Source organism: Triturus cristatus, chromosome 8, assembly GCF_964204655.1.
Source record: "Triturus cristatus chromosome 8, aTriCri1.1, whole genome shotgun sequence".
Classification (NCBI taxonomy): Eukaryota; Metazoa; Chordata; class Amphibia; order Caudata; family Salamandridae; genus Triturus; species Triturus cristatus.
The window spans coordinates 1,561,286,461-1,561,430,639 of NC_140591.1; the positions used below are offsets into that span (position 1 = coordinate 1,561,286,461).

The 144,179-nt window shown below is 47.9% G+C and overlaps 1 protein-coding gene across 1 annotated transcript; it reads left to right on the plus strand.

Moving 5' to 3' along the window:
* The first annotated feature begins 9,841 nt into the window (after positions 1-9,841).
* Positions 9,842-113,618, plus strand: LOC146806141 (ubiquitin-like). The gene is made up of 3 exons (XM_085620587.1): positions 9,842-9,937; positions 22,272-22,294; positions 113,309-113,618. Exons 1-3 carry the CDS (start codon positions 9,889-9,891, stop codon positions 113,558-113,560), a joined length of 324 nt encoding a protein of 107 aa, XP_085476713.1. The 5' UTR covers positions 9,842-9,888; the 3' UTR covers positions 113,561-113,618.
* The last annotated feature ends 30,561 nt before the right edge of the window (positions 113,619-144,179 follow it).

The window sequence follows — 144,179 nt, forward strand, 5'->3', positions numbered from 1 at the left end:
TCGGCACGCATTGGAAGGTGGTCCAGCATGGTGGTTAACGCTGTTTCGGTTCCGTGGCCAGGACGGAAACTGAACTGATCCCTATCTAGCAGAAAGTTCTCCTCCAGAAACTGAGACAGAGTCTTACTTACAGACTTTTCCAGTATTTTCACCGGGTAAGGCAAAAGAGAGATGGGCCTGAAGTTAGCTGGCACCAGAGGGTCCAGGTTCGGCTTTTTTATCAGTGGGGTTACCACTGCTAATTTCCAACAGCCTGGAACAGATCCAGCCATCAGGGATTGATTACAGATCATCCTTAACCAGGGGAAAGTGTTACGTCCGTAAAGCTTCCATATCTTATGAGGAAGAGGATCTAGGGGAGAACCAGACGACACACTTTCAGTCAGGTTATCAAAAACTTCATGAGAGAGAGGTTGAAAGCTGTCCAGAACAGCAGTCAGTTTTAGATCTCCATCAGCCGGGCTAATTGTTTCCTCAGGACTATCCTGGATGTTGTCCTGTAAATTGTTCACAATGTTAGAGATCTTCTCCTGAAAAAAGGAGGCGATTTCGCTACACAAAGTTTGCGAAGGGGCGACTCTGTTATTCATGCAGTCTGGGTTGGAAAGGTCTCGGACGATCTTGAAGAGAGCTTTGGATCCATTGGAAGCCTGTGTAATGGAGTTAGCATAAAAATCTGCCTTAGATCTTAGAATGAGGGTTTTATATTGCAGTTGTACTTGTCTTAGATCTTTTTTATCTTCTTCAGAGTAGTGTTGGAATGCAGAGAGCACATCCTTCATGTTGAAATGCTTCTAGAGTCTGTTCATGTCCAGTGTGCATGCTTTACTATACCGTCTATTTCACCTAGTCAATGGGCAATAGGCATGGCTCAGGTTATTTTTGAATGCTTAACCCCAAAGATCACAATCCAATGCTGTAACACAAGGTAGAATTCTGCAGTTCTCCCAAATGCAGATGTTATAATCAAGTTCAAATGGTGATTCAGCAGCATGCATGAAGATGATGTGATTCATAACGATCAGCATGAGACTTGCAGGGAAACAACTGACTGAATCCAGTTTTGTACCTCCTTATGACATCAGTCCTCTGTACGAAACTGGGAAATGCATGTAAGCCTCACAAACTGAATCGCTAACACTCTAACTAATCTTACTTGTATCTTAAAATTCCAAGAAGTACTGAAGAGAGAACTGAAAAGCAGTTGCCAGAACTGGAATGGTGGAGCTGAAGATTCCTAATGCCTTGACATGGGAGAGCTTGATGATGCACTGCAGGGCCACAGGTGAAGTAGTAAGATTGACTGATCTGGAGCTGGAGTCTGAAGAAATGCTGCTTTACTCTATATATAAGTCCAAGAGACAAGCTGAAGCCGCAGTCAGTATCTGGAGCCAGAGGAAGTCTCAGAGGAAACCAAATGTTATGTTATGTGATTGGCTCTTGTATAGTGGGGCATGTCACTCCTGAAGGAGTATCTTGGCCCTTGCTATTACTCAACTATACAGTGGAATTAAAACAGCTGGGTTTACTAGAAGTTTTTCAAACTTGGGGAGGTTGAACAGGATCGAATTTTCAGAGGGAGTTTGTTCAAGTGGAGTGGAGCAAGATAAGTAAAGGAATGACCCAGATTCTGGCAGTGCGAATGTAAGGGATCCTTAGGAATGCTTTGTTTATGGACCTGAGCAACCTTGAGGGTTTGTAGTAGAGGAATCCGGAATAGAGATAAGTGGGTCATGAATACCTTAGTGCTTTGAGGGTCAAGCAGCAAAGTTTGAAGATGAAACATTTTCTGATGGGAAACCAGTGTAAGTTGTGGAGAAAGACTGTGAAGGGGGGTTGCAAATTAGATGAGCTGCTGTATTTTGCACTACCTGTAGTTTAGACAGCAGGGTGTCATTCACTGCGACTAATAGTGCATTTCAATAGTTGAGGAGACTAACAATAAGCGCCTGGACCAGGTTCTTTCTAGAAGTTGGGGGAAGCCAGGATATTGTTTTTATAGTAGACACAAAATGGCAAAGCAAATGCCACAGGTAGTGCTAACTTGGTCCTTCATGGAGAGAGTTTGGCTAAGCTTGATAAGCATGTACTTTACAACCTGTTTTGGATTTGAGTCAGGGCCACATTTTGTGGGCCTCTAGTTCTCTGACCAGAGCTTCTGTGATTTGCTAAATAGTACTATTTTGGTTTCTTGCTATTCAAATGGAGGCAGTTTTTGGTCATCTAGTCAGTGTCTTCTCTCATACAGCTAGCAAACCGAGATTAAAACTATTTCTAGATCTTTCCCAAATCTTGCCAATAGGAGATGAGAAGTTGGGTGTCGTCAGTGTATGATATGGTTTCAAAACCACATGCTCTGATGATTTGCGCTAGGGTGCTAGGTATACATTAAATAATATTGGGTTCGGGATGTAACGCTGTATAACTCGGATGGTTTAGGTTTGATTATTAAGAATGTCCCAGAGCTAGTGTAGTACTCTGCCATATAATCCTATGTCATACAGTCTGCAGACTAAGATCAAGTGAGAGACCATATTGAAGGCCGCAGATAAATTTAGTAATACCAGCATGACTAGAGTACCCTCATCTAGTGAAAGTCTGATGGTATCAGTGACTTCCACTAGTGAGGTCTCCGTGCTGTGCATCACTCTGAAACCCTCTTTTCAGGTGTCCAAGATCTTTAAGAAAGCAGCCAGTTGTTATTTTTTATAGCTTTAAAGTGATTTTCCTAAGAGAGGAAGCATGGAAATTGTACCGCAGTACGGGAGAATTTCTCGGTTAGGGCAATTTTTATTTAAAATAGGAGAGACTTGGGCTGACTTCCATTCTGCCCGGAGTTTGGTGGAGGCTATAGAGTGCCATTACTGATGACACAATGGACTGAGCTATGTAGGATGTAATCCTGTGGGGCCATAGGTCTGCCAGTGAGCCCGATTTCACATAAACTAGTATCTTCTTATCCTGCTTCAGAGAGCATGGCTCAAATTTTTCCAGGGCATTAGCAACATTCAGGGGAGGATGACTATAATCAACGATGTCCTACTGCTGATCTTAATCAACTGTAAAGTTGTGATAGATGGTGGATATCTTTTCTTCATAACAGTTAGCCGAAGAGTTGCATAGTGTTTCTGAGGTAGAGACAGTACAATTGCAAGCTCAAGACTTTACAAAATCATTCAGGGCTTTGAAGCATTATTTTTGAGAGTTTCCTTCATGGTTGCTTTTTGTGTTAAATATAGCTTAAATGCAACTATGAGCTTTTTGTGATAGCTGCTAAGCATTGTCCTGTAAGCCTCTCTCTCCAGAGGAGATTTGGTTGTCCAGCGCCTACATTCTATATATTTACATTTGGATTTCTCCAGGTCTAAATAATCACAGTACCAGGGGACTTGGCCTTTGCAGAAGGAGGATGGTATCTTTTCAAATGGTGCAATATCATTGAAGCCCCGCAAGAGGGCATCATGGTATGCTGCTAGAGATATAGTTCTGTCAGTTAGTGGAGTGGTTGTAGTAGGTGTAAAGATCTTGGAGACAGTTAGGTGAGAGTTCCTTTCATTTATGTCTAATCTACTAGCCCCTGAACTGGGCTTAATTGGTACTTTGTTGAAACAAATGAGGAATGTAATCATATAGTGATCTGACCACATGATGAGTACTGGGGAATCACTTCTTACATCTGTAAAATGTAAGAAAATTAGGTCCATGGTGTGACCTTCTTTGTGCATTGGTCCTGTTACAATTTCGTACATCAGTGTCCTCTAGATTTGGGCCGTGAAAATTAAAGTTGCCCAGGAGCCAAAAGTCATCGGGGAGCAATATAGTCCATTGGTGCATGGCTAAAGTCTTTTTTCACACCAGGTGGGTTATAAACCAGTTTCCCCTTCCAGACGTCCTTGATGGATAATTTATTTTGAAGGCAACCACTTCTACCCAGTCTGTAGTGTGTTGACCATCTCTGCATTCAGAGAATCATGAAAGAAAATGGCCACTCTACCTCCGGGCCTTGCCTCTCTATCAAGGTTGACCGAAAATAAGTTATCTGGACGGGTCAGTGGAATGCAGCAGAGCTCTGAGGTGTTAAGCCAGGTCTCAGTAAAAAAACATCTTAGAGGAATTAGTAATGAAGAGGTCCCACATTTTGACAGAGCTCTGATTCCTCCCTAACCTCAGATACTGGAAGAATAATGGAGCTGTTAAACCTGAACTCTTTACATGATGCCAGGTCCTATGAGGTAGGGAAGTGCTAGAGTCAGCAGCGAGGAGAGCTGCAAGAAGTGTTAAAGTTGGTGCATAAGAAATATAGTTCTGCTGATGAGTATCGTCATAGTGTGGAGCTGTGCATGATGATGAATGGCATGTCAGAGTTGGGGGGTGATTTTTGGGTGATGTTGCACCACCTTAATTTGAGCAGGGGTGCAATCTAAAAGAAGGAAACACACTTGTGAGATGCAGGAACTGAATCAGGAGTGGCACCATTTATTTCAAGAGACAAGATTAAACGATAAATGTCAAGAAACACATCATTATCATTCAATAATAAAGCTATGCAGTTTAAGCAAAGAACAAATGTCAGGGACATATTTGAGACGAAGAGAAAAACCATGCAATCTAGTAAGTTTTAGAATCACGGTAGAGCAGGGAAGAGAGGATTACAAAACACAATAATAACAATGCACTACATCCTTAACCTCTTCAGTGCCCATGACGAGCTGGACTCGTCATGGGCCGCGGTTGCGCTGTGCCCATGACGAGTCCAGCTCGTCATGAACCCCGCCCGCCAATGCAACGGCCGGCACAGGGCGGGGAAAGGGCGTGGCACTGAAGGGGTTAATCGATAATACTAAATAAAAACAAACAGTTAACAAGTGAGCACACAAGCACTTCTTGACCCTAGAGTTTCACGGTGCGAGGTGGTCAACAATTGGACTGGAAGCAGCTTTTTATACTCTTTTAATGGGAAACTATTGACCGCAGAATTAAACATTGACGCACTTTGGTCACTTATTGGAAAATTTAAGAAGGCAGAAGTTACAGTAAGGTACAAAAGTTTATCAAAACATTTATCGAAAATGATTTGCATCACTTCTTGGAAACTTTTAAGAAAGCAGAAGATTACAAAGAGTTAGAGGTTGTTTCTCACACCATGTTGTTTGTCTTAGTTTCTTTAAGCTAGCAGAAAAACAGAAAATATGAAGAAATTGAAATATCACAGTTGGCCCCCACCCGAATGTTACCCCATCGTGTTCCTCTTAACTAATGATGTTCCCTGTTCTTTGGTATTGCTATATCATCATGAGAAGTGCACATTGAGGTCAGCAGTGGGGAGTGGGGGCTCTGTGACTTGTTTACGAGAAACACAGTGAGCTTAGGCTTGTGGCTTTCGCAGGGGAGATGCCTTGTGATTTTATCAGGGACGCATGGGGCCTACCGTCTTCAGTAAATGCTTAATACAGCACGCATGGTCAATTGAATCAATGGGGGTTTTATATTATCTGATAGACTGTTGTGCATCAGATAAGGGGCAGGAATGGCCTAAGGCATTATATGGTAAATCTGGGCCCTGCTTCAAGAGGGGCAGGGGTTTTAGTGACTGCAACTTCCAGGGGCAGACAGGCTTGCCTTTGATATGCTGGTGGTTATGACTCTGATATTGCACTGGAGCCTGCTGACCAGGCCCAAGTACCTGTGCTCTCTCCCTAAAACTTCAGTGCGTAATTTGGCAATCCAAACGCCAAGGACTTTACCCCCTTATATGTCCCTAGTATATGGTACCAGTGTTACTCAGGGCATGGGTCGTAAAGGAATACCCAGGGCTTGCAGCACTGATTGTGCCACCCTGAGTGACCCAAATAAACTTCTGGGGGCAGACCTGCCATTGCAGAGTGTAGGAGCAGTGCCAACTGCTCACACTGGACATTGCCCTTACCATATATGTGAAAAGTCAATGCACCATCTTTGATATATGCCAGTCACCTCTAACGTAGAACTACTAAAGCCCAGGAGGCAGGGTGCATTATATTAATGGTGTGGACATGTAAGTGCAAGCTTATATGATTCTATAGTGACCTTTAGGGTAACATGGACTGGGACCCAGGAAAAACCGAGGTTGGCAGTTCCATTATGATGCCACCTAAATATGTTGTGTATGACACAATGTTCCTTTTTACCCCTGCCTTGAATGTCAGGCAATTAGAAATGTGGCATGCACTTATGTGGATACCTTGGGGTTCCCCTTCTGGTTGCCCCTGTTTTTATTAGCTCTGACTGACAGCCCTCATTTGCTGCCAGCAAGACAGGATTCTGACCTCCTGCCAGCAAGAGTGAACACTCCCAAGAGTCTGGAACAAAGGCCTGGGCAGGTCTGGCTGGCTAGTGAAGGGGTATATCAAGGCAGTAAGCTTCAAAGGCTACGCTGCCTCTGATGGGCATCTAAACTGCCTTCCACATTTGTACCTGGTCAGGCGGGAAAATTAAATAATGAAGAGGCGTTAACACCCAGAAGCCTACAGGGTGGGCTACCTGGTCTGTCCAGCCAAGGAAGAATACTGCACTTTTTATAAGTGATAGAAATAGTGGGTTCTGGGTAGAACAGTTGACCAACACCTCCAGATTGGGTCACTTCAGGGGTGCATTAGTGGCTAGGGCTAGTACCTCATTGGTCACTTGCACCTACACCTCCGATGTCCCTACATATGGGATTTAAGGTCTACCCATAACACGAGAACCTCGGTTCAGAAAATCTTACATCTAAGAAGACAAAAGAAAAGACCCGTGTCTGCAACAAAAGGACTTCCTCCAAGGCAAAAGAGGGATACTCTGTCCCTGTGGTAACACTCTTGGAACTGGCTGATTGAGACACAATTCCTAGGCCATCTCGCTGTTCCCACAAACAGAGGGACTCCTGTGGAAGCCCGAAGCACCCTCAGGCTCCCCTGGACTAGTGCCACTATTCCCCTGCAAACTGCAGGTAGAACATATCTTCAGATCCAAAGAATCGCTAGTGTTCAGCCTGTCTGAGGGATATCCCAAATCCAGATGGTCTAGTGAATTGTGGGAACTTTAGTCCTGCCTACTACAAAGTTACAGGCAGCTAGGGTGTTCTCAGGGACCACCGGACAGTGAAGTAACTATCTGCTCCAGTTACCGTGCCAGGCCTGTTATTTGCCAGCCCTGCAACTGGCTTCTTCATTCAACACTGCAGCTGGAGTGAACTCCATCTGTCATTCATCCAACATTAGCAGCAGTCCCATTGTTGTGTTTTTGCATGTTTTACCCCTGCAGCACCATTTCAGCGGTAAAAGCAGGGCTCCCATGGCTTCCGTTCAACTCCAGGGACAGCCAGGACAACTCTGTACTCGGGCTCCACAGGACAGGTAAAATGTAACTGACTGTTGTGCCTTGGTACTGGGACCTGCATCACCTTTAACTTGCAAGAGACACATGCAACTCGACCTGTAAGTGACCGATTGTAATTAGTGTTTCTTCCCGCTGACGGCAATTATAAAGTTTCACTGCATTATTTTAATATGATTTCATATTACCTTGAAAATGATAACTTCACTCATATGTGTGCTATTTTGTTCACTTTGGTATCTAAATTAGGATACAAATCTGCTTTGTTTTTATAAATTGGTGTAATATTTCCTTTGAGTCATATCATTTACTTATCATCCATGATATAACTCTGAAATGCTTAACATATTTCTCTGGTAAAGCCTGATTGCTCATTGCCATACTACCAGGACAGAGCTAAGGATTTATTACTGTAAATCCAAGGACCAAATGGTGGGGTTTGTGTTAGTTTACATGGTGAAACCTAACCTGCATTATAACATAACACTCCACCTTCCTACACATATCATAAAATATTACACAACTGGTGCAATAGAGAACACAAACGAGTCACAGTTTCACCACAATTCTATAGCCACAAAAAAGAGCACATTAAACAAGGGCACACACAGTTTACTAAACTTACCAGTTACATTTTTGAACAACTTCACACCTCATAGTCCCAGCTTTCAGCATTGTATAAAATTTCACTAGGATGGGGCACACTTCAAGATTCATTCAGATTCAGTCACCATATTTCTCAGCTATTTATGGTCAGGTCGTCTCAAGATAAAAACAACTGAATACCAATCTCTGCCCACATGGTCAGTCTGTATGAAAGGAGACCTGGTCACTCAAGTCTTCTTGTATCTGTATATCCAGCTGTTGCAGTCGATTATATTGATTTTAGTCAAATGCAAGCAAAGTCAGGGAATGGAGCAAATAGGATGCCAAGTCATAGTCAATCAATGCTCAGAGCATTGACGTGTGATCAATAACGAAAGCCAGGGCAAGTTGCACACAGTAAAAGTCAGAACCATGACTAAATCCTCAAGGTTATGGTTTAAGAAACCTTCTTCAAAACTTCTTATACTATGGCATGTGGCCATTCAGATTTTATATCACCTCTTTATAGGATGCCATATTGTCTGTCCTCCATTTTTCATTGGCAGGCTGCTGCACAACTTGAGTGCAATGAAAATAAATTGGAGATTCTCCTATATAGAAAGTTTCCCTTGAATTTTAAAGAAACTCTCTGGCCCTGAGTTCCCTACCCCCACCTCTATAGGGAAGCCTGCCAATAATCTGGGGGTGTGGTTGAGGAGAACCTCTCCTTCTCTACACAGATTAAGAAACTTGCTGGGACCTGTTTTGGCCTCCTTAAATCTTTGAGGAAGTTTCTCCCTCTTCTGCCTAAGGCGGCAAAAGAGACTGTCATTTGCACTCTTATTTTGTGTCAGCTGGACTACACCAATGCCCTTTATGTGGGCATACAAGGCTATCTGTTAAAAAAAACTCCAGGTGTTCCAAAATGCAGCAGCCAGGCTCCTTCTCGAAATGCCGTCCAGGACTAGCATGAGACCTCATCTGCGCTCTCTGCACTGGCTTCCTGTAGACGACCGGGTCAAATTTAAATCTTTGGTCATGGCCGATTGCGCTCTTCATGGACTTGGCCCCATCTACCTGCAAAAGCGCTTTGACTTTTATACTCGGGCGTGTTGTTTGCGTTTCATGTCCCAGCGCCTTGCACAGGTTCCCTGCTTTAAATTTCAAAAGCTTGGAGGCAGCTCTCTAGCTCGGAAAGCTGCTGTTGCCTGGAACGTTCGCCCTTTCACCCTCCGGAACATTCAGGATCGGTTGTTTTTCAAGAAGAATCTGAAAACATATTTCTTTGCATACATTTCTGATGGTTGCCCTCTATGTTCCGCGTCGGGACACTTTTGAGTATCTGTGCGTGATATAAATTAAATTAACATATTGCTAAGTCTCCTAGAAAAGTCTGATAACTCGACAATGTTGATGTTATCCAGTAATATAGGATGTCTATGTATTTTAACTACAGGAAATTATGTGGAGGAGGCCTATTAAGATGGGATGAAAGGGTCAGGAAATCAGAGGTATAATGCAGGCACACCGTTTTTACACATTAACTTCAACCTTGGTTTTAGTCTGTGAAGTTGTCTCTCAATTCTTCACTGGAAAAAAGTAAACAGCACATAAGTGGTTCACATTAAACCCAATGCTGTACTGCGAAGTGAAGGTTATGAATTTAGAAATATGACCATTGGTTTAATTCCAAAAGAAAATGTGGAATTTTTTTAATCAGTCATTAGTTTGAATCTTGTGTGGTACAGTCATTTATTTTTTTCAATTCCTGGTATGATTCTGAGCAGGTAATTTAGTAAGCTTAGTTGAATTAGCACACAGAGCTGTCATGTGACTGTGGGAGGAAACTAAGCAGCCAATGTCTATATAATTAGAGGAGGTCTGTATGTACACATTCACCTTCAGATTGAGCTGAGTATTGCAGCAACAGTATCAACCATATCTCTCATCATGAAGCTATTTCTTGTCCTTGTTCTTCTGGTGCTTAGCTGCAGGCTTGGTGAGTTGCATTTTGTTACCTTCTATAGATAAGTTTCATTAAAGGGCATCGTTGTCATAGGCTGGTAAAGGAAGTTTCCATTAGTTTGTAGGTCTTGAAGATACAAGAGTGATGCACATACAAAAAACAGTAAGTGGAGTTCTGAGTGTGTTTATTTATCTTCTCACTTAATTGTCACTTACAACAAACATTGTAGTGAAACTAAGCCATAACATTAACTTGAAAAACAATAGCCAACTTTCCACAGTAAAGCACAGTCTTAGGACACTAAGGCAATCCACTAACATAAATCCTAAGCATATTACCCCAAGATGTGGTCTGTCTGATAGTGCAATAATTCTCCACATAGCTCTAATGTGGGGGAGACTAACCCACACGCAATAAACTGAAAGGTAAGGAAACCAACCTGCCATGTTAGACTGCATTCTATAAACACTAATCTAAATGTTGTGTATGTGACAAAAATTCACCACACTTCAGAGTATACCAGGCAACTAACTCACAGAAAAGGACTGCATTCTAACTACACTTACCAGCATAATGCACAGGGACACTGAACACCACTGTTATAGTCTATTGGGGATTTTAATACACTGACCTGTGTTAAAGGGGTTCTAAGTAGCCACACCACAAGCTTGGATCAATAATGCTTAACATTGTACTTTTCAATGATGACACTAAATACTATGCACTAACCTACAATATAGCCCCCCATGGATGCTAACTCATCTCTTTTGACTTTAACCTAGGGCTATCAGTGAACTGTAGAGCACTCTATGTACGCTACAATGTAGCATGCTGGGAACACGGATGCTTTCTGATGCAGAACACCGGTGGGAGAGCAAGCCATCACACTGTGTGATATGTTGTGGACACTAACTAATTGGAACACTCTTTAGGGAAGCTAGTACATAACAAAGCACAGCTATTTTTGGAATCTCACACACCATGTTATGCATTAAAGGGGCATCAACATGCCAAAGTGGGATTCATCCTTGAGAGGTCAACAGACCACAATGAACTTCACCCACAGCGCACAAACTGATCCTATTATAATCCATTTCAGTAATACCAATCACCCATGCTATGCTTTCAGTTTAACAATTTGACAACAGCTCAGAATACTATTATGTAACCTACACAATTATAGCTAAGCACTGCACTGTATCTTATAAACAGTAACCTAGCACGCAATATTGCAGCCTATGTACATCAACCCAAACACTCCAGTGCACAATAGTGACAAACATCTTCATACTCATACTCTATTCCTGTATATGCCGTTTATACTTGAAATCAAATATGAGATACAGAGATGTTAAGAAAATGTTAACTGAAGGGGTTCAATAGACAGGTTTTAGAGGATGGGTGACATGATGCCCCCTTTCGGAATTCCACTGGGTACAGTGATTTTGTCAGAGAAGGATCTGCGAATTTCAACACAGTGGTTTTGGGATAGGTTTAGTAGGCATCATTTAAATGATGTGATACCAAAATGGATTTAGATGGTGTCCAGAGTAACTTTTTTAGTCCACAATAAAAAAAAGCTGTTATATCTTATAAAATAATGAGGTATGTCCGACCCATTTGAACAATTTTATATATATATATATATATATATATATATATATATATATATATATATCACACACCAAATACTCCTTCCGAACTTCAAAGGACCCGTGGAGAGCGGCGCGCACGCCGGAGGTGTAGTCCGGCAATTTTGGCTCCTTTCGTCAATTCCAAAGTTGCACGCGCTCTCAGTAAAGAAGGACCCAGCGTCAGTCAGGATTATTGTTGTTTATTCACAATGCGTTTCAACGATCACAGGCTTGATCATGTGAAAAGAACAAATATTACCGGCAAACATAAGTAGTGTGAGAGGCAATGAGCAGCAAAAACTGACTCACGTAAATCATATTGGCAGACATGTTGGATGAGCAAGCAGCAGGGGGCTTTACGGTGTGATGTGCACTTGCACTTGATACTTAGCAGGCTATTTGGATACACGCAGATAAAGTCACGCGCGTAGACACATTTTGCATTCTATCAACACTTAGGTTAAGATAATATTTTGGAATATATTAAATATACTGAGTCATGACTCAGCATACAGAGTGACTGATTTGTAATGCAGTTATGCTTTTGTATTTTACACATGCATTGTTTCAAGCATTCCCTGTTCCAACATGTCTGCAAATAAGATTTACGTGAGTCCGTATTTTGCTGCTCATTGCCTCTCACACTACTTATGTTTGCCGGTAATGGTTGTTCTTTTCACGTGATCAAGCCTGTGATCGGTGAAACGCGTTGTGAATAAACAACAGTAATCCTGACTGATGCTGGGTGCTTTACTAAGAGCGCGCAAAACTTTGGAATTGACAAAAGGAAAATATATCTATCTATATATATATATATATATATATATATATATATTCACTGAAAAAACCATAGGTTTCACACACGTTATAGTTAGGAATTAGCATTTAAAAAACCTTGCAAATTCACTGAAAAAACCATAGGTTTCACACAAGTTATAGTTAGCTGTACATTTCACTCGTAAAAAACCAATGAAATTCCTCCGTTATAGTTAGTGCAGGCAACTATAACTCACGCGTGCCCACGTTACGTGGGATGGGCCATGTACGCACGATGCGCTTCGCGCACCGTGCGCACATGGGGGACATATTATGCGCATCGTTGTGAAAGGTATTCATTTGTACTTTTCATTTGGTTTTTTAAATGCTAAGTTACTTTATGCCATTCGTGGCGTGTGCACCCAGTTAACGCAGTTCGTTCCGTGCGCGAACGGTGCGCTTCGCGCACCGTGCGCACACAGTGAGCACGCGGTGCACCATTTGCACACGGGGTGGGGATAGTGTGGATAATTTTTTATTTTTTAATAATTTTAACCGTACGCGTACGGTAAGCGTAATCGGCGATTTTTCGAAAAAAAAAAATTTGTTTTTTTGGCCTTGGGGGTTGTTTGGGGACACCTATAGCAATGCTGGGTGGTTAAGAACTGAATATACTGCCCCTTTAGATGGTTTTTTTCTTTGTTTTTGCTGCCCCCCTCAGAGTGCGAGAGAGAAAATGGCGGCCGCCGCTTCCTGGTTTCGACCGATTCGAATGTTTACTTAGATCGAACAGCCAATCAGAATCGCGCTCGCGCACGTCACCGTACGCGTACGGTAAGCGCACCGTAAGTTGGCTCAGATATATATATTGATTTAAAGGCTATTTTCTCAGAATCTACTGAACAGATTTACACCAAACCTACAAAAGGCACTTCCTTGACCTGTAGACTACCTCTCTGCCAAATTTCAAGGAACTCTGTTCAGCCGTTCGGGCTGTAGCTGTGTCTAAAGGTCCTATGGAAAAATGCATGGGAAAAACGCATTTTGGGACCCCCCTTTTATCTCAGCCCCCGCTTGACGAATCCCCTCGAGACTTTTAGGGTAGGAGCGGAGCGTAGCGCCCCACCTATTTTGAAATTTTCGCGAGGATTCGTTGACCGGCGCCAAAGTTATTCAAAATAGAATGTTGCGGTTTTCCTATGGAAACAGGGTCCTAACTATAACTACCTACTGGTGACCGCCAGTAGGTAATATATATATATATATATATATATTTATATCATTCAACAAAGTTGCCTGCTAAGAGAAGTTTCCACACGGGTAAGTGAAGTTCAGCCTCAATTTTATTGAAGAAACAGCGGTGTCATCACAGCGGACTGTCTCGCCATAGTTCCATGTCCTGCCCAACGCGTTTCGTGCACTGGAGCACTTTGTCAAGGGCTGCGGGCATCTCCCAAGCGAACAACAGCATGGCGGTTTCTTGGAGCACTTTTAATTCTATTAACTCCGCCCAGGTGGGCGTGGCCGTCAACGCGGCCCGCTGGTTCTTGTAGTGCCTCTCTCTTACTGCTGTGAGTCTCCAGCCATTGTGCTCAAATAAATGTCTTTAAACACCCAAGTGGGTTGCGGTGAACACTCACGATGTGAGTCCTGCACATTACTTCCTCCAAAGGGCTTTACTTGTCCTTTCAGCTGCGCTGCCGTCAGGCGTCACAAAAGGCCTGCATCGCTGCAACGGGAAACTTCTCTCGCGGCTCAGGCTGGGCCGCTAAATACCATTAACAAAGTTGCCTGCTAAGAGAAGTTTCCACACGGGTAAGTGAAGTTCAGCCTCAATTTTATTGAAGAAACAGCGGTGTCATCACAGCCGACTGTCTCGCCATAGTTCCATGTCCTGCCCAACGCGTTTCGTGCACTGGAGCACTTTGTCAAGGGCTGCGGGCATCTCCCAAGCGAACAACAGCATGGCGGTTTCTTGGAGCACTTTTAATTCTATTAACTCCGCCCAGGTAGGCGTGGCCTTCAACGCGGCCCGCTGGTTCTTGTAGTGCCTCTCTCTTACTGCTGTGAGTCGCCAGCCATTGTGCTCAAATAAATGTCTTTAAACACCCAAGTGGGTTGCGGTGAACACTCACGATGTGAGTCCTGCACATTACTTCCTCCAAAGGGCTTTACTCGTCCTTTCAGCTGCGCTGCCGTCAGGCGTCACAAAAGGGCTGCATCGATATTCTTCGTGTTTGGGCTCTCTCATTCCAGGCAAACTCGTGTGATGGATGTTAGCGGCGCTGCCTGAGCCGCGAGAGAAGCCCAGCTGCAGTCTGCAGACTTTGCTGAAACGCCAATCGATGTGACAGTTTAGAGTGCGAAGAGCCAGTGGATATATGAACGGAGGTGTCCAAGCAGCAAAATTGGCTTTGCTACCCACTGAGGATTTTATTTATTATTGAGAAATGCACGAACAGCGACTCACATGAGGAGAAATAAGGACACTACAAATACCATCAGGCCACAAGGGTGGCCACGCCCACTGGGGCGGGTTCAAGAGAAGTTTAAGTGCCCGATTGAACTGCTGCTCTGAACATTTGCTGAAAAGCCCTGAGCCCATGAGGAAGTGCATCTGCACGAAACGCGTCGGGCTGGTCTGAATTTTGCAATGCGGTTTGCTCTTTGGTCACTGCAATTTCCACCAATAAAGCGGAAAATGATATTCTTCGTGTTTGGGCTCTCTCATTCCAGGCAAACTCGTGTGATGGATGTTAGCGGCGCTGCCTGAGCCGCGAGAGAAGCCCAGCTGCAGTCTGCAGTCTTTGCTGAAACGCCAATCGACGTGACAGTTTAGAGCGCGAAGAGCCAGTGGATATATGAACGGAGGTGTCCAAACAGCAAACTTGGCTTTGCTACCCACTGAGGATTTTATTTATTATTGAGAAATGCACGAACAGCGACTCACATGAGGAGAAATAAGGACACTACAAATACCATCAGGCCACAAGGGTGGCCACGCCCACTGGGGCGGGTTCAAGAGAAGTTTAAGTGCCCGATTGAACTGCTGCTCTGAACATTTGCTGAAAAGCCCTGAGCCCATGAGGAAGTGCATCTGCACGAAACGCGTCGGGCTGGTCTGAATTTTGCAATGCGGTTTGCTCTTTGGTCACTGCAATTTCCACCAATAAAGCGGCAAATGATATTCTTCGTGTTTGGGCTCTCTCATTCCAGGCAAACTCGTGTGATGGATGTTAGCGGCACTGCCTGAGCCGTGAGAGAAGCCCATCTGCAGTCTGCAGTCTTTGCTGAAACGCCAATCGACGTGACAGTTTAGAGTGCGAAGAGCCAGTGGATATATGAACGGAGGTGTCCAAGCAGCAAAATTGGCTTTGCTACCCACTGAGGATTTTATTTATTATTGAGAAATGCACGAACAGCGACTCACATGAGGAGAAATAAGGACACTACAAATACCATCAGGCCACAAGGGTGGCCACGCCCACTGGGGCGGGTTCAAGAGAAGTTTAAGTGCCCGATTGAACTGCTGCTCTGAACATTTGCTGAAAAGCCCTGAGCCCATGAGGAAGTGCATCTGCACGTAACGCGTCGGGCTGGTCTGAATTTTGCAATGCGGTTTGCTCTTTGGTCACTGCAATTTCCACCAATAAAGCGGCAAATGATATTCTTCGTGTTTGGGCTCTCTCATTCCAGGCAAACTCGTGTGATGGATGTTAGCGGCGCTGCCTGAGCCGCGAGAGAAGCCCAGCTGCAGTCTGCAGTCTTTGCTGAAACGCCAATCGACGTGACAGTTTAGAGTGCGAAGAGCCAGTGGATATATGAACGGAGGTGTCCACGCAGCAAAATTGGCTTTGCTACCCACTGAGCATTTTATTTATTATTGAGAAATGCACGAACAGCGACTCACATGAGGAGAAATAAGGACACTACAAATACCATCAGGCCACAAGGGTGGCCACGCCCACTGGGGCGGGTTCAAGAGAAGTTTAAGTGCCCGATTGAACTGCTGCTCTGAACATTTGCTGAAAAGCCCTGAGCCCATGAGGAAGTGCATCTGCACGAAACGGGTCGGGCTGGTCTGAATTTTGCAATGCGGTTTGCTCTTTGGTCACTGCAATTTCCACCAATAAAGCGGCAAATGATATTCTTCGTGTTTGGGCTCTCTCATTCCAGGCAAACTCGTGTGATGGATGTTAGCGGCGCTGCCTGAGCCGCGAGAGAAGCCCAGCTGCAGTCTGCAGTCTTTGCTGAAACGCCAATCGACGTGACAGTTTAGAGCGCGAAGAGCCAGTGGATATGTGAACGGAGGTGTCCAAGCAGCAAAATTGGCTTTGCTACCCACTGAGCATTTTATTTATTATTGAGAAATGCACGAACAGCGACTCACATGAGGAGAAATAAGGACACTACAAATACCATCAGGCCACAAGGGTGGCCACGCCCACTGGGGCGGGTTCAAGAGAAGTTTAAGTGCCCGATTAAACTGCTGCTCTGAACATTTGCTGAAAAGCCCTGAGCCCATGAGGAAGTGCATCTGCACGAAACGCGTCGGGCTGGTCTGAATTTTGCAATGCGGTTTGCTCTTTGGTCACTGCAATTTCCACCAATAAAGCGGCAAATGATATTCTTCGTGTTTGGGCTCTCTCATTCCAGGCAAACTCGTGTGATGGATGTTAGCGGCGCTGCCTGAGCCGCGAGAGAAGCCCAGCTGCAGTCTGCAGTCTTTGCTGAAACGCCAATCGACGTGACAGTTTAGAGCGCGAAGAGCCAGTGGATATATGAACGGAGGTGTCCAAGCAGCAAAATTGGCTTTGCTACCCACTGAGGATTTTATTTATTATTGAGAAATGCACGAGCAGTGACTCACATGAGGAGAAATAAGGACACTACAAATACCATCAGGCCACAAGGGTGGCCACGCCCACTGGGGCGGGTTCAAGAGAAGTTTAAGTGCCCGATTGAACTGCTGCTCTGAACATTTGCTGAAAAGCCCTGAGCCCAAGAGGAAGTGCATCTGCATGAAACGCGTCGGGCTGGTCTGAATTTTGCAATGCGGTTTGCTCTTTGGTCACTACAATTTCCACCAATAAAGCGGCAAATGATATTCTTCGTGTTTGGGCTCTCTCATTCCAGGCAAACTCGTGTGATGGATGTTAGCGGCGCTGCCTGAGCCGCGAGAGAAGCCCAGCTGCAGTCTGCAGTCTTTGCTGAAACGCCAATCGACGTGACAGTTTAGAGCGCAAAGAGCCAGTGGATATATGAACGGAGGTGTCCAAGCAGCAAAATTGGCTTTGCTACCCACTGAGGATTTTATTTATTATTGAGAAATGCATGAACAGCGACTCACATGAGGAGAAATAAGGACACTACAAATACCATCAGGCCACAAGGGTGGCCACGCCCACTGGGGCGGGTTTAAGAGAAGTTTAAGTGCCCGATTGAACTGCTGCTCTGAACATTTGCTGAAAAGCCCTGAGCCCATGAGGAAGTGCATCTGCACGAAACGCGTCGGGCTGGTCTGAATTTTGCAATGCGGTTTGCTCTTTGGTCACTGCAATTTCCACCAATAAAGCGGCAAATGATATTCTTCGTGTTTGGGCTCTCTCATTCCAGGCAAACTCGTGTGATGGATATATATTTATATATATATATATATCTCCACATATATTTGGAAAAAGGCATAATGCCGAAACATGTCACTTGCAAAAAAATGATGAGGATTGCCTGTGAGTGCCTCATGTTGCAGTTTGGAAATTGTTTTTGACTATCTATCTATCTATCTATCTATCTATCTATCTATCTATCTATCTATCTATCTATCTATCTATCTATCTATCTATCTATCTATCTATCTATCTATCTATCTATCGGTACCAAAGGTTACAGGGACGTTATAGTTAGGATGATATTTCACTCATACAAAATCAGAGAAGTTTAGCAGATATAGCAAGCTAAGCTAACTATATCTCACGCCCTGCAATGCACTGCTTATGACCTCATATATTGCATCACTCATGTCATGGTCAAACTAAGGTGTATTGGTGAATCAGTGGGTGTATGAGTGTCTGTATGGATGACTCTGTGGGTGCACGACTGACTGTATAAATGAGTGATTAGATGTCTCATTCAATATATAGGTGAGTGTCTGGTTGTTTAAAATAGTGGATCTGTGCGTCAGTTGATGTCTAATTGGGTGTATAATTGTGTTAGTGGGTACATGAAGGCCTATATAGGTGAGTGATTGGTTGTCTGACTACCTATATGGCTGTCTGGGTGTATGTCTGTGTGGGTGAGGATGTGTATGATTGCCTGGATGGATGAGTGAGTTGGTGAGTCAATGGCTGTATGTGTTACTGTGTGTGTGTCTGAGAAGCTGTATGGGTAAGTGAGTATCTGTATGGCTGTGTTGGTGATTGAGTGCCTGTGTCAGTATGGGTAAGTAACTGGTTATGTGAAAGACAGAATAGGTATATGAGTGTGTGTATATGAGAGAGTGCCTCATCCGTTTTTATTTTTTTCCCCTGGCACCAAGCCATCATTATTTTATTAAAACATGGGGAGGAGTACTGCACGATACCCATTTTTGTAAGGGTGACCAATGGCCCCCTCCCCAGGCCTATTCCGGCCCTGAGAACCAAATCTCTTGTAAGAAATGCGCATGTTCGGGTGCGCGCGCATGCACAGTTTTCTCAAAGAATTTCCCAGACGGCGAGGAAGAGAAGGAGTGCAGCCCATGGATGCGGCATGCCAGGTAAATGGTTTTAATTTAATTTTAAGTTGTGTAATATTAATTGTTAATATAGGGGGGTGGCGGCGGGGGCTGGCCAACTCCACTCCGCTGCGGAGTGTGCAGAGAAATGCCTTGTCCCCATTCTCCGTGAAATTCAGAGGAGGCAAATCTCCGCACAGTCTGCAGGCGGAGCAGCAGTCTCTACCTCAGGCCTAATAGTGTGGCTACCAATTTCACTACACTGTGTATGGAGGTGTACAAGTTATAATAATTTGATGCTTCCAGCCAGAAAACATAATTTCCCAAACCTACTGCCATTATCAAAATGTTGAATAGCATCTGAAAATTATTATTCAAGTTTATGATCTGCTAGAAAAAAACTTCCTCACTGGTGAACACAAGGTGCATTGCTGATGTAGGGCCTTACTCTATTTATTTAACATATCTCTGCAATTAAATCGGTGGTTAGTGACCAGAGATTATAGTGCAGAAGGGAGGACATGCCCTTCTGTTTCTAACCCTAACCACCAACAGTGCAGTAGGCATGCCATTCCACTCTACTACACTCCAGTTTACAGCACTCCACTAAACACCACCCTACTCCTCATGAGGCACCAGGGGTAGGTTTAGTGCTAAAGAAAATAATTTACATCAGATTTAACAACAAATGACAAGAGATCAGAAGTTACAGTGATGAATGTAGTGCTTGACTCCTGCCGTTATGCCACTTATCAGGATCAACATTTGAAGTATCTGTCAGGTAGCAGACCTCTCACATTTGGAAACTGCTTTGTAATGAGTACTAAAGGCTGTGTTAGTCACTGGTAAACAATTACTTGTCATTAATCTTAGCCTTGTCATTCTGATCTAAGTTATACCAACTTCAGTTGGCCTCACTGACTATACAGGATAATTCAATGGCAGGGAAGAAAGGCCCTTCATCATTAATCTGCTGATGCCTAACAGGTGACCACCAACACAATGAACTCAAAAGTGTTCTGCTTCTGCCATCCAGGTAATGGAAATTTAGAGCATGTAAACACTGTGAAGTACTTGCAGCAAAGGTTGTGGAACCAAGAGCTGATGAGAATTAAGTTAATGCTTTGAGGATTCAGGGGCACAAAGGTGAAGCTGCTGAGCCTTGGGCAAAAGGCATTGTTAGCAGTCTTGGCAAACTTTGCACAAACTAGACCCACAAGAACTGAAAAGAGAGAGAAAACCTGTGAGTGAAGTTCAGTTGTCATCATCTGCAATCGTGAATTTGAAGGTCTACACCTTAAATGAATGCTAATTTTCTACCGAACCCTCTAATCTAAGTCAGTGACAAACTAATTCAGTGAAAAATTCAAGTTACAACATCAGTTAACGTTTATTGGGCTGCCTTACACTCAAAATGTTTGAGAAGAGTGTCATTCTTCATGGCCGATTGGATGTGGTGTCTCCCTCCCCTTAGCTGAAATTGGCACCATATCATGCATGACTTGTTCAGCCAGTCCTGCACGTTTTCTCAACAGCATTTTGCATTCTGTAACTTGTAGGGTTACACTGATCATTATAGGTGAGTATTCACATTTCACAGCATGCAGAGTACTGCAAATTTAAAAGCTCAAACAGGGTGAGAGGGTTCCCCGAGCAGCTATATTTGTAGTCAGGCACTACGAAGTGGTATCCATAACTTAAAAGTGACCCTCAATTGGAGGCTGCCATGTACTTTTTACTCTGATTCGTTTAGAAAACGATCATTTCTTTACTGCACTACTGTGGATTTGTAAAATGCTCATCAGATTTTAATGCATTTTTGAGGCACCAGCAGAGGAGATACACTTGTGGTCTGTCTGCCTCAGTCTTCAAATAGTTCTGAATCCACATACAGCATCAATTCCTAAAAGTCTAATGTTGAATGTTTTTATCATCCTTGCTTCCTTTAAATAATTTCCCCCTACGAATCCCTGTGCTCTTTGCCAAAGAAATTCTGGTTCTTGCCTTTGCTGCTCATTCCTGGATGAATGTGAACTAAATATTTGTTATATTTCTGAACTGTGTCGTCATTTACAAATTGTTTCCTCAAAGTGAACTTTCTCCACATTTTTAGTTCTATACCTACATACCGCTTTAGCTGGCCAAGACCTACAATACAATATATATAGAGTGGGCTTTGGTCAGCCCCTTGCTCCTCATTGGATGACGTTCTTGTCTGAGGAGTTCACCCCTCCTTTTTTAATGGCATTCCTTCCTTTTCTTGTGCTTGTCCTGCTCTGGGAGCTGATCTTTCTACCATGTGATTGGTTGTGTTTTTATCCTTTCACTGCTTTCATTTTTATTATCCTTGAAGCACTTCCAATGATTTTATTGTCTTACTAAATATTTTTCAACTTCGCCCAGTTTCGCTTGATTTTTCTTTTTTATTATTTTCCTTTTTATTTTAGTGAGGGACCATCTGCTGCACACTGCTGCTGTGCTGCTTGTGTTAGGACCACCTCTCTGTGAGTCATTATAAATTCCACAAATACCCCTATCAAGATGGCCATCTTGAATGTGTATGCATAAACGGTAGCTAACTCAGCGGAAGACTAGGTAAAGAACAAAAGAATAACAGTGTTTTTCTGTGAGATCTTCCCTTTCTGTGTTTGCTAGAGTATGCTAGAGCATTGGACCAAAATCTCTCTTCCACCATTATAATTTCCTACCATAACCTTGCCCCATGCAATCCTGAGTGAATAACATGCATTAATAGCTTTGTGGTTTAACAGTGAGTTCAATGGTTGCTCTTCTGTTACTCCCCGGTTCCTCCCAGTCAGACTCTATAAAATAATACTTCTAGGTTTAAGTATGCCCTCATTGTGTTGGTCTTCTACTCCTTCACTGGCCTTTGTAGATGTCCACATATGTTATTACAAAAGGATTTAGTATTAGTGGCTTTAAATATACTACTCCTCTATTGCACCTACAATATTTTCTTGGTCCTCTCTGGTAGCTTGGTAGACATTTACATTAATATACTCCTTGTCAGTTTAAAAGAAGCCCCAATGGTGCTAATGAGAACTCCATTTACCATGATTGGCCCCACTAACTCACATTAATGGTGCTTGTAACTTGTAATACTGCCCTCTCAAACAATGAATCAATCTGGATTTATAAAGCACAGCAAATCGGATTGTTCTCAATATTGAAAAAAATCATATTCTTACTACAATATGCAATAACCTTGCCTAAGTCTGTTTCCTTTTTTTTCTTTGTTTGATAGAATCTGTTGACATCCATCCACAGGTAAACATGATTTGACAAATAAACTACTGCTATATACTGTTTGCTTTCTGAAGTGTTCTCTGAATTTACATTAAAAATGTGATTTCCAAAAGAGCTGCATTGGATGATCTATCTGCAATTTTCTAAGACACAGAACTAGATATGGCTACATCAAGGCACCAATCTCTGCCTTTAGAAATGGTTGTTTTTTACTGTTTGTTAGAAATGGCGATTTCTGGTTGGCTAGGGCTTGCGCCAAAGCCAGGCAGAAACCACCACTCTAGTCAGGGCTGGGGAGTTACACGCCAAAGATAACCCCTGCTCACCCCCTTGGTAGCTTGGCACGAGCAGTCAGGCTTATCCCGGAGGCAATGTGTAAAGCGTTTGCGCGCGCACCCAGCAACAACACCCAAGGCCCACCACAAAAGAAACTCCACACAAGGTATTATATAAAAATAGCCTTTGTATTACCAAAACACATTAGATAAAAACACACACTTTACAATGTGCAGAATTTACAAGGGATTATATGTACAGGGGACAGGGCCACATGGACCACTGTCAGGAATTAGCACTTTGTAGAAATAGCACCTAGGATATAAAATGACTGTAGCACAAAATAACACATATAGCACACAACCAGTAGCTACTGGTAACAGGTAAGTACCACCTACGCAACCCTAACCACCTTAGGAGAATATTGCGCAGGGAACCAGGACCTCACTAGCACCACCTGTACTAGGAGAAAACAACCACCTAAGTACCACAATACCTGTAGGGGGTCTAAGCACATTACACATGATGCATCGCAACACATTCAGAGGTGTTGGGAAGGAAAACACATGATGCATAACATACATTCAGCGGTGTAAGGACAAGGCACATGACGCATAAAAACACATTCAGAGGTGCAGGAAAGGAAAACACATGATGCATAAAAACACATTCAGCGGTGTAAGAATAAGGCACATGACGCATAAAAACACATTCAGAGGTGCAGGAAAGGAAAAACACATGATGCATAAAAACACATTCAGCGGTGTAAGAACAAGGCACATGACGCATAAAAATACATTCAGGGGTGCAGGAAAGGAACAATATCGCAAAACTTACATTAGCCACCACCTGTGGCAGTCCCTAGGCCAACTGGCCTTGTCGGGGCTAGGACGCCCTATGTCCCAATGTCAGGGCAGGATTGCGCAAGCTGCGCAAGCCAATGCGCACAGGGGCACAACCTAAACGTGGCATCTGCCCACTAAGTGCTGGGCAGCTGTAGGGACTGAGGCCTGGGCACCTCTGGGCCCTTAGAACAATTATGGCCTACGTTGGAGCCTTGCTGGGCTCTGAAACTAATCTGCCCCCGTGGAGCCTCGTGGGCTCGAGAACAAGGAGGTCGCCCAAAACGTTGGAGTCCTGCTCAGGGACTCAGCCAGATCACAATGCCCCCGTATGTTGGAGCCTCCCTCTGGGCTCTAAACTAAGAATGCCCCCTTCGTTGGAGCCTTTACGGCTCTTCACCAAAAGTGGGGCCAACGTTGGAGCCTCACGGGGCTCGGGAAACGAACTATGCAGGCCTCGTCGTTGCAGCGCACTTGCGCTCGGCCAGCACGTACACGGAGTCCCCCCCAGCCCTTCCGCACTCACCGGGCTGTTGCTCTGGAGACTCCTGTGTCGCCTCCATTCTCTCTTCTCCGGGGCCAGCAGCACTCGTCGGCACTTCTCTCGCGGCGGGGCTGGGGCAGTCACGGCGCTGCTTCTCTTCCAGGCAGAGTGCCCCGGGGCGCAGGGTAGGCTCCTGCCTGCTCTTGGGCTCAGAGCAGCCGCGATGCTTCGGTGGGAGGCGGGGTAGGCTCCCGCCCTCCTATTTCAAGTTCCGGTTGTCCCAGAGGCCCGTTCTCGGCCTGCCTGACTTCGGGTAAGCCCGGCCATGGCGGTGATTCCTGATTTTGGCAATAAGAGGGGTAGGCTCCCTCGTAGCAAGGAATATACGGCGGGGTGGGCACCCGCCGATGACCACGGCAATGTCCCTGGCAGGGTGGGCACCTGCCAGGGGGCTTCAGGACCAGTCTTCGAACGGGGCAAATGCCGGGTGGGCACCGGCTTCCGGAAATAAAGCGCTCCTAGCGCTAGGGATAAAAAGTGAAAGCGCTCTCAGCACTAAAGGCCAATAAAAGCTCCCAGGCGCTTTATGGATCCAAATACAGCGCTCCCAGTGCTTAGAGGAGAATAAGCCCAAAGTCCAGCAAAGTCTTCAGAAGCAGGGGGGCAAAGACTGGGCCCAGGGGCCAGCTCACAGGGCCCTCCAGCAGGGAGGCAGTCCCCAGTGGCGGTCTCTCCTGGCGCCCAGCAGCCGCAGGCCCCCCTCAAGTTGGATCAGCAAGAGAACAAATTGTAAGGGGACACAGCCCCTTTTTATACAGTGAAACCCTTTGTCTCAAGGTGCAGGGAAGGGGCGAACCAGTTACAACTGGTTCCTGAGCACTTTGTTTTGCTCAGCCCCTCTCCCTAAACAGAGAACAGGCCAGGGTCATCAGTCGCACCACAGGGGGTGGAGCCAGCATTGTGTGGGGAAAACCCAGCCCTATTCAGGACCCAGGTGTACTCCTCCCACCCATCTAGCTGCTGATCTCCCCATTTACCACTGGGTGACTCATCCTGACTCTGGGGATTCCCTAGCCCATCACATGACCTCAACCAGCCAATCGCTAGACAAGGCACACATTTCACACTGCACACAGAAGTGCCCACTTCTAGAATTGGCACTTCCACACTAGGTACATGCACGCCGCACACATCATCGCGCAGCATTCAATCATACGAGTCCGCACATACCAAACTCGAGCCTGCACACCCCACGCATCAGGAACTACCAGGGACACATACATTCCCCATGCATTCCTATGGGAGGGCAGGCCTATCTCACCACATGCACTCAGAGTGCGCACGCACTTTACTCTGGGACACAGGGAAAGTGCGCAGAAACCAAAAATCACTACCACCAGGTCACCAATAAAAGCAAAAAGTTCAGGGGTGAACCTGCCAGAAGGGCCAAGTCCAACACTGTTTAACACATTTTTATTGCGATTTCGGGGAATAGAATGGAAGACACATAATGAAGAGCAAGTAGACAAGGAGGGAAGTGAAATGACAAAAATCAGCAAATCATTTGCATAATGAAACCGAGTATTAGGAGTGTGTGATATTTGTGTAATTGCCACTAGCACAATTATGTGAAATTTCCAAAACAATTATGCTAAATTTTGCTCCTTGTGCTTCACACCCAAAAATGAAATACACATTTCACATTTAATAAATTACTTTAAAAAGCATGACTTGTAACATAACACAACATGTATTTGTAAGGTGCACGGTGACGGGTTTCTTGACACTGATTAACAGATGTTTTCTTTTATCCAACTCAACGGTACTCATGTTATCAACCTCAGAAGAATGAAAGGCTGAGTGGACACACTGGTATTTGAACCTGTGACCATGAGGTTGAGGTTGAATACACACCCTTACAGTAGATGCATTAGTCCACTACGTCACCAGACGTGTGGTTCCACTTTGAACAAGAAACTGCACTCTAAATCTAGGCCGCTCCTTCCATATTTATCCAACTTGATCAATCCCATTCCTGTTCATCTCTCACATTTTACATCATTATTTTTACTTTTTTGTTTCCCTTTTACACCAATTTGCTATTAATTTTCATATCTTTCTCCCTGTTTTGCTTGTTTTTTTAAATAACTACTATGCCCACAGTTATGGCAGAGGCTGGAAGTTTTTTGGTGCATGTGAGGAGTCTTGTGCCAAGACCTGAACAAACTGTGATGGGGTTATCTTGTACAATATTATTGTGGCAGTACTTGTGTTTTTTTTTATGCAGCACCCACCTTCCGCACATATTGGCAGCATGATGCAGGGCTGGAGAGGGCTACACTAGCAAACACGGAGCGACTGGTAATGCATCCCTGGACAATGTTATGAGTAGGAACTTCTCCTCCTGCTGGATGTCCTCAGAATTAAGGTGGCGGAGCCAACAAATAAGTGATGCTTCAGTATTTTGTTGCAGGAAGCATTACATAGTGGTAAATTTGCTGCAGAAAGCTTTATATACTGGCAAATCTAATATGGCACAAAATATATATATATATATTTATTTCACCTCTCTCCTACAACAAAGAAACAAAGAATATTAATATATATATGTATATGTATATATATATATACATTACCTACTGGCGGTTGCCAGTAGGTAGTTATAGTTAGGACCTATTATCCATAGGAAATTCGCAACATTCTATTTAGAATAGCGTTGGCGCCGGTTGACGAATCAGCGCGAAATTTTCAAAACTCGTAACCTGCTCCAGTCCGCTTCTAACCTTAAAGTCTTGGGGTGATTCGTCTAGCGGGGGCCGAGAAAAAAGGGGGGTCCCAAAACGCTTTTTCCCCATGCAATTTTCCATAGGGACCGTTAGTCGCAGCTACAGCCAGAACTGCTGAATAGAATTACACCAAATTTGGCAAAGCGGTAGACCTTGGCTCACACTCACGCCTTTTGGTTAAATGATTTAAATCTGTTCAGTAGGTCCTGAGATATTCAAAAGTAAAAAGATAGATATATCTAGGGCCGCGGATCCTCCCCAGCATGAGCTTTATGCTAATTGGCTGTCAACACTTCAAACCAGGAAGTGTTGGCAGCCATCTTGTGCCTCGGTAACAAGAAAGCAGTGAAAAAAAACACAAAAAATGCTAAAAGGGGCAGGGTAGAAACACCTTGACCCCCTAGGCCTGCTCCAGGGGTCCCACAAGGACCCCCAAGGCCCAACAATGTATATATATATATATATTTTTTTTAAAGTGCAGGCTTCTGCGCTTCGTTTTTAATTAGCCCCCGGGGGGGCCAAGTCCTGGGGGCAACATGCATATTTGAATCGGGGGCCCAGAGGGGACCCCCAGCCCCGGGGACCGCCACCCCTGGGGCTTTACTGAATTATGGGGGGGCTCTCAGCTCCCCCCCAGGCCCGGTACTGACACCCCCGGGGCTTTAATATATATAGGTGGGAGGCTCAAAGGCCCGCTCAAGCCCCGGGGACCGCCACCCCCTGGGGCTTTGTGATAATATATGCGGGGGGCTCAGTGCCCACCGCAGCCCCGGTGACAGCCACCTCCGGGATTTAAAAAAAAATAAACCTGTGTGGGGGGCTTCAGCCGTCCCCTCCCCGGTGCACTAAATATTTAACATAGAGGGTCCGTTACAGACCCCCAAGCCCTGGGGACCACCACCCCCAGGGCTTTAAATTAAGTGGGAGCGGGGCCGCACGGCCCCCCTCCTAGAGCCTTGTCATGGCCCTGGGGACCGCCACCCCCCCAGGGCCAGCTCCTGCAGTGTCCCGGGGTGCCCACCCCCGGGACACTGTAGTTTGCAATGACAGGGCGGAAGCCTCACGCCTCCCACCCTGTCATTGTAAACTGCTTTGCTTCATTGAAGCGAGAGCAGAGAAACCTGCTCTCGCTTCAATGAAGCAAAGCAGATTGCTTTTCCACATGGAGAGCAGCATGTTAGCTGCTCCCCTTGTGGAAAAGCAATGCCGGCTCCTGCAGGGGGCGGGGAGGCGGCTGGGACCGTGGGTGGATTGGGGGCCCCCCACGGTCCCTAATGGAGGTGGACAGGCCCCAGGGGATGGGGTCACCGGGGCCAGAAGTGGCCCGGGAGGGGGCCATGCGGCTCCCCTCCCCCATTAAAACAGTCAACAAAAAAAAAAGAGGCAGACCGGCCTTGGGGAATGGGGTCCCCGGGGTCATAAATGGCCTGAGGAGGGGGGCTATGCAGCTCCCCTCCATAAAAATATTTTTAAAAATTGGCCATGTCCCAGGGGATGGGGTCTCCGGGGCCCGGAATTGGCCACGGGAGAGGGGCCACGCGGCTCCCTTCCTGTAAATAAATTATTTTTAATTTAAATAGGGGGTCAGTCCCTGGGAGATGGGGTCCCCAGGGCCCCAAAAAAGTAAAAGGAAGGGGGGCCACACAGCCCCCCATTCAAAAAAATTCCAAAAACAAAAAGACACGCAATCGACCCTAGGCCCCGCCACCTCACAAAAACACTCTGCAAACGTGCCCTGTGGCGCGTTTAAAATTGGGGAATTCATTACCCTTGAATACTGGGGGTCCCTGGGGGCCAACTAGCCCACCAGGAACCTCCAGTATGCGCCAGGGGGCTGCGTTACAGAGAGGTGTTCTGAGGCCACGCCCCTTTTTACAGCTCTCTGCAACGCAGCTTTGTGGCGCTTAATGGAGGTAGCTGGTGGGTTAGTTGCACCCCCAGGGACCCTCAGGATTCAAGGGGAGTCAATCCCCAACTTAAAACGCACCACGGGGGTAGGGGAATACACCTTTTCTACATACTTAATGAGTATTCCTCTCTGTAATCCATCGTGTACTGTCTCATCAGTACATGGATGTCAATAAATATCTATAAATATCCATATAAAAAACATAAATATGAATAAATAAATTATTTTTCATTAATATCTAAGACATCATTGATATCAATAATCTCAATAATATCATCAAAATTGGGCCCTGAATGGGCAATGCCTTATAATGGTCTGTAATTCAGTTCATGGATCTCAACAATTGTTGGCAAGCGGACAAAATGACCAATGATCTAGCCCTAAATGGGCCCAATTTTTGTCAACATAAACCACCTAATGATCAACTATGTGATTATGTTACCATTTATCACATAGTTCATGTAAATCGATAATGACGTGAATAATAAAAACATATAATCAAAAAGTACTTCAATTTATAAGAAAAAAAAAATGAAGACAAATATATAAAAAATTCATATAGATAAGTGAGAACAAATGGGGGAAGAGAGAAAATTATAGAACAGAGAGGAGTAGAACAAGGAGAGGAAAAGGAGGAAAGACTTAACAGAGTAAGGGGAACTCATATGGTAAAATCATAGGCAGACCCTCCAGGATTTCGCGATTTCGCGATTTGCAATAAAATCGCGAAATCGGCAGTTTTGTAAAAATGCCGCGATTTTTACAAAACTGCCCGCAAAATTTTGGAAGATGCCATCCCTCCATATTCATCCAATAGATTTTTTGCATCCAACAAACTGGAGACAAGAATCTCTGGGCCTCTCGCATCCTAATATCCCCTTATATGCTGTGTTGGACTTTGTTTTAAGAACACCGACTGACTATACTGAAACCATGAAATACGGATTTTAACAACTTTACTGATTTGCAAGAGTGTTTTCCAGGCGCATTATTTGTCTCACCCGGTCCGTCACATCCCGTTTTTCTTTGTAAAATTCCTGGTAGTGTTGTTCACAACCCCTCCCCCTCCCCCCCCCACACCTATTTTTGAATATGCTAAACTGTCAAATTTGATGGAAGTGTTGAACAGTCTTCTGGTGAATATCACGGCGAGGATATAAATACCTCTCCCGGGTTCTACGACTATGCAAGCATCAGCCTGATTTCTCTTCAGCTGAGTGGAAGCCCGGCAGAATGTGTCCGATCTAGCGCCAAGCCGGAGATTACAGCTTTTGGAAGCTGATGTTTGTAGTGCTTCACACTGACAGGTTGCCAGTTTCAAAGCATTGCAGATTTTTGCCCGATGAATAGAGGTGCATGGGCCTAGTAATTTGAACAGCCTTTAGTGCCCGGGATTGCAGTTGGGCCAGCTGGTTCCACAGTGAGACCCTAAACCACGATGGGTTGTGCCCTTTGCAGTCTGCCTGTGGTGATTGGACACGGACCTCAGACAGCACAGCTACCCCTCGTTTTACCCATATTCCCGTCTGGGGTGTCTTGGCTCTGCATCAACAAGTTCAAGTGTATGCTGCGCAATTGCTAAGGTGAAGGGGTCTAGCCTTTGCCTTCGTCTACAGGGGCAGAGAGAGAGCTTGCTTTCCTTACTTCCAGAGAAGCACTTTAAGTACACACCTTCATCCACATTTTGCTCTTAGTTTCCTCCTTCCCACCCGGTCTACTTGGACCATTGTTCCTTCGTATGGGGGGGGTCCGCCCCTCCATTTCCATGGTATTTAAGATATCCGGAAAAGGGGTTATGCTAGTTTAATCCACGTATGAGTGCAAAAATCCACAGAGGTCTTATTACTTGCGTTCCCCCTCCTGTACCCGAAGGCTCCAATTCACCTTTTTAATTTGCCAGAGGATGGAAATGTGTGTGCAAGTTGGGACCAGACCCACTCAGCAGCCACTGCCTGCATCCTGTGCTTTACCAAGGCTGGCTCTGGCCAAGCATGTTCGATTTTACTGCAAGTGACTCGAGTATACCTATGTTTGTGTGCGAGTCTTCTCCTAAAACAGAAGGAGCTAATCAGTTGGCAGGAGACTGAATATACATACATGTCGTGCCATTTACATTTAGTCTTGATTAGTTTCTAGCAACCATCGACTAAAAGGATGCCGTTGGCTGTAGACTTGAACACGATGATGAGGCCTTTCGCCAGACACCTGCTCAGTGTGTGAAGTTCTCATCTCTTCAGTCTGCGTTGGTAGTTCATTTCTCACACATCTACTTTATTGCCGTGTGATATTTCTGGACAGAAGCCATTCAGAGAGGTTTACACTCTGCCATTAAAACTGCTTAAAGGATCATTGGGTGTGGCCTGTGACATGAGGACCTTTGCAGTCAAGTATTTTTCCTGTTGCTAGATTCAAAACCTCCACGGTCCTGTGCAGATATGATCTGGGAGTCGTCCATCACCATGGTTCTTGGTTTTGAGATTATTTAACAGCATGGTTAAAGGAGCTTGAGACTCGACCTCCCAGACCTGCAGGGCAATTCGAAATGACTGGTGGCTCTCACACTGGCATCGACCAGGTCTGGGTTAAATTTTAATTATTCCAGTGTAATTGCACAATTTTGGCAATTTCACATAACAAAACCTAATTATCGGATTAATAAATTTGAATATATATAAATATATAATGTAGGTTCTAGATTTGAATAAAGCTCTAGATTATTCTTTCAGCAAGACTGAGTAGACTGTTTTTAACCAGCTCCTCTTCCAGACAAACCCCAGAAGCAGCAGCTTTAATTTGGGTCGACATAAAATGTATTAAACAACAAGGCAATTTCAGTCCATCCTTCCAGAAGTGGACAAGATTATACTCTTGTTTTTGGTTTAGAAGGTATCGGGGGAATACAAACCGATTTTGGACTTACTAGAGGTGAAATGTTGAACCCCCAACGTGGCATACAAAATTATGACCCTGCAGGTAATTCTTCAGTTCATAAGGACCGGACATTTTCTTGCATCTGTGGCCCTCCTCAAATCGCATCTGCAATGTCAATTCACAGATTCTCGAGTAAGAACCTTATTTTTTGTGGGGAAGTCAAATCTTTGAGCTAGCAACATTTCCAAGGTTCTGCTCTTCACAAAAAAGTTTTAGTGCCTTTGGTAAGTGTAAGCAAAAGAAATTCAGGTTTTTCCATATTTCAACAACTGGTTCATTTATTCTTCTTCTGTCTTAAAGGTGCTGTGCTGAAACCTAAAGCGTGGCGCCCGGAGGGTGTCGGGAGAGGGCCGTATGGCGCACTGAATGTAGGCCAGGCATGCGGTGCATGCAGCAAGAGAAACTCAATAAAGAAAATGGTGCTAACAACACTAAATAACATGTACCCTGTAACAACCGAAGTAAAGGGCCAGCCGCCATGGGAGGTCCATTTGATTTCAGGCTGAAAATGAATGATTATCAGTAAAATAAAGTGCCGCAAAAATGCCGCTAAATTTCCACATTCGTGCCGCTACATTTCCATATTTGTGCCGCTAAATTTGCTAATCCATGCCGCAATATCCTGGGGGGTCTGCATAGGGCTATCTAATATGCATCTGATTGTCTCCTATTGTATCATATTTTTGGTCATACTACTTTATGCTCTTACAGTATTGATAATACGTTCGTAGTACATTCATAGTATATTCATAATGTATACAGCTTGGCTTAACCTACATGAACCCATAATTCTTCTTCACAGTTCAGGCCATTAGGTTTAAGAGTTCGCACATCCACTATATATTTTGACTCCAACTGTCTCAATATTCTTATTCTATCACCTCTTCTCTTCAGGGGGGAACACCTGATCTAGGGGTGGGTGGAATTTGCATAGTAGCGCTACGCAAAGCTCGTCGAAACGGTAAAAAAGCTCAGCGAGCACGCAGAGTTCTGCGAACACGCGGAATTGCTCCTTCCGTCCGTTCGCAATGCTTTTTTCCTGTTCGCGAATGCTGTTTGCATGCTCGGGGGGAAATATCTTGCGAACAAGCATTTTGAAAGCGCAAACAAGCAAAAAATTCAGCAAAGCCGCAGATTGCTGAATTTTTGGCTATTCCGCGTTCTCCGCGGAATGCGAAATTATCCAAATTCAGCAAATTCCGCAAGCAGAACGGAATTCACCGCCCAGGCCTAAACTGATCTATACAGAAAAATGTCAACTGTTGGCTGTCACTTTTGTGGTGTTCTGCAAAATGTTTTGCAACAAGGTAGCTGTTGTCTTTTTTAGTAATAGCACTCATGTGCTCCAAAATTCTGTTTTTTGTCTGGTGTATCGTGCTTCCCACGTAACGTAGGTTGCACGGGCACACCAGACAATATACAGTAAAATCTGAGTTGCAATTCAACAATTTAGCTATATATCTGATCTGTTCCTTGCCTGGAGCCTGAAATTCTTTCACTACTTTACTGCTTTTACATGCCTTGCATTTGAGGAAGGGTTAAAAATCTTTCACACTACAGTGACTGCCCTCTGTCTGGTTAAAGTGACTATGTACCAACATATCTTTTAAAGAGATGTTCTTCCTATTTGTAATGCTCGTATGGTGTGTGATAGTTTTACTAATCACCCCATCTGACTGAAGAATGTTCCAATGCTTTCCTGGAATCTGGCGGATTTCTCCAGAGTGTGTGGAATATGTCAGTATCATTCTAGTGGCATCCTCATTGCTGGCTTGTGGTATTTCATTTAAGAGTTCTTTCCTCTTTTGTTGGTTGACCCTTTCTACTGCTGGCTGTAGAACATTCTGGGGATAGCCTCTTTGTGCAAAGCGACTAACTGCTTGCTTAGCAGCTGTGTTGTAGTCTTCTTTAGTCGTACTATTCCTTTTTAGACGCAGTAACTCCCTGTGATATGGACTGTGGCGTGGCAGGGACAGCTGAGAAGTGCAAGATGGCGCCTGGATGGATGCACCTCAACGGGGAGGTTAGCCGTGCAGCAACGACTTGCGCAGGAGGGATGACATCACTGGGAGAGGACGAGGATGCAAAGAGACGGAAGGAGAGGGATGCGGTAGATGGCAGAACACGAGGAGCAGGAGGAGAAAGTCTGGAGGAGGGAATGGCAGCGGGAGCTGGAGGACTCGAGGAAACAGACCGGAGGACAGAAGGAACTGGCAGGAGACCCGAGGAAGATGGACCAGCGTCGAACAGGGAGGATTTCCCAACAAACACTGCGCACGTATCCAGCCATCCCCAGAGGAGATAGGACGGCGTGATACCAGACCCTACGGTCCTGGAAGACCTTAGCCCCGGGCAAGTTCACTTCTGGAAAATTGGAGGCAGTTTGCGGGAAAGGGTTTAAAGGGTCTCTGACATAAGTGAAGAAAGGTCACCCATACGTCCTTAGTTACAACCCTCTCACGGGATACCCCTTTTCTTATCCCTTATCTCCCCCCCCTTTGCACTGCCTCTCGGTAACAGAAGAATACTGGTGATGGGAGAGCACCTTAGTTAAGTAGTGAAGTACAGTGCGAATAGTGATGGTGTTGCTGTTTTCTGTTTGCCTTTTGGGGACGCGGTCCTGTTTGGGAAACTGGAGGGCTACTGGCCCGAGGAAAAAGGCCATCCACGTGAAGATTGAGTTTCAGGACATCGTTTCCCCTCGCTTTGTTGACCTTGGTTGCTCCGAGTAGAGACTGTCGGACTGTTTACTTGTAATAAAGTCATGAACTATAACACCACAGGACTAGGTGAAGTCTAGTCTCTCTCTCCATAAAGGCCTTATGCTCTGGGATCCCTAGTAGCTAGGAGGGGAAACCATTACACTCCCCATAGAGGATGTTATTGACGAGAGAACATGGGTGCTGACTAGTGTAGTGTAGTGTGGCATTACCCGCTGTGGGTTTGCAGAATAATTGGTCTTCAGTTGATTATTGTCAACAAATACCAACAGATCAAGATGTGCTACCTCATGTGTGCTAATGGTTCTGGTGAAGTGTAGGTTAACTTCATCTATATATTCATCTAGCTCATTTCCTGAACCCGTTCAGACGAAAAATATGTCATCGATATAACTTGTCCAAATAGCTATTTTCTGTGACAAGACCTCATTGGTACCTGCCCAGGCCACGTGCTTTTCCCACCAGCCAATGAGCAAGCTTGCATAGCTGGGGGCGAAGCACGTGTCCATCGCATTACCCTGCTTCTGGATGTACAATTGATCTCCAAAGCCAAAAATATTGTTAAGTAAGCAGAATGACATGTATTCAATTATCATCTGACTATGCTCTGCATATTTTAACGGTCTGGTTTTCAGAAACGTTTTCACAGCTTCTTCTCCCTGTCTGTGATTAATACAGGTATATAGGCTGGAAATGTCTAGAGTCACAAGAAAAAAGAAATCCTCCCTGATAATGTTAGCAATCATCCTAATAAAATCAGTACTGTCCTTAACAAAAGAAACCAAATCATAGACAAAAGGACAAAGGATCATATTCACTAAAATAGAAGTGTTCTTCAGAAGACTCCCTTTTGAAGACACTATGGGTCTACCTGGTGGCCTTTTGTTGTCTTTATGTATCTTAGGAATATGATAAAATGTTGGGGTAACCAGATGATCAGCTTTTATATACTAATGTTCATCCTGACTTAAAATACCCTTGTCCTTCCAATAATCAATCATAGAATAGAACTCTAATATACTTTGGTTATATTGTTTTTTTGAGATCTTGCTATAACAATTATGATTACTTAATTGTCTCAAGGCTTCTTCTTCGTAAGCTGTTATATCTTGCAAGACGATATTTCCGCCTTCGTCCGACTGTTTTATCACTATCGTATGATCTCCTTGCAGGTTTTTTATTGCTTGTCGTTCCGCTAAGGTAATGTTGTATCATTGTTTCTTCTCTTCTTTCGGTAGGATTCGTAGTTTGTCCAAATCTTTTGAAACAACCTCGTGGAAACTATCGATCATATTGAAGGCTGTCCTCCAGGGTGAATCTTTATTTTTGTTTGAGATTGCTGGTCATCCCTGCTTGAGCTAGATCGATTTGCTCCAAAAACTCCCTATCATCCACTGCTGGATATTCACTTGCATCCATGGATTCACCCCCTAAATCATGGAGCGCTCTCAAGGCTGGGAGGTCACTTCCAAGAAATATGTCTGTCAGGTCTGGTATTCATTCTATGTTGGATGTAGGTCCAATTGCTTGCCCTTGAAATAGTTTTTTTAATTTCACCTATCAAATAACAAGGTGAAGGTCAATCCGTGTTTGCACATAGTCCCATCTGTTAGTTGGACGAAACAACAGACCTTTGCGTAACACTTGTATCTCTATATTTGTCAGTTGCATTTTTGATAAATTCACTATTGTTAGATCTGTTTGGTTTACTTCTTGTTGGTTCCTCTCTTGCTCCTGGTTACCCTAGGTGTATACTGTTGCGTTTCTTTTTTTGCTCCTTCTGGTTTTCCTTTTTCTTGTTCCGGTGGTCTTGTTCTTTGTGGCAGTTGTCGCCATGATTGCTGTATTATTTGATATTCCTGAGGAAAATGTATTTCTTCCTCCTATATTCTCGATTGAGCTGGTGCTTCCTCCTTCTGTTTCCGACTGTTCTTTTTCCAGGTCTGGTTCAGATGTGTCTCTTGCTGATGCTGTATTTGTTTTTTCCGCTTCTTGGACTGATTTTCTTGGCAGGTCAAATTTCTTGGCAAACGTTAGACCCCTGCCTGATTTATAATCGTTCTGATCTCTTATGAATTTCTCATGCTTTCGTTTTCTGATTGCTTCCTCATATTTAACCAGTCCCTGTTTCATTTGTTGTCTAAGATTCTCCACTGTCTCTTTTGCGGAATCTTCTTCAATTAAATCTTCCAATCTTTTAATTTCTTCCAACAGCTTCTCTCTATCGCTTATTGCATATTTTATCAAGATCTCCACCATCCCTTTGGCCAAATTAGTTGTGTGCTCTGACCATTCTAATAGCATTTTCGGGTCAGGGTTGTCGTATGATGGTACCGTATATATGCGGAGACCTCTGGGAATGCGATCGACTTCAAGACACCTGCATAATGCTGTAGATTCCCACCATTTACGCACTTTTCTAATAGTTGGAACAGACCTTTCAGTGAATTTGGAGCCACACTCCCTCCTTGTCTGTTTCTCGCCCCTTTGGTCTCTTGGGGTCCCACTGTAAATATCGAGGCAGCCGCTTCCATCTTCTCTTCCTCACTAAACATTGGTGTGAAATACCTTGGGATGCTATTTAATTTATTGTCAAAATTCCGCTTCGCCGTCGTCTGGCGCTGCGTTGAGTTTTTTCTTTTAGTGTCACTCGTAGCCCACAACCAAAGCAGATTGGGATTACTGTGTAATGGCGATAGCGACTTACCGGAATGGATTCCGATAGGCTTACGTGTCCTCTGACTCGGCCGCCTCCGATTCCATTCTGGTTCTGTCTGTTGTTGCCCAGTACAATCGCTCTCGCAGTTCCAGTACGTCGCGTTGGGTGCTTTGGTGGAGCTGGCGGATTTTTCACTGAAGCTCCAAGGTCGTCACCTAAACCGCCGCTCACTTCTGGGTGGGTGCTGCCACAAGCAGTGGTGCACTGCTGAAAGTTTCTCCAAACACTCTGTAACAATAAAGTGTGGTGCACACTCAAGTCTTTTAATATCTTATTACTTTATTATTGTCCCATAGCTTGACAAATGTGTCTCGGCCTGACGGCCTTCGTCAATGTCAACACGACAATTAATTTATAAAGTTTAAATACACGTCATTCATATACAGATATATATATATACATGGTGAATCTCTAAGGGCAATCCCAAAAGAAAACAGCTGCACACCAGAGGACTCTGGTGTGCAACTGTTTTCTTTTGGGATTGCCCGGAGAGATTCACCACGCATACACATAGCAGCTGCTACCGCCACTGCTGGCACCGGTACCGAAAGGAAGTGGATTGGCTAAGTGTTGCAGTTTTCCGGAAATATATATATATATATATATATATATATATTATCTACTGGCGGTCGCCAGTAGATAGTTATAGTTAGGACCGAGTTCCCATAGGAAATCTGAAAATTCTATTTTGAATCACTTTGGCGCCGGTTGACTTATCTTTGTGAAATTTTAAAAATAATGGGGCGCTTCGCTCAGCTCCTACCCTGAAAGTCTCGGGGTGATCCGTCAAGTGGGGGCTGAGAAAAAAGGGGGGTCCCAAAACGCGTTTTCCCCATGCATTTTCCCATAGGACATTTAGTCGAAGGTACAGCCCGAACGGCTGAACAGAATTACTTGAAATTTGGCAAAGAGGTAGTCCTCAGGTCAGGCATGTGCCTTTTGCATATATGGTGTAAATCCGTTCAGTAGTTCCTGAGAAAATCAAAAGTAAAATCACATATATATCTGGGCGGAGCCTAACCACACATCTCATCGTGAGATCTGATTGTCTGTCAGCACTTCATCCAAGAAGTGTTGGCAGCCATCTTGGGACCAATATACATGATAGCACTTCATTAAAAAGCCTTGCGGTTAATAGAAGGTTTTAAGAATTTAGTTACATTATAAATCATTTGTTGATGGTACCATACTCATTTTAGGAATTGTGGTGTGTTCTAAGGTGATTTTACCTTGTGAAAAAGCCTTCTGCTGTGATATCATGAATCATGTTTGAGAGAGAACTATTTTCTCACTGAGGTTTGGAAGGTGAACTATAAGCTAAACTGAGAGCATATTTTCTGTAAATTCACATTATCTTTCTCAGTCATGGGAGAATGAAGTCTGACATTCTCAGTAAAACATGTACATCCAACAAGGGCAGAGACTGTCAGTTGATTCCTTTGTGTTCTACTGCAGCTTCCTAGAGTGTTCTAAAGAACAACTAGAGCGCTAACAGTCCTACTCATGACAAAAGTATGGCACACCTGAAGCCATCTTGGTTGGAATAAAGTGGTAACTCTTAAAACATTTAATTTAAAAAGGAACAACATGAGGGGGTTCATTTTGCCATAGAAAGTATGATTAGTGCTGCAGAAAGAAAAATTAGGGCACATTTTGAGTGACTTCTCAAATCCTCTTCTACTTCATTAAAACATTCTGACATGCAGACTGAAACATGCACTTTCAATACCAGCAGCAGACTTCCCTGGTGAGCAGTAGCTTTACTACAGTGATCTAATAAGCAACTAGAGTGCTAACATTCTGAATTTATGGCAAATGTGTGACACATCTGAATGCCTTCTTGATGGAATCAAAGTAAAATCTGAAAGTTTTTCCTACTGAGGAGACTATAGTAAATGAGGAAATTAGGAAACATCATAACAAATAAGTCTCCCAAAATGGCCACCAGAGACAAAAGAGCCCAAATGTAGCCCAAATATCACCCAGATGTAGCCCAAGTATAGCCCAATGACAGAATGTCCCAGAGGGTTCTAACAAACAACTAGAGCGCTAACAGTCTTACTTATGACAAAAGTATGCCACACCTGAAGCCATCCTGATTGGAATAAAGTGGTAACACTTAAAACATTTAATTTACAAAGGAACAAACTGAGGGGGTTCATTTTGCCATAGCAATTATGATTAGTGCTGCAGAAAGAAAAACTAGGGCACATTTTGACTTCTCAAATCCTCTTCCATTTCATAAAACAATTCTGACATGCAGACTGAAACATGCACTTTGAATACCAACAGCAGACTTCCTTGGTGAGCAGTAGCTTTACTACAGTGATCTAATGAGCAACTAGAGTGCTAACATTCAGAATTTATGGCAAATATGCGACACATCTGAATGCCTTATTGATGGAACCAAACTAAAAAACTGAAAGTATTTCCTACTGAGGAGCCTGCAGTAAATGAGGAAATTAGTAAACTTCATAACAAATAAGTCTCCCAAGATGGCCACCAGAGACAAAAGAGCCCAAATGCAGCACAAATATCACCCAGATGTAGCCCACGTGTAGCCCAATGGCAGAAGTGTGCAAAACACTTATTTTGTGTGTATTTGCAGTTTTATATAGTGCAGACTTGTCAGGTATTGGAGTGCTTTACATGAGCATTGGTTACATCACACAAGATCAAATTCATTTTGGTTGTAGACATGGGGAGATTAAGTGATTTGACCAGAATCACAGAATGTTGAGCTGAAGCAGAAACTCCAACCTGGTTCCCCAGTTGCAAAGTCTGCAGCTCTGGAAGTAACACCACATCCTCTCCCCTAGGTGCAACATTTAATCAAGTGGTCAACTGGATAAAAAACATAAAGATTACAAATAATTTAAAAGTGCTTTGTCGCTATTTGAAAACTCAGAAAATATGTCCTCATTTTTAGTTTTTTAGAGCACTAACCATAATTGTGATGCAAATAAGACTCTCTCATATATGTAATTTCTAAAGGAAATACTCTAGGTATTACAGTTTTGATTACATCAAGATGACGTCAGGCGTTCCACACTTTTGTAATAAATATAGAATGTTAGCAATCTAGTTGTTCATTGGGATACTGTTGAGAGGCAGAGGCCAGGGGCACGGACTCTGAAAATTGAAGGCAGGTAGGAGAGTGCAGACGCAACAATTTGACCACACTGGGCAGGCAGGAAGGGCAGTGGCATCACAACAGACTATGGAGGGCAGTGGAAAGGGGGCAGGGGCAACAAACCAACAATACAGGACTGGCAAGAGAGGCTGTGGCAATATAAAAGACCATTGTGGGCAGAAGGAAGAGGCAGTGGTAGTACAACCATACATGCCAACAGACCCGTTTCAGCCAGGAAACGTCCAATGTTTTTAAGCTCAAATGGGCTTTACTTGATCTGTCTCCTGTCTACAATCTCGTCTTTTTTAATGTAACTCAAAGGGGAAAGTCAATACCTAAGTTTTTTTTCAAAATCTCCCTATTACCAAGTTCAAAATGTTTGCAAGTATGGTACATTGGATCATGGTAGGCAGTAGGAATTGGGGTAGGGACATGGACTCCGATAACAGAGGACAGGAGGGACATGGAGAGGTGCACCAAACTGACCCTACAGCGCAGGCATCAGGGAGTGCAGCACAACAATCCATGGAAAGCAATAGGGAGGGGACAGGACCATGCACATGGACAACAGAGAACAGAGGGGAAAGAGGCAATGGTAGCTAGCTGACCATAATGGACAGACAGGAGAGAAAGCTGCAGCATAACAGACCATAAAGGGCAGGAGGGACGGATCAGTGGCATTACAATGGAACAGGCAAGCCAGGAGGGAGGGAATAGGGGTCTGCACATGGAAACAGAGGGGTGGGGGCAAAGGGGCAGGGCACTAGCAGCAAGATGACCATGGAGGTCAGGCAGGATGGGCACTAGAAACAAGACACACCATGGAGAGCAACAATTAGACTATGATGTCATACACACAGACCATGGAGGGAAGGTGGGAGGGGGTCAGGGGAAGCTAGCTGACCAGACAGGGAAGGTGAGAGGGGCCATGGCAGCACAGAAGACCATGCATGGCAAGCTGGATGGTTAGTGGCAGCACAATGGCTATGATGGGCAAGAAGGAGGGTGCAGGGGCATGCACAAAGGACCATGGAGGATAGAAGCGAGGGTCAGGACCTGGGCACAGACAAGAGAGTTCAGGGGAAGGGGCCTCACAACAGACCGCACGGGGCAGGCAGGAGGAGCAGTTGCAGCACAACAGACCAGGGAGGGCAGAAGGGTGTGGCAGTACAATGGACTATGTGGACAGGAGGAAGAGGATAGGGGCAAGGCATGTGGACAGGCAGGGTGGAGGTGGCAGGGACAGGTTACAGTCATCTGACAATGCTAGGCAGGTGGGAGGGGAGTGGCAGCTCAACAGAACACTCAGAGTAGATAGGAGTGGCAGGTCCATGGAACATGGTGGGCAAAAAGGATGGAGCAGGGGCATGCACAAAGACATCGGAGGGCAGGGGGAAGGAGAATAGGGGCAGCAAGCTAAGCACAGAGGCTAAGCAGGAGGTCAATGATAGGCCATAGAATTGGGCAATGGAGGGCAGGAGGAGTGGACTGGTACATCATGCTAAATGGAGGGCAGTGGCAGCACATCAGACCATGCATGGCAGGAGGGAGGAGGCTAGTCCATGGATTCAGACAACAGCGGATAGGGAGGAGGTGGATGGGGCAGCAAGCTAACTGTTCAGAGAAGGTGGGTATTAGGAACTTTATTGTTTTTAAAATGTGTGTCTGTGCGAACTACTTAAAATATGAAAAAGTATGCAGCATAATCTCACTTTTATTCAGGAAGAAGAGGACGTTTGTGACTGTGACTCTGGGATCACTTGGCAGAAACACCCCCTGACCCTCCACCCCCATCGCAAAATGTAATGTCCGTGAAAAGGGTAGGTGGAGGCAGTGTTATATAGAACATAGTCCTGAGAGCACGATTGAAAATAAAAACTAGATATAGTATATGGTATAAACTATGCACCAAAAAGTGTGATATAAGATGAACCGGGCGTGAAATATAATATGCAATACATTGTGCGCAATGACAGATTCATTGGAGAGCGCGAGATAGCACAGGCACTAGCTCGTGCTATGCGATATGCGCCTTGGAGTTTAATATGCACAGGGCAGTGTTGTGTAACCTAACTAGTCTCTAAAGTTGTAATATAAAATATGTGCTGGGGAGTGTAACGTTGCATATGCACTGTGACAAAGATATGGATCCCAGATTGTAATATGTATGGCATAGCACTGTGCGTTATAACATAGGCATCGAGGAAGGCACATTAGATGGGGCAATATAACCCGTGCGAAGGCAAGTGTGGCACGACATATTCACGGGGAGGTGTTACACTGCACATGGGCTAGAGAGTGTCATAGCATACGCACTAGCTGGTGGAATACAACACAGAGGTGTGAGTCACTCGGCAGGCCCTGGTGGGTGTAACACAGCATTGGGCTCAGCCAGGAGCACGCTGTGACTCTCAAGTGAGGTTCGTCTCCTTTCCAGAGAGTAAAATAAAAAGTATTATACATTCGGCGGTGGATGTGTGTTTTATTAAGGGGGGTTTCTTGCATAGTTTGGTAGAATGTTTGTTGAATCCCCTTTGAATGGCTTGGTGTGCGTGTATTTTAAATGTGCCCCACAATAGCTACCCATGTTTGTATAAATAAACGACAAGGGTGTCTACTTGGAGAGTACCCACCGGCGGGGGCGCCGGGATTAGGCACGGTAGGGCGTCAGACACGTCAGAGCTTCACTAGCAGTGTAAATACATTCCATGTGGATTCATTCTAAGCATAGTTGCTTTTTAATGATTATCACACAAATCGTCATGGTGATAGGTACATAATGTTTGTCCAGCATGTCCTAAGTGTTTCTATAAATATATATTTTTTTAAAATATTAAAAAACAAAGGCCGGCCCCGGGGGATGGGGTCCCTGGGGCCATAAGTGGCCTGAGAAGGGGGGCAACGCAGCCCCCTCCTAAAGATTTTTTTTTTTTTTAAAAGGCCAAGACCCGGGGGTTGGGGTCCCCGGGGCAGATTAAGGCCTTGAAAGGGCCAATTTTTTTTTTTTAAACAAAAAAATTAGGGTGCAGGCCCTGGGGGATGGGGTCCCCAGGGCCAGTAAATTAGAAAGAGAAGGGGGGCCACACAGCCCTCCTTCTTAAAAAAATAAAATGATTAAAAGACCGGCATCACGCCGGAGGCCACGCCCCCTCCTAGCAGCACTCTGCAAACGCATCCCCTGGCCAGTTGCAAGATGGGTAATTAATTCCCCTTGAATACCGAGGGTCCCTGAGGGCCAACTAGCCCAACAGGTATCTCCAGTATGCGCCAGGGAGCTGCGTTGCAGACAGGTGTTCTGAGGCCACGCCCCTTTTTACTCCTTTATGCAACGCAGCTCTGTGGCGCTTACTGGAGGTACCTAGTGGGCTAGTTTGACCCTAGGGACCCTTAGGATTCAAGGGAACTTAATCTCTCAACTTAGAACGGCCACAGGGCGCGTTTACACAGTGGTGAAGGGAGGGGACAGGGCCTGAGGTGACATGTGCAAACACGCCCTGTGGCACGTTTTAAGTTAGGGAAATAATTCCCTTTCAATCCTGAGGGACCCTGGGGGCCAACTAGCCCACCAGGGGCTTCCAGTAAGCGCCACTGCTCTGCGTTGCAGAGAGGTGGTGCAGGCCGTGCCCCTTTTTACACCTTTCTGCAATGGCGCTTACTGGACGTACCTAGTGGGCTATTTTGCCCCTAGGGATCCTCAGGATTCAAGGGGACTTAATCTCCCAACTTAAAAAACGGCCACAGGGCGTGTTTACACAGTGGGGAAGGGAGGGGACGGGGCCTGAGGTGACGTGTGCAAACACGCCCTATGGCGCGTTTTAAGTTGGGGAAATAATTCCCCTTCAATCCTGAGGGCCCCTGGGGGCTAACTAGCCCACCAGGTGCTTCCAGTAAGCGCCACTGAGCTACGTTGCAGAGAGGTTTTCCAGGCCGTGCCTCTTTTTACACCTCTCTGCAATGCAGCTCTGTGGCGCTTACTGGAGGTACCTAGTGGGCTAGTTGGACCCTAGGGACACTCAGGATTCAAATGGACTTACTCTCCCAACTAAAAACGGCCACAGGGCGTGTTTACACAGTAGTGAAGGGACGGGACGGGGCCTGAGTTAACGTGTGCAAACAAGCCCTGTGGCGCATTTTAAGTTGGGGAAATAATTCCCCTTCAATCCTGAGGGACCCTGGGGGCCAACTAGCCCACCAGGTGCTTCCAGTAAGCGCCACTGCGCTGCGTTACAGAGAGGTGGTCTAGGCCGTGCCCCTTTTTACATCTCTCTGCAACGCAGCTCTGTGGCGCTTACTGGAGATACCTAGTGGTCTAGTTGGACCCTAGGGACCATCAGGATTCAAGGGGACTTAATCTCCCAACTTAAAACGGCCACAGGGCGTGTTTACACAGTGGGGAAGTGAGGGTACGGGGCCTGAGGTGACGTGTGCAAACACGCCCTGTGGCACGTTTTAAGAAATAGTTTTAATCACCTGCCCTATTATATACTAGGGGCTTACAGAGGAGGTCATGCTGATCACAGGGGGACCCCAACGCATAGTGTTCCCTAGTGTATGTAGGTGTTTTCACTGTATTCTGAGTGTCTTTTAACATAGCACTGGCTCTAGGACTGGTTAGTCAGACTCAGTTAACACCAGTATCCGTCTGAAAAAGTTGAGGGTACAGGATGATTTTGCAACAAGGCTTCTTTCTGTTCTTTTGTTTGTTCTTTCTGCACGTTATCCTTCTTCCTGCACTTTTCTTCGTCTTTGAGGACTTCTGTTGCTTCTTTCTGCATTTCTTTTTCTTCTTTCTGTGCGTTTTTTCTTCTTTCTTCACATGTCCTATCTCTGTAGCCATAGTTAGAAATTAGCATTCAAAAAACCTTTGAAATTCACTGAAAAAACCATAGGTTTCAGGAACGTTATAGTTAGGAATTAGCATTTAAAAAACCTTAGAAATTCACAGAAAAACCATAGGTTTCAGGGTCGTTATAGTTAGCTGGACTTTTCACTCGTACAAAACCATTGAAATTCCCCTGTTATAGTTAGTTCAGCTAACTATAACTCGCGCGCCCGCAATGCACTGCTTATGACGTTTTTTAAATGCTAATTTCTAACTATGCCTACAGAGATAGGACATTTGAAGAAAGAAGAAAAGATGCACAGAAAGAAAAAAAAGAAGTGCAGAAAGAAGCAACAGAAGTCCTCAAAGACAAAGAAAAGTGCAGGAAGAAGGATAACATGCAGAAAGAACAAAAAGAAGAGCAGAAAGAAGCCTAGTTGCAAAATCATCCTGTACCCTCAACTTTTTCAGACGGATACTGGTGGTAACTGAGTCTGACCAACCAGTCCTAGAGCCAGTGCTATGTTAAAAGACACTTAGAATACAGTGAAAACACCTACATACACTAGGGAACATTATGCGTTGGGTTCCCCTGTGATTAGCATGACCTCCTCTGTAAGCCCCTAGTATATAATAGGGCAGGGGGATTAAAACTACCTCTTAAAACAGGCCACAGGGCGTTTTTGCACACGTTAACTCAGGCCCCATCCCCTCCCTTCACCACTGTGTAAACACGCCCTGTGTCCGTTTTTAGTTGGGAGATTAAGCTAATTTGAATCCTGAGGGTCCCTAGGGTCCAACTAGCCCACTAGGTACCTCCAGTAAGTGCCACAGAGCTGCGTTGCAGAGAGGTGTAAAAAGTGGCACGGCCTGGACCACCTCTCCGCAATGCAGCTCAGTGTCGCTTACTGGAAGCACTTGGTGGGTTAGTTAGCCCCCAGGGGCCCTCAGTATTGAAGGGATATTATATCCCCAATTTAAAACGTGCCATAGTGCGTGTTTGCACACGTCACCTCAGGCCCCGTCCCCTCCCTTCACCACTGTGTAAACGCACCCTGTGGCTGTTCTAAGTTGAGAGATTAAGTCCCCTTGAATCCTAAGGGTCCCTAGGGTCACTAGACCACTAGGTACCTCCAGTAAGCGCCACAGAGCTGCGTTGCAGAGAGGTGTAAAAAGGGGCTTGGCCTCAGACCACCTGTCTGAATCGCAGCTCCCAGGCGCATACTGGAGATGCCTGTTTGGCTAGTTGGCCCTCAGGGACCCTCAGTATTGAAGAGGAATTAATTCCTCAACTTACAACTCGCCAGGGGGCGCGTTTGCAGAGTGCTGCAAGGAGGGGGCGTCGCCTCCGGCACAATGCCAGTCTTTTATTTATTTTAATTTTTTAACAAGGGGGGCTGTGTGGTTCCCCTTCTTATTCTAATTTATTGGCCCTGATGACCCCATCCCCCAGGGCCGGCTACTGTTTTTTATTATTTTTAAAAAATATATATTTATAGACACACCTAGGACATGCTGGACAAACCGTACGTACCTATCACCATGACGATTTGCGTGATATTCATTAAAAGGCGACTATGCATACAATGAATCCACGTTGAATGTATTTACACCACTAGTGAAGCTCTGACATGTCTGATGCCCTACCGTGCCTAATCCCGGTAGACACCCTTGTCATTTATTTATACAAACATGGGTAGCTATTGACGGGCACATTTAATACACATGCACACCAAGCCATTCAAAGGGGATTCGACAAAAATTCGACCAAAACTATGCAAGAAACCACCCTCACGATTAATAAAACACACATCCACTGCGGATGTGTAATACTTTTTATTTTACTCTCTGGAAAGGGGACGAACATCACTTGAGAGTCACAGCGCGCTCCTGGCAGAGCCCAATGCTGTGTTACACCCACCATTGCCTGCTGAGTGCCACACACCTCTGTGTTGTATTCCACTAGCTAGTGCATGTGCTATGACAATCTCTAGCCCATGTGCACTGTAACACCACCCCGTGAATATGTCATGCCACACTTGTCTTCGCACGGGTTATATTGCCCCATCTAACGTGCCTTCCTCGATGCCTATGTTATAACGCACAGTGCTATGCCATACATATTACAATCTGGGATCCATATCTTTGTCACAGTGCATATGCAACGTTACACTCCCCAGCACATATTTTATATTACAACTTTAGAGACTAGTTAGGTTACACAACACTGCCCTGTGCATATTACACTCCAAGGCGCATATCGCATAGCACGCGCTAGTGCCTGTGCTATCTTGCGCTCTCCAATGAATCTGTCATTGCGCACAATGTATTGCATATTATATTTCACGCCCGGTTCATCTAATATCACACTTTTTGGTGCATAGTTTATACCATACACTATATCTAGTTTTCATTTTCAATCGTGCTCTCAGGACTATGTTCTATATAACACTGCGTCCACCTACCCTTTTCACGGGCATTACATTTTGCGATAGGGGGTGGAGGGTCAGGGGGTGTTTCTGCCAAGTGAGCCCGGAGTCACAGTCACAAACGTCCTCTTCTTCCTGAACAAAAGTGATATTATGCTGCATACTTGTTCATATTTTAAGTAGTTCGCACAGACACACGTTTTAAAAACAATAAAGTTCCTAATACCCGCCTTCTCTGAACAGTTAGCTTGCTGCCCCTTCCCCCTCCTCCCTATCCTCTGTTGTGTGAATCCACAGACTAGCCTCCTCCCTCCTGCCATGCATGGTCTGATGTGCTGCCACTGCCCTCAATTTAGTATGATGTACCAGTCCACTCCTCCTGCCCTCCATGGCCCAATTCTATGTCCCATCTTTGACCTCCTGCTTAAACTCTGTGCTTAGCTTGCTGCCCCTATTCTCCTTCCCCCTGCCCTCCGATGTCTTTGTGCATGCCCCTGCTCCATCCTTTTTGCCCACCATGTTCCATGGACCTGCCACTCCTATCTACTCTGAGTGTTCTGTTGAGCTGCCACTCCCCTCCCACCTGCCTAGCATTGTCAGATGACTGTAACCTGTCCCTGCCACCTCCACCCTGCCTGTCCACATGCCTTGCCCCTATCCTCTTCCTCCTGTCCACATGGTCCATTGTACTGCCACACCCTTCTGCCCTCCCTGGTCTGTTGTGCTGCAACTGCTCCTCCTGCCTGCCCCGTGCAGTCTGTTGTGAGGCCCCTTCCCCTGAACTTTCTTGTCTGTGCACAGGTCCTGACCCTCCCTTCTATCCTCCATCGTCCTTTGTGCATGCCCCTGCACCCTCCTTCTTGCCCATCATAGTCATTGTGCTGCCACTAACCCTCCCACTTGCCATGCACGGTCTTCTGTGCTGCCATGGCCCCTCTCACCTTCCCTGTGTGGTCAGTTAGCTGCCCCTGACCCCCTCCCACCTTCCCTCCATGGTCTGTGTGCATGCCATCACAGTCTCACTGTTGCTCTTCATGGTGTGTCTTGCTTCTAGTGCCCATCCTGCCTGACCTCCATGGCTATCTTGCTGCTCCTGCCCTGCCCCCTTGCCCCCAGCCCTCTGTTTACATGTGCAGACCCCTGCTGGCTTGTCTGTTCCATTGTAATGCCCCTGATCTGTCCCTCCTGCCCTTTATGGTCTGTTATGCTGCAGCTTTCCCTCCTGTCTGTCCATTATGGTCAGCTAGCTACCATTGCCTCTTGCCTCTCTGTTCTCTGTTGTCCATGTGCATGGTCCTGTCCCCTCCCTCTTGCTTTCTATGGATTGTTGTGCTGCACTCCCGTCCCACATGCCCTGTATGGTGTATTGTGCTGCTGCAAACCCTGATGCCTGCCCTGCAGGGTCAGTTTGGTGCACCTCTCCATGTCCCTCCTGTCCTCTGTTATCCAAGTCCATGTCCCTACCCCATTTCCTTCCATGATCGAATGTACCATACTTGCGAACATTTTGAACTTGGTAAGAGGGAGATTTTGAAAAAAAACTGGGGTATTGATTTTCCCCTTTGAGTTACATTGAAAAAGAGGAGATTGTAGACAGGAGACAGATCAAATAAAGCCCATTTGAGCTTAAAAACATTGGACGTTTCCTGGCTGAATCGGGTCTGTTGGCATGTATGGTTCTACTACCATTGCCACTTCCTTCTGCCCACAATGGTCTATTACATTGCCACAGCCTCTCTTGCAAGTCCTGTATTGTTGGTTTGTTGCCCCTGCCCCCCTTTCCACTGCCCTCCATAGTCTGTTGTGCTGCCACAGCCCTTCCTGCCTGCTCAGTGTGGTTAAATTATTGCCTTTGCACCGTCCTACCTGCCTTCAATTTTCAGAGTCCGTGCCCCTGGCCTCTGCCTCTCAACAGTATCCTAATGAACAGCTAGATTGCTAACATTCTATATTTATTACAAAAGTGTGGAACGCCTGACGTCATCTTGATGTAATCAAAACTGTAATACCTAGAGCATTTCTTTTAGAAATTACATATATGAGAGGGTCTTATTGGCATCAAAATTATGGTTAGTGCTCTAAAAGACTAAAATAAGGACATATTTTCTGAGTTTTTAAATAGCGACAAAGCACTTTTAAATTATTTGTTATCTTTATGTTTTTTTATCCAGTTGACCACTTGATTCAATGTTGCACTTTGAGGAGAGGATGTGGTGTTACTTCCAGAACTGCAGACTTTGCAACTGGGGACCAGGTTGGAGTTTCTGCTTCAGCTCGACATTCTGTGATTCTGGTCAAATCACTTAGTCTCCCCATGTCTACAACCAAAATGAATTTGTTCTTGTGTGATGTAACCAATGCTCATGTAAAGCACTCCAATACCTGACAAGTCTGCACTATATAACACTGCAAAAACACAAAATAATAAGTGTTTTGCACACTTCTGTCATTGGGCTATATTTGGGCTACATCTGGGTGATTTTGGGCTACATTTGGGCTCTTTTGTCTCCGGTGGCCATTTTGGGAGATTTATTTGTTATGAAGTTTCCTAATTTCCTCATGTACTGCAGTCTCCTCAGTAGGAAATGCTTTCAGTTTTTTACTTTGATTCCATCATGAAGGTATTCAGATATGTCACTCATTTGCCATAAATTCTGAATGTTAGCACTCTAGTTGCTCATTAGATCACTGTAGTAAAACTGCTGTTCACCATGGAAGTCTGTTCCTGGGATTAAAAGTGCATGTTTCAGTCTGCATGTCAGAATTTTTTAATGAAATAGAAGAGGATTTGAGAAGTCACTCAAAATGTGCCCTCATTTTCTTTCTTCAGCATTAATCATAATTTCTATGGCAAAATGAAACCCCTCATTGTGTTCCTTTTTAAATTAAATGTTTTAAGTGTTACCAGTTTATTCCAATCAAGATGGCTTCAGGTGTGCCATACTTTTGTCATAATGAAGACAGTAAGCGCTCTAGTTGTTTTTAAGAACACTCTGGGACATTCTGTCATTGGGCTATACCTGGGATACATCTGGGTGATTTTTGGGCTACATTTGGGCTCTTTTGTCTCTGGTGGCCATCTTGGGAGACTTTAGGAAATACTTTCAGTTTTTTACTTTGATTCCATCAAGAAGGGATTCAGATGTGTCACACATTTGCCATAAATTCAGAATGTTAGCACACTTTTTGCTCATTAGATCACTCTAGTAAAGCTACTGCTCACCAGGGAAAACTGCTGCTGGTATTGAAAGTGCATGTTTCAGTCTGCATGTCAGAATTTTTTAATGAAATAGAAGAGGATTTGAGAAGTCACTCAAAATGTGCCCTAATTTTTCTTTCTGCAGCACTAATCATAATATTTATGGAAAAATGAACCCCCTCATTTTGTTCCTTTTTAAATTAAATGTTTTGAGAGTTACCACTTTAATCCAAGCAAGATGGCTTCAGGTGTGCCATACGTTTATCATAAGTAGGACTGTTAGCGCTCTAGTTGTTCTTTGGAACACTCTGGGAAGCTGCAGTAGAACACAAAGGAATCAACTGACAGACTTCATTCTCACATCACTGAGAAAGATAATGTGAATTTACAGAAAATATGCTCTCAGTTTAGCTTATAGATCACCTTCCAAACCTCTGTGGGAAAAGCATGAGAAAATATTTTTCTCTCAATCATGATATCCCAGCAGAAGGCTTTTTCACATGGTGAAATCACCTTAGAACATACCACAATTCCTAAAATGAGTATGGTACCATCAACAAATGATTTATAATGTAACTAAAGTCTTAAAACCTTCTATTAACTGCAATGCTTTTGAATGAGGTGCTATCATGTATATTGGTCCCAAGATGGCTGCCAACACTTTTTGGATGAAGTGCTGACGGCCAATCAGATCTCAGGATGAGATGTGTGGTTAGGCTCCGCCCACATATAGATATGATTTTACTTTTGATGTTCTCAGGAACTACTCAACAGATTGACACCCGACCTGCAAAAGGCACTTCCCTGACCTGAGGACTACATCTCTGCCAAATTTCAAGTAATTCTGTTCAGCCGTTCGGGCTGTACCTTGGACTAAAGGTCCCTATGGAAAAATGCATGGGGAAAACGTGTTTTGGGACCCCCGTTTTTTCTCGGCCCCCGCTTGACGAATCACCCCAAGACTTTCAGGGTAGGAGCGGAGCCGAGCGCCCCACCTATTTTGAAAATTTTGCGAGGATTCGTCAACCGGCGCCAAAGTTATTCCAAAAAGAATGTTGCGGATTTCCTATGGAAACACGGTCCTAACTATAACTATCTACTGGCGACCGCCAGTAGATTATATATATATATATATATATATATATATATATATATATATATATATATATATATATATATATATATATATATATATATATAAGACATATTTAAACTTTACAGAAACATACAGTCACTGGATGATGTCAACAGTGATTTCATTTGAGCTCTCATGAGTAATGTAATCAGTGATGTCACTGACCATGTCATAGGTGATGTAATATGTGATGCTATCAGCAGTGCATTGTGGGGGCGCAAGTTATATTTAGCTCAACTAATTATAATGGCCATATTTCTCTGGTTTTGTATGAGTGAAATATCCAACTAACTATAACGCTCCTGAAACCTGTGTTTTTTTCAGTGAATTTCTAAGGTTTTTTAAATGCTAATTTCTAACTATAGCATCCCTGAAACCATTGTTTTTTTCACTGAATTTCAAGGTTTTTTTTTAAATGCTAATTTTGAACTATAACGTACCTGAAACCTGTGTGTTTTTCAGTGAATATATATAAACCTGCAACGTTTGGGAAGTGTGGAGAGGGAGATCCAGTATTAGGACACAAAAGAATTGTATTTGCCTTTATTCAGCTTTGCCGTACTGGAAAATTGTTTGCAGGGGAAGCTGGGATAAGAAACAGTACTTGGGACATGGTTCAGCAAATAAAACATGAACATGGAAACGAAGTAAAGCCAGTATGCGTAGAGATGTGCTCATCAATTAAAAGGAGGAAAAAAGGAGGACTGTGAAGCCCACCAATAGTAACTAAAGGGGTGCTAAAAGGCACTTTATATGTGACTCTTAGTAGCCACTTTCTAAGAGTTTAGCAGTGCCTGAAGCTAAGTTAGATTGAACGACGTGTCCCAGATCAAACTATGTTGAATGGAGGTAGAGATGGAGGGGGTGCCAGAATTAGAATAAAACACTGGCTGTAGTGAAGACCATGACTTTTCCTTTCATTAAACACAGCATTATTCAGACATAAACAGCAACAAGAAACTCTCAGAAGTATTCAAGGGAAACAACTTCCATTGTCTTGGAAGTGAGCAAGTGATCAATTCCTAGATAACACCCTAATCTACCTTATCATGTCTTCAGTACTGGACATGCTTGTTCTGTACCTGTACATATTTACAACATTTAAAGATATTCTTTATTCTAAATCCACCAAAAATAGTTCATCCTGTTCTTTTCCAAGGATAAACATTTTTTCAACCCTGATCTGCTGAAGCATTTACATATTATTAAAATTAGTATTTACGTTTAAGAAGCACAACAGCTACTCAATAAAGTGCCCTGGCACTAACTAACAGAGGTACTAAAAGGCAGAACCAAAGAGCCAGGTCTTAAGAAGTTTTTAAAGGTCAGAATGTCCCTTGAAGCAGGGATCTGAACTGAGAGGGTATTTCACTTCCTGGCAGCCAGATAAGAGAAGGAGCTACCGCTCTACTTTTTTCATCTGAAACGAGGAGTTGGATGACCGAAGAGACTGAGCTGGTTGGTAAGGAGTGAATCTGTTGACAAATACTGAGGGCCTTTGTGGTAAAAAGCTATGTGTGCCAGAACCTAACCTTGGAACCTCACACATTCTGTCTGAATGTGGACTCTCTTGGGAACGCGCAGAGGAGCCTGGCAGCAGCATTCTGTACCAGCTGTAATCTCTCCAGGAGATAAGCAGGTAGGCCCCAGTACAGAGAGATAGCATATCAAGCCTTGAGGTGATCAAGGCCTGGATTAGTGTTTTCTGCTGTGAGAGGGGAGTAGTTAGAGCAAATTTATCATTTTAGCAGGTCAAAGCAGGTGCCTACTAACCCCCTACCTGGGGGGCAAAAGAAGCAGCAGTATTGAATTTTACCCCAAGATTGGGTGCTATCATGTTTGGGGGAGGTGGCGGGGGCATCCATCGGCCAATGAGGGAGTCTACATGGCTGAGACTGCAGTGACCCTCCCCAGGTAGTCCAGATGGCTGAGTCTGCAATGACCCTACCCAGGCAGTGAACATGGCTGATGCTGCAGTGACATTCTCCAGGGAGTCCACACAGCTGAAGCTGCACTGACCCTCCCCAGGGAGTCCACGCAGCTGAGACTGCAGTGACTCTCCCCAGGAAGTGCACACGGCTGATGCTGCAATAACCCATCAAGGAAGTCCACACGGCTGAGACTGCAGTAACCCTCCCCAGGCAGTACACACTGCTGAGGCTGCAGTGACCCTCCCCAGGGAGTGCACATGGCTAAGGCTTCACTGACCCTCCCCAGAGAGTCCACACGGATGAGGCTGGGCTGACCCTTCCCAGAGAGTCCACACAGATGAGGCTGCACTGACCCTCCCCAGGGAGTCCAAATGGATGAGGCTGCAGTAAAACCACTGAGGGTGTTCACACGGCTGAGAGTGCACTGACCCTCCCCAGGCAGTACACACAGCTGAGGCTGCACTGACCCACTCCAGTGAGTCCATACGGCTGAGGCTGTGCAGACTCAAACCGAGGGTGTCCACATGGCTGAGACTGCAGTAACCCCATCGAGGAAGTTCACAGGGCTGACACAGCAGTGACCCTCCTTTGGGAGTGCACACGGAGGAGGCTGCACCGACCCTCTCTAGAGAGTTCACACGACTGAGTCTGCGCTGACACTCGATAGTGAGTCCACATGGCCGGTGCTACAGTGACCCCACTGAGGGTGTTCACATGGTTCAGAATGTATTGACCCTACCCAGCCAGCCCACACGGCTGAGGCTGCAATGACCCTTCCCAGGCAGTGCACACGGCTGACGCTACAGTGACGTTCCCCAGGAAGTCCACAAAGCTGGGGCTGCATTGACCCTTCCCAGGGAGTCCACACGGATGAGGCTGACATGACCCTCCCCAGGAAGTCCACACAGACAAGGCTGTGCTGACTCTCCCCAGGGAGTCCACACAGCTGATACTGCAGTGACTCTCCACAGGGAGTCCACATGGCTGAGGCTGCAGTAACCCCACCGAGGGAGTCCACAAGGTTGAGACTGCAGTGACCCTCCCCAAGCAGTGCACACTGCTGAGGTTGCACTGACCCTCTCCTTTTAGTGCAAATGGCTGAGGCTGCAGTAACCCCACCGAGGGAGTCCACATGGCTGAGGCTGCAGTGACCCTCCCCAGGGAGTGCCCCCGGCAGAGGCTGCAATAACCGTCCCCAGGGAGTCCACACAGATGAGGCTGCAGTAACCCCACTGAGGGTGTTCACATGGCTGAGACTGTACTGACCCTCCCCAGGCAGGTCACACAGCTGGGGCTACACTGACCCTCTCCAGTGAGTCCACATGGCTGAGGCAGCAGTGACCAAACCAAGGGAGTCCACGTAGCTGAGACTTCACTGACCCTCCCCAGGGAGTGCACACTGATGAGGCTGCACTAACCCTCTCCAGGGAAGCCACACAGATGAGGCTGCGCAGACTCTACCCAGGGAGTCCACATGGATAAAGCTGCAGTAACCCCACCGAGGGATACCACAGGGCTAAGACAGCAGTGACCCTCCCCAGGGAGTGCACATGGAGGGGGCTGCACTGACCCTCTCTAGGGAGTCTACATGGCTGAGGCTGAACTGACACACCCCAGGGAGTCCACACAGCTGAGGCTGAAGCAACCCCACTGAGGGAGTCTACGCAGCAGAGACTGCAGTGACCCTCTCCAGACAGTGCACATAGCTGAGGCTGCACTGACCCTCCCCAGGGAGTCTACACGGTTAAGGCTGCAGTGACCCTCCCCAGGAAGTGTACACAACTGAGGGTGCAGTAACCCCACCGAGGGAGTCTACATGGCTGAGACTGCAATAACCCTCCCCAGGGAGTCCACACGGCTGAGGGTGTACTGAACCTCCCCATGGAGTTCATATGGCTGAGCGTGCACTGACCCTCCACAGGGAGTCCACACATGCTGAGGCTGCAGTGACCCTCCCCGGATAGTGCACACAGCTGAGGCTGCACTGACCCTCCCCAGGGTTCCACACGGCTGAGGCTGCACTGACCTTCCCCAGGAAGTCCACATGGATGAAAATACAGTGACCTTCCCCAGGGAGTCCATATGGATGAGGCTGCACTGACTCTCCCCACGGAGTACACACAGAGGAGGCTGCACTGATCCTCCACAGGCAGTGTACACAGCTGAGGCTGAACTGACCCTCCCCAGTGATGCACACAGATGAGGCTGCACTGATCCTCTCCAGAGGGGCTGCACGACTGCCTCTCTTCTGAGGGACTGTCTGTGCTCTGTCACATGCAGGGATGCCTTATGCAGATGCGTGCGGTGCCTCACTCTAAGAGCGCACATGCACACCGCGCGTAATTGCCGGCATTGACTGAAGGTTACTAGTTCACATCTATTGAGCTGTTTGTAGTTTTAATGAGTGAATCCCCCTCTGTCGCCTTCAGATAAACTGTAAGCCCACCGTTGCGTTTCTCGGGCACACTGCCCATCTGCAAGGTGAAGTTTACTCTGGATTGCTGGGTTTTTGGCCCATGAAGTAGTCTGCGGAGGTATCCGGAGAGGTGCCCTACGTGGATGGATCCCACGCCTGTGACGACGATCCAGCGTTTTGTTCCCGTGGCGCAGTTTTATTAGCAGCAGCGGGAGTGGCGGCTGAGAGGAGAGTGGAGCCAGCCTTGACCTGTGGAGAGAGGCCTAGCCCGCACCCCGTCGCAGCGAGCAGTGCCCCATCTCAGAGAGCAGCACCCCTGTCTCAGCCGGGCCCTGAGAGAACAAGAACAGTTATGCCCGGTACGTGTGGGGGCGACGGGCAGCCGGTCTGGTAGGAGGACACCTGAGGGAAGAGGACTACCGCACGGGATGGCCGGCTGATCCGGAGGTGCGAGAGTTTGTTGGGGTCTTCACCAGCTAGTGTAAGGGGGGATTTTCTGCCGCAGACTGGGATCAGTGCCAGGTGGCGGGGGTGGTATTCTCTTCTCCATACAGTTCAGTGTCAGCGGGGTTGGTACTGAGTGCAAGCGGGGATCAGTACCCTGGGGGATTAACCATAGTGAAGATGGGGATCAGTGCCCTGGGGGGTTTGGGGGTTAACCATAGTGAAGGCGAGGATCAGTGCTTGGAAGGGATTAACCATAGTGAAGGTGGGGATAAGTGCACTGGGGGAGTTAACCATAGTGCAGGCGGGGATCAGTGCCCTGGAGAGGGGGGTTAACCATACTGCAGGCAGGGATCAGGGCCCTAGGCGGTGGGGTTGACCATAGTGCAAGTGGGGATCAGTGATCAGGGTTGACCATAGTGAAGGCGGGGATCAGTGCCCTTGGGGGGTTAACCATAGTGAAGGTGCGGATCAGTGCCCAGGGGGTTAACCACAGTGAAGGCGGGGATCAGTACCCAGGCAGGATAACCATAGTGAAGGTGGGGATCAGTGCTCGGGCGGATGGTTAACCATAGTAAAAAAAAGGGATCAGTGCCCGGGGGGTTTATCATAGTGCAGGCAGGGGTTTAACTGTAGTGCAGGTGGGGATCAGTGCCAGGGGGTTAACCATAATGAAGGTGGGGATCAGTGCCAGGTGGGGTTCATTAACCATAGTGAAAGCGGGGATCAGTGCCGGGGGGTTATCTATAGTAAAGGCAGGGATCAGTGCCCCAGGAGGGTTTAACCATAGTAAAGGTGGGGATCTGTGCCCGGGGAGGTTAACCTTCGTGAAGGCGAGGATCAGTGCCCAGGGGTGTTAACAATAGTGCAGGCGGGGATCAGTTCCCGGTGAGTTTTAACTGTAGTGCAGGAGGGGATCAGTGCGGGGGTTAACTATTATGCAGGTGGAGATCAGTACCAGGGGGTTGGTTATCCTTAGTGAAGGCGGGGATCAGTGCCCGCCGGGTTAACTTTAGTGAAGGCAGGTATCAGTGCCCTGGGGGGGGTTAACCATGGTGCAGGTGGAGATCATTGCCTGGGGGTTAACCATGGTGCAGCTGGGGATCAGGGTGCAGGGGGTTAACCATAGTGCAGGTGGGGATCAGTCCCACGGGGGGAACCATAGTGCAAACGGAGATCAGTGCCAAGGGGTTTAACCATAGTGAAGGCGGGGATCACTGCCCTGGGGTGGTGGTGGGGTTAACCATAGTGTGGTGGGGATCAGTGCCTGGGAGTGGGGAGGGGTTAACCATAGAGAAGGTGGGGATCAGTGCTGCGGCGTTAACCAGAGTGAAGGCGAGGATCAGTGCCCTGGGGGATTAACCATAGTGAAGGCAGGGATCAGTGCCTGGGGGTTAACCATAGTGAAGGCGGGGATCATTGCAGAGGTGGGGGGTTTAACCATAGTGCAGGTGGAGATCAGTGCCCGGGGGGGTTAACAACAGTGCAGGTGGGGATCAGTGCCCAGGGGGTTAACCATAGTGAAGGCAGGGATCAGTGTAGGGAGGAGTTACCCATAGTAAAGGAAGGGATCAGTGCCCCGGTATAACCATAGTGAAGGCAGGGATCAGTACCTGGGGGTTTTAACTAGTGCAGACTGGGATCAGTGCAGGTTGAGGTGGTATTCTCTGTTGTATATGGTTAATTGTAAGGGGGTTGGTACTGAGTGCAGGTGGGGATCAGTGCCCTGTGGGGGTTAACCATGATGAATGCGGGGATCAGTGCACTGGGGGGTGGGGGAGGTTAAACATAGTGAAGGTGGGGATCAGTGCCCTCGGGGGTTGGGTGAGTTTACCATAGTGAAGGCAGGGATGAGTGCCCTGGGGTGGGTTAACCATAGTGCAGGTGGAGATCAATGCCCTGGGGCAGGAGGGTTTACCATAGTACAGGCAGAGATCAGTGCCCTGGGGCGAGGGGTTAACCACAGTACAGGTGGGGATTAGTGCCCGGGGTTAACCATGTTGCAGGTGGGGATCAGTGCCTGGGGTTAACCATAGTGAAGGTTGGGATCAGTGCCCTAGGGGGGTTAACCATAGTGAAGGTAGGGATCAGTGCCTGGGGTTAGCCATTGTGAAGGCAGGGATCAGTGCCCTGGGGGGTTAACCGCAGTAATGGTAGGGATCAGTGCACAGGGAGTTAACCATAGTGAAGGAGGGAATCAGTGCCAAGGTGAGTTAACCATAGTGAATGAAGGGTTCATTGCTTGGTGGGGTGGTTAACCACAGTGAAGGTGGTGATCAGTGCCCGGGTGGGTTTAACTGTATTGCAGGCAGGGATCAGTGCCTGGGGGTGTTGGTTAACCATTGTGAAGGCAGGGATCAGTGCCAGGTAGGGGGGTAAACCTTAGTGAAGGCGGGAATCAGTGCCCAGGGGGTTAACCATAGGGCAGGTGGGGATCAGTGCCAGGGGGGTTGACCATAGTGCAGGCAGGGATCAGTGCCGGATGGGTTTAAACTGTAGTGCAGATGGGGATCAGTGCCCTGGGGGGTTGGTTAACCATAGTGAAGTTGAAGATCAGTGCCCGGTAGGGTGGGTTCTCGTTAGTGAAGGCAGGGATCAGCTCCTGGGGTAAGGTTACCATTATTGAAGGTGGGATCAGTGCCCAGGGTGGTTAAACTTAGTGAAGGTGGGAATCAGTGCCCATGGGGGGGTTTAACCATAGTGAAGGTGGGGATCAGTGGCCGGGGGATTACCTTAGTGAAGCTGGGGATCAATGTACCAGGGGCTAAACCATAGTTCAGGTGAGGATCAGTGCCGGGGGGGGGGTAACCATAGTGAAGGCAGGGATCAGTGTCCGGGAGGTTTCGCCATGGTGCACGTGTGGATCATTGCCTGGGAGGGTTAACCATAGTGCAGGTGGGGATCAGTGCCAGGGGGTAATAATAGTGCAGGTGCAGATCAGTGCCCTGGGGGGTAACCATAGTGAAGGTGGGGATCAGTGCTCAGGGGGGAAAAGCATAGTGAAAGTGGGGATCAGTGCCCAGGCGGGAGGGGTTAACCATAGTGAAGGCAGGGATCAGTGACCATGGGGGTTTAACCATAGTGCTGATGGGGATCATTTCCCTGAAGAGGTAACCATAGGACAGGTGGGGATTAGGGGTGGGCGGAATTTGCGTAATCGCGTTACGCAAATCTCCGCGAAACGGTAAAAAATCTCCGCGAACATGCAGAAATTCCGCGAACACGCGGAAATGCTTGTTCGCGATGCTTTTTTCCTGTTCACAGTTGCTGTTTGCATGCTCGGGGAGAAATATCTCGCGAACACGCATTTTGAGAACGCGAACAAGAAAAAATTTCGCGAAGTCGCGGAAAGTAGAATTTTGGGCAATTTCGCGTTCTCCGCGGAACGCGAAATTACCGAAATTCCGCAATTTCCGCGAGCGGAACGGAATTTGCCACCCAGGCCTAGTGGGGATCAGTGCCTGGGGGTTAACCATAGTGCACTCATGGATCAGTGCCCGGGGTGGGTAACTATAGTGAAGGTGGGGATCAGTGCCCTGGGGCTGTTTAACCATAGTGCAGGCGGGGATCAGTGCCTGCGGCGATAACCATTGTGCAGGTGGGGATAGGTGCCATGTGGGGTTAACCATAGTGCAGGAGGGAATCAGTGCCTGGGGGGTTAACCATGGTGCAGGTGGGGATCATTGCCTGGGGGGGGTTAACCATGGTGCAGGTGGGGATCATTGCCTGGGGGTGGTTAACCATGGTGCAGGTGGAGACCAGTGCCCAGGGGGGGTTAACCATAGTGCAGGTGGGGATCAGTGTCCGGGGGGATAACCATAGTGAAGGCAGGGATCACTGCCCTGGGGGGTGGGGGGTTAACCATAGTGAAGGCGGGGATCAGTGCTGCGTGGGTGTTAACCATAGTGAAGGTGGAAATCAGTGCCCTGCGGAAATCAGTGCCCTGGGGATTAACCATAGTGAAGGTGGGGATCATTGCCCTAGGGCTGGGGGGTTAACCACAGTGCAGGTGGGGATCAGTGCCTGGGGGTTAAACATAGTGCAGGCAGGGATCAGTGCCTGGGGGTTAATCACAGTGAAGGTGGGGATCAGTGCCTGGGGGTTAACCATAGTGAATGCGGGGATCAGTGCCAGGGGGAGTTAACCATAGTTAAGGCAGGGATCAGTGCCTGGGGGTAACCAAAGAGCAGGCGGGGATCAGTGCTCTGGGGGGGGTTAACCATAGTAAAGGTAGGGATCAGTGCCCTGGGGGATAACCATTGTGAAGGCAGGATCATTGCCTGGTAGGGTGTTAACCATAGTGAAGACGGGGATCAGTGCCTGGGGGGGTTAACCTCAGTGAAGGCGGGGATCATTGCCCTAGTTTGGGGGGTTTACCATAGTGAAGGTGGGGATCAGTGCCCTGGGGGGTAACCAGCCTGCAGGCAGGGATCATTGCCCGGGGGGGTTAACCATAGTGCAGACTGGGATCGGTGCCGGTGGGTGTGGTATTCTCTGTTGTATATGGTTCATTGTAAGTGGGTTGGTACTGAGTGCAGGCGGGGATCTGTTCCCTTGGGGGGATTAATCATAGTGAAGTTGGGGGACAGTGCGCTGGGGGTGGGGGAGGTTAAACATAGTGAAGGCGGGGATCAGTGCCCGGAGGGTTGGGTGGGTATACCATTGTGAAGGCAGGGATCAGTGGGGTGGGTTAACCATATTGTACGTGGAGATCAGTGCCCTGGGACAGGGGGTTAACCTTAGTGCAGACTGGGATCAGTGCTGTGGGGGTGGTGTTCTCTGTTGTATATGGTTCAGTGTAAGGGGGGTTGGTACTTAGTGCAGGCCAGGATCAGTGCCCTGGGGGGTTTAACGATGGTGAAGGTGGGGATCAGTGCCCTGGGGTGTAAGGGGACAAACATAGTGAGGGCAGGGATAGGTGCCCTGGTGGGTTGAGGTATTAACCATACTGAAGGCGCGGATCAGTGCCTGGGAGGTTAACCATAGTGCAGGTGGGGATCAGTGCCCTGGGGAAGGGGGTTAACCATAGTGCAGGTAGGGATCAGTGCCCTGGGGGGTTAACCATAGTGAAGGCAGGGATCAGTGCCCTGGGGGGTTAACCATTGTGAAGGCAGGGATTAGTGCCTGTGGGGGAGTTTACCATAGTGAAGGTGGGGATCAGTGCCTGGGGGAGTTAACCATTGTGCAGGCAGGTATCATTGCCCGTGGGGGTTAACCATAGTGCAGTCTGGGATCAGTGCCAGTGGGGTGGTATTCTCTGTTGTATATGGTTCAGTGTAAGGGGGTTGGTACTGACTGCAGGCGGGGATCAGTTCCCTGGGGGGATTAATAATAGAGAAGGCGGGGATCAGTGCTTTGGGGGGTGGGGGAGGTTAAACATATTGAAGGCGGGGATCAGTGCCCTGGGGGGTTGGGTGGATTTGCCATAGTGAAAGCAGGGATCAGTGCCCTGGGGTGGGTTAACCATAGTGCATGTAATATCAGTGTCCTGGGGCAGGGGGGTTAACCATAGTGCGGACTGGGATCAGTGCCATGGGGTGGTATTCTCTGTTGCATATGGTTCTGTGTAAGGGGGGTTGGTAATGAGTGCAGGTCGGGATCAGTGCCCTGGGGGTTTAATCATAGTGAAGGTGGGGATCAGTACCCTGGGGGTTGGGGGGTTAAACATAGTGACGGCAGGGATCAGTGCCCTGGGGGTTGGGGTGTTAACCATAGAGAAGGCGGGGATCAGTGCCTGGGGGGGTAACCATCCTGCAGGCTGGGGTCATTGCCCGGGGGGGTGTTAACCATAGTGCAGACTGAGATCAGTGCCGGTGGGTGTGGTATTCTCTGTTGTATATGGTTCAGTGTAAGTGGGTTGGTACTGAGTGCAGGCGGGGATCTGTTCCCTTGGGGGGATTAATCATAGTGAAGGCGGGGATCAGTGCGCTGGGGGGTGGGGGAGGTTAAACATAGTGAAGGCAGGGATCAGTGCCCAGGGGGTTGGGTGGGTATACCATTGGGAAGGCAGGGATCAGTGCCTTGGGGTGGGTTAACCATATTGTACGTGGAGATCAGTGCCCTGGGGCAGGGGGGTTAACCTTAGTGCAGACTGGGATCAGTGCCCTGGGGGGTTTAACGATGGTGAAGGTGGGGATCAGTGCCCTGGGGGGTAAGGAGATAAACATAGTGATGGCTGGGATCAGTGCCCTGGGGGGTTGAGGTATTAACCATACTGAAGGTGCAGATCAGTGCCTGGGGGGTTAACCATAGTGCAGGTGGGGATCAGTGCCCTGGGGCAGGGGGTTAACCATAGGGCAGGTAGGGATCAGTGCCATGGGGGTTAACCATAGTGAAGGCAGGGATCAGTGCCCTGGGGGGTTAACCATTGTGAAGGCGGGGATTAGTGCCTGTGGTGGTGTTAACCATAGTGAAGGTGGGGATCAGTGCCTGGGGGAGTTAACCATTGTGAAGGTGGGGATCATTGACCTAGGGTGGTGAGGTTTACCATAGTGAAGGTGGGGATCAGTGCCCTGGGGGGTAACCATAGTGCAGGCAGGTATCATTGACCGGGGGGGTTAACCATAGTGCAGTTTGGAATCAGTGCCGGTGGGGGTGGTATTCTCTGTTGTATATGGTTCAGTGTAAGGGGGTTGGTACTGACTGCAGGCGGGGATCAGTTCCCTGGGGGATTAATAATAGAGAAGGCAGGGATCAGTACTCTGGGGGGGTGGGGGACGTTAAACATATTGAAGGCGGGGATCAGTGACCTGGGGGGTTGTGTGGATTTGCCATAGTGAAAGCAGGGATCAGTGCCCTGGGGTGGGTTAACCATAGTGCACGTAAGATCAGTGTCCTGGGGCAGGGGGGTTAACCATAGTGCGGACTGGGATCAGTGCCCTGGGGTGGGTTAACCATAGTGCATGTAAGATCAGTGTCCTGGGGCAGGGAGGTTAACCATAGTGCGGACTGGGATCAGTGCCATGGGGTGGTATTCTCTTTTGCATATGGTTCTGTGTGAGGGGGGTTGGTACTGAGTGCAGGTCGGGATCAGTGCCCTGGGGGTTTAACCATAGTGAAGGTATGGATCAGTACCCTGGGGGGTTGGGGGGTTAAACATAGTGACGGTGGGGATCAATGCCCTGGGGGTTGGGGTGTTAACCATGGAGAAGGCGGGGATCAGTGCCTGGGGGGTTAACCATTGTGAAGGTGGAGATCAGTGCCTGGGGGGGTTACCCATAGTGCAGGTGGGGATCAGTGCCCTGGGGCAGGGGGTTAACCATAGTGCAGGTAGGGATCAGTGCCTGGGGTTAACCATAGTGCAGGAGGGCATCAGTGCCTTCGGGTTATCCATAGTGAAGGTTGAGATCAGCTCACTGGGGGGGTTAAACATAGTGAAGGTGGGGATCAGCGCCAGGGGGATAACCACAGTGAAGGCAGGGAATATTTCACTGGGGGTTATCCATAGTGAAGGAGGGGATCAGTGCTGGGGGGGTTAACCATAGTGAAGGTGGGGATTAGTGCCCGGGGGTTAACCACAGTGAAGGCGAGGATCAGTGCACGGGGGTTATCCATAGTGATGGTGGAGGTCAGTGCTCGGTGGGGTGGTTAACCATAGTAAAGGTGGGGATCAGTGGCCAGGGGATTTAACTGTAGAGCAGGCAGTGATCAGTGCCTGGCGGGGGTAACCACAGTGCAGACAGGGATCAGTGCCCAGGGGGTTAACCATATTGAAGGCGGGGATCACTGACTTGGGGTGGTTAACCATAGTGAAGTTGGAGATCAGTGCTGGGGGTGTTAACCATGGTGAAGGCGAAGATCAGTGCCCTAGGGTGTGGGGGAGGTTAAACATAGTGAAAGCGGGGATCAGTGCCCTTGGGGGTTGGGTGGGTTTACCATAGTGAAGGCAGGGATCAGTGCCCTGGAGTGGGTTAACCATATTGCAGGTGGAGATCAGTACCCTGGGGCAGGGGGGTTAAACATAGTACAGGCAGGGATCAGTACCCTGGGGCAAGGGGTTAACCATAATACAGGTGAAGATCAGTGCCAGGGGTTAACCATAGTGCAGGTGGGGATCAGAGTCTTGGGTTAACCATAGTGAAGGTGTTGATCAGTGCCCTAGGAGGGTTAACCAAAGTGAATGTAGGGATCAGTGTCCAGGGTTAGCCATAGTGAAGGCAGGGATCAGTGCCCTGGGGGGTTTAACCATAGTGAAGGTGGGGATCAGTGCCCGGCGTGTTAACCACAGTGAAGGCAGGGATCAGTGCCCGGTAGGGGGAGTTATTCTTAGTGAAGGTGGGAATCAGTGTCCAGGTGGTTAACCATAGTGCAGATGGGGATCAGTGCCCAGGCAGGTTAATCATAGTGCAGGCAGGGATCAGTACCTGGGGGGTTTAAACTGTAGTGCAGGCGGAGATCAGTGCCTGGGGGGATTGCTATCAATAGTGAAGGCAGAGATCAGTGTCCGGTGGGGGGTTAACGTGAGTGAAGGTGGGGACAGCTCCCTGGGTGAGGTTAACCTTAGTGAAGGTGGTGATCAGTGCCCGGGGGGTTAACCTTAGTGAAGGCGGGAATCAATGCCCATGAGGGGGTTTAACCATAGTGAAGGCGGAGATCAGTGCCCGGGGGGGGTTGACCGTAGTGAAGCTATCAGTGCCCCAGGGGGAATTAACCATAGTGCAGGTGGGGATCAGTGCCCAGGGGATAGCCATAGTTCAGGTGGGGATCAGTGCCCAGGGGGTTAACCATAGTGAAGGCCGGGATCAGTACCCTGGGGGATTAACCATAGTGAAGGCGGGGATCAGTGACCTGGGGGTTGGGGGATTAACCATACTGAATGTGGGGTTCAGTGCCTGGGGCGTGTTAACCATAGTGAAGGCATTGATCAGTGCCTGGGGGGTTAACCATTGTGAAGGTGGGGATCAGTGCCCTTGGGTTAACCATAGTGCAGGTAGGGATCAGTGCCCAGGGTTACCCATTGTGAAGGTGGGGATCAGTGCCTTGGGGGGGTTAACCATAGTGAAGGTGGGGATAAGTACCCAGGGGTTAACCACAGAGAAGGTGGGAATTAGGGCAAGGGGGTTTATCTATAGTGAAGGAGGGGACCAGTGCCGGGGGGTTAACCATAGTGAAGGTGGGGATCAGTGCCCAGGGGTTAACCCCAGTGAAAGCGGGGATCAGTTGCATGGGGGGTTATCCATAGTGAAGGTGGGGATCAGTGCTCGGTGGGGTGGTTAACCATAGTGAAGATGGGGATCAGTGGCCAGGGATTTAACTGCAGTGAAGTCAGTGATCAGTGCCCAGGGGGTTAATAATAGTTCAGGTCGGGATCAGTGCCGTGGGAGGTAACCATAGTGCAGACAGGGATCAGTGCCCAGGGGGTTAACCATAGTAAAGTTGAGGATCACTGCCTGGGGGGTTATCCATAGAGAAGGCGGGGATCAGTGCCTGGGGGTTACCCAGAGTGAAGGCGGGGATCATTGCCCTAGGTAGGGAGGTTAACCATAGTGCAGGTGGGGATCAGTGCCCGGGGGGGTTAACTATAGTGGAGTCATGGATAAGTGCCCTGGGGGAGGTAACTATATTGCAGGTATGGATCAGTGCCTGGGGTGTTTAACCATAGTGCAGTCAGGGATCAGTTCCCTGGGGGGTTAACCATAGTGCAGGCGGGAGTCAGTGACTGGGGGTTAACCATGGTGCAGGTGGGGATCAGTGCCTGGGGGGTTTAACCGTAGTGCAGGTGGGCATCAGTGCCCGGGGGTAACCATAGTGCAGACGGTGATCAGTGTCTAGGGGGTAACCATAGTGAAGGCAGGGATCAGGGCCAGGGGGTTAGCCATAATGAAGGTGGGGATCAGTGCCCGGGGGGGGTTAACCATAGTGCAGGTGGGGATCAGTGCCCTGGGGCAGGAGGGTTAATCATAGTGCAGGCATGAATCAGTGCCCTGGGGTGAGGGGTTGACCATAGTACAGGTGGCGATCAGTGCCTGGGGTTAACCCTAGTGCAGGTGGGGATCAGTGCCAGGGGTTAACCATAATGAGGCAGGGATCAGTGCCCTGGTGGGTTAACCATAGTGAAGGTGGAGATCAGTGCCCGGGGTTTAACCTTAGTGAAGGCGGGGATCAGTGCCCAGGGGGTTAACCTTAGTGAAGGCGGGGATCAGTGCCTGCAGGGGTTTTAATCATAGTGAAGGCTGGGATCAGTGCCCGGGGGTTAACCTTAGTGAAGGCGGGGATCAGTGCCCTGGGGAATTTAACCATAGTACAGGTGGGGATATGTGCCTGATGTTATCCAAAGTGCAGGCGGAGATCAGTGCCTGGTGGGGTTATCCATAGTTCAGATGGGGATCATTGCCCGGGAGGGTTAACCATAGTGCAGGCAGGGATCAGTGCTCGGGAGGGTTTGCCATGGTGCACGTGGGGATCATTGCCCGGGAGGGATAGTGCAGGTGCAAATCATTGCCCTGGGGGATAATCATATTGAAGGTGGGGATCAGTCACTGGGGGATTAAACATAGTGAAGGTGGGGATCATTGCCCTTGGGGAATAATCGTAATGCAGGTGGGGATAAGTGCCCTGGGGATTAACCATAGTGCAGGCGGGGATAAGTTCCCAGGAGGGTAACCAATAGTGCAGACTGGGATCAGTGCCAGGGGGCTGTATTCTCTGTTGCATATGGTTCAATGTAAAGGGCGGTTGGTACTGAGTGCAGGTGGGGATCAGTCCCTGGGGGATTAACCATAGTGAAGGCGAGGATCAGTGCCCTGGGGGTTGGTGATTAATCATAGTGAAGGCGGGATCAGTGTCTGGGGGCTGTTGACCATAGTGAAGGTGGGTATCAGTGCCTGGGGGGTTAACCATAATGAACGCGGGGATCAGTCCTGAGCGGGGGTTAACCATAGTGAAGGTGGGGATTAGTGCCGAGGGGAGTTAACCACAGTGAAGGTGGGGATCAGAGCACGGGGAGTTAACCATAGTAAAGGAGGGGATCAGTGCCAGGGGGTTAACCATATTGAAGGCGGAGATCAGTGCCCTGCATTGTTAACCATAGTGCAGGCGTGGATCAGTGCCCTGGGGCTTAACCATAGTGCAGGCATGAATCAGTGACCTGTGGCAAAGGGAACCATAGTAAAGGTGGGGATCAGTGCATGAGGTTAACCATAGTGCAGGTGGGGATCAGTGCCTGGGGTTAACCATAGTGAAGGCAGGGATCAGTGCCCTGGGAGTTAACCATAGTAAAGGTGGTGATCATTGCCTGGTGGGGTTTAACCATAGTGCAGGTAGTGATCAGTGCCCGGGGTGTTAACCATACTGAAGGTGGGGATCAGTACCTGGGGGGTTAACTATAGTGAAGGCGGGGATCAGTACCAGGGGGGGTTAACCACAGTGAAGGCAGGGATCAGTGCCCGGGGGGTTAACCATAGTGAATGCGGGGATCAGTGCCCTGGGCAGGAGGTTAACCATAATGCAGGTGGGGATCAGTGCCCTGGGGCTTAACCATAGTGCAGGCATGAATCAGTGACCTGTGGCAAAGGGAACCATAGTACAGGTGGAGATCAGTGCCCGGGGTTAACCATAGTGAAGGCAGGGATCAGTGCCCTGGGAGGTTAACCATAGTGAAGGTGGTGATCAGTGCCTGTTGGGGGTTTAACCATAGTGCAGGTAGTGATCAGTGCCGGGGCAGTTAACCACAGTGAAGGCGTGGATCAGTACCTGGGGGGTTACCTACAGTGAATGCGGGGATCAGTGCCAGGGGGGTTAACCACAGTGAAGGCAGATATCAGTGCCCTCGGGGTTAACACAAGTGAAGGCGGGGAACAGTGCTGTGGGGGGTTAGCCATAGTGAAGGTAAGGATCAGTGCCTGGGGAGTTAACCACAGTGAAGGCGTGGATCAGTACCTGGAGGGTTAACCATAGTGCAGGTGGGGATTAGTGCCCCAGGGGTTAACCACAGGGAGGTAGGGATCATTGCCCTGGTGGGGTAACCATAGTGAAGGAAGGGATCAGTGCCCTGGGGCAGGAGGTTAACCATAGTGCAAGTGGGGATCAGTGCCCAGGGGGCGTTAACCATAGTGCAGGAAGGGATCAGTGCCTGGTGGGGGTTTAAGTGCCCGGGGTGTTAACCATAGTGAAGGTGGGGTTCAATGCCTGGGGGTTAACTATAGGGAAGGCGGGGATCAGTGTCAGGGGGTTTACACAGTGAAGGCAGGGATCAGTTCCCGGGGGTTAAACATAGTGAAGGCGGGGATCAGTGCCGGGGGGGAGTTAACCACAGTGAAGGAAGGGATCAGTGTCCTGCGAGGCTTAACCATAGCTCAGGTGGGGATCAGTGCCCAGGGGGTTAATAATAGTTCAGATGGGGATCAGTGCCCGGAGCGGATAGCCATGGTGCATGTGGAAATCATTGCAGGAGGGTGGTTAAACATACTGCATGTGGGGATCAGTGAAAATGAGGGTCGATAACAGTGCATGTGGGGATCAGTGACATAATGTGGTAACCATACTGCAGGCGGGGATCATTGCCCGGGAGGTTAACCATAGTGAATGCATGGATCAGTGCCCTGGGGGAGTTAGCCATAGGGAAGGCTGGGATCAGTGCCCAGGGGGTTAACCATATTGAAGGTGGGGATCACTGACTTGGGGTGGTTAACCATAGTGAAGTTGGAGATCAGTGCTGGGGGTGTTAACCATGGTGAAGGCGAAGATCAGTGCCCTGTGGTGTGGGGGAGGTTAAACATAGTGAAAGCGGGGATCAGTGCCCTTGGGGGTTGGGTGGGTTTACCATAGTGAAGGCAGGGATCAGTGCCCTGGAGTGGGTTAACCATATTGCAGGTGGAGATCAGCACCCTGGGGCAGGGGGGGTTAAACATAGTACAGGCAGGGATCAGTACCCTGGGGCAAGGGGTTAACCATAATACAGGTGAAGATCAGTGCCCGGGGTTAACCATAGTGCAGGTGGGGATCAGAGTCTTGGGTTAACCATAGTGAAGGTGTTGATCAGTGCCCTAGGAGGGTTAACCATAGTGAAGGTAGGGATCAGTGCCCAGGGTTAGCCATAGTGAAGGCAGGGACCAGTGCCCTGGGGGGTTTAACCATAGTGAAGGTGGGGATCAGTGCCCGGTGTGTTAACCACAGTGAAGGCAGGGATCAGTGCCCGGTAGGGGGAGTTATTCTTAGTGAAGGTGGGAATCAGTGTCCAGGGGGTTAACCATAGTGCAGATGGGGATCAGTGCCCAGGCAGGTTAATCATAGTGCAGGCACGGATCAGTACCTGGGGGGTTTAAACTGTAGTGCAGGCGGAGATCAGTGCCTGGGGGGATTGCTATCAATAGTGAAGGCAGAGATCAGTGTCCGGTGGGGGGTTAACGTGAGTGAAGGTGGGGACAGCTCCCTGGGTGAGGTTAACCTTAGTGAAGGTGGTGATCAGTGCCCGGGGGGTTAACCTTAGTGAAGGCGGGAATCAATGCCCATGAGGGGGTTTAACCATAGTGAAGGCGGAGATCAGTGCCCGGGGGGGGTTGACCGTAGTGAAGCTATCAGTGCCCCAGGGGGAATTAACCATAGTGCAGGTGGGGATCAGTGCCCAGGGGATAGCCATAGTTCAGGTGGGGATCAGTGCCCAGGGGGTTAACCATAGTGAAGGCCGGGATCAGTACCATGGGGGATTAACCATAGTGAAGGCGGGGATCAGTGACCTGGGGGTTGGGGGATTAACCATACTGAATGTGGGGTTCAGTGCCTGGGGCGTGTTAACCATAGTGAAGGCATTGATCAGTGCCTGGGGGGTTAACCATTGTGAAGGTGGGGATCAGTGCCCTTGGGTTTACCATAGTGCAGGTAGGGATCAGTGCCCAGGGTTACCCATTGTGAAGGTGGGGATCAGTGCCTTGGGGGGGTTAACCATAGTGAAGGTGGGGATAAGTACCCAGGGGTTAACCACAGAGAAGGTGGGAATTAGGGCAAGGGGGTTTATCTATAGTGAAGGAGGGGACCAGTGCCGGGGGGTTAACCATAGTGAAGGTGGGGATCAGTGCCCAGGGGTTAACCCCAGTGAAAGCGGGGATCAGTTGCATGGGGGGTTATCCATAGTGAAGGTGGGGATCAGTGCTCGGTGGGGTGGTTAACCATAGTGAAGATGGGGATCAGTGGCCAGGGATTTAACTGCAGTGAAGTCAGTGATCAGTGCCCAGGGGGTTAATAATAGTTCAGGTCGGGATCAGTGCCGTGGGAGGTAACCATAGTGCAGACAGGGATCAGTGCCCAGGGGGTTAACCATAGTAAAGTTGAGGATCACTGCCTGGGGGGTTATCCATAGAGAAGGCGGGGATCAGTGCCTGGGGGTTACCCAGAGTGAAGGCGGGGATCATTGCCCTAGGTAGGGAGGTTAACCATAGTGCAGGTGGGGATCAGTGCCCGGGGGGGTTAACTATAGTGGAGTCATGGATAAGTGCCCTGGGGGAGGTAACTATATTGCAGGCATGGATCAGTGCCTGGGGTGTTTAACCATAGTGCAGTCAGGGATCAGTTCCCTGGGGGGTTAACCATAGTGCAGGCGGGAGTCAGTGACTGGGGGTTAACCATGGTGCAGGTGGGGATCAGTGCCTGGGGGGTTTAACCGTAGTGCAGGTGGGCATCAGTGCCCGGGGGTAACCATAGTGCAGACGGTGATCAGTGTCTAGGGGGTAACCATAGTGAAGGCAGGGATCAGGGCCAGGGGGTTAGCCATAATGAAGGTGGGGATCAGTGCCCGGGGGGGGTTAACCATAGTGCAGGTGGGGATCAGTGCCCTGGGGCAGGAGGGTTAATCATAGTGCAGGCATGAATCAGTGCCCTGGGGTGAGGGGTTGACCATAGTACAGGTGGCGATCAGTGCCTGGGGTTAACCATAGTGCAGGTGGGGATCAGTGCCAGGGGTTAACCATAATGAGGCAGGGATCAGTGCCCTGGTGGGTTAACCATAGTGAAGGTGGAGATCAGTGCCCGGGGTTTAACCTTAGTGAAGGCGGGGATCAGTGCCCAGGGGGTTAACCTTAGTGAAGGCGGGGATCAGTGCCTGCAGGGGTTTTAATCATAGTGAAGGCTGGGATCAGTGCCCGGGGGTTAACCTTAGTGAAGGCGGGGATCAGTGCCCTGGGGAATTTAACCATAGTACAGGTGGGGATATGTGCCTGATGTTATCCAAAGTGCAGGCGGAGATCAGTGCCTGGTGGGGTTATCCATAGTTCAGATGGGGATCATTGCCCGGGAGGGTTAACCATAGTGCAGGCAGGGATCAGTGCTCGGGAGGGTTTGCCATGGTGCACGTGGGGATCATTGCCCGGGAGGGATAGTGCAGGTGCAAATCATTGCCCTGGGGGATAACCATATTGAAGGTGGGGATCAGTCACTGGGGGATTAAACATAGTGAAGGTGGGGATCATTGCCCTTGGGGAATAATCGTAATGCAGGTGGGGATAAGTGCCCTGGGGATTAACCATAGTGCAGGCGGGGATAAGTGCCCAGGAGGGTAACCAATAGTGCAGACTGGGATCAGTGCCAGGGGGCTGTATTCTCTGTTGCATATGGTTCAATGTAAAGGGCGGTTGGTAGTGAGTGCAGGTGGGGATCAGTCCCTGGGGGATTAACCATAGTGAAGGCGAGGATCAGTGCCCTGGGGGTTGGTGATTAATCATAGTGAAGGCCGGATCAGTGTCTGGGGGCTGTTGACCATAGTGAAGGTGGGTATCAGTGCCTGGGGGGTTAACCATAATGAACGCGGGGATCAGTCCTGAGCGGGGGTTAACCATAGTGAAGGTGGGGATTAGTGCCGAGGGGAGTTAACCACAGTGAAGGTGGGGATCAGAGCACGGGGAGTTAACCATATTGAAGGCGGAGATCAGTGCCCTGCGTTGTTAACCATAGTGCAGGCGTGGATCAGTGCCCTGGGGCTTAACCATAGTGCAGGCATGAATCAGTGACCTGTGGCAAAGGGAACCATAGTAAAGGTGGGGATCAGTGCATGAGGTTAACCATAGTGCAGGTGGGGATCAGTGCCTGGGGTTAACCATAGTGAAGGCAGGGATCAGTGCCCTGGGAGTTAACCATAGTAAAGGTGGTGATCATTGCCTGGTGGGGTTTAACCATAGTGCAGGTAGTGATCAGTGCCCAGGGTGTTAACCATACTGAAGGTGGGGATCAGTACCTGGGGGGTTAACTATAGTGAAGGCGGGGATCAGTACCAGGGGGGGTTAACCACAGTGAAGGCAGGGATCAGTGCCCGGGGGGTTAACCATAGTGAATGCGGGGATCAGTGCCCTGGGCAGGAGGTTAACCATAATGCAGGTGGGGATCAGTGCCCTGGGGCTTAACCATAGTGCAGGCATGAATCAGTGACCTGTGGCAAAGGGAACCATAGTACAGGTGGAGATCAGTGCCCGGGGTTAACCATAGTGAAGGCAGGGATCAGTGCCCTGGGAGGTTAACCATAGTGAAGGTGGTGATCAGTGCCTGGTGGGGGTTTAACCATAGTGCAGGTAGTGATCAGTGCCGGGGCAGTTAACCACAGTGAAGGCGTGGATCAGTACCTGGGGGGTTACCTACAGTGAAGGCGAGGATCAGTGCCAGGGGGGTTAACCACAGTGAAGGCAGATATCAGTGCCCTCGGGGTTAACACAAGTGAAGGCGGGGAACAGTGCTGTGGGGGGTTAGCCATAGTGAAGGTAAGGATCAGTGCCTGGGGAGTTAACCACAGTGAAGGCGTGGATCAGTACCTGGAGGGTTAACCATAGTGCAGGTGGGGATTAGTGCCCCAGGGGTTAACCACAGGGAGGTAGGGATCATTGCCCTGGTGGGGTAACCATAGTGAAGGAAGGGATCAGTGCCCTGGGGCAGGAGGTTAACCATAGTGCAAGTGGGGATCAGTGCCCAGGGGGCGTTAACCATAGTGCAGGAAGGGATCAGTGCCTGGTGGGGGTTTAAGTGCCCGGGGTGTTAACCATAGTGAAGGTGGGGTTCAATGCCTGGGGGTTAACTATAGGGAAGGCGGGGATCAGTGTCAGGGGGTTTACACAGTGAAGGCAGGGATCAGTTCCCGGGGGTTAAACATAGTGAAGGCGGGGATCAGTGCCGGGGGGGAGTTAACCACAGTGAAGGAAGGGATCAGTGTCCTGCGAGGCTTAACGATAGCTCAGGTGGGGATCAGTGCCCAGGGGGTTAATAATAGTTCAGATGGGGATCAGTGCCCGGAGCGGATAGCCATGGTGCATGTGGAAATCATTGCAGGAGGGTGGTTAAACATACTGCATGTGGGGATCAGTGAAAATGAGGGTCGATAACAGTGCATGTGGGGATCAGTGACATAATGTGGTAACCATACTGCAGGCGGGGATCATTGCCCGGGAGGTTAACCATAGTGAATGCATGGATCAGTGCCCTGGGGGAGTTAACCATAGGGAAGGCTGGGATCAGTGCCCAGGGGGTTAACCATATTAAAGGCGGGGATCACTGACTTGGGGTGGTTAACCATAGTGAAGTTGGAGATCAGTGCTGGGGGTGTTAACCATGGTGAAGGCGAAGATCAGTGCCCTGTGGTGTGGGGGAGGTTAAACATAGTGAAAGCGGGGATCAGTGCCCTTGGGGGTTGGGTGGGTTTACCATAGTGAAGGCAGGGATCAGTGCCCTGGAGTGGGTTAACCATATTGCAGGTGGAGATCAGTACCCTGGGGCAGGGGGGGTTAAACATAGTACAGGCAGGGATCAGTACCCTGGGGCAAGGGGTTAACCATAATACAGGTGAAGATCAGTGCCCGGGGTTAACCATAGTGCAGGTGGGGATCAGAGTCTTGGGTTAACCATAGTGAAGGTGTTGATCAGTGCCCTAGGAGGGTTAACCATAGTGAAGGTAGGGATCAGTGCCCAGGGTTAGCCATAGTGAAGGCAGGGACCAGTGCCCTGGGGGGTTTAACCATAGTGAAGGTGGGGATCAGTGCCCGGCGTGTTAACCACAGTGAAGGCAGGGATCAGTGCCCGGTAGGGGGAGTTATTCTTAGTGAAGGTGGGAATCAGTGTCCAGGGGGTTAACCATAGTGCAGATGGGGATCAGTGCCCAGGCAGGTTAATCATAGTGCAGGCACGGATCAGTACCTGGGGGGTTTAAACTGTAGTGCAGGCGGAGATCAGTGCCTGGGGGGATTGCTATCAATAGTGAAGGCGGAGATCAGTGCCCGGTGGGGGGTTAACGTGAGTGAAGGTGGGGACAGCTCCCTGGGTGAGGTTAACCTTAGTGAAGGTGGTGATCAGTGCCCGGGGGGTTAACCTTAGTGAAGGCGGGAATCAATGCCCATGGGGGGGTTTAACCATAGTGAAGGCGGACATCAGTGCCCGGGGGGGTTGACCTTAGTGAAGCTATCAGTGCCCCAGGGGGAATTAACCATAGTGCAGGTGGGGATCAGTGCCCGGTGGGATAGCCATAGTTCAGGTGGGGATCAGTGCCCGGGGGGTTAACCATAGTGAAGGCCGGGATCAGTGCCCTGGGGGGGTTAACCATAGTGAAGGTAGGGATCAGTGCCCAGGGTTAGCCATAGTGAAGGCAGGGACCAGTGCCCTGGGGGGTTTAACCATAGTGAAGGTGGGGATCAGTGCCCGGCGTGTTAACCACAGTGAAGGCAGGGATCAGTGCCCGGTAGGGGGAGTTATTCTTAGTGAAGGTGGGAATCAGTGTCCAGGGGGTTAACCATAGTGCAGATGGGGATCAGTGCCCAGGCAGGTTAATCATAGTGCAGGCACGGATCAGTACCTGGGGGGTTTAAACTGTAGTGCAGGCGGAGATCAGTGCCTGGGGGGATTGCTATCAATAGTGAAGGCAGAGATCAGTGTCCGGTGGGGGGTTAACGTGAGTGAAGGTGGGGACAGCTCCCTGGGTGAGGTTAACCTTAGTGAAGGTGGTGATCAGTGCCCGGGGGGTTAACCTTAGTGAAGGCGGGAATCAATGCCCATGGGGGGGTTTAACCATAGTGAAGGCGGACATCAGTGCCCGGGGGGGTTGACCTTAGTGAAGCTATCAGTGCCCCAGGGGGAATTAACCATAGTGCAGGTGGGGATCAGTGCCCGGGGGATAGCCATAGTTCAGGTGGGGATCAGTGCCCGGGGGGTTAACCATAGTGAAGGCCGGGATCAGTGCCCTGGGGGGGTTAACCATAGTGAAGGCAGGGATCAGTGACCTGGGGGTTGGGGGATTAACCATACTGAAGGTGGGGTTCAGTGCCTGGGGCGTGTTAACCATAGTGAAGGTATTGATCAGTGCCCGGGGGTTAACCATAGTGCATGTGGGGATCAGTGCCCAGGGTTACCCATTGTGAAGGTGGGGATCAGTGCCTTGGGGGGGTTAACCATAGTGAAGGTGGGGATAAGTACCCAGGGGTTAACCACAGAGAAGGTGGGAATCAGGGCAAGGGGGTTTATCCATAGTGAAGGAGGGGACCAGTGCCGGGGGGTTAACCATAGTGAAGGTGGGGATCAGTGCCCAGGGGTTAACCCCAGTGAAAGCGGGGATCAGTTGCATGGGGGGTTATCCATAGTGAAGGTGGGGATCAGTGCTCGGTGGGGTGGTTAACCATAGTGAAGATGGGGATCAGTGGCCAGGGATTTACCTGCAGTGAAGGCAGTGATCAGTGCCCAGGGGGTTAATAATAGTTCAGGTCGGGATCAGTGCCCTGCGAGGTAACCATAGTGCAGACAGGGATCAGTGCCCAGGGGGTTAACCATAGTAAAGTCGAGGATCACTGCTTGGGGGGTTAACCATAGAGAAGGTGGGGATCAGTGCCTGGGGGGTTACCCAGAGTGAAGGTGGGGATCATTGCCCTAGGTAGGGAGGTTAACCATAGTGCAGGTGGGGATCAGTGCCCGGGGGGTTAACTATAGTGGAGTCATGGATAAGTGCCCTGGGGGAGGTAACCATATTGCAGGCATGGATCAGTGCCTGGGGTGTTTAACCATAGTGCAGTCAGGGATCAGTTCCCTGGGGGGTTAACCATAGTGCAGGCGGGAGTCAGTGACTGGGGGTTAACCATGGTGCAGGTGGGGATCAGTGCCTGGGGGGTTTAACCGTAGTGCAGGCGGGCATCAGTGCCCGGGGGTAACCATAGTGCAGACGGTGATCAGTGTCTAGGGGGTAACCATAGTGCAGGCATGAATCAGTGCCCTGGGGTGAGGGGTTGACCATAGTACAGGTGGCGATCAATGCCTGGGGTTAACCATAGTGCAGGTGGGGATCAGTGTCAGGGGTTAACCATAGTGAGGCGGGGATCAGTGCCCTGGTGGGTTAACCATAGTGAAGGTGGGGATCAGTGCCCGGGGTTTAACCTTAGTGAAGGCGGGGATCAGTGCCCAGGGGGTTAACCTTAGTGAAGGCGGGGATCAGTGCCTGCAGGGGTTTTAATCATAGTGAAGGCTGGGATCAGTGCCCGGGGGTTAACCTTAGTGAAGGCGGGGATCAGTGCCCTGGGGAATTTAACCATAGTACAGGTGGGGATCTGTGCCTGATGTTATCCAAAGTGCAGGCGGAGATCAGTGCCTGGGGGGGTTATCCATAGTTCAGATGGGGATCATTGCCCAGGAGGTTTAACCATAGTGCAGGCAGGGATCAGTGCTCGGGAGGGTTTGCCATGGTGCACGTGGGGATCATTGCCCGGGAGGGATAGTGCAGGTGCAAATCATTGCCCTGGGGGATAACCATATTTAAGGTGGGGATCAGTCACTGGGGGATTAAACATAGTGAAGGTGGGGATCATTGCCCTGGGGGAATAATCGTAATGCAGGTGGGGATAAGTGCCCTGGGGATTAACCATAGTGCAGGCGGGGATAAGTGCCCAGGAGGGTAACCAATAGTGCATACTGGGATCAGTGCCAGGGGGCTGTATTCTCTGTTGCATATGGTTCAATGTAAAGGGCGATTGGTACTGAGGGCAGGTGGGGATCAGTCCCTGGGGGATTAACCATAGTGAAGGCGGGATCAGTGTCTGGGGGCTGTTGACCATAGTGAAGGTGGGTATCAGTGCCTGGGGGGTTAACCATAATGAACGCGGGGATCAGTCCTGAGCGGGGTTTAACCATAGTGAAGATGGGGATTAGTGCCGAGGGGAGTTAACCACAGTGAAGGTGGGGATCAGAGCACGGGGAGTTAACCATAGTAAAGGAGGGGATCAGTGCCAGGGGGTTAACCATATTGAAGGCGGAGATCAGTGCCCTGCATTGTTAACCATAGTGCAGGCCCGGATCAGTGCCCTGGGGCTTAACCATAGTGCAGGCATGAATCAGTGACCTGTGGTAAAGGGAACCATAGTACAGGTGGGGATCAGTGCCTGAGGTTAACCATAGTGCAGGTGGGGATCAGTGCCTGGGGTTAACCATAGTGAAGGCAGGGATCAGTGCCCTGGGAGTTAACCATAGTAAAGGGGGTGATCAGTGCCTGGTGGGGTTTAACCATAGTGCAGGTAGTGATCAGTGCCCGGGGTGTTAACCATAGTGAAGGTGGGGATCAGTACCTGGGGGTTAACTATAGTGAAGGCGGGGATCAGTACCGGGGGGGTTAACCACAGTGAAGGCAGGGATCAGTGCCCGGGGGGTTAACCATAGTGAATGCGGGGATCAGTGCCCTGGGCAGGAGGTTAACCATAATGCAGGTGGGGATCAGTGCCCTGGGGCTTAACCATAGTGCAGGCATGAATCAGTGACCTGTGGCAAAGGGAACCATAGTACAGGTGGAGATCAGTGCCCGGGGTTAACCATAGTGAAGGCAGGGATCAGTGCCCTGGGAGGTTAACCATAGTGAAGGTGGTGATCAGTGCCTGGTGGGGGTTTAACCATAGTGCAGGTAGTGATCAGTGCCGGGGGAGTTAACCACAGTGAAGGCGTGGATCAGTACCTGGGGGGTTACCTACAGTGAAGGCGGGAATCAGTGCCAGGGGGGTTAACCACAGTGAAGGCAGATATCAGTGCCCTCGGGGTTAACACAAGTGAAGGCGGGGAACAGTGCTGTGGGGGGTTAGCCATAGTGAAGGTAAGGATCAGTGCTGGGGGAGTTAACCAGAGTGAAGGCGTGGATCAGTACCTGGAGGGTTAACCATAGTGCAGGTGGGGATTAGTGACCCAGGGGTTAACCACAGGGAGGTAGGGATCATTGCCCTGGTGGGGTAACCATAGTGAAGGAAGGGATCAGTGCCCTGGGGCAGGAGGTTAACCATAGTGCAAGTGGGGATCAGTGCCCAGGGGGCGTTAACCATAGTGCAGGAAGGGATCAGTGCCTGGTGGGGGTTTAACCATATTGCAGGCAGTGATCAGTGCCCGGGGTGTTAACCATAGTGAAGGTGGGGATCAGTGCCTGGGGGTTAACTATAGGGAAGGCGGGGATCAGTGTCAGGGGGTTTACACAGTGAAGGCAGGAATCAGTTCCCGGGGGTTAAACATAGTGAAGGCAGGGATCAGTGCCGGGGGGAGTTAACCACAGTGAAGGAAGGGATCAGTGTCCTGCGAGGCTTAACCATAGCTCAGGTGGGGATCAGTGCCCAGGGGGTTAATAATAGTTCAGATGGGGATCAGTGCCCGGGGCGGATAGCCATGGTGCATGTGGAAATCATTGCAGGAGGGTGGTTAAACATACTGCATGTGGGGATCAGTGAACATGAGGGTTGATAACAGTGCATGTGGGGATCAGTGACATAATGTGGTAACCATACTGCAGGCGGGGATCATTGCCCGGGAGGTTAACCATAGTGAATGCATGGATCAGTGCCCTGGGGGAGTTAACCATAGGGAAGGCTGGGATCAGTGCCCAGGGGGTTAACCATATTGAAGGCGGGGATCACTGACTTGGGGTGGTTAACCATAGTGAAGTTGGAGATCAGTGCTGGGGGTGTTAACCATGGTGAAGGCGAAGATCAGTGCCCTGGGGTGTGGGGGAGGTTAAACATAGTGAAAGCGGGGATCAGTGCCCTTGGGGGTTGGATGGGTTTACCATAGTGAAGGCAGGGATCAGTGCCCTGGAGTGGGTTAACCATATTGCAGGTGGAGATCAGTACCCTGGGGCAGGGGGGTTAAACATAGTACAGGCAGGGATCAGTACCCTGGGGAAAGGGGTTAACCATAATACAGGTGAAGATCAGTGCCCGGGGTTAACCATAGTGCAGGTGAGGATCAGAGTCTTGGGTTAACTATAGTGAAGGTGTTGATCAGTTCCCTAGGAGGGTTAACCATAGTGAAGGTAGGGATCAGTGCCCAGGGTTAGCCATAGTGAAGGCAGGGATCAGTGCCCTGGGGGGTTTAACCATAGTGAAGGTGGGGATCAGTGCCCGGCGTGTTAACCACAATGAAGGCAGGGATCAGTGCCCGGTAGGGGGAGTTATTCTTAGTGAAGGTGGGAATCAGTGTCCAGGTGGTTAACCATAGTGCAGATGGGGATCAGTGCCCAGGCAGGTTAATCATAGTGCAGGCAGGGATCAGTACCTTGGGGGTTTAAACTGTAGTGCAGGCGGAGATCAGTGCCTGGGGGGATTGCTATCAATAGTGAAGGCGGAGATCAGTGCCCGGTGGGGGGTTAACGTGAGTGAAGGTGGGGACAGCTCCCCGGGTGAGGTTAACCTTAGTGAAGGTGGTGATCAGTGCCCGGGGGGTTAACCTTAGTGAAGGCGGGAATCAATGCCCATGGGGGGGTTTAACCATATTGCAGTTCGGGATCAGTGCCCGGGGGATAGCCATAGTTCAGGTGGGGATCAGTGCCCGGGGGGTTAACCATAGTGAAGGCCGGGATCAGTGCCCTGGGGGGGTTAACCATAGTGAAGGCAGGGATCAGTGACCTGGGGGTTGGGGGATTAACCATACTGAAGGTGGGGTTCAGTGCCTTGGGCGTGTTAACCATAGTGAAGGTATTGATCAGTGCCTGGGGGGTTAACCATTGTGAAGGTGGGGATCAGTGCATGGCATTGATCAGTGCCATGCGGGGATCAGTTGCATGGGGGTCATCCATAGTGAAGGTGGGGATCAGTGCTCGGTGGGGTGGTTAACCATAGTGAAGATGGGGATCAGTGGCCAGGGATTTAACTGCAGTGAAGGCAGTGATCAGTGCCCAGGGGGTTAATAATAGTTCAGGTTGGGATCAGTGCCCTGCGAGGTAACCATAGTGCAGACAGGGATCAGTGCCCAGGGGGTTAACCATAGTAAAGTCGAGGATCACTGCTTGGGGGGTTAACCATAGAGAAGGCGGGGATCAGTGCCTGGGGGGTTACCCAGAGTGAAGGTGGGGATCATTGCCCTAGGTAGGGAGGTTAACCATAGTGCAGGTGGGGATCAGTGCCCGGGGTTTAACTATAGTGGAGTCATGGATAAGTGCCCTGGGGGAGGTAACCATATTGCAGGCATGGATCAGTGCCTGGGGTGTTTAACCATAGTGCAGTCAGGGATCAGTTCCATGGGGGGTTAACCATAGTGCAGGTGGGAGTCAGTGACTGGGGGTTAACCATGGTGCAGGTGGGGATCAGTGCCTGGGGGGTTTAACCGTAGTGCAGGTGGGCATCAGTGCCCTGGGGTAACCATAGTGCAGACGGTGATCAGTGTCTAGGGGGTAACCATAGTGAAGGCAAGGATCAGTGCCTGGGGGTTAGCCATAATGAAGGTGGGGATCAGTGCCGGGGGGGGGTTAACCATAGTGCAGGTGTGGATCAGTGCCCTGGGGCAGGAGGGTTAATCATAGTGCAGGCATGAATCAGTGCCCTGGGGTGAGGGGTTGACCATAGTACAGGTGGCGATCAGTGCCTGGGGTTAACCATAGTGCAGGTGGGGATCAGTGCCAGGGGTTAACCATAGTGAGGCGGGGATCAGTGCCCTGGTGGGTTAACCATAGTGAAGGTGGGGATCAGTGCCCGGGGTTTAACCTTAGTGAAGGTGGGGATCAGTGCCCAGGGGGTTAACCTTAGTGAAGGCGGGGATCAGTGCCTGCAGGGGTTTTAATCATAGTGAAGGCTGGGATCAGTGCCCGGGGGTTAACCTTAGTGAAGGCGGGGATCAGTGCTCTGGGGAATTTAACCATAGTACAGGTGGGGGATCTGTGCCGGATGTTATCCAAAGTGCAGGCGGGGATCAGTGCCTGGGGGGGTTATCCATAGTTCAGATGGGGATCATTGCCCGGGAGGGTTAACCATAGTGCAGGCAGGGATCAGTGCTCGGGAGGGTTTGCCATGGTGCACGTGGGGATCATTGCCCGGGAGGGATAGTGCAGGTGCAAATCATTGCCCTGGGGGATAACCATATTGAAGGTGGGGATCAGTCACTGGGGGATTAAACATAGTGAAGGTGGGGATCATTGCCCTGGGGGAATAATCGTAATGCAGGTGGGGATAAGTGCCCTGGGGATTAACCATAGTGCAGGCGGGGATAAGTGCCCAGGAGGGTAACCAATAGTGCAGACTGGGATCAGTGCCAGGGGGCTGTATTCTCTGTTGCATATGGTTCAATGTAAAGGGCGGTTGGTACTGAGTGCAGGTGGGGATCAGTCCCTGGGGGATTAACCATAGTGAAGGCGAGCATCAGTGCCCTGGGGGTTGGTGATTAATCATAGTGAAGGCGGGATCAGTGTCTGGGGGCTGTTGACCATAGTGAAGGTGGGTATCAGTGCCTGGGGGGTTAACCATAATGAACGCGGGGATCAGTCCTGAGCGGGGGTTAACCATAGTGAAGGTGGGGATTAGTGCCGAGGGGAGTTAACCACAGTGAAGGTGGGGATCAGAGCACGGGGAGTTAACCATAGTAAAGGAGGGGATCAGTGCCAGGGGGTTAACCATATTGAAGGCAGAGATCAGTGCCCTGCATTGTTAACCATAGTGCAGGCGTGGATCAGTGCCCTGGGGCTTAACCATAGTGCAGGCATGAATCAGTGACCTGTGGCAAAGGGAACCATAGTACAGGTGGGGATCAGTGCCTGAGGTTAACCATAGTGCAGGTGGGGATCAATGCCTGGGGTTAACCATAGTGAAGGCAAGGATCAGTGCCCTGGGAGTTAACCATAGTAAAGGGGGTGATCAGTGCCTGGTGGGGTTTAACCATAGTGCAGGTAGTGATCAGTGCCCGGGGTGTTAACCATAGTGAAGGTGGGGATCAGTACCTGGGGGTTAACTATAGTGAAGGCGGGGATCAGTACCAGGGGGGGTTAACCACAGTGAAGGCAGGGATCAGTGCCCGGGGGGTTAACCATAGTGAATGCGGGGATCAGTGCCCTGGGCAGGAGGTTAACCATAGTGCAGGTGGGGATCAGTGCCCTGGGGCTTAACCATAGTGCAGGCATGAATCAGTGACCTGTGGTAAAGGGAACCATAGTACAGGTGGAGATCAGTGCCCGGGGTTAACCATAGTGAAGGCAGGGATCAGTGCCCTGGGAGGTTACCCATAGTGAAGGTGGTGATCAGTGCCTGGGGGGGGGTTTAACCATAGTGCAGGTAGTGATCAGTGCCGGGGGAGTTAACCACAGTGAAGGCGTGGATCAGTACCTGGGGGGTTAACTATAGTGAAGGCGGGGATCAGTGCCAGGGGGGTTAACCACAGTGAAGGCAGATATCGGTGCCCTCGGGGTTAACACAAGTGAAGGCGGGGAACAGTGCTGTGGGGGGTTAGCCATAGTGAAGGTAAGGATCAGTGCTGGGGGAGTTAACCAGAGTGAAGGCGTGGATCAGTACCTGGAGGGTTAACCATAGTGCAGGTGGGGATTAGTGACCCAGGGGTTAACCACAGGGAGGTAGGGATCATTGCCCTGGTGGGGTAACCATAGTGAAGGAAGGGATCAGTGCCCTGGGGCAGGAGGTTAACCATAGTGCAAGTGGGGATCAGTGCCCAGGGGGCGTTAACCATAGTGCAGGAAGGGATCAGTGCCTGGTGGGGGTTTAACCATAGTGCAGGCAGTGATCAGTGCCCGGGGTGTTAACCATAGTGAAGGTGGGGATCAGTGCCTGGGGGTTAACTATAGGGAAGGCGGGGATCAGTGTCAGGGGGTTTACACAGTGAAGGCAGGAATCAGTTCCCGGGGGTTAAACATAGGGAAGGCAGGGATCAGTGCCGGGGGGGGAGTTAACCACAGTGAAGGAAGGGATCAGTGTCCTGTGAGGCTTAACCATAGCTCAGGTGGGGATCAGTGCCCAGGGGGTTAATAATAGTTCAGATGGGGATCAGTGCCCGGGGCGGATAGCCATGGTGCATGTGGAAATCATTGCAGGAGGGTGGTTAAACTTACTGCATGTGGGGATCAGTGACCATGAGGGTTGATAACAGTGCATGTGGGGATCAGTGACATAATGTGGTAACCATACTGCAGGCGGGGATCATTGCCCGGGAGGTTAACCAGAGTGAATGCATGGATCAGTGCCCTGGGGGAGTTAACCATAGGGAAGACTGAGATCAGTGCCCAGGGGGGTTAACCACAGTGAAGGTGGGGATCAGTGCCCAAGGGGATAACCAGAGTGAAGGCAGGGATCAGTTTCCTGGGGGGGTTAACCATAGTGCAGGTGGGGATCAATGCCCTGGGGAGGTAACCATTGCACCAGTGGGGATATGTGCCCGGGGGGGTTAACCATAGTGCAAGAGGGGATCAGTGCATGAGATGGTTAACCATAGTGCAGCTGCAGATTAGTGCCGGGTGGGTTTAATCATAGTGAAGGTGGGGATCATTGCCCAGGTGGGATAACCATAGTGCAGGCATTGATCAGTGCCATGGGGGGAGTTAACAATAGTGCAGGTGAGGTTCAGTGCCCTTGAGGTTAACCATAGTGAAGGTGGGGATCAATGCCGGGGGTTAACCTTAGTGCAGGTGGGGATTAGTGCCCAGGGGGTTAACCACAGGGAAGGTAGGGATCAGTGCCCTGGTGGGGTAACCATAGTGAAGGAGGGGACTAGTGCCCTGGGGCAGGAGGTTAACCATAGTGCAGGTGGGGATCAGTGCCTGGTGGTTGTTTAACCATAGTACAGGTAGTGATCAGTGCCCGGTGTGTTAACCATAGTGAAGGTTGGGATCAGTGCCTGGGGGGGTTAACCACACTGAAGGCAGGGATCAGTGCCCAGGGGCTTAGCCATAGTGAAGGCGGGGATCAGTGCTGTGGGGGGTTAACCATAGTGAAGGTGAGGATCAGTGCCGGGGGGAGTTAACCACTGTGAAGGCATGGATCAGTGCCAGGGGGGTTAACCATAGTGCTGGCAGGGTTCAGTGCACGGGAGGGTTAACCATAGTGAAGGTGGGGATCAGTGCTGGGGAGGGAGTTAACCACAGTGAAGGCATAGATCAGTGCCCAGGAGGTTAACCATAGTGAAGGCAGGGATCAGTGCCTGGAGGCGTTAACCATAGTCAAGGCAGGGATCAGTGCCCGGGAGGGTTAACCTTAGTGAAGGCAGGGATCAGTGTCCTGGGAGGGTTTAACCAAAGTGCAGGTGGGGATCAGTGCCGGGGGGGGGTTAACTGTGGTGCATGTGGGGATCTGTGCAGTGGGTTAACCATAACTAAAGTGGGAATCAGTGCCCTGTAAGGTTGGTTAACCATATTGAAGGGGGTGATCAGTGCACGGGGAGGTTTAACATAGTGAATTTGGAGATCAGTGCCTGGGGGTAACCTTAGTGAAGGTGGGGATCAGTGCCCCTGGGGGTTAAACCATAGTGCAAGTAGGGATCCGTGCATGGGGGGTTAAGCATGGTGCAGGTGGAAATCATTGCAGGAGGGTGGTTAAACATATTGCATGTGGGGATCAGAGACCATGAGGGTTGATAACAGTGCATGTGGGGTTCAGTGACATAATGGGGTAACCATACTGCAGGCGGGGATCAGTGCGTGGGAGGTTAACTATAGTGAATGCATGGATCAGTGCCCTGGGGGAGGTAACCATAGGGAAGGCTGGGATCAGTGCTCAGGGGGGTTAACCACAGTGAAGGTGGGGATCAGTGCCCAAGGGGATAACCAGAGTGAAGGCAGGGATCAGTTTCCTGGGGGGGTTAACCATAGTGCAGTTGGGGATCAATGCCCTGGGGAGGTAACCATTGCACAAGTGGGGATAAGTGCCCGGGGGGTTAACCATAGTGCAAGCGGGGATCAGTGCATGGGATGGTTAAACATAGTGCAGCTTCAGATTAGTGCCGGGTGGGTTTAATCATAGTGAAGATGGGGATTAGTGCCGAGGGGAGTTAACCACAGTGAAGGTGGGGATCAGAGCACGGGGAGTTAACCATAGTAAAGGAGGGGATCAGTGCCAGGGGGTTAACCATATTTAAGGCGGAGATCAGTGCCCTGCATTGTTAACCATAGTGCAGGCGTGGATCAGTGCCCTGGGGCTTAACCATAGTGCAGGCATGAATCAGTGACCTGTGGCAAAGGGAACCATAGTACAGGTGGGGATCAGTGCCTGAGGTTAACCATAGTGCAGGTGGGGATCAGTGCCTGGGGTTAACCATAGTGAAGGCAGGGATCAGTGCCCTGGGAGTTAACCATAGTAAAGGGGGTGATCAGTGCCTGGTGGGGTTTAACCATAGTGCAGGTAGTGATCAGTGCCCGGGGTGTTAACCATAGTGAAGGTGGGGATCAGTACCTGGGGGTTAACTATAGTGAAGGCGGGGATCAGTACCAGGGGGGGTTAACCACAGTGAAGGCAGGGATCAGTGCCCGGGGGGTTAACCATAGTGAATGCGGGGATCAGTGCCCTGGGCAGGAGGTTAACCATAATGCAGGTGGGTATCAGTGCCCTGGGGCTTAACCATAGTGCAGGCATGAATCAGTGACCTGTGGCAAAGGGAACCATAGTACAGGTGGAGATCAGTGCCCGGGGTTAACCATAGTGAAGGCAGGGATCAGTGCCCTGGGAGGTTAACCATAGTGAAGGTGGTGATCAGTGCCTGGTGGGGGTTTAACCATAGTGCAGGTAGTGATCAGTGCCGGGGGAGTTAACCACAGTGAAGGCGTGGATCAGTACCTGGGGGGTTACCTACAGTGAAGGCGGGAATCAGTGCCAGGGGGGTTAACCACAGTGAAGGCAGATATCAGTGCCCTCGGGGTTAACACAAGTGAAGGCGGGGAACAGTGCTGTGGGGGGTTAGCCATAGTGAAGGTAAGGATCAGTGTTGGGTGAGTTAACCAGAGTGAAGGTGTGGATCAGTACCTGGAGGGTTAACCATAGTGCAGGTGGGGATTTGTGACCCAGGGGTTAAACACAGGGAGGTAGGGATCATTGCCCTGGTGGGGTAACCATAGTGAAGGAAGGGATCAGTGCCCTGGGGCAGGAGGTTAACCATAGTGCAAGTGGGGATCAGTGCCCAAGGGGCGTTAACCATAGTGCAGGAAGGGATCAGTGCCTGGTGGGGGTTTAACCATAGTGCAGGCAGTGATCAGTGCCTGGGGTGTTAACCATAGTGAAGGTGGGGATCAGTGCCTGGGGGTTAACTATAGGGAAGGCGGGGATCAGTGTCAGGGGGTTTACACAGTGAAGGCAGGAATCAGTTCCCGGGGGTTAAACATAGTGAAGGCAGGGATCAGTGCCGGGGGGAGTTAACCACAGTGAAGGAAGGGATCAGTGTCCTGCGAGGCTTAACCATAGCTCAGGTGGGGATCAGTGCCCAGGGAGTTAATAATAGTTCAGATGGGGATCAGTGCCCGGGGAAGATAGCCATGGTGCATGTGGAAATCATTGCAGGAGGGTGGTTAAACATACTGCATGTGGGGATCAGTGAACATGAGGGTTGATAACAGTGCATGTGGGGATCAGTGACATAATGTGGTAACCATACTGCAGGCGGGGATCATTGCCCGGGAGGTTAACCATAGTGAATGCATGGATCAGTGCCCTGGGGGAGTTAACCATAGGGAAGGCTGGGATCAGTGCCCAAGGGGTTAACCATATTGAAGGCGGGGATCACTGACTTGGGGTGGTTAACCATAGTGAAGTTGGAGATCAGTGCTGGGGGTGTTAGCCATGGTGAAGGCGAAGATCAGTGCCCTGGGGTGTGGGGGAGGTTAAACATAGTGAAAGCGGGGATCAGTGCCCTTGGGGGTTGGATGGGTTTACCATAGTGAAGGCAGGGATCAGTGCCCTGGAGTGGGTTAACCATATTGCAGGTGGAGATCAGTACCCTGGGGCAGGGGGGGTTAAACATAGTACAGGCAGGGATCAGTACCCTGGGGAAAGGGGTTAACCATAATACAGGTGAAGATCAGTGCCCGGGGTTAACCATAGTGCAGGTGGGGATCAGAGTCTTGGGTTAACTATAGTGAAGGTGTTGATCAGTTCCCTAGGAGGGTTAACCATAGTGAAGGTAGGGATCAGTGCCCAGGGTTAGCCATAGTGAACGCAGGGATCAGTGCCCTGGGGGGTTTAACCATAGTGAAGGTGGGGATCAGTGCCCGGCGTGTTAACCACAGTGAAGGCAGGGATCAGTGCCCGGTAGGGGGAGTTATTCTTAGTGAAGGTGGGAATCAGTGTCCAGGTGGTTAACCATAGTGCAGATGGGGATCAGTGCCCAGGCAGGTTAATCATAGTGCAGGCAGGGATCAGTACCTTGGGGGTTTAAACTGTAGTGCAGGCGGAGATCAGTGCCTGGGGGGATTGCTATCAATAGTGAAGGCGGAGATCAGTGCCCGGTGGGGGTTAACGTGAGTGAAGGTGGGGACAGATCCCTGGGTGAGGTTAACCTTAGTGAAGGTGGTTATCAGTGCCCGGGGGGTTAACCTTAGTGAAGGCGGGAATCAATGCCCATGGGGGGGTTTAACCATAGTGAAGGTGGAGATCAGTGCCCGGGGGGGTTGAGCTTAGTGAAGCTATCAGTGCCCCAGGGGGAATTAACCATATTGCAGTTGGGGATCAGTGCCCGGGGGATAGCCATAGTTCAGGTGGGGATCAGTGCCCGGGGGGTTAACCATAGTGAAGGCCGGGATCAGTGCCCTGGGGGGGTTAACCATAGTGAAGGCAGGGATCAGTGACCTGGGGGTTGGGGGATTAACCATACTGAAGGTGGGATTCAGTGCCTGGGGCGTGTTAACCATAGTGAAGGTATTGATCAGTGCCTGGGGGGTTAACCATTGAGAAGGTGGGGATCAGTGCATGGCATTGATCAGTGCCATGCGGGGATCAGTTGCATGGGGGTCATCCATAGTGAAGGTGGGGATCAGTGCTCGGTGGGGTGGTTAACCATAGTGAAGATGGGGATCAGTGGCCAGGGATTTAACTGCAGTGAAGGCAGTGATCAGTGCCCAGGGGGTTAATAATAGTTCAGGTTGGGATCAGTGCCCTGCGAGGTAACCATAGTGCAGACAGGGATCAGTGCCCAGGGGGTTAACCATAGTAAAGTCGAGGATCACTGCTTGGGGGGTTAACCATAGAGAAGGCGGGGATCGGTGCCTGGGGGGTTACCCAGAGTGAAGGCGGGGATCATTGCCCTAGGTAGGGAGGTTAACCATAGTGCAGGTGGGGATCAGTGCCCGGGGTTTAACTATAGTGGAGTCATGGATAAGTGCCCTGGGGGAGGTAACCATATTGCAGGCATGGATCAGTGCCTGGGGTGTTTAACCATAGTGCAGTCAGGGATCAGTTCCATGGGGGGTTAACCATAGTGCAGGTGGGAGTCAGTGACTGGGGGTTAACCATGGTGCAGGTGGGGATCAGTGCCTGGGGGGTTTAACCGTAGTGCAGCTGGCATCAGTGCCCTGGGGTAACCATAGTGCAGACGGTGATCAGTGTCTAGGGGGTAACCATAGTGAAGGCAAGGATCAGTGCCTGGGGGTTAGCCATAATGAAGGTGGGGATCAGTGCCGGGGGGGGTTAACCATAGTGCAGGTGTGGATCAGTGCCCTGGGGCAGGAGGGTTAATCATAGTGCAGGCATGAATCAGTGCCCTGGGGTGAGGGGTTGACCATAGTACAGGTGGCGATCAGTGCCTGGGGTTAACCATAGTGCAGGTGGGGATCAGTGCCAGGGGTTAACCATAGTGAGGCGCGGATCAGTGCCCTGGTGGGTTAACCATAGTGAAGGTGGGGATCAGTGCCCGGGGTTTAACCTTAGTGAAGGTGGGGATCAGTGCCCAGGGGGTTAACCTTAGTGAAGGCGGGGATCAGTGCCTGCAGGGGTTTTAATCATAGTGAAGGCTGGGATCAGTGCCCGGGGGTTAACCTTAGTGAAGGCGGGGATCAGTGCCCTGGGGAATTTAACCATAGTACAGGTGGGGATCCGTGCCTGATGTTATCCAAAGTGCAGGCGGAGATCAGTGCCTGGGGGGGTTATCCATAGTTCAGATGGGGATCATTGCCCGGGAGGGTTAACCATAGTGCAGGCAGGGATCAGTGCTCGGGAGGGTTTGCCATGGTGCACGTGGGGATCATTGCCTGGGAGGGATAGTGCAGGTGCAAATCATTGCCCTGGGGGATAACCATATTGAAGGTGGGGATCAGTCACTGGGGGATTAAACATAGTGAAGGTTGGGATCATTGCCCTGGGGGAATAATCGTAATGCAGGTGGAGATAAGTGCCCTGGGGATTAACCATAGTGCAGGCGGGGATAAGTGCCCAGGAGGGTAACCAATAGTGCAGACTGGGATCAGTGCCAGGGGGCTGTATTCTCTGTTGCATATGGTTCAATGTAAAGGGCGGTTGGTACTGAGTGCAGGTGGGGATCAGTCCCTGGGGGATTAACCATAGTGAAGGCGAGGATCAGTGCCCTGGGGGTGGGTGATTAATCATAGTGAAGGCGGGATCAGTGTCTGGGGGCTGTTGACCATAGTGAAGGTGGGTATCAGTGCCTGGGGGGTTAACCATAATGAACGCGGGGATCAGTCCTGAGCGGGGGTTAACCATAGTGAAGGTGGGGATTAGTGCCGAGGGGAGTTAACCACAGTGAAGGTGGGGATCAGAGCACGGGGAGTTAACCAAAGTAAAGGAGGGGATCAGTGCCAGGGGGTTAACCATATTGAAGGCGGAGATCAGTGCCCTGCATTGTTAACCATAGTGCAGGCGTGGATCAGTGCCCTGGGGCTTAACCATAGTGCAGGCATGAATCAGTGACCTGTGGCAAAGGGAACCATAGTACAGGTGGGGATCAGTGCCTGAGGTTAACCATAGTGCAGGTGGGGATCAGTGCCTGGGGTTAACCATAGTGAAGGCAAGGATCAGTGCCCTGGGAGTTAACCATAGTAAAGGGGGTGATCAGTGCCTGGTGGGGTTTAACCATAGTGCTGGTAGTGATCAGTGCCCGGGGTGTTAACCATAGTGAAGGTGGGGATCAGTACCTGGGGGTTAACTATAGTGAAGGCGGGGATCAGTACCAGGGGGGGTTAACCACAGTGAAGGCAGGGATCAGTGCCCGGGGGGTTAACCATAGTGAATGCGGGGATCAGTGCCCTGGGCAGGAGGTTAACCATAGTGCAGGTGGGGATCAGTGCCCTGGGGCTTAACCATAGTGCAGGCATGAATCAGTGACCTGTGGTAAGGGGAACCATAGTACAGGTGGAGATCAGTGCCCGGGGTTAACCATAGTGAAGGCAGGGATCAGTGCCCTGGGAGGTTAATCATAGTGAAGGTGGTGATCAGTGCCTGGGGGGGTTTAACCATAGTGCAGGTAGTGATCAGTGCCGGGGGAGTTAACCACAGTGAAGGCGTGGATCAGTACCTGGGGGGTTAACTATAGTGAAGGCGGGGATCAGTGCCAGGGGGGTTAACCACAGTGAAGGCAGATATCGGTGCCCTCGGGGTTAACACAAGTGAAGGCGGGGAACAGTGCTGTGGGGGGTTAGCCATAGTGAAGGTAAGGATCAGTGCTGGGGGAGTTAACCAGAGTGAAGGCGTGGATCAGTACCTGGAGGGTTAACCATAGTGCAGGTGGGGATTAGTGACCCAGGGGTTAACCACAGGGAGGTAGGGATCATTGCCCTGGTGGGGTAACCATAGTGAAGGAAGGGATCAGTGCCCTGGGGCAGGAGGTTAACCATAGTGCAAGTGGGGATCAGTGCCCAGGGGGCGTTAACCATAGTGCAGGAAGGGATCAGTGCCTGGTGGGGGTTTAACCATAGTGCAGGCAGTGATCAGTGCCCGGGGTGTTAACCATAGTGAAGGTGGGGATCAGTGCCTGGGGGTTAACTATAGGGAAGGCGGGGATCAGTGTCAGTGGGTTTACACAGTGAAGGCAGGAATCAATTCCCGGGGGTTAAACATAGGGAAGGCAGGGATCAGTGCCGGGGGGGAGTTAACCACAGTGAAGGAAGGGATCAGTGTCCTGTGAGGCTTAACCATAGCTCAGGTGGGGATCAGTGCCCAGGGGGTTAATAATAGTTCAGATGGGGATCAGTGCCCGGGGCGTATAGCCATGGTGCATGTGGAAATCATTGCAGGAGGGTGGTTAAACTTACTGCATGTGGGGATCAGTGAACATGAGGGTTGAGAACAGTGCATGTGGGGATCAGTGACATAATGTGGTAACCATACTGCAGGCGGGGATCATTGCCCGGGAGGTTAACCAGAGTGAATGCATGGATCAGTGCCCTGGGGGAGTTAACCATAGGGAAGGCTGAGTTCAGTGCCCAGGGGGGTTAACCACAGTGAAGGTGGGGATCAGTGCCCAAGGGGATAACCAGAGTGAAGGCAGGGATCAGTTTCCTGGGGGGGGTTAACCATAGTGCAGGTGGGGATCAATGCCCTGGGGAGGTAACCATTGCACCAGTGGGGATATGTGCCCGGGGGGGTTAACCATAGTGCAAGAGGGGATCAGTGCATGAGATGGTTAACCATAGTGCAGCTGCAGATTAGTGCCGGGTGGGTTTAATCATAGTGAAGGTGGGGATCATTGCCCAGGTGGGATAACCATAGTGCAGGCATTGATCAGTGCCATGGGGGGAGTTAACAATAGTGCAGGTGAGGTTCAGTGCCCTTGAGGTTAACCATAGTGAAGGTGGGGATCAATGCCGGGGGTTAACCTTAGTGCAGGTGGGGATTAGTGCCCAGGGGGTTAACCACAGGGAAGGTAGGGATCAGTGCCCTGGTGGGGTAACCATAGTGAAGGAGGGGACCAGTGCCCTGGGGCAGGAGGTTAACCATAGTGCAGGTGGGGATCAGTGCCTGGTGGTTGTTTAACCATTGTACAGGTAGTGATCAGTGCCCGGTGTGTTAACCATAGTGAAGGTTGGGATCAGTGCCTGGGGGGGTTAACCACACTGAAGGCAGGGATCAGTGCCCGGGGGCTTAGCCACAGTGAAGGCGGGGATCAGTGCTGTGGGGGGTTAACCATAGTGAAGGTGAGGATCAGTGCCGGGGGGAGTTAACCACTGTGAAGGCATGGATCAGTGCCAGGGGGGTTAACCATACTGCAGGCGGGGATCATTGCCCGGGAGGTTAACCAGAGTGAATGCATGGATCAGTGCCCTGGGGGAGTTAACCATAGGGAAGGCTGAGTTCAGTGCCCAGGGGGGTTAACCACAGTGAAGGTGGGGATCAGTGCCCAAGGGGATAACCAGAGTGAAGGCAGGGATCAGTTTCCTGGGGGGGGTTAACCATAGTGCAGGTGGGGATCAATGCCCTGGGGAGGTAACCATTGCACCAGTGGGGATATGTGCCCGGGGGGGTTAACCATAGTGCAAGAGGGGATCAGTGCATGAGATGGTTAACCATAGTGCAGCTGCAGATTAGTGCCGGGTGGGTTTAATCATAGTGAAGGTGGGGATCATTGCCCAGGTGGGATAACCATAGTGCAGGCATTGATCAGTGCCATGGGGGGAGTTAACAATAGTGCAGGTGAGGTTCAGTGCCCTTGAGGTTAACCATAGTGAAGGTGGGGATCAATGCCAGGGGTTAACCTTAGTGCAGGTGGGGATTAGTGCCCAGGGGGTTAACCACAGGGAAGGTAGGGATCAGTGCCCTGGTGGGGTAACCATAGTGAAGGAGGGGACCAGTGCCCTGGGGCAGGAGGTTAACCATAGTGCAGGTGGGGATCAGTGCCTGGTGGTTGTTTAACCATAGTACAGGTAGTGATCAGTGCCCGGTGTGTTAACCATAGTGAAGGTTGGGATCAGTGCCTGGGGGGGTTAACCACACTGAAGGCAGGGATCAGTGCCCGGGGGCTTAGCCACAGTGAAGGCGGGGATCAGTGCTGTGGGGGGTTAACCATAGTGAAGGTGAGGATCAGTGCCGGGGGGAGTTAACCACTGTGAAGGCATGGATCAGTGCCAGGGGGGTTAACCATAGTGCTGGCAGGGTTCAGTGCACGGGAGGGTTAACCATAGTGAAGGTGGGGATCAGTGCTGGGGAGGGAGTTAACCACAGTGAAGGCATAGATCAGTGCCCAGGAGGTTAACCATAGTGAAGGCAGGGATCAGTGCCTGGAGGCGTTAACCATAGTCAAGGCAGGGATCAGTGCCCGGGAGGGTTAACCTTAGTGAAGGCAGGGATCAGTGTCCTGGGAGGGTTTAACCAAAGTGCAGGTGGGGATCAGTGCCGGGGGGGGGGGTTAACTGTGGTGCATGTGGGGATCTGTGCAGTGGGTTAACCATAATTAAAGTGGGAATCAGTGCCCTGTAAGGTTGGTTAACCATATTGAAGGGGGTGATCAGTGCACGGGGAGGTTTAACATAGTGAATTTGGAGATCAGTGCCTGGGGGTAACCTTAGTGAAGGTGGGGATCAGTGCCCCTGGGGGTTAAACCATAGTGCAAGTAGGGATCAGTGCATGGGGGGTTAAGCATGGTGCAGGTGGAAATCATTGCAGGAGGGTGGTTAAACATATTGCATGTGGGGATCAGTGACCATGAGGGTTGATAACAGTGCATGTGGGGTTCAGTGACATAATGGGGTAACCATACTGCAGGCGGGGATCAGTGCGTGGGAGGTTAACTATAGTGAATGCATGGATCAGTGCCCTGGGGGAGGTAACCATAGGGAAGGCTGGGATCAGTGCTCAGGGGGGTTAACCACAGTGAAGGTGGGGATCAGTGCCCAAGGGGATAACCAGAGTGAAGGCAGGGATCAGTTTCCTGGGGGGTGTTAACCATAGTGCAGGTGGGGATCAATGCCCTGGGGAGGTAACCATTGCGGGGAACAACCTTTACAACGCAACTTTTACAACGCACTACCTTTACAACGCATTTTTTACAACGCATAATCCATTACAACGCATGACATTACAACGCATGACACTACAACGCATTTTTAAAAACTACCTTTACAATGCATTCCATTACAACGCATACTACCATTACAACGCATACCATTACAACGCATAATATTACACTACACTATCCAACACTTACCCTACTGTTGCACCCCCTGGAGTTAGAATAGTAATTTTTACCCCTATACCATCCAACACTTACCCTACTGATGCACCCCCTGGAGTTAGAATAGTAATTTTTACCCCTATACTATCCAACACTTACCCTACTGTTGCACCCCCTGGAGTTAGAACAGTAATTTTTACCCCTATACTATCCAACACTTACCCTACTGTTGCACCCCCTGGAGTTAGAATAGTAATTTTTACCCCTATACTATCCAACACTTACCCTACTGTTGCACCCCCTGGAGTTAGAATAGTAATTTTTACCCCTATACTATCCAACACTTACCCTACTGTTGCACCCCCTGGAGTTAGAATAGTAATTTTTACCCCTATACTATCCAACACTTACCCTACTGTTGCACCCCCTGGAGTTAGAATAGTAATTTTTACCCCTATACTATCCAACACTTACCCTACTGTTGCACCCCCTGGAGTTAGAATAGTAATTTTTACCCCTATACTATCCAACACTTACTCTACTGTTGCACCCCCTGGAGTTAGAATAGTAATTTTTACCCCTATACTATCCAACACTTACCCTACTGTTGCACCCCCTGGAGTTAGAATAGTAATTTTTACCCCTATACTATCCAACACTTACCCTATTGTTGCACCCCCTGGAGTTAGAATAGTAATTTTTACCCCTATACTATCCAACACTTACCCCACTGTTGCACCCCCTGGAGTTAGAATAGTAATTTTTACACCTATACTATCCAACACTTACCCTACTGTTGCACCCCCTGGAGTTAGAAAAGTAACTTTTACCCCTATACTATCTAATACTTACCTTAAATGTAATTTAATATTATGCGTTGTAATGGTATGCGTTGTAAAGGTAGTATGCGTTGTAATGGAAATGCGTTGTAATGGTATTTTTTAAAAATGCGTTGTAGTGTCATGCGTTGTAATGTCATGCGTTGTAATGGATTATGCGTTGTAAAAAATGCGTTGTAAGTGCATGTGTTGTAAAAGTGTGCGTTGTAACGTCATACATCCAACCATTGCACAAGTGGGGATAAATGCCCGGGGGAGGTTAACCATAGCGCAAGCGGGGATCAGTGCATGGGATGGTTAACCATAGTGCAGCTGCAGATTAGTGCCGGGTGGGTTTAATCATAGGGAAGGTGGGGATCATTGCCCAGGTGGGATAACCATAGTGCAGGCATTGATCAGTGCCATGGGGGGAGTTAACAATAGTGCAGGTGAGGTTCAGTGTCCTTGAGGTTCACCATAGTGAAGGTGGGGATCAATGCCGGGGGTTAACCTTAGTGCAGGTGGGGATTAGTGCCCAGGTGGTTAACCACAGGGAAGGTAGGGACCAGTGCCCTGGTGGGGTAACCATAGTGAAGGAGGGGACCAGTGCCCTGGGGCAGGAGGTTAACCATAGTGCAGGTGGGGATCAGTGCCTGGTGGTTGTTTAACCATAGTACAGGTAGTTATCAGTGCCCGGTGTGTTAACCATAGTGAAGGTGGGGATCAGTGCCTGGGGGGGTTAACCACACTGAAGGCAGGGATCAGTGCCCGGGGGCTTAGCCATAGTGAAGGCGGGGATCAGTGCTGTGGGGGGTTAACCATAGTGAAGGTGAGGATCAGTGCCGGGGGGGAGTTAACCACTGTGAAGGCATGGATCAGTGCCAGGGGGGTTAACCATAGTGCTGGCAGGGTTCAGTGCACGGGAGGGTTAACCATAGTGAAGGTGGGGATCAGTGCTGGGGAGGGAGTTAACCACAGTGAAGGCATAGATCAGTGCCCGGGAGGTTAACCATAGTGAAGGCAGGGATCAGTGCCTGGGGGCGTTAACCATAGTCAAGGCAGGGATCAGTGCCTGGGAGGGTTAACCTTAGTGAAGGCAGGGATCAGTGTCCTGGGAGGGTTTAACCAAGGTGCAGGTGGGGATCAGTGCCGGGGGGTTTAACTGTAGTGCATGCGGGGATCTGTGTAGTGGGTTAACCATAATTAAAGTGGGAATCAGTTCCCTGTAGGGTTGGTTAACCATATTGAAGGGGGTGATCAGTACATGGGGAGGTTTACCATAGTGAAGGTGGAGATCAGTGCCTGGGGGTAACCTTAGTGAAGGTGGAGATCAATGCCCCTGGGGGTTAAACCATAGTGCATTTAGGGATCAGTGCATGGGGGTTAAGCATGGTGCAGGTGGAAATCATTGCAGGAGGGTGGTTAAACATATTGCATGTGGGGATCAGTGACCATGAGGGTTGATAACAGTGCATGTGGGGTTCAGTGACATAATGGGGTAACCATACTGCAGGCGGGGATCAGTGCCTGAGAGGTTAACCATAGTGAATGCATCGATCAGTGCCCTGGGGGAGTTAACCATAGGGAAGGCTGGGATCAGTGCCCAGGGGGGTTAACCACAGTGAAGGTGGGGATCAGTGCCCAAGGGGATAACCAGAGTGAAGGCAGGGATCAGTTTCCTGGGGGGGTTAACCATAGTGCAGTTGGGGATCAATGCCCTGGGGAGGTAACCATTGCACAAGTGGGGATAAGTGCCCGGGGGGTTAACCATAGTGCAAGCGGGGATCAGTGCATGGGATGGTTAAACATAGTGCAGCTTCAGATTAGTGCCGGGTGGGTTTAATCATAGTGAAGGTGGGGATCATTGCCCAGGTGGGATAACCATAGTGCAGGCATTGATCAGTGCCATGGGGGGAGTTAACAATAGTGCAGGTGAGGTTCAGTGCCCTTGAGGTTAACCATAGTGAAGGTGGGGATCAATGCCGGAGGTTAACCTTAGTGCAGGTGGGGATTAGTGCCCAGGGGGTTAACCACAGGGAAGGTAGGGATCAGTGCTCTGGTGGGGTAACCATAGTGAAGGAGGGGACCAGTGCCCTGGGGCAGGAGGTTAACCATAGTGCAGGTGGGGATCAGTGCCTGGTGGTTGTTTAACCATAGTACAGGTAGTGATCAGTGCCCGGTGTGTTAACCATAGTGAAGGTGGGCATCAGTGCCTGGGGGGTTAACCACAGTGAAGGCAGGGATCAGTGCCCGGGGGCTTAGCCATAGTGAAGGCGGGGATCAGTGCTGTGGGGGCTTAACCATAGTGAAGGTGAGGATCAGTGCCGGGGGGGAGTTAACCACTGTGAAGGCGTGGATCCGTGCCCGGGATGTTAACCATAGTGAAGGCAGGGATCAGTGCCTGGGGGCGTGAACCATAGTCAAGGCAGGGATCAGTGCCCCGGAGGGTTAACCTTAGTGAAGGCAGGGATCAGTGTCCTCGGAGGGTTTAACTGTAGTGCATGCGGGGATCTGTGCAGTGGGTTAACCATATTTAAAGTGGGAATCAGTGCCCTGTAGGGTTGGTTAACCATAGTGAAGGGGGTGATCAGTGCACGGGGAGGTTAACCATAGTGAAGGTGTAGATCAGTGCCTGGGGGGTAACCTTAGTGAAGGTGGGGATCAGTGCCCCTGGGGGTTAAACCATAGTGCAAGTAGGGATCAGTGCATGGGGGTTAAGCATGGTGCAGGTGGGGATCAGTGCCTGGGGTGTAACCATGATGCAGGTGGGGATCATTACCCGAGGGTTTACCATGGTGAAGGTGGCGATCAGTGCCCTGGGGCAGGAGGGTTAACCATAGTGCAGGCATGGATCAGTGCCCTGGGGCGAGGGGCTGACAATAGTACAGGTGGGGATCAGTGCCTGGGGTTAACCATAGTGCAGGTGGGGATCAGTGCCTGGGGTTAACCATAGTGAGAGCGGGGATCAGTGCCGTGGGAGGTTAATCATAGTGAAGGTGGGGATCAGTGCCTGGGGGTTAACAACAGTGAAGGCGGGGATCAGTGCACAGGGGTTATCCACAGTGAAAGCGGGGATCAGTGCCGGGAGGTTAACCATAGTGAAGGTGGGGATCAGATCCTGGGGAGTTTAACTGTAGTGCAGGCATGGATCAGTGCCTGGGGGGGTAAACCATAGTGAAGGTGGGGATCAATGCCCTGGGGAGGTAACTATTGCGCAAGTGGGGATAAGTGCCCGGGGCGTTAACCATAGTGCAAGCGGGGATCAGTGCCTGGGATGGTTAACCATAGTGCAGCTGCAGATTAGTGCCGGGCAGGTTTAACCATAGTGAAGGTGGGGATCAGTGCCCTGGGGGGATAAAAATAGTGCAGGCATTGATCAGTGCCATGGGGGAAGTTAACCATAGTGCAGGTGGGGGTCAGTGCCCTTGGGTTAACCATTGCGCAGGTGGAGAACAGTGCCCAGGGGGGTTAATAATAGTGCAGGTGGGGATCAGTGCCTGATGGGGTAACCATAGTAAAGGCAGGGATCACTGCCCTGGGGGGGTTAATCATAGTGCAGACAGAGATCATTGCCTGGGGGAGTTAACCACAATGCAGGTGGAGATCAATACCCGGGGGAGTTAACCACAGTGAAGGCAGGGATCGGTGTCAGGGGGGGGTTAACCATAGTGAAGGTGGGTATCAGTGCCCTGGGGTCGGACAGTTAACCATAGGCAGGGATCAGTGCCTGGGGGGCTGTTAGCCATGTTATGACAGGGTTCAGTGTCTGGGGGTTAACCAAAGTGAAGGCGAGGATCAACGCCCGTGGGAGGGGGGTTAAACACAGTGATGGTAAGGATCAGTGCCTGGGGGGTTAACCATAGTGAAGGTGGGGATCAGTGCCCTGGTGGGGTAACAATAGAGAAGGTGGGATCAGTGCCTTGAGGCAGGACGTTAACCATAGTGCAGGTGAGGATCAGTGCCCGGGGGTGTTAACCATAGTGCAGGTAGAGAACAATGCCTGGGGGGTTTTAACCATAGTGAAGGCAGGGATCAGTTTCCTGGGGGGTTCACTATAGTGCAGGTGGGGATCAGTGCCCTGGGGAGGTAACCATAGTGTAAGTGGGGATCAGTGCCCATGGGGTTTAACCATAGTGCAAGCGGGGAAAAATGCCTGGGATGGCTAACCATAGTGCAGCTGAAGATTAGTGCGGGTGGGTTTAACCATGGTAAAGGCGAGGTTCTGTGCCCTGGTTGGGTTAACCATAGTGCAGGCAGGGATCAGTGCCTTGGGGGGTAGTTAACCATAGTGCATGTGGGGATCAGTTCCCATGGGGTTAACCATAGTGAAGGTGGAGATCATTGCCGGGGGTGGGTTAACCATAGTGCAGGCAGGGGTCAGTGCCTGGGGGTTAACCATAGAGCAGGTGTGGATCAGTGCCTGGGGGTGTTGACCATAGTGAAGGTAGGGATTAGTGTCCTGGGGGTTTAACCTTAGGGCAGGTGAAGATCAGTGCCTGGAGGGGTTTAACTGTAGTGCATGCAGGGATCTGTGCAGTGGTTTAACCATAATTAAAGTGAAGATCAGTGCCTGAGGGGTTGGTTAACCATAGTGAAGGTGGTGATCAGTGTACAGGGGGTAACCTTAGTAAAGTTAGGGATCAGTGCCCTGGGGGGTTAAACTATAGTGCAGGTGGGGATCAGTGCAAGGGGGTTAAGCATAGTGCAGGTGGGGATCGGTGTCCGGGGTAACCATGGTGCAGGTGGGGATCATTGTCCGTGGGGTTTTACCATGGTGCAGATGGGGATCATTGCCTGGGGGTTAACCATGGTGCAGGTGGGGATCAGAACCTGTGGTGGTTAACCATTATGCAGGTGGGGATCAGTGCCCAGTTGGGGTTAATAATAGTGCAGGTGGGGATCAGTGCCTGATGGGGTAACCATAGTAAAGGCAGGGATGACTGCCCTGGGGGCAGGGGGGTTAACCATAGTTACAGGCAGAGATCAGTGCCTGGGGGAGTTAACCACAGTGCAGGTGGGGATCCATGTCCGGGGGGGTGAACCACAATGAAGGCAGGTATCAGTGCCCAGAGGGGTTAACCATACTGAAGGCGGGGATCAGTGATGTGGGGGGTTAACCATAGTGAAGGCTAGGATCAGTGCCCAGGGAGATTAACCACAGTGAAGGTGGGGATCAGTGCCCAGGGGGATAACCATAGTGAAGGTGGAGATCAGTGCTCAGGGCCGGGGGGGGTTAACCATAGTGAAGGCAGGGATCAGTTTCCTGGGAGGTTAACCATAGAGCAGGCGGGGATCAGTGCTTTGAGGGGTTTACCATATTGAAGGAGGGATCAATACCTGGGCGGTTAACCATAGTGAAGGTGGGGATCAGTGCCCTGGGAGTTAACTTTAGTGAAAGCGGGGATCAGTGCCTGGGGGGTTGGTCATAGTGAAGGCAGGGATCAGTGCCCAGTGGGTTTACCTTAGTGAAGGTGGGGATCAATGTCCTGGGGGCTTAACCATAGTGCAGGGGGAGATCAGTGCCCAGGGGGGTTAACCATAGTGAAGGTGGAGATCAGTGCTCGGGCCGGGGGGTTGTTAACCATAGTGAAGGCAGGGATAAGTTTCCTGGGAGGTTAACCATAGAGCAGGCAGGGATCAGTGCCAGGGGGTTAACTTTAGTGAAGGTGGGGATCAGTGCACGGGGTAGTTAACCAAAGTGAAGGCTGGGATCAGTGCCCAGGGGGGTTAACCACAGTGAAGTGGGGATAAGTGCCCGGCGCCGGGGGGGGTTAACCATAGTGAAGGCAGGGATCAGTTTCTTGGGGGGTTAACTATGGTGCAGGTGGTGATCAGTGTACAGGGGTTAACCATATTTAAGGTGAAGATCAGTTCCCGGGGGTAACCTTAGTGAAGTTAGGGATCAGTGCCCAGGGGGATTACACTATAGTGCAGGTGGGGATCAGTGCAAGGGGGGTTAAGCATAGTGCAGGTGGGGATCAGTGCCCCCGGGTAACCATGGTGCAGGTGGGGATCATTGTCCAGGGGTTTACCATGGTGCAGGTGGCAATAATTGCCTGGGGGTTTAACCATGGTGCAGGTGGGGATCAGATCCCGGGGGCGTTAACCAGTGTCCAGGGGGGGTTAATAATAGTGCAGGAGGGAATCAGTGCCTGATGGGGTAACCATAGTAAAGGCAGGGATCGCTGCCCTGAGGGTCAGGGGGTTAACCAAAGTTGCAGGCAGAGATCAGTGACTGGGGAGTTAACCACAGTGCAGGTGGGGATCCATGCCTGGGGGTTAACCACAGTGAATGCAGGTATCAGTGCAATTGGGGGTTAACGATAGTGAAGGCAGGGATCAGTGCTGTGGGGGGGTTAACCATAGTGAAGGTAGGGTTCAGTGCCAGAGGGCAGTTAACCATAGTGAAGGTGGGAATCAGTGCCTGGGGTTAACCATAGTGAAGGCAGAGATCAGTGCCCAGGGGGTTAACCTTAGTGATTGTTGGGATCAATGTCCCATGGGCTTAACCATAGTGCAGGGGGGGATCACTACCCTGGGGGTTAACCATAGTTCATGTGAGGATTAGTGCCCGGGGGTGACCATAGTGCAGGTGGTGATCGTTGCCCCTGGGAGGGGGGTTAACCACAGTGAAGGTAGGGATCAGTGCCGAGGGGGGTTAACCATAGTGAAGGCAGGGATCAGTGTCCTGGGGCAGGAGGTTAACCATAGTGCAGGTGGGGATCAGTGCCCAAGGTTGTTAACCATAGTGCAGTTAGGGTTCAGTGCTTGGGGAGTTTAACCATAGTGCAGGTTGGGATCGGTGCCTGGAGGGTTCATCCATAGTGAAGGTGGGCATCAGTGCCTGGGGGGGTTAACCATAGTGAAGGCGGGGATCAGTGCCCAGGGGGGTTAACCATAGTGAAGGCAGTGATGAATGCTGTGGGAGGTTAACCATAGTGAAGGTGAGGATCAGTAACAGGGGGAGTGAACCACATTGAAGGCATGGATTAGTGCTTGGGGGGTTAACCATAGTGCAGGTGGGGATTAGTGCCCGGGAGTGTTAACCATAGTTCAGGTGGGAATTAGTGCCCGGGTGGTTAATCATAGTGCAGATGGGGATCAGTGCCCGGGGGTTAGCCATGGTGAATGTGGGAATCATTGCCCGAAGATGGTTAACCATACTGCAAGTGGGGATCAGTGCCTGGGGGGTTAATAATAGTGCAGGTGGGGATCAGTGCCATAACGGTTAACCATGTTGAAGGTGGGGATCAGTGCCAGGGGGGTTTTAACCTTAGTGCAGGTTGGGATCAGTGCCCTGGGGGGAATTAACCATAGTGCAGGTGGGGAACAGTGCCCAAGGTTGTTAACCATAGTGCAGTTAGGGTTCAGTGCTTGGGGAGTTTAACCATAGTGCAGGTTGGGATCGGTGCCTGGAGGGTTTATCCATAGTGAAGGTGGGCATCAGTGCCTGGGGGGGTTAACCATAGTGAAGGCGGGGATCAGTGCCCAGGGGGGGTTAACCATAGTGAAGGCAGTGATGAATGCTGTGGGAGGTTAACCATAGTGAAGGTGAGGATCAGTAACAGGGGGAGTGAACCACATTGAAGGCATGGATTAGTGCTTGGGGGGTTAACCATAGTGCAGGTGGGGATTAGTGCCCGGGAGTGTTAACCATAGTTCAGGTGGGAATTAGTGCCCGGGTGGTTAATCATAGTGCAGATGGGGATCAGTGCCCGGGGGTTAGCCATGGTGAATGTGGGAATCATTGCCCGAAGATGGTTAACCATACTGCAAGTGGGGATCAGTGCCTGGGGGGTTAATAATAGTGCAGGTTGGGATCAGTGCCCTGGGTGGAGTTAACCATAGTGCAGGCATGGGTCAGTGCCTGGGGGGGTTAACCATAGTGCAGTTGGGAATAATTGCAGGCGGGGGGAATTAACCATAGTGAAGGTGGGGATCAGTGCTCGGGGGGTTAACCATAGCGAAGGCTGGGCTCGGTGCCTGGGGGTTAACCATAGTGAAGGTGGGGATCAGTGCCTTGGGGTGTTAACCATAGTGAAGGTGGGGATCAGTGCCCTAGGGCAGGGGGTAACCATTGTGCAGGCGGGGATCAGTGTCCAGGGGGCTGTTAACCATAGTGAAGGTAGGGATCAGTGCCCAGGGGGGTTAACCATAGTGGAGGTGGGGATCAGTACCTGAGGGTGTTTAACCATAGTGTAGGTGGGGATCAGTGCCCTGGGGGGGTTAGCCATAGTGCACTTGGGCATCATTGCCCTGGGGGGCTAACCATAGTGCAGGTGGGGATCGGTGCCCGGGGGTTAATACTATTGCAAGTGGGGCAGTGCCCTGGGGGTAACCATAGTGCAGGTGGGGATCAGTGCCCGGGGAGTTAACCATGGTGAAGGCGGGGATCAGTGCCCTGGGGGTTAACCATAGTGAAGGCCCGGATCAGTACCTGGGGTTAACCATAGTGCAGGTTGGGATCAGTACCAGGTGGGTTAATAATAGTGCAGGTTGGGGCAGTGCCCTGGGGGGAAACCATAGTGCAGGTAGGGATCAGTGCCGGGGGGTATCCATAGTGAAGGCAGGGATTATTGCCTGGGGTTTAACCATAGCGAAGGCTGGGATCAGTGCCCTGGAGCGGATAACCATAGTGCAGGTGGAGATCAGTGCCGGGTGGTGGATTTAACCATAGTGCAGGAGGGGATCAGTGCCTGGATGGTCAACCATAGTGCCGGTGGGGATCAGTGCCAGGGGGGTGTTAACCATAGTGAAGGCAGGGTTCAGTGCGAGGCGGGTTAACCATAGTGAAGGTGGGGATCAGTGCCTGGGGGGGTAACCATAGTGAAGGCTGGGATCAGTGCCCTGGGGTGGGGGGGTTAACCATAGTACAGGCAGTGATCAGTGCCGGGAGGCTGTTAACCATAAGGAAGGCAGGGATTGGTGCCGGGGGGGGTTAACCATAGTGAAGCAGGGGTCAGTACCTGGGGGTTAACCATAGTGCAGGTGGGGATCAGTACCAGGGGGGTTAATAATAGTGCAGGTTGGGGCAGTGCCCTGGGGGGAAACCATAGTGCAGGTAGGGATCAGTGCCGGGGGGTATCCATAGTGAAGGCAGGGATTATTGCCTGGGGTTTAACCATAGCGAAGGCTGGGATCAGTGCCCTGGAGCGGATAACCATAGTGCAGATGGGGATCAGTGCCGGGTGGTGGATTTAACCATAGTGCAGGAGGGGATCAGTGCCTGGATGGTCAACCATAGTGCCGGTGGGGATCAGTGCCAGGGGGGTGTTAACCATAGTGAAGGCAGGGTTCAGTGCGAGGCGGGTTAACCATAGTGAAGGTGGGGATCAGTGCCTGGGGGGGTAACCATAGTGAAGGCTGGGATCAGTGCCCTGGGGTGGGGGGGTTAACCATAGTACAGGCAGTGATCAGTGCCGGCAGGCTGTTAACCATAAGGAAGGCAGGGATTGGTGCCCGGGGGGGTTAACCATAGTGAAGCAGGGGTCAGTGCCCGTGGGAGGGGGTTAACCACAGTGAAGTTGGGGATCAGTGCCCAGGGGGGCTAACCATAGTGAAGGCAGGGATCAGTGCCCGGGGGATTAACCATAGTGAAAGTGGGGATGAGTACCTTGGTGGGGTAACCATAGTGAAGGTGGGGATCAGTGCTCTCGGGTGGGAGGTTAACCATAGTGCAGGTGGGGATCAGTGCCCGTGAACGTGCTAACCATAGTGTAGGCAGAGATCAGTGCCTGGGGGGTTTAACCATAGTGCAGGTGGGGATCAGTGCCTGGGGGGAGTTAAACATAGTGAAGGTGTTGATCAGTGCCTGGTGGAGTTAACATTAGTAAAGGTGGGGATTAGTACCTGGGGGAGTTAACCCTAGTGTAAGTGGAGATCAGTGCCCTGGGGTGGGGGTATTTAACCATAGTGCAGCTCGGTATTAGTGCCTGGGGGAATATTCTCCCTCAGACTTTTCTGTGCCGGGGGAGTTACTCTGCCACAGACTGGGTTTAGTGTCAGGCGGGATACTTTGCCGCTGACGGTTCAGAGCAGGGGGGATATTTTGCTGCAGGCTGGGTTTGGTGCTGGGGGAATACTGTGCCACGAACTGGGCTGGGGGCTTAAATTCGAGTGCCGATGGGGTTCCATGCTTTTGGACCTTAGCTCAGCTGACACCTAGGGAAACCTATCAAACCTCTACAGTTTTTTAAAAATAGACTCCCAGGTGAATCCAGGATGGGGTGATGTGTGTTGCTCTCACCAGGTTCTGTTACTCAGAATCCCTTAAAAACATTAAACTTTATTAAAATATATATATATATATATATTTCTGTGCGAGGGGGGCAGAAATGTGAGGAAAATATGACTTAAGTAAATTTGAGGTTTGCTGGGGTTTCTGGGTAAGTAAACATTGGGGATCCATGCAAGCCACACTGCCAGCCAATTCAGTCCATGCACACCATTGGTCAAGGGCCCGTCCACTTAATATATCCCTGGTGCCTAATGGGCTTGCTATCCCTGGGGTGAGGGGGGCAATTAAGGGACTATTGTCCTCATCTGCATTCAGGGGGCATAAAGACTTAATTTTGGAGCGGTGGGGTCATTGGTATGTTCACCACCCATTACAGGATTCCACTAGGGAGGGATAACATTGGAAAGGGGGGAATTCAGTTTTGGTTCCACTGAATTTACGTCAGACCAATGTGCGCATTGATCATCATTTCAGCCAATGGATCAGAACTGCCTCTGGAACTTGGGAAGCTCTTCCCCAGCTCCGGAGGCTGATTTTTTTGGGGGGGAAGTAAATCCCTCTGGTGTTTGTATCAGAGATATTTCCTGTGCCATGTTGGATGCGTTCGAGCCGTCCCCTGTGAGCACTTTTGCATCAGACGGCTCCTGCACGTCCGCATGTAAGGGGTTAAATTATTTTTTTGATATCTATGGTAGAATAACTGGATAAAACCTGTGTGCAGCGTTATTTTGAAAAGGGAATTACTGCTGTATTGTAATATAACAGGAAAGGGTGTACTGTTAGCAAGCTTTCTACAAAAATGTCTGAGTATAAAACAGTAATACACTTGAGCTGAGATTGTTCATCTTGTTAGTTCTTGTAACTCTCATATTGAGACAGCTCAGCATATTCATTAATATATATTGTTTTTCAAACATAAAGTTTATTTAGAACAAACATTAAGTCTTTAAACTACAAATCATACAATGGTATTTAATTTTAGATAGCGATACGCTTTTCTGTGCTTAAGCCTCTAATGAATTATGAAACTTATATACACCCTGCATATATTTCCCAATGGCTATCGCAATATCTAAATTTTCCATATCCGCAAGAAGCTCCCATGCTTGCAAGCGCGCCTTTACATCATACTTTAAAAAAAGCGGGCGAAGAAATAATTTACGTAAATGTACACATTTTCGACAATCCAATGAAATGTGTAAAATGTTACATTTCATCCCCATTTTACAAATACATTTACCATCGGGTTGCATTAGGCCTGATTTTATTGCACTATTTGGTACAGCGGATTTATTCCAATTCCTATCCTTAAGACTTCCCTTCTTAACCATCGATTTGGTAATATGTCTAGATAGGGATAGCTTATATCTTTCTTCCTACTTTTGCTCATAAATTTTACAGAATCTTTCTTACTCAAATACTCCCGGTCTATTGCTCTTGACAATTCTTTTCCCTGCATTTTGAGTACACTCTTTGTTACATTGATTTGTAATGTCTTCGGATCTATTTTCACCTTCAGGTGGTCACAGATGGTCTGAAGTTTGCTTCTTGTGGCTTTAGTCCATTTTAGCTCACTAAATTGGAACTCTTTCATACACCATTGAGATACCTTTGTGACCTCCTCATGACCCAAGCGATTCCAAAATCTGAGTAGACATTGTTGCACCTGAATATTCCACGCTATCAGCCCTGCTTCCAGTCTTATAGCTTGAATCATTGCTGAGCTTGGCATGTACAATAAAGATTTTAGGCATTTCCCTTCCTCTTTGTCCCAGGAGCTTTTACCATTGAAGATTTCTGAACCATATTGGAGTTGTGGGGGAATCGTCGCTTTCTAGGCCATCAATAGAGGTTTATGGGACATATCACCATAACTTTGATTGAATCTTTTCAACCCGCATACCGACAGCTGTGCTTTTATTTTCTGTGCCTCAAGGTGCATACCCCACTTCATAGAATTTGTAAACCATATTCCAAGATATTTATATTCATTTACAATATCTAGTTTAGTTTGATCCACATACCAATTACACATCGTATTCCTCTTCCCGAAGCACAGAATCTTTGTTTTGTCCATGTTTACTGTTAGTCGTTTTGCTGTACAATATGCGCTGAAAATATTCAGCTTTCTTTGTAGACCCACCTCAGTTTGGTCCAATATTACTAGATCGTTGGCATACAGTAAACAGGACAGGTGCCTTCCGTTTACTTTCAGGCTTGCGCCTCTAGCAGAACTCAGAATAGAGGGCAAATCTGCTAGGAATATGGCAAACAGAAGCGGAGCCAAAACACAACCTTGCCTAAGTCCATTATTTATTGTTATTTCTGGTGTTAGGCCGCCAGATGTATCTCTACTTACTTGTGCCCAATTATGACTGTGTAGCTCCTGAATCACCATCAAGAGATCTGGTGGAACCTCATAGTTACTCATGGTCTCCCACAAACACTCCCTATCCACCAAATCAAACGCTGCGCGAAAGTCCACGAAACAGCAATACAGCTTGCCCTGCTGCTCCATGGACTTCCGCGCCACGACCCACAAGGCAAAGCAGTGGTCAATAGTCAAATGTCCTTCCTTAAAACCTCCCTGTTCTATTGGAACTATCGACCTCCGCTCTACCCATTCCTTTAATCTACCAAGGATTATTTTTGAGAATACCTTTTCTCCAATGTCCAATAAGTTAATTAACCTGTAGTTCATTGGGTCCTTCCTATCGCCCTTTTTATGTAGTGGTCTAATTATTGACCCTCTCCAGGTTTTAGGAATGCAACCTGAATCTAAAATGGCCATAAACCAATGGGATAGGAATCCTGCCCACCAATCTATTTGAGTTTTAATTATTATGGCTGGGAGATTATCAGGTCCAGCTGCACGAGATAAATTTAGCTTCTTGATTGTTTCTTTTACTTTTTCTATATTAAAGGCTGGTTTTAACTCATCTATGGATACTGTCCAGATGGATTTTTCCTTATTTATTTCCAAGTTCTTATTTGCTTTATATAAATTTCCTAAGTCATTTACGCATGCTGCCTCTTCCACCACACAGCTCATATTTCCCGGAGTCCTTCCTGCTGCGTCCTGTATCAACCTCCAGAACTCTTTTATATTTTTAGTTTCAATTGTTTCTAGGAGGTTTTCCCAACATTTTTCCCTAAAGATCCTTTTCTCCTTCTTTACTAAGGATTTGTATTCTTTCTTCAAGTTGAGCAGAATCTCTAAATACCCAACTTCATAACATTTTCTCTGGCACCGCTCTATTTTCCGAATGGCCCTTTTTTTATTCCTACAGGCAAGATTAAACCACCTTGGTTGCCTTCCTTGGCTATGTTGTATTTTTACCTTTCCCTGTTTCTTATCGTTTAAATGCACTCTAAGGCAATGTACAGCCTGTACTATTTTATCCTCGTACCATTCTACCTCCTGCCCTACAGCACTGTCCTTCGTTAAGTTTTGTTGAAAGTTTACTCATTTCTTCACATATTCTTCCGTCAATTTTGTAGTAAGGCGCTTGGGATATTCCACATTTTGGGGGATCACTCTCTCACATGGGCTTATCGCTCTCCTTAAATATTCGCAATATAAAACATTATGGTCACTATCCTTATGCTTAATTATCCGGAACTTTTTTACTAATTCATAGTTCCAAGCCTGGACAAAGATATAATCTATAGGGCACTGTTGAGTACCTACTCTAAAAGTTTGTGTGGCTGGGCGGTCTGGGTCCAGTCTACCATTTAAGCATATTAAACCAGTTGATCCCAGAAACTTCCCTAATGCTTCATCCTGGTTATTAGTTACACACATGGGAAATTTTGCTGACCCTATATCATAAGAGCTCAAAGTTTCCTCAAACCAGTAATCTAACTTTTCGTAATTTCATTTGTGATTAAAATCGCCCATTATCACCATTTCATCTGTTCCATACATTTCATTTAAATTAACTATATCCTTTTTAAAGAGCCCCATTTCTGTATCATATTATTTTTGAAAGCTCCATTGGATATATACATTTATAATAATCAGACTCTCCTCCTTCCCTTCAATGTCCAAATGGAATACTTTACAACTAGCACCCATTTCATAATGTGCTAAAACTGCTTTTCATTACCTTTTGTACCTGTATTTACATCAAATTGTAGTTATAACTTAAGAGTAATCTGTTTATTCAAAAATGTATAGTATTATTATTCACTATGTAAATCTATTTTTAAGTGTTTCATTACTCTTGTAAGGTGTGCAGGACATCGAGATCGCAACAGATTTGTAAGAAAATAGTAGTATATGGAAAGCACTTGCCTCTACCAAGAACACTTTTGGATATTGGGTGATCACACTAGGGTTTGAGAAGGGACTCTCTCCTTTCGAACTTCTTTCTCATATGAGATGCATTGTAGGTTATGTGAAAGGACTAGTCTCTCTGCCGAGATCTCTCTTGGATTACTGGAGTGCATAGTAGGGAGTGACTGGCCTCACCTGTCAGATCTCTCTCTCTCTGATGACTCATCTGTGCAGTGGGGTAGGGGCTGCCTTATTTGAAATCTTACATGACCTGTGTGTGTGTAAATGGACAGTCCTATTCTTTAAGACCTCTTTCTCAGGTGACCGGTTTACATACAGGCCTCGAGAAATCTATGCCCTGTGGCAAGTCCTATTTTATCAGGGTGAGCTATAGTTGTGGCTTAATTTCCTGTTCTGGAAAGCTGAGCAAGAACAGGAGTTCTAGACACTCAGGAAGTGAAGGGGAAATAAAGATGGCTTTAAATCTTGTTTTTATCTTGTCACATGTGTTCTGTTTATAGAAACAGACATCAGAAGTCAGTATACATCGTCTTTCAATTGCTTTTCTTTCTCTGCCTGTCGAGGTCCGGGATTTTGTGAAGTGAACTGTCTGACCGGCTGTTCATAGAGTGTGAAATGAGCTGCTGTAGTCATGTTTTTTCAAAACACATTTAAAGATTAGGTGAACTGTAGCAACATTTCAAAATGTCAATTACGAAAGCCCATTTTTTAAATTCTGTGAAGAAATATATTAATAGGAAGAAAACAAATTGTAACACTTTACCTCAATTGACACTCCTGGCCCTGATGCCAATGCTATTTAGTTAACTAACAAGTCAGAGATCATGTGTACCCTATAGGTGGGGAGATTATCATTAAACGTGGAGCAAACGTTTAGTATATGCAATCAAACTGAGCATTTCTTTGTATAGCAGAGATACTGAACTCATATATTTGAAGCTGCTCTCAATATGATAATGAAAAAGGGGGTTCTGCTCTCTGGTACACATAGTAGGGCATGGATACTCTTTAAGTACAGCCTGGGCCTCATTCGGCCCTCCTGGCCTGTTTCACATGCGACCCCACTAGTCACCCAGAACACTGGACTGCTTTTGGACTCATTACTAACAATAAAAAGAAGTTAAGTAGACAGGCAATGATTTATTTCAAGATTAATTGCTGTTACATGATGTTAATAATGTAGTCCTGTGCTTAAATTTACAAACACCTTCATTTTTAAAGACATTTTGCAGCAAATGTGAAAAAATGATGACGTTCTCTGATCAATTGTGCATTGAACATGCAGAACCTTTTCACCTTAGTACAATTGATTATATCAGTACATTGATAATTATTAACTTAAAGTGATAGTTGTCAAGCATGAATTTAGAAGCATTAATTATTTTCCTTACTTTGGCGACGTCAAAAGTTAACTAAAGAGGCAGGTCAGTAATACGCACTTTTTGGGTGGCCTGGGTTCCTATTATACATGAATACGCATATTGTTTCTTAAATCAAACAAAGGAGCAGGTTTTGTACAAAGCATATCCTGAGATCATGTATTTTGCTGTCCTTTTATGTGATGCTGAAGAAAAAGGAAGGACAATTTCTTCAGATCACACAATCTAGAAAAGTGGGGAAGCCGGGATTAATCTCAGGTTTTCTGGTTTCACAGTGTTCATTCAGCCACTAGATGTATATTGTCTGCTTTGCCTACACCCCCCTGACCCAAGCCCCCTTATCATCTGTTATCAATGCCCTTGGGCACATCTCAGATCAAACTTTTTGACCAATTGGATTTCTGCGTAATCATGCAGGGATGGATTGGCCTCTCCTGTCAGACCTCTCTCAGATTATGGGAGTGCATAGTAGATTGTGGGAAGATCCTTAACTCTACGCCCATTGGCTTGGGAAGAGTTGAGTAAATAGTAAATGTCGATAAACACCATCTCAAGTAAGACTCCTTCCTAAAGTACAAAGTGTGCATACCAGAGTGTATTCAAACATCACCTACTCTTTCCTACTTTAAATGATTCCATGAGATAAAAATAATGTAACCGTCTGCTCATCACACTGCTTGTTTCAACTTAAAAAAAAAAAGCATCACAATATGCATTCCTACTAGCAGAGTGTAAGTCTACTTTTCACTATTCATGATCCCGCTAGATCATAAAATTTAGGTAAAAACAATTTACAGTTTTTTTCTTCTCGCAGTAGTTCTCCCTTAGACATGCCCTCTCTAAATCAAGGGGGACAGCATGCATTTCAGCTGCCCTTTTATATACCTCTTTACTTAATTTCCTAAACACCTAAAATTGTTCACAGTAATGGTGGCAATTTTATTTTTAAGATTCCATCAGCCAACCAATCAGAATGCTTGACGGAGCCTCTTGTGAGGGTGTGAAGGCTCACAGAAGAAAAACTGGATTCAAACAATTCCAGGCCTCCATTTTTTTTTAAATTCTCCACCTCACGGGCTGTTTGTGACCCCAACTGCCAAAATATGCATTTTTTTACCCTTAATATGGCAAACTACTGAACGGATATACGCCAAATCATAAAGCCTCATGTGGGCAGAAATCTAGCTTCCTGACATATTTAGTATAATTTGATTCAACAGTTTTTGCCGCCTTAAAGAAGCCTATGGAAAATGCATGGGTATTTTGTATTTTGGGACCGCCCTTTTTTCTCTGCCCCTGCTTGATGGATTCACCCCCTCCCTTGACACTTACCAGGAAGGAGCTGAGGTGGATATACTTTTTTGGGGGATAAGTTACCAAAACACGCTCAGTCTAGAAAAGCGGACCTGACTAGAATTTTCTAGTGGCGACTGCCACTGAAAAAATAACCAAAGGCTACAGGGACATAATGAATGAAGTGTTTATATAGCGCTCAGCTACTCCATGTCTAGGTGCTCAGCATCATAGGTAGAAATGGAAGTACGGATCCTAGCCAGCAACTCCATGCCCTAGAGTCTAAAGGGGTATGTTTTCAATCCTTAAAGCTTGCTTTCTCTGTCGATTATGGTTAGGAAGCAGATTTTTTTAAAAAAAATGTTACATGGGTGTTATAGTTGGGTTCTACATTTATACACAAAACCATAGAAATTCAGCAGTTATAGTTATATCAAGAAACTATTTTGTGCATTAACAGAACTATATTTAGCACTTACTGTGCACAGGTGAAAAACTAGGTCCAAACTATCACTTTGATGCCTACACGTGCATAACTTTGTTCTGTTAGGAATTCTGCTGTATGCAAAATGTACTTTTTTTTTGCAGTTTGGTTTTGTTCCAACTATTTTTTCATTTCTTAAATAGAAAATGCCGATTTTTGTCACGATGTTGGACGGCAAGAATATCACGCTTGAAGTGGAGCCCAGTGATTTGATTAAGAATGTCAAACGCAAAATCCAAGACAAAGAACTTATTCCTCAGGATCGCCAGAGGTTGATCTTTGCTGACAAGCAGCTTGATGATGAGCATACCTTATCCTACTACGACATTCAAGAGAAGTTCACTCTCCGTTTGCTCTTGATTTTCAGGAAACTGGAATCTGTGTCACCATTTTAGGTATTAATGTGTGCCATTTCTGTACTTTTGCTTCAATAAAGTTGTTGGCTTCACAGAACAAGCCTCTCATTGCTTGCTTTATTTTTGTGATCTTTTCGCACTGTTTAAGGTTTTAACAACCAATGTGTTGGGTGGCCTTGTTCTGTGACTATTCTCCTTTAAGTTTTTGAGTCTAAACAATAACACCTGTAAAGTGTGCAGCTGCAGCCAAAGAGGCATCCTGCTGCCAGCTACTTAAGAGGGACAGGATTAATCAACCTATAGCTTATAGATCAAAGAGACCTTCAAACAATTGCATAAAATGTATTCAGTTGGTGGTCGAAGAGATGAAGGCAGAGTTCTAAAGTTTGGCGGTCGGGAAGGAGAACGGCCGACCACCTCTTGCCTTGTGGACACTTGGAACACGCAGTGATCTCTCCTGTTTTTTTTTTTTTTGCATATTTATATAGCGCAAACTCGACCCAAAGGTATTGAAGCGCTTTACATAGCACCGTATTGACATTACACATTCAGGCACGGGAAGATTAAGTGATTTGCCCAGAATCACAGGATGTGGACGCGACCTCGAGGCTCGAACCCTGGTTTCCTGCACCAGAGGCGGCAGCGCCTTCTCAAGTAAAACATATCATTTAAAACAGATTTGAGCAAGCTGTGCTATAAGAAAGTGGCACATCTGGCGTTATTGAAGCTCAAACACTGAGGGCCACTCCTGAGACTAGCAAAAAAACATGCATCGCCCTAAATATCAAGCTTGGTGAGCTGCATTCAAATTAATATTTAAAAAAACTTTGTGCGAACTGTGCTATTAGTCTTGCGCTTGCCGTATGTGCTGCATAAAGAAATATTATTTTAAAGGTGTGGGTGAGCTGCGATTCAAGAAAGGTGCGCAGCCGCGATTAGTAAAGCTCCAACGTGGCATGCCAGTGAGCTTCAAAAAGAAAATAGTGCTGGCAAACGGTAAATAACAGATCCTGAGTAACACATGTAAAGGGACAGTCCTTATGGAGGGTACTTAAGAAAACACGATCCCTATGCTATGACACAATGGTACCACACTTAAGAATCTAACACTCATTAATATGAAAAGGCATCAAATGTTCATTACATTTATCTTTAAAAAAAGTATACATGAAATTCATAAAATCAATAGTGCAATTACATAAACTTAAAAACACAAAAAGTAACCTATACAGATTATCACATTGATATAATTCACAAACACAGAGATGGCATGTGCTGTATCTTTAAGATAAGATCTTTGTTTTTGTACGATTGGTTTTAAGAAGTGATCTACATATTTGCTGAGGGGCTCCAAGATGGATCCCACACTACTGACAATAGGTCTCATAGGTGGATCAGAGATGTTTTTATGAATTTTTGGGAGTCCATAAATGGCCGGTGTCATTGGATGTAAGTTCAGAAGGAATCTATACTCGTTCTCACATATCCACCCTTGTTCTCTTCCTAGGTTTAAGAGTGATGTCACCTCTTTTTTAAGAGCATCAATCGCTGTGAGACGGATGGGTTGATAATGTTCCCTCACATTTAAGAGGTCCCTCATCCTTTTGTCATAGTCCGTTGTATCAAATACAACTTCACCTCCGCCTTTATCGGCTGGTTTTATGGTAATTAAATTGCAATTTTTTAAGTTCTTTAATGCTTGTTTCTGATTCCAAGGGAGATTATTATTTTGGTATTTAGAGACAGCTTGTCTCATATTTTTAATTTCCATTTCTACCACTTTCTCAAATAACTCAACATTTTTGTCCACTTGACCCAGATTAGGAGTAAATGTGGACTTTGGTTTAAAGCCAGATACATTTGGTGTTGGTACATAAGCTTTGTCTTCAAAGAATTTATTGAGCCTAATCTTTCTAAAAAAGTTCTTTAAATCACTCTCTAGTTCATATGAGTTATGGGGAGCACTAGGTGCAAAACTGTAGCCTTTTTTTAAAATTTCAATTTCATTTTGGGTTAGAATCCTTTTCGATAGATTGATAATGGGTAGTTCTTCTACCTCCAATATTGTCTGCTCCGTGTTGCTACGTATTCCTGTCCCATCTGAGGTTGATGGTTTCTCGGGGGTTCTTGTCGGTTGTAACCCCTGTGTCCCCTGTGGCCCCGATTCTGGCGCCTGCCTAAAAAAGACTCACGTTCGAACGTAGGAGCTCCTCTACCATTTATTTCTCCATCATGTTCATCTTCACTACTAGAACCTGACGTTTCGGAGAAGGTAACCCGTTTGATGCCCCCTCGTGAATACAGTGGTCTAACATTTTGCGGTCTGTCCCCTCTATAATCATTTCAATATTGTATTTATCAACATCTTTTCTTAATTTTTTCAATTTTTTGTTGGTAAGATATTCCATATATCCTTTTGCTTCCAACTCAAGTTCTTCCACTTTACTTTTAGCCTCCTCTAAGGCGGTATTCTGTTTTAGATGGGCTTCTAGTTCGTTAATTTCTTTTTTCTCAATATCCAATAGTTCTTGAGCTGTTTCGATAATGAGAATAAGCCAGTCTCTGCTACAGCGATTGGCTATATGTGTCCATGTCTCTAAAAATTTAGGATTTTCCACAAACAGCCCAGGTTCATTTCTGACTTGCAAACCTATTGGGATGAAACCTGCTTTCAAATATTCAATTAAGAATTCCGCATGTAGTTCGGTGCGGATTAATTTCTTTTTTGCATTTAAGATCTTTATAAGTTGTTCATGGCTACTATTATTGAGGGCATTGGAACTATTGCTTCGGGGATTTTGATTTATAAGTCTATTAAATTGATCCTCCGAGAAGCCAAAGGTTTTTAGTTTATCCATTCCTTGATAAAAATACCCGCCTTTGCAAAATAATAGGTCGGTTTTACAAACGTTGTCACTACTAAACAACCTCTCCAGCCAACTGGCTGTGCTTATGTATTTTTGTATGAGTAACCGAGAGAGACCCCTTGTCTTTTGAAGGGAATGGGGTACTAATCACACTTAAGAAAACACGATCCCTATGCTATGACACAATGGTACCACACTTAAGAATCTAACACTCATTAATATGAAAAGGCATCAAATGTTCATTACATTTATTTTTTAAAAAAGTATACATGAAATTCATAAAATCAATAGTGCAATTACATAAACTTAAAAACACAAAAAGTAACCTATACAGATTATCACATTGATATAATTCACAAACTGTTATGAGCCCGCATAACAGAAAAAAATTTGGAAGACAATGCACTTTGTCATAAATTACGCATCCTGACGGGTCTTGTATATACGACTGTGGTTGGTGATATGTATGCACCGTTATATCTACTCGCAGTCAACCACAGTTCTCCCTTGGATTGCGTTATTTTAGATGTGTCGACGCGTTTCAATGGAGGGTACAACAGGAGAAAAGGCGGCACTAAGGAGGGACTCGAAAAAAGATTAACCAAAGAAACAAAGGCATTTGGAAAAGACAGTCAAAGGAGGCAATTCAACATGGGCGAGCTTGTCTGAAAACAGCTCAAGTGCTGCCTAGGGGAGACTGAAATAAGAGACCCTGGGGCATATTATCAAGCCAGGCGATAACATTATCGCCGCTTTAGCGGCAGAAAGCTGCCGCCAAAACGGCGATAATGGGCTTGATAATATGCTCTATGGAATTCCAATTGAAGCCCATGTTAGATGTCCTTCACGTCTAACATGGGCTTCAATTGGAATTCCGTAGGGCATATTATGAAGCCCATTATCGCCGTTTTAGCGGCAGTTTTCTGCCGCCAAAGCGGCGATAATTTTATCGCCTGGCTTGATAATATGCCCCCCTTTGTTTTGTCGGTTGAGTTTGAGGCAGCTAGCGTTCATCCATTTGCCTACAGCCTTGAAAGGGGATGTTGCCTTCTGGAACGAGAGTACCAGCCGCATGTTCGAGGGTGAGAACTCTCACGCCCCAAGCCTCCGCCAGTTTAGTCAAAAGTGCCAAATAGATATTGAGAGGAGTGAGGCTCAGGGCAGAAATTGTTCCACTCAAATATATTCAGGTAGAGGACTGGGCGTTCAACAACCACGGTGTTGAAGAATCCTGGGTCAAATGTTGTGGAAGCTGTTCCTTAATTGAAGGAAGCCTTTTACATCTGTAACTGAAAGCCTACGGTTAACTTTTTCTCTAATAACATTAGAGATACAGCAAAGTTAAATAAATGATTTGTAATTCTTGTGCAGCGCACTTCCAAAGCAATCTGCCTTTTGGTAATCTGGCACTTTGATGCAGAACGCATTCATTTGTGCGTTTACTTGTATAAACACAAGATTTAAGAAGCAATGAAAAGCCACACAGTCTTAACTAATGTAGACAGCTCTTGAACTTTCACAGTCTAAACACTTGGGTTTACTGCTAAAAGGATAATTGGCCATTTACAGTTCTTAAATTCAAAACAGGTGACAATATAAGAGGGCTACCGCAGCTTTTGATATGGGTAACTACAATTGTGGTTACAGTCCTAAATTATTACAGCCCTTCTGAGTTGCAAAAGAGAAAACAATAAAATCTTATGTTTGAAAGAATAGTAATTATAAAAAGGAAAGGGATAATATAGCTTCCCCTCTGGACATTTTATGGGGTGTATGTTGGAAATCCTATAGTTTGCACACCACAGTGCTTAAAAAGTAAATTTAGAGAATGTGCATGCAGCACACAGTACTTTTCATCACAAATTATAGTCGGAGACCAAAATCATGTAAGGAAAGGGCTACACAAAGTAATCGCTGAAAAGTGTTCAGGTACATTTTTAAAAATAGAATCAAATACAACGACCTTAAAGATCTTGATAATGAGGAAGCGGGAGCTCACAGTCCTGTTAACCTGAGCATCAAAAGTAAGGGTGTTATCAAAAATCACCCCTAGATTTTTTGCGGCAGCCACTGGGATGGGTTAGCGGCTACAACTCTTAGTCTATCTACACTCTGACCACACTGAGTTCTGAACCCTGAAGACCAAAATCTGTCTTTTTTGATTTAGGTTTCAGCCAGTTCACCTTCATCCACAGGCTTATTTCCGTTATACAAGACTTGAACTAGTCTGACCAGAAAAGCAAAGGATTACATCAATGTTGCTGTGGGAGCCACATAGAGATTAAACAATGTGGGACTTGGGGAGGACCCCTGTGGGACTTCACAAGGAGCTCAAAAGGTTCTGCCCCATAGTCAGCAGAGCCAATTGTTTTGGTTCAATTAATCAGAAAGATCCCATGAGATCCAAAGACTTTTCACTCAGACCTGATTGATGCAATCTTTGTATTAAGCGGAATGCAGACATAGTATCAAAAGCAGTGACAGATCCAGCTTTACCAAGTAAGCTCCTTGAACCACCTGGCAACATGGAATCTGCCGCTGCGACTAGCGCCGATTCCGTGCTGTAACCTCTTCGGAACCCATTTTGTGATGGGTCCTGAAGATCTTGGGTAACTATATACTTGGATAATTCTTGATTATTGTATTTTTCCAAAAATTTAGCTGGTGCAGGCAATAGAGGTTGCAGAAAGATTTTTAAGTCCCCCAGAATCCCTATTTGGTTTCTTTTTTAATTTTTAAGGTGAATAACTATAGCATCCTTTTGCCACTGGGAAAACACTCCCACTTTAAGTACCTAATTGTAGATCTTTTCCAGAAAAACTGCAATTGGGTCCAGCACTCCTGGGAGTACATGGGTCATCTGGCGAGCCTGAAATTGTGTGAGCTAAAAATATTTTATTTTCGCTGAGTAAATGGGAGGGAAAACAGACATTGGGGGACTAATGGGTAGAGTCCTATTCCACCGAAATGAGAAAGTCTATCCTCGTTGATATAAAATTCAAAAAGATCTTCAAAATCTTATCTCTGAAGTGGCTATCGATGCTCTTACAGAAGCTTTGAGAATTCTCTCACATGCTGGATTAGGAGAGTGGATAGATCTTTGACTAACTTGAAAAGTTCCTGGGGGGTGTTGGTAGCTGATCTAATTTTGTTCATAAAATAAGCTGACTTGGTGGATGTACTGGCGTTTTTATACCTGCGGATCATTTCTTTTTTTTCCTTCTTCTAAGAATGGTTTTATCCTTCACCTCTGTTCTTGCCTCTTGACACTTCTGGTACATGTCTTATTTTCCTTATCCAGGTATGTCATTTGCTGTCTGCTCTTGAGATTTGAAATTTTTCACTTGGGTCTCACTGTGGACCGATTCCAAATCTGGAAGTTTTTACTCCACTTTCTATAAGTTAGTTTTACTCTGCCTATGCTCTGTGACCTGTCTACAAATTCTGAATATTACCAAAAGATGGTCAGTCCAACATACAGAGAGAATATCTTCCACCAGCATGAACAAGTGATTGGTAAAAATACCATCCAGCATATGGATAGGGGAGTGAACCAATTGGGAGAATCCAAAGTTAGTCATAAGTTCCAAGAAAATAGCAGTATCATTGTACCCCTTGTTCTCAAAATGAAAATTAAATTCACCCACTATGGTGAAAATTGGGCTACCTATAAAAGCTTCCAGCGCTTGATCCAGGTCCTGTCAAATGAGTACACAAGTCTGGCGGGTGGTAAACAAGCATCCCTGACTGTGAACTTATTGTTGCCTTTTAATCTGTAAAGCACCACCACATGTACTAATACCATGATGTGTTGTTACAAGACATTATGTGGGTCACTCTTGTGATTTACCTTTACTGTGTAGGAAAACAAGATTTCACGACTCACTGTCAGCATGGACCTTTAACAAAATCAACTGGCATTAGTGCAATTCTTTCAGGGGAGATTAATTTGAAAATCATACATCAACATCTCATGAGTTTAAGACCTCAAATAAATGTAAATATTTTCTTTTTCACAATAGAAAATTTCATTAGAGATCAAATTACATGACCTAACTCTTAGAAGTCCTTCACAAAGCTGTCTTTCTATGGAAAAAACTCCTAGGCTGTACGTCTTGCATATGCATATGTGCAAGATGTACAATGTAGGGTTTTTTTCATAGAAGGACAGCGTATAGAAGGATTGAGAGAGGCCAGGCAGAGGAGAAGGCCCCCATGCAGGTAAGTGCCTTCTTTCAAAGATTTTAATCAATTTGGGAGGGTGTAGGGGCTGGCTAGCTCCACTCTGTCACGGAGCGGAGTTTTGCCTAAACTTTGCGTTCGCAACGCAGCACGGAGTAGGCAAAAATCTGCAACCCCGCTGGCGGGTTAGTGTATTTAAAACGGGCAATCACAGGCTCAAATATACACCTTACTGCTCCTTGTTGTGCCCCATCAGAACAAAGTTGTGTTGATTAAAGAATGAAAGGTTGACACTGCTTGAAGACCTATGTTGCTAGCTCAGAAAAATACAGCAAAAACCCATCACAGCAAAGGGTGTGCTGTGCTGAGATATATTCCACAACAGTTTTGTACACTAAGGTAATAGAATTATGGGCCAGAAAGGGTGACATTGTTTGGCGATGGCCAAACGCAACATCTCCCGGGGTCACAATACACCGGAAAGCACACAAATGGGCCACCAATTGATTTTAAAAGACAATCCGGTATGTGTGAAACAAGTTCCTTAATTAGACTTCCATGTAGGCTTGACATGGTTGAAAGTGGCCATACAAGTCGGACTAAAGAAGGTCCCTGCAGCTCATCTTCCGTGGGCTGTTGAGTATGTGTAAAACAACACATGGCTCTGCTGCATCAGAGTATGTATTAGGGGCTACCACAACCTACAAACAAGACCCAAATGAAGGGTCAAATCATACAAAATACTTCAGTCCACTTGAATTTATCATAGGGTGGCAAGACTGTCTTCAAGAAGACCTTTCAATTAAGTACATTAATAAACATCCTCTTTAGGTCAGTACCGCAGAAGCTACTACTTATTTGATCTTCTTCTATAAATTATGGCGTACTGACTGTAATCGCTGGTTCTCTTCCAGGGGACCTTCATCAATAGTCCCAAGCACTGAATATGCCTGCCCTTTGTGCGGGGACCCTGTAGTACATTAAAAATATAAAAAATCATATATGTACCCAGACCTATATAATACCTATATAATTTGTAAGTCAATGCAGCCTTCAAGAAAAGCAAGGCTAACCAATGTTTCAGTCATCTGCTTTTTCTTTAATATACGTATACTGTTTTTAATTCTTGATTACACCCACATAGAATGAAAAAACAGGAGTACAAAGAGACACCTGAACTCTCTTTTATGAACTGCAATAGCTGCAATTTAACATAGCAGGCATTAAAAGCCCAAAGGTTGCATTGAAACCATAACAGCATAGAAAATGAAAGCATACTGGCACTGTGCCTTTAAGGCAACCTTGGCCCTAGCTTCCCATCATGCCTCAGGGGTGACAGGTGAGTTCTTTGAGGAGACCCAAAGATCAGGGTACACAGAGACGAACTAATGATTGATCATTTGCCCGGGGAGGTGGGTGGGTTGCTTATGGATTTAACGAGGATACCCCTGGAAGAGAACTAGGATTACAGGTAAGCAACGTATCCTTCTCTTCCAGGGGATCCTCATCAATAGTCATAAGCACTGAATCAAATAGCAAGCCCATCCTCCACCCCTGCGGACAAATGGTTTAGAATCAAGAACAACTGCCTTCTGCATTGGAATACATTTCTCAAAGAGGCCTGCCCTACTTGAGTGTCTGCTCTTGTATCTGAAGCGAGACAATAGTGTCTTGTGAATGTATGCACCAACCTCCAAGTGGTTGCTTTGCAGATCTCAATGGAGATCTCATCTCATGGAGAAAATGTGTTTGGGACCCCTTTTTTCTCGGTCCCCACTTGACGAATCATCCAGAAACATTTAAGGTGGATGCTGACCTGAGTGCCCCATTGGTTTTGAAAAATTTGCGAAGATTCGTCAAATGGCGCCAAAGATATTGGCAAAAGAAAAAATGTTTTTTGAATAGAAACAAGGTCCTAACGAACTGCTGGCAAACACCAGTAGGTAATATATGTTTCCATTATGCATGTAGTGTTCATGTTTTTGGGTACTTGTGGAATTCCAGAGGGTCCCATGTCTCTGAATCCTCAATGTATATTGGCGAGGTCAACAGTAATATATGTGAAACAATGAGGATTTCTGGAGGGGGCGTAGAGCCCATCTTGATTTTGTATTTATTACCCACTGGCAGTCACCAGTAGGTAGTTATAGTTAGGACCTAGTTTCTATTCAAAAAGCGTTTTTTTCTTTTGCCAATATCTTTGGCGCCATTTGACGAATCTTCGCAAATTTTTCAAAACCAATGGGGCACTCAGGTCAGCATCCGCCTTAAATGTTTCTGGATGATTCGTCAAGCGGCCATCGAGAAAAAAGGGGTCCCAAACACATTTTCTCCATGTTAATTTCCATAGGAATTTTTGGAACAGGCTAAAGCCCGAGCTGCAGAACGGAATTACACCAAATTTGGCAAAAAGGTAGCTCTTGGTTCAGAAAGTTACCTTTTTAGGTCGAGCCTATAGCGGCAGCGCACATGCGCTGCTCACTTTGCGAGGCTTGCAGTATTCAGTATAGAGTGGAAGCTCAGTGGAAGCTCTGCCCACTCCTCGCCCATCTTTTTTATTGGCTTAGTTCCTAAATGCTGCCTTCTGGTTGGTTTTAGGCTTGTTAGTCCCTTCTTATGATGGCCATGTTCCCATTTGTATCCTTCAATGGTGTTGTATGGTTGGTGGAGTCATTGTCGACATTTCTAAGTTAGCATGAGCTTCTCTGCCATGAGGCTGCTTTTGCACACGTTACTACATGATTTTATTTTGCAAGACTTTGTTTGTCTTTCACATGAGAACTGTCTGCTGTTCACATCCTCTGCTATTTTCTGGACTTTATTTTGCACATGATGTACAAGGTCGATAAACAATGCCCCTTGTTATTCTGTTCTAGTTAGTCCCTAGCACCTAGATATAACATGCTATACACAGCTGCACTACTGAAAGTCGCCTCCTTTAATATTACAGCATGCTGTAAACACACTTGGAGAGCGACCTTTAAAGAGAGAAGAGCTTTGCTGTTCCTATGATGTAAACCTATCATATAGGCTGCCAGGTATGGGGTCTGCTGACAAAGCCCAGAGGTCTTCTTTTTTTATAATAAACTATTTCCTAACACGGGGAGGGTGGCTAGGTTCTGTATTTCTTTTCCACTGTATTAATAAAATGACATCCCCTTTGTATTCTATGGAATTGTAACAATGCTATTAGTATTGTGTTTATGCATTTTGCTGCTAGTTATGGCTCGTGTACTGCACCATAGAGAACGTTTGTTAAAATAAACATTTTAAACTATATAGTGTCTCTGACTATTCTTATTGTGGACAAGTACGAGTGAGTGAGCAAAAGGGTTGTCTTGCGACCGCGATTCCTGAGAGAGTCAGGAGTGTTGTGTTCTGGGTTGTCTAATCATTTGTAGCTTTGTGATTATGTCAGAGAATGAATGAGACACTACAGCTAGTCGGTTTGGGGATTTTTGGTACTAGGGTGGTAGGAAGGTATAACCCCTATACACTGATGTTCTGTTTTCCTGTGCATAGTTCTGTAGATATGCAGAATCCCTGCAACAATGGCTACTGGCCCCTTTACTTTGAGTGTTGCATAGTATGCTTAATTTAGATTTAAAGTACTAGTTTCTTCCCATGCCCACCCGCAGTACGTTTTCAAAAGTAATATAGATTGCTGCCTATATGTCTGTTCTGTGGCTCTATAGAGCATGTGTTTATTTAAGACTGAGTTCTGTATTATTGTATATATTTGGCATGTTTGAGACAGTTTTCATAAATTATTTGAAGTCACGTGGCCTGCTGCCATTCACGTCACAAGCTGCACTGCTAAATTTCCTGTGAACCATGACAGCATCACACAAATTAGAACTCACAAAGAAGAATTTTGAAAAGTTGATATATGACGTACAGCACCAGCAGCAGAGCTGCGCGCGCTCCGTTCATGCACAGTTTTACTTTACAAGATACCGGGAAATACACGCACACGCGTCTCCACTCAGGACCATGACTGGGAAACTCTATTCATACTTCCCTTGCACACAGCAAGCAGCTGCACTTTAGGGCTCCAGACAGACATATGTTTTGCACTTGGTGTGTTCTGAGCCTTCCGTACAAAACCGAAAGAGCCCGCACACACAGGGAGGTGGAGACACAGGCACGCCCATCTGACAGAGGGAGAAAAAAAGAAAATAAGTTCATACTCTCTTCACTTCCGGGATCATGGCAGGAGCAGCAGCCGATTCTCACTTTGGGAATCACAAGAAAGACACAAGCTGTTCGATATTTTTGGAATATTTTAGTGATCCGGTGACCATTGATTGTGGGCACAACTTCTGCTGCTCCTGCATCACTCGCAGCTGGGAGGAAAGAGATGACAACTTACTGTGTCTGCAGTGCAGAGCAACATCTCTGGTAAGAATTCTCTAGCACTACAGGCAATTTGGAAACATTGTGGAAGTAGCAAATCAGCTCCATCGCCCCCCGGCGAAGCCCAGCCAGGACATCCTATGCGAGAAACATGAGGAAATGCTGCGACTGTTCTGTGAAGAAGATCAGAGGATGATATGCTGGGTTTGCCGAGAGTCCAAGAATCACAAAACTCACTTAGGCAAGTCCCATAGAGGAGGCTGCAGAGCAGTTCAATGTATGTGTGTGAGTAATCTGGGTTCACGGGGTCTTTCCTCCAAATGAATAAAAGAGACATCAAAACAACACTCCATATTTATGGATTATAAAGCACCCATTTGTTCCATGGAGACATTATACCTGTCAACCTCTCACTTTGAAAATGATGGTGTAGTCAGGCATTTAAGAGGGTGATCCCATTACGGTCAATAGGGAATTAGGACATTTTTGGATGGTGATGCAGGTTTGAAAGGTGGATGTCGGCACCATTAGTCTATGGAGCCATTTTCCTTTTTTTTTTTTTAATTGGGCTGTCCTTCCCCTCTTAAAATTTCATTTTATGCTGCCTCCCTGGTCCTAGCTCTCTGTTGTCCCTTCCTTGGGGCTTGGGAAAAGGCTGTTACAGAGAGGGAGACAGGCCCCAGGCTGGCACTAGCAAACCCAGAAAATAGACTACAGGGGAGTAGCAGTAAAACAGTTAGAGGTTGTCCACAAAGAAAGACATTGAATGAAAAGTGTAGAATGAAAACAAGTTGAAGACGTTAGAAGAGCAAAAAGGAAAATAAGGCAGTGGAGGTAAACAGAAGAATTACAGCAGGCTTGGAGATAGACAACAGAGGCAAAAAGAAAGAGGTGAGGGGTAGTAAACAGAAGGCAGCAGCTAGGGGAGTAATGGAGAAGTTAGGAAGAACACATAACCCCTTAACTGCTGGGTCTTCCCCCCACCAGTACTGAGCCCTTTTTTGGATATTTGGGGTAGTTCACGATTAGGCCTCTGTAACTTTTTGACCACATAAGGTATCCACGCAAAATTTGCGTCCTTTTCTTCCAACATCATGAGGATTCTAAAGCTACCCAGGGTTTGTGAATTTCCCTGGAGGGTACTCAGAAATTAGCCAAAATACAGGTACATTTTTCATTTTTTGGAAACATGGGAAAAAAGGGCTACAGATGAAAGCGTCTGTTTTTTTCCCTGCAAATGGTATCAAAGAAGGGGTTGTTGTGCTGAAATGACCATCTTCCCAGCTTTCAGGGACAAGCAGACTTTTGTCAGAAAACCAAAATTGTTTACTCAGTTTTGGCATTTTTCTGGGACCTAGCCTATTTTTGCTATTTTTTGTGCTTTCAAACTCTTTCCAGTTAATGGTAGAAATGGGTATGAAAGCATTAATGGATCCTGGAAGGATATACATTTTAGAAAAGTAGACAAACTTCTGAATTCATCAAGGGGTCATTTGTGTAGATACATCAAGGTTTCTTAATAGAAACTAACTGTTGAATATAGGAAAAATTGAAAATTAGTTTGAAAAAAACAGACATTTGTGTCAACGTTTTCACCTGTAACTTCTTCTAATTACAACTGCTGTTTGATAGCAATATACAAGTACATCTGCTGGACATTTCTGGTTGTGGGGATATATAGGACTTGTAGGTTCACCAAGAACCCGACGAACCGAGAGCCAATAACTGAGCAGCATCTTGCAATAGTTTTTTTTATGTACCGGGTATCTAGCAATTTTTCTGGGAAAATTTATACATGGAAAAATCGGTATAAAAGACACCTACATATTTCTGAAATTGGAACAAAATATAGAGTTTAGAAACAGTAGATATTTGCACATTTCCAAAATTGGGAGTACCCATACTAGCATGAGAATAATAGGTCATTTATCAAAATGACTTGTTTTTTATACATTGTCTTTCATTTGGAAGGCAGAAATGCCTTGAAAGTCAACAGATAATAACAGTTGCTCTACAATTCTGTGTTACCCTAAGTCTCCTGATAAAAATGGTACCTCATTTGCGTGGGTAGGCCTAATGCCCGCAACAGGAAACGGCTGAAAACGCAACGTGGACACACTTTATTATTTCAGTGAAAACTGACCCTTTTTTTTTTGCAAAGTGCTTAGCTGAGGATTTTGAAACTTAGCTCTGCCAGCACCTAGGGAAACCTATCAACCCTATACATTTTTAAAATCTAGACACGCAGGGGAATCCAGGATGGGGTGACTTGGCTGGCTCTCACCAGGTTCTGTTACATAGAATCTATTGCAAACCTAACAAATTGTCCCAAAAAACAAATTTTCCTCATATTTCTGTGGTGGAAAGTTCTGGAACCTGCGTGGATCCACAAAATTCCACCCACCCCGTATTCTCCAAAGTCTTACAAAAAAATGGTGCCTCATTTGTGTGGGAGGCCCAAGTACCCGCAACAGGAAATGGCCCAAAACACAACGTGGACACACAGCAATTTCAAAGTGAAAACAGACCCTTTTTTTGCATAGTGCCTAGCTGTAGATTTTGAACCCTAGCTCTGCCGCCACCTATGGAAACCGATCAAACCTATACATTTTTTAAAGCTAGACACCCAGGGAAATGTAGGATGGGGTGACTTGGCTGGTTTTCACCAGGTTCTGTCCCCCAGAATTCCTTGCAAACTTAAAAAATTGTCCAAAAAAACACATTTTCCTCACACTTCTGTGATGGAAACTTCTGGAACCTGCATGGATCCACAAAATTCCACATACCCCGCATTCGCCCAAATTATTCTGAGAAAAATGGTACCTCACTTGTGTGGGAGGCCCAAGTACCCGCAACAGGAAACGGCCCAAAACCCAACGTGGACACACCACATTTTCACAGTGAAAATTGACCTTTTTTTTGCAAAGTGCCTTGCTGTAGATTTTGAACCTTAGCTCTGCCAGCACCTAGGGAAACCTATCAAACCTATACATTTTTTAAATCTAGACATCCAGGGGAATCCAGGGTGGGCTGACTTGGTTGGCTCTCACCAGGTTTTGTTCCCCAGAATACCTTGCGAACCTAAAAAAAAACTGTCAAACAAACCACATTTTGCTCACATTTCTGTGGTGGAAACTTCTGGAACCTGCGTAGATCCACATAATTCCACCGACCCCGCGTTCCCGAAAGTCTTCTAAGAAAAATGGTACCTTACATGTGTGGGAGTCCCGAATGCTCGCAAGACGAAACGTCACAAAACCCAACTTGTACACACAGCATTTTAACAGTGAAAACAGACCCTTTTTTTGCATAGTGCCTAGCTGTAGATTTTGAACCCTAGCTCTGCCGGCACCTATGGAAACCCATCAAACCTATACATTTTTGAAAACTAGTCACACAGGGGAATCCAGGATGTGGTGCATTGGCTGGCTCTCACCAGGTTCTGCTACCCAGACTCCCTTGCAAACCTAAAAAATTGTCAAAAAACCCACATTTTCCTCACATTTCTGTGGTGGAAACTTCTGGAACAAGTGTGGATCAACAAAATTCCATGCACCACGCTTTCCCCATAGTCTTCTGAGAAAAATGGTACCTCACTTGTGTGGGAGGCCCAAGTACCCGCAACAGGAAACAGCCCAAAACGCAACATGGACACACCAAATTTTCACAGTGAAAATGGACCCTTTTTTTGCAATGTGCCTAGCTGTTGATTTTACACCCTAGCTCTACTGGCACCTAGGGTAACCTATCAAACCTATACATTTTTTATAACAAGACACCCAGGGAAAACCAGGATGGGGTGAGTTGGATGGCCTTCACCAGGTTCTGTTACCCAAAATCTCTTGAAAACCTAAACAAATTGTCAAAAAAACTATAATTTCCTCACATTTCTGTGGTGGAAACTGGTGGAACCTGCGTGGATCCACAAAATTCCATGCACCCAAGTTTTTGGCAAAGTCTTCTGAGAAAAATGGTACCTCACATGTGTGGGACGCCCAAGTACCCGCGGCAGGAAATGGCCCAAAACGCAACGTGGACACATTTTCACTGTGAAAACTGACGCTTTTTTTGCAAAGTGCCTAGCTGTAGATTTTGAAACTTAGCTCTGCCAGTACCTAGGGAAACCTATTGAACCTATACATTTTTAAAATATAGACACCCAGGGGAATCCAGGGTGGGGTGACTTGGTTGGCTCACAACAGGTTCTGTCACCCAGAATCCCTTGCGAACCTAAAAAGAACTGTCAAACAAATAACATTTTGCTCACATTTCTGTGGTGGAAACTTCTGGATCCTGCGTGGATCCACATAATTCCACTGACCCCGCGTCCCCCAAAGTCTACCAAGAAAAATGGTACCTTACATGTGTGGGAGGCCCAAATACTCACAAGAGGAAACGTCACAAAACCCAAACGTGTACACATAGCATTTTCACAGTGAAAACAGACCCTTTTTTTGCATAGTGCCTAGCTGTAGATTTTGAACCATAGCTCTGCCGGCACCTATGGAAAACGATCAAACCTATACATTTTTGAAAACTAGACACCCAGGGAAATCTAGAATGGGGTGACTTGGCTGGTTTTCACCAAGTTCTGTTCCCCAGAATCCCTTGCAAACCTAATGAATTGTCAAAAAAACCCATTTTCCTCACATTTCTGTGGTGGAAACTTTTGGAATCTGCGTGGATCCATAAAAGTCCACCCACCCCGCCATCCCCAAAGTCTTCCGAGAAAAATGGTACCTTAATTGTGTGGGAGGCCCATGTACCCACGTCAGGAAATGGCCCAAAACGCGTGGAAACAGCTCTGCAGGCACCTTAGCAAAGCTATCAAACCTGTACATTTTTTTAAACTAGACACCCAGGAGAATACAGGATGGGGTGAGTTAGTAGGCTGTCACCAGGTTCTGTTACCCAAAATCCATTGCAAACCTAAAAAATTGTCCCAAAAAAACAACTCCTCACATTTCTGTGGTGGAAACTGGTGGAACCGGCGTGGATCCACAAAATTCCACCCACCCCGGGTTCGGCAAAGTCTTCTGAGAAAAATGGTATTTCACTTGTGTGGGAGGCCCGAGTACTCGCAAGAGGAAATGGCCCAAAATGCAACGTGGACACACCACATTTTCACAGTGAAAACTGACTCTTTTTTTGCAAAGTGACTAGCTGTAGATTTTGAACCCTAGATCTGCGAGCACCAAGGGAAACCTATTAAACCTATACATTTTTAAAATCCAGACACCCAGGGGAATCCAGGATTGGGGTGACTTGGCTGGCTCACACCAGGTTCTGTTACCCAGAATCTATTGAAAACCTAAAAAAATTCCCCAAAAAGAAATTTTCCTCACATTTCTGTGGTGGAAAGTTCTGGAACCTGCATGGATCCACAAATTTGCACCGATTTCACATTCCCCAAAGTCATCCGAAAGAAATGGTACCTCACTTATGTGGGAGGCCCAAGTATGCGCGACAGGAAAAGGCCCAAAACTCAACGTGGACACACCACATTTTCACAGTGAAAACTGACCCTTTTTTGCAAAGTGCCTAGCTGTACATTTTGAACCCTAGCTCTGCCGGCACCAAGGGAAATCTATCAAACCTATACATTTTTAAAAACTAGACACCCCGGGCAATCCAGGATGGGGCGACTTTGCTGGCTCTCACCAGGTTCTGTTACCCAGAATCTATTGCAAACCTAAAAAATTGTCCCCCAAAAAATATTTACCTCACATTTCTGTGGTGGAAAGTTCTGGAACCTGCGTGGATCCATAAAATTCCACCTAAACCGCGATCCCCAAAGTCATCTGAGAAAAATGGTACCTCAATTGTCTGGGAGGCCCAAGTACCCGCGACAGAAAATGGCCCAAAACCTAAAGTGGACACACCACATTCTCAAAGTGAAAAAGGACCCTTTTTTGCAAAATGCCTAGCTGTAGATTTTGAACCCAAGCTCTGCCGGCACCTATGGAAACCTATCAAACCTAAAAAAAAATTTAAACTAGTCAACCCGGGAAATCCAGGATGGGGTGAATTTGCTGGCTCACACCAGGTTATTCTACCCAGAATCCCTTGCAAACCTAAAAAACAGTCAAAAAGCCCACATTTTCCTCACATTTCTGTGGTGGAAACTTCAGAAACCTGCGTGGATCCACACATTTCCACCCAGCCCGAGTTCGGCAAAGTCTTCTGAGAAAAATTATACCTCACTTGTGTGTGAGGCCCAAGTACCCACAAGAGGAAACGGCCCAAAACCTAACGTGGATTCACCACATTTTCACAGTGAAAATAGACCATTTTTTTGCATGGTGCCTAGCAGTAGATTTTGAACCCTAGCTCTGCAGGCACCTATGCAATCCGATCAAACCGATACATTTTTGAAAACTAGACACCCAGGGGGATCCAGGCTGAGGTGACTTGGCTGGCTGTCAAAAGGTTCTGTTACCCAAAATCCCTTGCAAACCTGAAAACTTGTGGAACCTGTGAGAATCCACATCATTCCACACACCCTGGTTCGGCAAAATCTTCTGAGAAAAATGGTACCTCACTTGTGCGGGAGGCCCAAGTATCCGCAACAGGAATTGGACAAAAACGCAACTTGGACACACCACATTTTCACAGTGAAAACGTACCTAGCAGTAGATTTTGAATCCTAGCTCTGCCAGCACCTAGGGAAACCGATCAAACCTATACATTTTTGAAAACTTGAAACCCAGGGGGATTAAGGATGGGGTGACTTGCCTGGCTGTCACCAGGTTCTGTTACCCAAAATCCCTTGCAAACCTGGAAACTTGTGGAACCTGCGTGGATCTGCAACATTCCACCCACCCCTGGTTCGGCAAAGTCTTCTAATTAAAATGGTACCTCACTTGTGTGGAAGGCCCAAGTACCCGCAACAGGAGTTGGCCAAAAACGCAACATCGACACACCACATTTTCACAGTGAAAACAGACCCTTTTTTTGCAAACTGCCTAGCTGTAGATTTTGAATCCTATCTCTGCCAGCACCTAGGAAAACCGATCAAACCTATACATTTTTAAAATCAAGACACCAAGGGAAATCCAGGATGGGGTGACTTGGCTGGCTCTCGCCAGGTTCTGTTATCTAGAATCCGTTGTAAACTTAAAAAATGGTCCAGAAAAACAATTTTTCCTCACATTTTTCTTGTGGAAAGTTCTGGAACCTGCGAGGATCCACACAATTACACCCAACCAGCATTCCCCAAAGTCCTCTGAGAAAAAGTGCACCTCACTTGTGTGGGAGGCCCAAGTACCCGCGACAGGAAATGGCCCAAAACGCAACGTGGACACACCACATTTTCACAGTGAAAACTGACCCTTTTTTTGCAAAGTGCATAGCTGTGGATTTTTAACCCTAGCTCTGCCAGCACCAAGGGAAACATATCAAACCTATACATTTTTAAAATCTAGACACCCAGGGGAATCCAGGATGGGGTAACTTGGCTGGCTCTCGCCAGGTTCTGTTACCCAGAATCTATTGAAAAACCAAAATATTGTCCCAAAAAATACATTTTCCCCACATTTCTGTGGTGGAAAGTTCTGGAACCTGCGTGGATCCACAAATTTCCACCCATCCCGCGTTACCCAAAGTCCTCTGATAGAAATGGTACCTCACTTGTGTAGCAGGCCCAAGTACGCACGTCAGGAAATGGCCCAAAACACAACGTGGACACACCACATTTTCACAGTGAAAATGGACCCTTTTTTTGCAAAGTGCCTAGCTGTAGATTTTGAACCCTAGCTCTGCCAGCACCTAGGGAAACCTAGCAAACCTATACATTTTTAAAAGCTAGACACCTAGGGCAATCCAGGATAAGGTGACTTGGCTGGCTCTCAGCAGGTTCTGTTACCCAAAATGCCTTGCAAACCTAAACATTTGTAAAAAAAACACATTTTCTTCACATTTCTGTGGTGGAAACTTCTGGAACCTGCGTGGAGCCACAAAATTCCACCCACTCCGCGTTCCCCAACGTATTCCAAGAAAAATGGTGCCTCACTTGTGTGGGAGGCCCAAGTACCCGTGACAGGAAACGGCCCAAAACGCAACATGGACACACCACATTTCAGAGTGAAAACTAACCCTTTTTTTGCAAAGTGCCTAGCTGTATATTTTGAACCCTAGCTCTGCTGGCACCTAGGGAAACCTATCAAACCTATACCTTTTTAAAAACTAGACACCCAGGGGAATCCAGATTGGGGGGACTTTGCTGGCTCTCACCAGGTTCTGTTACCCAGAATTCATAAGTTTTTTCCCCCAATAAACACATTTTCCTCACATTTCTGTGGTGGAAAGTTCTGGAACCTACGTGGATCCACAATAATCCCAAACCCTGTGTTCCCCAAAGTCTTCTGAAAAAAATGGTGTCTCACTTGTGTGGGACGCCCAAGTATCCGTGACAGGAAACGGCCCAAAACGCAAAGTGGACACACCACATTTCCACAGTGAAAACTGACCCTTTTTTTGCAAAGTGCCTAGCTGTAGATTTTGAACCCTAGCTCCACCAGCACCAAGGGAAACCAAGCAAACCTATACATTTTTGAAAACTAGTCACCCAGGGGAATCCAGGATTGGGTGAATTGGCTGACTCTCACCAGGTTCTGCTGCACAGAATCCCTTGCAAACCTAGAAAATTATCAAAAAACCCACATTTTCCTCAAATTTCTGTTATGGAAAGTTTTGGAACATGCGTGGATCCACAAAATTCCATGCTCCCCGCGTTCCCCAAAGTCTTCTGAGAAAAATGGTACTTCGCGACAGGAAACAACCCAAAACGCAACATAGACACACCACATTTCAGAGTGAAAACTAACCCTTTTTTTGCAAAGTGCCTAGCTGTATATTTTGAACCCTAGCTCTGCTGGCACCTAGGAAAACCCATCAAACCTATACATTTTTCAAAACTAGACAGCCAGGGAAATCCAGGATGGGGTGAATTGGCTTGCTCTCACCAGGTTCTGTTAGCTAGAATTCATATTTTTTTCCCAAAAAAACACATTTTCCTCACATTTCTGTGGTGGAAACTTGTGGAACCTGCGTGGATCCACAAAATTCCACCCACCCTGGGTTCGGCAAAGTCTAAAATGGTACCTCACTTGTGTGGGAGGTTTAAGTACCCGTGACAGGAAATGGCCCAAAACGCAATGTGGACACACCACATTTTTTGCAAAGTGCCTAGCTGTAGATTTTGAACTCTAGCTCTGCCAGCACGTAGGGAAACCTATACATTTTTTTAATATAGACACTCCGGGGAATCCAGGATGGGGTGACTTTGCTGGCTTTCTCCAGGTTCTGTTACCCAGAAACCCTTGCAAACCTAAAACATTGTCCAAAAAACACATTCTCCTCACATTTCTGTGGTGGAAAGTTCTGGAGCTTTCGTGGAGCCACAAAATTCCACCTACCCCGCGTTCCTCAAAGTCTTCTGAGAAAAATTGTACCTCACTTATGTGGGAGGCCCAAGTACCCGTGACAGAAACAGCCCAAAACGCAACATGAACACACCACATTTTCACAGTGAAAACCGACCCTTTTTTTTTGCAATGTGTCTAGCTGTAGATTTTGAACCCTATCTCTCCTGGCACCTAGGGAAACCTATCAAACCTATACATTTTTGAAAACTAGACACCAAGGGGAATCCAGGAAGGGGTGACTTGGCTGACTCTCATCAGGTTCTGTTACCCAGAATCCCCTACAAACCTAAAAAATTGTCCAAAAAAAACTAATTTTCCTCACATTCCTGGGGTGGAAAGTTCTGGAACCTACGTGGTTACAAAAAATTCCACGTAGCTTGCGTTCCCAAAAGTCTTCCAAGAAAAATTGTACCTCATGTGTGGGAGGTCCAAGTACCCGCGAGAGGAAACACCCAAAACCCAACGTGGACGCACCGCATTTTCACAGTGAAAACAGACCCTTTTTTTGCAATGTGCCTAGCTGTAGATTTTGCACCATAGCTCTGCCGGCACTTAGGGAACCTATCAAACCTATACATTTTTTTTAAACTAGACACCCAGGGGAATTCAGGATGGGGTGAGTTGGCTGGCTGTCACCAAGTTATGTTACCCAGAATCCCTTGCAAACCTAATAAATTGTAAAAAAAAAAGCCACATTTTCCTCACATTTCTGTGGTGAGAACCTGCGTGGATCCACAAAAGTCCAACCACCTCGCCATACCCAAGGTCTTCCGAGATAAATGGTACCTCACTTGTGTGGGAGGCCCAAGTGCCCGAGTCAGGAAATGTCCCAAAACGCAACCTGGAAACACCACATTTTCACAGTGAAAATAGACCCTTTTTTTGCAATGTGCCTAGCTGTAGATTTTGCACCATAGCTCTGCCGGCACTTAGGGAACCTATCAAACCTATAAATTTTTTTAAAACTAGACACCCAGGGCAATCCAGGATGGCGTGATTTGGCTGGCTGTCACCAAGTTCTGTTACCCAAAATCCCTTGCAAACCAAAAAAATGGTCAAAAATAACACATTTTCCTCACATTTCTGTGGTGGAAACTGGTGGAACCTGCGTGGATCCACAAAATTCCACCCACCCCGGGTTCAGCAAAGTCTTCTGAGAACAATTGTACCTCACTTGTGTGGGAGGCCCAAATACCCTTACAGGAAATGGCCCAAAACGCAATGTGGCCACACCACATTTTCACAGTGAAAACTGACCTTTGTTTTGTAAAATACCTAGCTCTAGATTTTGAACCCTAGCTCTGCCAGCACTTAGGGAAACCTATCAAACCTCTACATTTTTGAAAACTAGACACCTAGGGAAATCCATGATGGGGTGACATTGCTGGCTCTCACCAGGTTCTGTTACCCAGAAAACCTTGCAAAGCTAAAAAAAAACTGTCAAACAAACCACATTTTGCTCACATTTCTGTGGTGGAAACTTCTGGAAACTGCGTGGATCCACATAATTCCACAGACCCCGCGTTCCCGAAAGTCTTCCAAGGAAAATGGTACCTTACATGTGTGGGAGGACCATAAAATCGCAAGACGAAACGTCACAAAACCCAACGTGCACATTCAGCATTTTCACAGTGAAAAACAGACCCTTTTTTGCATAGTGCCTAGCTGTAGATTTTGAACCCTAGCTCTGCCGCCACCTATGGAAAACGATCAAACCTATACATTTTTTAAAGCTAGACATCCAGGGAAATGTAGGATGGGGTGACTTGGCTGGTTTTCACCAGGTTCTGTCCCCCAGAATTCCTTGCAAACTTAAAAAATTGTCCAAAAAACACATTTTCCTCGCACTTCTCTGATGGAAACTTCTGGAACCTGCTTGGATCCACAAAATTCCACATACCCTGCATTCACCCAAATTATTCTGAGAAAAATGGTACCTCACTTGTGTGGGAGGCCCCGCAGCAGGAAACGGCCCAAAACCCAACGTGGACACACCACATTTTCACAGTGAAAATTGATCTTTTTTTTGCAAAGTGCCTTGCTGTAGATTTTGAACCCTAGCTCTGCCGGCACTTATGGAAACCCATCAAACCTATACATTTTTGAAAACTAGTCACACAGGGGAATCCAGAATGTGGTGCATTGGCTGGCTCTCACCAGGTTCTGCTACCCAGACTCCCTTGCAAATCTAAAAAATTGTCAAAAAACCTACATTTTCCTCACATTTCTGTGGATGAAACTTCTGGAACCTGTGTGGATCCATAAAATTCCATGCACCCCGCGTTCCCCAAAGTCTTCTGAGAAAAATGGTACCTCACTTGTGTGGGATGCCCAAGTACCCGCGACAGGAAACAGCCCAAAACGCAACATGGACACACCAAATTTTCACAGTGAAAACGGACCCTTTTTTTGCAATGTGCCTAGCTGTAGATTTTCCACCCTAGCTCTGCTGGCACCTAGGGAAACCTATCAAACCTATACATTTTTTATAACAAGACACCCAGGGGAATCCAGGATGGGGTGAGTTGGATGGCCTTCACCAGGTTCTGTTACCCAAAATCTCTTGAAAACCTAAACAAATTGTTAGACCTGGCATCTTTTGGCGTGGTTACCCCTGACTTTTTGCCTCTACCACCTGTATTTTTGATGCTATGCTGGATGTCGTTTTTACTGGTAAAGATGCTTTGGGCACTTTGCCACTGCTGATCAGTGTCAAAGTGCAAGTGCTCCCTAGGGAAATTGTGATGTAACTGGCTATACATGTTTGGCATATTTGTTCTACCTGTAAGGCCCCAGTAAAGTGCACTGAGAGTGCCAGGGATGGTAGTACAAATGCTACTAGTGGACTGCAGCCCTGATTGTGCCACCCACAGGAGTAGCGCTAAAATGACGTCTTAGGCCTGTTTGCAGTGCCTATGTGCAGTCCAGGACTGCCATGTCGACCTGACCAGTGCACCCACTGACCAGGCCTTCTCCTTCCCTTTCTGTACATGTAAAGCATCCCTATGGTGGCCCTCGGTACCCCCCTGGGCTGGGTGCAGTGTATCTGAAAGGTAGGGCATGTACTGAGGTGTGTAACATGCACTGGTAGTGAATTACAGCCATTGTCGTTTTTCACTGCTGAGAGGCCATCTTGCCCGTAGGACAGAATGGGGGAGGCTGTTTACATGCCTATCTTCCCCTAAAAGCAAGATAGAAAATCCAAGTTTGGTATCTTTGTGTTCAGAATTTAATTATACATCTTTATAGAAAGATGTTTTTTTAAATTCACTGTGTGAAAAGAGCACTTTTTAGAAAGTAGCTATTCTCCTGTTTAACCTTCCTGTGTGCCTGTGTGCAGATTGGCGGACTGGTGTCATGTGATGGGCTAGGTGGCTCTAGGAGTCTGGATGAGTCAGCAGCAGGGTGAATAGGGAGATCTGCTCTAGATGGGTGGGAGGAGTAGCCCCTGGGTTTGAATAGGGCTGCCTCTGCCAGCACAATGCCGGCTCCACCCCCTGCTGGCCAGGCTGAGGACTCCGCCTCTGCCAGCACAAACAAGGCTCCACCTCCTGCTGAGCGTCTAACGACCCTGCCCCTCACTCTGAAAGGAACCAGGTGCTCCAGGGCAGAGCACACCCAGGAACCGGTTTGAGCAGGGGAATCCCCCCACTGAAACACAGACTTGGAGGGGTATAAGAAGAGGACCCCAGACACCTAAAACTTTAGATCACTAGCTGGAAGGAACTGAAGAGGAGAAGACTGCCTGCTTGCTGTTTTGCTTTGCTGCCAAGGAGAGAGGAAGGACTCTGCTGTATCCCCTTCTTTAGATTCTGATCTCCAAGGGCCTGAGGAGAGCTGGTTCCCTGTTAAGAAGTCCCAGGAACAAAAGGACTTCACCACCAGCTCCCCTGGAACTCTGCTGAGGGAGTTCTGTCCTGCCTTGGAGTGCTTGCCTAGTCTTGGGGCCTCAGGAGGTCGTTTTGCTGTGTTTGGGAGCTGGAAAGCCGAAAGCATGAACAAGAGTAACTGGTACCCATCGCATCATCCGTTTGAGGGTCGCATCATCCATTTGAGAGTCGCCTCATCCGGTTGAGAGTCGCAAGATCGAGAGTGCGAGGAGAATTTCATTGCGGCGTCATCACAGCACCCAGAGTCCCCGCATCACTGAGTGCGTCGAGCATCGTCCCGGTAAGCGAAGATTTCTGACACTGCGAAGGTCGTCGCAGAACCAGTTTGCGAGCCGCACCACTGCCGGTGCGTGAAAGTATCCAGTCACTGCGTGCATCGACGCAGAGTCCCGTCCCGTGGCGCATCGAGGGTTGCGGCGCCAGAAGTCCACGCTGCACCACGCAGCGCACCGCGCCGCATCCACGATCGTCGCACCGTACCTGTGCGTGAACCTTCCCCCTGAGAAACCTACGCAATGAAAGCCAAAGTCATCGCATCCTCCCCCTACAGATCAGAGCCGGTGCATCCACCTCTGCTGCGTGAAGCAGGGCTGCTGCAAAGCCTCCCCAAGGTCTCAGGAGTATCGCATCGCCTTTGCCATCTTCATTGTTATAGCTTTTGGGAACCTTAGTGCAACTACAGGTACTGTTGGGCACGAGAATGTCGCATTTTGTGCATTGAGAGTCACATTGTGCAGGACACTGATTTTTACATCCTGGAGTACTTTCTACAAACTCTTGAACTATCTTTAAAGTAACCTTTTTAAGTGTATGTTGGTTTTTCTGTAGTATCTGGTCTTGTGAAGTTTTTAGTAAAGATACCTTATTTTTCTAAAACTGGTGTAGAGTAAATCTGTGGTGTTTTCACTGTGTTACTGTGAGTGTTGGTACAAATACTTTACAAATTGCCTTTGATAGCCTAGACTGCTCAGGCCAAGCTACCTAGAGGGTGAGCAGGGGTTATCTTAACAGTGTATCCCCCTTTCCCTGACTAGAAGCAAGGGTCCCTACTTGGACAGTGGTACCTACCCTGCCAACTAGAGACCCCCAGATCTAACATTGGTGGTCAGCGGTGAGGATTGAACTTGTATTTGTACTTGACCCACAGTAATTGGTGTACATCACTAGGAGAGCAGACCATTACACAGCCACATACTGCTGATTGTTGATTTTTGGTTATATTTTTTGAGGTAACTCTTGAATTATCATGGCTCCAAGTGAGAAAGCAGCCAGTGTAGGAAGAGAGCTAGACTTCACCATTGAGGATTTGTTTTCATACAAGGTGGTGGAGCTCAAGCGGTTCTGTAAGGATTTTGGTTGTCCCATAAAAAGCAACTTCAGAAAGGAGGAGTTGCAGAAGGTTCTGAAAACCTGGTGGGAGGCTAAAGAGGCTGAGGGAGCAGGTGATAATAATGAAGGGAATGGGTTTGGGGCAAATGATTTTCCAGTGGGCAACCCCACCAGCGGGGCAGGGAGCCACCATTCCAGCAGGGGTCTCTCCCCAGCAGAGGAGTTACAAGAGAATCAAAGAATCAGAGAACATGAGCTGTAAGTAATGAAAATGAAAATGGAAATGGCAAAGGAGGAGAAGAAGAATGCCCTTGCTTTTGAGGAAAGAAAATTGCTTTTGGCTCATGAGTTGAGCATGAAGGAGCTGGAGATCAAAGCCAGAGAGGTGGAGACCGGCTCAAATGGTGGCAGCAAACAGTCAGTGAAGGGGGGTAAGGTATATATCCCCAAGGATGTGGTTCAGAGTTACAGAGTGAGTGATGATATCTATGGGTGGTTTTCTGCCTATGAGATTTCTTGTAAGATGCATAGAGTGCCTGAAGAAGATTGGGGTTCAGGTCTGTGGAAGCATTTTGAGGCCTCAGGGAGGAGTGCTCTAGAGCCCTTGGAAGCAGCAGGTAACCTGACCTATCCCCATATGAAGGAGGCCTTATGCCTCAGGTTTGGGTTAACCCCAGAACAGTACAGGGTACAGTTCAGGAACTCCAGGAGGGAGGGGTCCCAGACTTGGGTAGAATGTGTAAATCTGTTCGCACGTGCACTGGAAGGTTGGATAAAGGGCAGCAAGGTGAATGATTATAAGGGGTTGTTGAATTTGTTCATTTGGGAGCACTTGAGTAGTATATGTGTTCCAGAGCTGCGCCAGCATCATTTAGACCGCAAGCTTACTGATCCCCTTGAGCTTGCACAGGAGGCGGACCGCTGGGTCAGTACCAGGGTCCATAGGGGTTTTGGGTGTACCACAGCCAAAGGTGGGCAGGGTCCCCAGCAGAAGAGTGGGGGGACAAGGGTAACCAAAAGGAGTTCTCACAAGCGCCCAAAAACAGTTTCCAGGGTAACCAGTCCCAGCCCCTCAAGTCAAAACCCAAACCAACCTGGCCCCCTAAGGGCAGGTCGGATTACAGGGGTCCCATTAAGTGTTATCACTGTCAGGAATTGGGTCACAAACCCCCATGTGTCCCAAGAAATCCCAGGCACCCTCTGGTGCTCCAACACCGGGTATAGCTAGTGTAGCTTTTGGTGAGGATTAAATTTCTAGTGATTTGGAGGGATTAGCAGTTATGTCCCTTGTCTCTTTAGGAGACACAGAGATGGTCCAGGAAACCCCTGTGCCTGAAAACACTAAGAAGTACAGGCAGTGGGTGACCATCAATGGGAAGAGGGTGGAGGCTCTCAGGGACACTGGAGCCAGTGTGACTTCGGTCAGGTGTCAGTGGGTCCCTGAGGAGCTGATCATTCCCGATGTACTTCACCCTGTAGTGTCAGCTGACAACTCTGTGCGCCTTTGCAAGGTGGCACATGTTCCCTTTGAGTGGGGGGGGGTCTCAGGGCCTCTGAGAGTTGTTGTGAGTCAATCCATGCCCGTAGTCTGTCTGCTAGGTAATGACCTGGAGAGTTCCCCATGGAAGGAGGTGGAACACCAGGCTCATTTGGAGATGTTGGGTTTGCCTGAGTGGGTCTGTGTGACCACTCGGTCCATGGCAGCCAGACAGGGTTGCGAAGCAGACCTGGAGCCTGAAACAGTGGCCCAGGTCCTTGCCAGAAAGAGGAAGGGCAAGGGGTGTGGTGCGTCCACCCCCGCTGTTCCCACGGTCCAGGAAGGAGCAGACCCTGAGGGGGATGCCCTGGAGCCTAAAGGGGAACAGCTAGCTGAGCTGGGAGACATACCTGAGCTGACCCATTGGCAGCAAGAGGGTGGTCCCTCCAGAAAGGAGTTCTGCCAGGCGCAGAAGACATGCCCTACTCTTGAAGGTCTGTGGCACCAGGCTGCAGACCAGGCAGCAGGTGCTGATCCAAAGAGCTTCTTTCTCTACTGGGAGAATGACTTGTACAGTGAGCCTAGGTTTGCTGAGCCCAGTGGATCACATACCCTGGTGGTAACCGCAGGGTTCAGAGACTTCCTACTGGGTCTGGCTCACGACGTGCCTCTTGCAGGACATCTCGGGCAGGACAAGACCCGACAAAGGCTTTCCACCCACTTTTACCGGCCCGGGATGAAGACGGACGTTGGTTCCTTTTGTAGATCATCCCAGACTTGCCAGGCAAGTGGCAAGGCTGGAGGGAAGTGCAAAGCCCCTCTCCAGCCTTTTCCTGTGGTGAGCACCCCTTTCGAGCAGGTGGGGACAGATATTGTGGGGCCACTGGACCCCAGGACATCCTTGGCCAACAGGTTCATCCTGGTCCTGGTGGATCATGCCACCCAGTACCCGGAGGCTATCCCTCTCAGGACAACCACAGCCCCGGTGGTGGGCCGTGCGTTGATGGGGATCTTTTCCCGTGTGGGTTTCCCCAGAGAGGTGGTATCTGACCGGGGTACCAACTTCATCTCCAGGTATATGAAGTCTCTGTGGGAGGAGTGTGGGGTAACTTATAAGTTCACCACTCCTTACCACCCTCAAGGAAATGGGTTGGTTGAAAGGATCAACCGGACCCTGAAGGGCATGATCATGGGGCTGACAGAGCCCATGAGATGGAAGTGGGACATCTATTTGCCATGCCTATTATTTGCCTACAGGGAGGTACCACAAAAGTCTCTAGGGTTCAGTCCCTTTGAACTTTTGTACGGGCACCCTGTTAGAGGACCTCTCAGTCTGGTGAAGGAGGGTTGGGAGAAATCCCCTGGGAAAACCCCCCAGGATGTGTTCAGCTATGTGCTGGCCATCCGCAACCAGACACAGGGCTTCAGGACACTCGCTCAGGCGAACCTGGAAGCCAGCCAGGATGAGATGAAGAGATGGTATGACCAGCATACCACTCTGGTGGAGTTTCAACCTGGACAGATGGTGTGGGTGATGGCACCAGTGGAGCCTTGCATGCTCCAAGACAAGTGGACTGGGCCATATGAGGTGGTGGAGCGCAAGGGTGAAGTGACCTACCTGGTCAACTTGCGGTCTCCCAGGAACCCCATGAGGGTCCTACATTTGAACCACCTCAAGCCCCTTTTTGAAAGGTCTGAAGTAACAATGCTACTTGCTACAGGTGCAGGGAGGGAGGAGGATAGCGATCCTCTCCCTGACCTCTTGGAAGCTAAGAAGCAAGATTGGTCAGTGGATGGAGTGGTCCTCTCGCCCACCCTGACCCCAGAACAGCAGAGGGACTGTTGCCATGTGTTGGGTCAGTTTGCATCTCTGTTCTCCCTGACCCCAGGTATCACCATCTGGTGTGTCCATGATGTGGACATTGGAGATAGCATGCCTGTAAAACAAAAGTTTTACCGGGTGGCTGACAAGATCAGGGCCAGCATCAAGAAGGAGGTTTCTAAGATGTTGGAACTAGGGTGATTGAGCCCTCCAGCAGCCCCTGGGCTAGCCCAGTGGTACTTGTACCAAAAGCTGCTGCGCCAGGTGCCACTCCAGAACTTAGGTTTTGTGTGGACTACCGTGGGCTCAATGCGGTCACGAAGACTGACGCACACCCCATCCCCAGAGCTGATGAGCTTGTGGATCGGTTGGGAGCTGCCAACTGCCTCAGTACGGTTGATTTAACTTCTGGGTACTGGCAGATTGCCTTAACTGATGGGGCCAAAGAGAGGTCTGCGTTTTCAACGCCAGAGGGGCACTTCCAGTTCTGTGTCATGCCCTTTGGGTTGAAGAACGCCCCTGCCACATTCCAGAGACTGGTCAACCAGGTACTGTCCGGGCTGGAGCAAATCAGCGCCGCATATCTGGATGACATTGCTGTGTTCAGCTCCACTTGGGAAGAACACTTGCAACACCTCTGCGCAGTGTTGAAGGCTATGCAAAGTGCAGGCCTCACTATCAAGGCCAGTAAGTGCCAGATAGGGCAGGGTTCAGTGGTGTATTTGGGACACCAGGTAGGAAGCGGCCAGGTGGTGCCCCTACAAGCCAAGATAGGTACCATCCGGGCTTCGGAACCCCCCATGACCCAGACAGATGTGAGAGCCTTCTTAGGACTCACCGGGTACTATCGCTGTTTTGTCAAGGGGTATGGCACCATTGTTGCTCCCTTGACATAACTAACTTCCAAGAAGTTACCCAAGAGAGTGATTTGGACCAGTGCCTGCCAAGAAGCTTTTGATGCCCTGAAGGAGGCCATGTGTACAGCCCCTGTACTCAAGGCGCCTGACTTCTCCAAGGAATTCATAGTGCAGACAGACGCTTCTGAGCATGGAGTGGGAGCAGTGCTCTCACAACTAAATGATGAGGACTTGGACCAACCTGTAGCTTTCCTTAGCAGGAGGCTACTTCCCAGGGAACAGAGGTGGAGTGCTATTGAGAGGGAAGCTTTTGCTGTGGTCTGGGCTCTGAAGAAGCTGAGACCCTACTTGTTTGGGACTCACTTCCGGGTTCAGATGGATCACAGGCCCCTTAGATGGTTGATGCAGATGAGGGGTGAGAATCCTAAGCTGTAGATTTTCCACCCTAGCTCT

Excerpts from the sequence above, each read along its gene's own strand:
- LOC146806141 (XM_085620587.1), top strand. The coding sequence starts at position 9,889 with ATGAAGCTATTTCTTGTCCTTGTTCTTCTGGTGCTTAGCTGCAGGCTT. Across the intron at positions 9,938-22,271 it reads GGTGCTTAGCTGCAGGCTTG|AATCTGTTGACATCCATCCA; the intron begins GTGAGTTGCATT and ends TTTGTTTGATAG. Across the intron at positions 22,295-113,308 it reads CTGTTGACATCCATCCACAG|AAAATGCCGATTTTTGTCAC; the intron begins GTAAACATGATT and ends TTTCTTAAATAG.